The following is a 144,179-nucleotide window of genomic DNA, read 5'->3' on the forward strand; positions in this document are numbered from 1 at the left end:
TGCAAATGGCCATTTTGAAGTTTACTAATGAAGTGCTGAAATACATATTCAGCGCCTCATTAGCATGCGGGAGGCTACGGCACTTCGAAATTGATGCAGCTCGCTGCTGCGTGGCTCCTTTTCGAAAGGACCCTGCCTACTTCGAAGTGCCCTTATTCCCATGAGCAGATAGGAATAAGGGGACTTCGAAGTAGGTGGGGTCCTTTCAAAAAGGAGCTGCGCGGCGGTGAGCTGCGTCAATTTTGAAATGCCACAGCCACCCGCATGCTAATGAGGCGCTGAATATGTATTTCAGCGCTTCATTAGTAAACTTCAAAATGGCCATTTGCATATACACAGCTATATTGTGTATTCTCTCATTTATTTTGAAGTATTACTGCTAAGTATTACTGCTAATAATACTGTTAAGTATTCCCATGAGCAGATAGGAATAAGGGGACTTTGAAGTAGGCGGGGTCCTTTCAAAAAGGAGCCCCGTCGGGACGAGCCACGCAGCGGTGAGCCGTGTCAATTTCGAAGTGCCGCAGCCACCCGCATGCTAATGAGGCGCTGAATATGTATTTCAATGCTTCATTAGTAAACTTCGAAATGGCCATGCAAATGGCCATTTCGAAGTTTGGGGCAAGTGTAGACATAGCCTGTAAGGCAGAGGTGCAGGGAGGTGCTCCCAGCTGATAGTGAAGTTTCATGTGGATCATATATGTAGATGACAAATTTTTTAATACCGGTAGTTCCTAACTTTGTGGGGAAAGCTGTCCACTTAGCAGGTGGTGGCAACAAAAAAATCTCTTTAGTTATCTGTAACATGCTCATCTGCATGCTCACAGTCATACACAACTTCTGAAAGAATAGGATCAACTGTCTGTATGTAGGAAGGTGTCTCAGAAATCACGGTGGTTAGATTCGTCTTCTGGATTTTAGTCACTGAGAAGTCAGAATGCACATTCCTGGAGTTCAGCTTACACTTGGACATAATTTCTATTTATTAGTTATGGTTTGAATCACTAATTCCTTTTACTTGCCAATGATGTGTCCTCATTTATAGTCTGTGGGCAGACAAACAGCTCAGAGGCTCCACAAAAGGGATGATAGCAAAATTCTTTTTCCTTTGTGCCTTGTTCTTTGTGCCAATGCTCCCTTTTACTGGGCAAGTCAGCAGGGAAAATTCCCTGCCATTTTAAGCTCCAGGAAAGTGGTAACCATGTCCCACTTCTATAGTCTTGCTAAGTGACAATACCTTCGTTCCCAAGGCTAAGAATCACAACTACAACCTATATTTTTACCTTGCCATGCAAAGACATTGAAAGGGATTACTTTTTGGAAAACCCCTGCAGCCAATGTCGCCAATCTGTCCTTCTTCCAAGACTCAAATACTTTCTTTATATAATATTTATTTAGAGCATCTGGAACACGGAAAAAGTCATTATGTTACCAAACAAAACACATGAACTATAAAACATGGAAATGTACCTGGAGATGCAAAATCACTGATTGACCAAAAGTAAGAATCCACCACTGCAGCTGGACCTTAACTAGCAGAACTTGGTCCCTTTCTGATGCTCTACAATACATTCCAGGCTTTTGAAGCTATGTTCCTGAGCCTCTTATTCATCTCTCAGCAGGTGTGCTCTAATTGACAGCAACTGGCCACTCGCCCCTTGATGAATATAGTATTTTTATGCAAGAACCTCCTAGGAATGTTGAAAGTTAAAAATATAGCTCCCTTACAAGTTAATGGCAGGAAGGCTGGTGGACTAGCATTGCAAAAAAATCTCATCCTAAATTGCACATGCACAGTAGGGGACTGAGACTAAGAATGCTGCAGTCAACAGGAATCTTTTCCACTGACATCAAGTGGTCTTTGGAACACACTTTTAGGGTGAATTAAGTGCAGATATAGTTTCTGAAAGAGTATTTTATAGTAGATTTTAACTGTTAGATCTATGGCTTAACAACTGATATTTAATTATCCAAAACAAGGTAATTATCACTTAGGGTGCATCTACACTAGGAAGTATATTCAAAATTAGGATCGGAAGACCAAGTTCTTTCGAAAGAAGCTGTGAAGCATCTACACTGACAAGGTGCTGTTTCAAAATTAACTGCAAAAGCCCTCCCCCGGTTCTGTCGAAGTTGGGCCTTCGCTCCCGGGATGGGAAAAGCGTCCTCTTTCAAAAGACAATTTCGAAAGAGAGCAAGTGTAGATGCTCTGCAACCCACTCTTTCGAAAGATCGAGTCCTCCATGGCCGCTCACAGCTGGCAGGCGGTGGCGCCGCTCACAGCACAAGCAGAGCTCTATGGCTCCTGCGTCCAGCCAGCTTCTAGCACGCAGGCTCCCAGAAGCCCTCAGGCAGGAAGCTGAAAGCGTTCAGGAAGCACGGAGCCCACGCTGCCGCCCGCACAGCTCCCAGCCGCGACACCCCGGGGGAAGCCGCAGCACCTCCGACACCATGGCCAGCAGCCGGGACTCCCACCCACGTCGGGGTGGTCCAGGGACTGGGGAGAGTCCTCCCAGGAGGGTAGTCAGCCTTCGAAACATCAGGCCCCCTCCTGGACAGAGGCCAAGCTGCAAGACCTCCTTGCCCTGTGGGAAGATGAGGAGGTCCTGCAGCAGACGGGGGTCTGGCGCCGAAACAAGCCCACTTTCGAGCGCCTGGTCAAGGGTCTCATCGGCCAAGGTCACCCCATCTGGACCCTGGACCAGGTGAGGTCCAAGGTCAAGGAGCTCTGGCAGGTGTACTGTTGGGCTCAGGACATGACCGGGCGGTCAGGGGCAGCGCCCACCAGCTGCCCCTACTATCAAGAACTAGACCACCTCCTTGGGCCTAAGGAGTCGGGACCCCTGGCCGTGTACATCGACACCACCAACCCCCCAACCCCAACCGAGCTGGAGGAGACGGGGACTGAGGGGGAGGACAGGCCTGGACCACCGGCCACCCACAGGTGCCCCCAAAGGATGCAGGACACCAGCAATGACAAGGGCTCAAGTGAGGGGGCCCTTGTCATCGATGTCACCTCGGGCCCATCCAGCCCAGCCCTCTCCGACCATGCTGTGCCCGAGTTCCTGGAGGCACCCACAAGTATGTATCACGCAAGCTCGTGGACGTGGGGTTGGGGTCAGGGTCGGCTGCAGAGGGACCGAAGGAAACAAAGGAGAGCCAGCGCTCCCACAACCAGACTGGGAACTAGGACTGCCAGAATGGGGTGGGAGGGATTGGGGGCGGGGAGGGTTCAGGGGGTCCCTCAATGGGACTAATGGCCCATTCCCCTCCCCTTTTGTCTCCACAGCTCCAGCAGCCAGCAGCTGGACCAGCCCTGTGACAGGCCTGGGGAGCCCCACCACAGAGGACCAGGGGGAGTGGCCCAGGCCTCGGACAGGGGCAGCGCAGGGCTGTCGCCTGTCCCTCCGTTGGCACCACCAGGCCGGGGAGGAGGAGGCAGGGGACACGGCCCACACGGCCGCCCTGAGGGAGCTGACGGGCGTTGTGTGGGAGTGGCTTGCCATGGAGTGGCAGGCATGGGACCAGGTGGGGTCCAACCTGGACACCCTCGCCGAGGCTGTGGTTTGCCACCTGGACCCTGCTGCCGCTCCATCGCGGGTCACTCGTGCACCCACTATCTCCCATGCATCCCCCTCCTAGTGGTTCCCCCCTCGCCCCAATCCCCCATCCCCCTGCCCCTCCATAACATCCCCACCCCCCCGAGGAGGCCGACCTGGAGGCCCTGCTCCCTCCCCACCTCCCCCTTGCCAGACTCATCCGCCTGGCCTACAGCCTGCTGGCCAAGGCTGGCCAGGTGGTGGCCGAGCCCCCGGCACCCCCACCCCCCATGCCAAGCCTGGTGCAGGTTCAGGGACCACACCTGAGCTGTGCCCCTACATCCCTGTGCCACCGGCCCTGGCGCAGCCCCGGCAGGGCCCCCAGCCCCAGGGAGGAAGGGGCGGGCACGGGCAATAGGGCTCCCGGCCCTCAAGCCCCCTGGAGCGGTGAAGCCCCCCCACCTGGGCCCCCATCCATCTCTCTCTCTCTCTGCCTGGGGATAGGGCTGCTGGCCGTCGGCATGTGCAGGCTGAGGTCTGGGGGGTGGGCGGGGGCCAGAAAGGCTTGTCCGCAATGAGATCCTGCCCGTAATACTTCCTGCCCCATCTCTTTCAAAAGAGTGAGCTGGCATGTGTGGACGCTCTCTTTCGAAATTGTGCTAGGGGCCTTTCGAAAGAAGGGACCGAACCTTCGATCCCCGCTCATGTGTGTGGACGCTCTGTTTCGAAAGAGCACCTTTCAATGTTCTCTTTCAAAAGACGTTCTTTCGAAACAGAACTGTAGTGTAGATGCAGCCCTAATAAGTATTGTTCAAAATTTTCCTGTAGTTTCCATGTCATTAAATTAGCAAAAACTGTGATTTATATATGTCCCTTTTTCCAATTAGCATTCTAATCAGAGGCCCTGCTTTCAAATAATGTTCTGTTATCTTTGAACTCCAATTCATTTTTATTATTACAAATTCAACTCATTCCCTCTTCAGTAGGCCTTTGTCCCAATGGCTCTGTTGAGAGGTTTTGAGTGTGGTTGACAATGGATTATGGAAAACCTTAAGACAGCTATGCACTAACAGAAAATGGCAACTTCTTAATGCTTGCTCTCCTATGAATTCTAAATATGTTATACCCTTCAAATTTCATAAATGTTGAAGGGTGCCCACAGACTAACGCAAACAAAGTCTGACATTTCAATACCCTATAGAGCAGGAGACCAGCAAATCTTTGCCAGGAGGTCACTAGCAGCCCCCTCTGCCAAACTATTTTTCCTCTCTTGGCTCCCCTAACAGTGTCTGCTACCTTGTAAATGTCTCACTTGGAAGAGAGTAAACAATATTCAAGAGCCTGTGAAACTGACAAGAAGAGGTTACGGTCTTCATTTCACTTACACTTAGATTGCATTCGGCAAGCTGCCACAGAGGGAACATTCTTCCTCACAACACTGAAGGGCAGAATGCAATCAATTATTTATTTAAACACCCTCCCCCGGCCTTGACACATAGAGAAATACAAAATTTTTTTAAAACAAATCTTAAAATCTAAACTTTTATCACTATTCAATGAGCACGTGATATAAAAGAACTTCCGTGAAATCTTCACAATGTAAACAAAAAATTATCAGGCTCTTTATATTTAGTCACTTTTTTTGTCTGAGGTACTTGAGACATCTTCTTCGTTGCCTTCGGGACAAACTTTATTTCTTGCGATTGGGGTCTTTTCTGAGACTGACGTCTTACTCTGTGAGTATGTGTTTTCCGGTGTCTGAGGGTTGTCTTCTTCATCTGATGTCTGTGCCTGACACCTCTGTAGTTCTAGGTATGTAGTAAATAACTTGGCATATTCTGGATGTTTGAATGCAAAGTCCTTAAACTCATCTGAAATTAAAGGAAGTGAAAACCCTTTGCTGAGCAGCAGTTATGTAAAGTACACTGCTGCACAATAACACTACAACAAAGAAAATGAGAGTGATTGCCACACTGAACACCCTTCACTGACAACGATCAGGACAAACTGCTTTAGAGGAATGGGCAACAGACTCCAGAGTGGGCAGTTTTTGAATGATTATTTGTGGCTGTTTAATATTTAGTCTTCTCAAAATCTCCAGAACCTTAACTGTCAATTGAATGGTAACTTGAAAAGTTAATTTTACACATGTCAAAACTCTTGCAACAAGTGATGATACAGTGGAATATTTCATTACAAATAATGGTTCATAGCTGCTGTGAAGCATGGAGGTAGCTGTCAGTCTCAATGGTGGAATTTGCTTGTGTGGGAGAGCAGGCTTTTACAGCACAAATCCCAGACTTTGGAATTGCATAATACAGGGGCTTAGAATGGCTACAATTCTCATTGTTTTAAAGGGAAGTACAAAGCTCATTGGTTCAGCACAGCTTTCCCTCAGCCATAACAGAACTAGCAATGCAGGAAGAAGCAAGGGGGTGCAGATGGAAAGACAGAAAACATACAAATTGTTATGATGGAGTCAGAGGAAGAATGGCAGAAGTTAATGCAGAAACTGCTTGTGGGAATCTCTTTTAATGAGCTCATGGTGATGAAAATGGCATATAAAAACCCACAGAAATGATGGTACAAGACGTCTTAAATTTCATCTACTCAGAGGTGGGGGGCACGATTGCCAGTGTGAGGAGAAATGCTTGCCCTTGCTCTCATTCAGAGTGTAAATCTGGCAGCAAGAGGAGCAGGACTGGTGAGCAGCCTTGAGTATGTTCCGAGGGTCTCTGGCAAGCTAGCACAAGTACGTCTCCTCAAATGGAACTCAGACCCACTGCTCCAAGTGTAGACATCCCCTCAAGGAGAAAGACAGCAGCTTGGTCCCATGCTCCCCAACTACATAGTAACCCAACAGTGACAACATTTGAGTGGTCTAGTCATCTGACAGACTTTTTGCATGGAGAAAAGAGTTCTGAAGCTGTAATAATCAGAGACTGAGATCCTAGAGTAGTACTATCAAAGCTCTTTCTTAATATAAGCTTATTAGTTCTATGGAATATACTTACTATAGGTGACCTTCCCAGAATTATCTGTGTCTATTTCCTTAAAGAGTTTAGAAACATCAAGGTTGGGTACTCCAAGAGCTGACTGAAGAATACAAGCGAATTGTTCCTCTGTTATGTTGCCATCATCATCAATGTCAAAGAGCTGAAGTAGAAAGTTTACAAAACTGTAATGTAGACACCTTTTATCAGTTTGCCTATGTGGTAGCAGAGCGATATCAATTCAAATTAACCTTTGAAAGCACACAATCATGGTCTCTGCCACTCAAAATGTCTCAGCAGTTGTCACTGTGATTTGAAGTCTCAACAGCTAATTTTTATTACACATTTTAAAATAAATATTTTCTAGAGAATGAGATGGGACGTTTTTCAATGCACTGTTCCAAAGAAAGACATTGGCTGTGTCTACACTATGAGATAAATTTGAATTCATTAATACTGATTTCATAATTATGGAATTTATAAGTTTGAATTTGACCATCCTCACTTCCCAGGTGTGCCTCACAAAGCCGTCATTGCTGTCATGCGTAAATTGGCAAACATCAACTGCTGCAGTAGTGCACTGTGGGAACCTAGCTCACAGTTCCCTCATCCCCATAGCATTCTGGGTATGCTCACTGGTCTTTGACATCATCTTCCCACATCGCACTTTCCTCATTCCCCTCTCAAACCCTGAAAATATGCCGATCCCTAGAAATAATACAGGGACCCTCAAAGTTAGAAGAAAGAGGATAGGAAAGTCTCAGAAAAAAGATATTTGACTTTATTGAAACTAATACAGGGACCCTGAAAAGTGTGAAGAAAGAGAAGATAGGGAAGTTTTTCAGAGTTGCTGATGGGCAGAGTCTTTGGCTTTCCAGTGCACTATAAGACTTCTGTGCAACGACTGTGTTGTCAACAGGCCATCCACTGCTGTCCCACCTCCAACCATTACACGTGATCCCTGAAAATAATACAGGGGCCTGGACTGTGTGCTAAAGTTAGAAGAAAAAGGATAGAAAAGTGTAAGAAAGAAGGATTTTCAGTTTCCCCCCACATTACATTTATGTTGGGGAGAGTCTTTGGCTTTCTGGCGCACTATAAAGTTTCTCTGCAACAACTGTGTTCTCAACTGGCCATCCACTGAGTGTCCCACCTCCCATCCTTGCATGTGATCCCTGAAAATAATACAGGGGTCCAGATTGTATTCTAAAGTTAGAAGAAAGAGGATAGAAAAGTCAGAGAGAATTTTGGCTTTCCCCACCTATTATATTGCCAATACGGGTGTTATCAACTGTGTTCTCAACTGGCCATCCACTGAGCGTCCTAGCTCCCACCGTTGCTAAAGTAGCTGAAGTATCCTCCCCGCCTCCTGTAGCTTAGCTGCTGGGGGAGACTTCCCCCCAGTGGCAGGAAGCCACACTAGGGGCGTGGTGGAGTTCAGTGTGGGGCCAGTTGAAGAGGTCCTCCCTGAATACGTTAGCCACCAGAGGAGACCTCCCCCTGGTGGCAGCAAGCCCCAGCCTGGGCGTAGGAGGGGTTCAGTGGGTGGCCAGTTGAAGAGGTCTTCCATGACCCAGGGCAGACTTCTCCCCTGGCGGCAGCAAGGCATGCTAGGGAGGTAGTGGGGCTTCAGTGGGGGGCCAGTTGAGGTGGTCCTCTGCAAGTATCTTAGCCACTAGGGGAGACTTCTCCACAGTGGCAGCAAGCCCCCAAATACCTTAGCTGCTGGGGGAGATCTCCCCACAGCAGCACCAAAATCCCCAGTATCTTAGCCACCAGGGGAGACTTCCTCATGGTGGCAGCAAGCCCCAAATAGGTTAGCTTGCTGGGAGAGACTTCCCTACAGTAGCAGCCAAACCGCAGTATCTTTTAGCTGCTGGGGGAGACCTCCCCACGGTGGCAGCAAGCCCCGAAATAAGTTAGCCACCAGAGGAGACTTCCCCATGGCAGCAGCAAAACCTCCAGCATCTTATCTTCTAGGGGAGACTTTCCCACGGTGGCTGTAAGCCCCAAAATATCCTTCCCACTCTTGAGCTGCGTCTACACGTGCACGCTACTTCGAAGTAGCGGCACCAACTTCGAAATAGCGCCCGTTGCGTCTACACGCGTCGGGTGGTATTTCGAAGTTAACTTCGACGTTAGGCGGCGAGACGTCGAAGTCGCTAACCTCATGAGGAGATAGGAATAGCGCCCTACTTCGACGTTCAACGTCGAAGTAGGGACCGTGTAGACGATCCGCGTCCCGCAACGTCGAAATTGCTGTGTCCTCCATGGCGGCCATCAGCTGGGGGGTTGAGAGATGCTCTCTCTCCAGCCCCTGCGGGGCTCTATGGTCACCGTGGGCAGCAGCCCTTAGCCCAGGGCTTCTGGCTGCTTCTGCAGCAGCTGGGGATCCATGCTGCAGGCACAGGGTCTGCAACCAGTTGTCAGCTCTGTGGATCTTGTGTTGTTTAGTGCAACTGTGTCTGGGAGGGGCCCTTTAAGGGAGCGGCTGGCTGTTGAGTCCGCCCGTTGACCCTGTCTGCAGCTGTGCCTGGCATCCCTATTTCGATGTGTGCTACTTTGACGTGTAGACGTTCCCTCGCTGCGCCTATTTCGATGTTGGGCTGAGCAACGTCGAAGTTGAACATCGACGTTGCTGGCCCTGGAGGATGTGTAGACGTTATTCATCGAAATAGACTATTTCGATGTCGCAACATCGAAATAAGCTATTTCAACGTTGGCTGCACGTGTAGACGTAGCCTTGGAGCTCTAAACACATGAAATCTCTCACTGTGCTGCCTGGAAGCCTGGTCAGCACCGAACGGCAGACACATCCTTTTTTTGGGTTGGGGGCTACTCACTTGATGTGGCAGAGAGCAGGATAGACCCAGACTGAGTGGCGCCTGTGTGGGAGGGAAGGGGTTCACACACAAATGTAAACTGCTGAGAAGAAGTTTCTCGGAGTCTTATGCAAGCACAACCTCCAGCACAGCCTTGTTGCTATGTGGTGCAGCGGGGCAGTGGCTGGCGCCAGGCAGCACAGAAAAAAATAAGTGTAGAGACAGAACCACAAACTCCCTGCAGGGGCTATTGGTAATGGTAGATGTGCTCACAGTACAAATAGCAGAGAAAGAAACACACTTCTCAGGCTCTCATACAAATATGAGCCCACAGCCAAAGGCTTGCTGCTACTGCTTGGAAATTCACACTCTTCCTGTTACTGGAGAGCTGTGGCCACAGCAGAGGAACGAGGGGCACTGCGGGTTATGGGACATCTCTGGAGGCTAATAAATTTGATTTTAAGACATGGTGCTTCCACACTGGCCTTTAATTGAACTTCTGAATTCCAGCTTGATGCTATACCCATCAGATAACTGCGATTTTATACTCTCGAGATTAATGCACCCACAATCGAGCTAATGGTATTTACAGTAAAGACAGTCACACGATAATATCGAGCTAACTGCCTTAAATTCAAATTTATCTCATAGTATATACACAGCCATTGGGATGTTGTGGAATCTCTGTCACTGGAGATATTTAACAGCAGGTTAGAAAGACGTGTCAGGGATGGTCTAGATCAGTGTTTCTTAACCAGGGGCACGTGTGCCCTTGGGGGTACACTGAAGTCTTCTAGGGGGCACATCCAGATATTTGCCTACTTTTACAACAGGCTACCTAAAAACACTGGTAAAGTCAGTACAATCCAAAAGTTCATTCACACAATAACTTGTTTCTACTTCTCCATATGCCTTATGATGAAATGTAAGTACAATATTTCTGTTCCAATTAATTTATTTGATAATAGGATGGCAGAAAGTCAGCAATTTTTCAGTAATAGTCTTCTGTGATAGTTTTGCATACTTTTGTAACTAAGTAGTTTCTAAGTAGTTTTTAATTTTTTTAAGTTTTTATGTAATTTGGTGATATGCAAAACAAATCTGACTCCTGAAAAGGGTACAGAAATCTGGAAAGGTTGACAGGCATTTGTTTCAAGACCTCAGATTACCTTACCACCATGTTTCTCAACTGGTGGTACCCTTAGGGTACGTGAGAGAATTCTGCGGGTACTTACAGTTTTTTTTAAAAAGGGGTACTTTACTAAAAAAGCAGGTTTAGAAACTGGTGTAGATGGTGCTTGGTCCTGCTGTGAGGACTGGGAACTGGATTCAATGACCCCTCAAGATCCCTTACAGTTCTAGTGTTCTACGATTATTGATATCGAAGGATGTATGATGACCAAATGTAATTATTGGATATAAATAGGCTGTATTAGATAATATACTCAGAAACTAGCCATGAAAAATATCAGTAAATTAGTTTTTCAAAAATATGGCCCACAGTTTTTTTTACATGATAACCTATAACAAGTGTATGGGCTTGTCTACACTAGCTCCCTACTTAGGAGGGAGGATGGTAAGTAGTGTGTTGGGAGTTTAATAATGAAGCGCTACGGTTTATATGCAGCACTTCATTAAGCAAACTGCCCCCCCCAGGCAACTTCGAAGAGTTAAACTTCAAAGTGCCGGCTCGCATCTAGCCCCGGCTCATCAGCTGGTACCTCAAAGTGCCTGGGGTACTTCGAAGTCCCTTTACTCCTCAAAATTTTCAGAAGTAAAAGGGACTTCGAAGTACCCTGGGCACTTCGAAGTCCCGGCGGGTGAGCCGCAGCTAGATGCGAGCCGGCACTTTGAAGTTTAACACTTTGAAGTTGCCGCGGGGCAGCAGGGGGAATTTCCTCAATGAAGTGCTACAATAGGCACCGCAGCGCTTCATTAATAAACTCCCAACATCCTACTTACCATCCTCCCTTCGAAGAAGGGAGCTAGTGTAGACAAGCCTTATGAGTATTAAAAAAATATACCATCAGGGCTTTTGTCTTTTTCTGCAAGTTAAATGTATGACACTGACTGAAATGCCAACCATTTATGTGAGGATGAAAATCCATATTGCAATAACAGATGTGATTTGTCACCCGCTATGTAGTTCACACTATCCTCTCTAGCACAGTGGCAATGAAAATAAAAGGAACAATGGTGCCAATGTTACAAAAAGCTCACCATGGGCAAACCCTTGCAACTGAACAAAATTCATTGCAGGTGAAACCCTGTCTTATAGTAGTTAATGGAAGAAAAGTCCTTGCTCCATTTCAGAGCAGAATGAGTCTCACTGAGGATAGTAATGATGAACGTCAAATTAAATGCAACTGTTAAAATACCACTGGCAGTTACTATAATTTGGAGGCCAATCTTTTTGAAGATCCTTGGACACAAAACATCTCTGAGCAAATACAGCTATCTATTGGAGCTCTAGTTGAACAGGCTAGAATACCTACCTATACAGAGAAGCAATCACACACTAATTTCACACGCTATATAGGGAATTTGTTGTTGGTTTCACTTATGAGAATCTACTCAGTGTAATGTCTTTCATGTCTCAAGAAACTATAACTGCATCTACATAGTGTGCTGCTGCCGGCAGGGTCATGCAAGTGAGCACTCAATAATGCAAATGAGGTGCTCATTTACAAATTGTGCATCTTGTTTGCATACTCTCGTGTGATCACTGTCCTGGCAGAGGCTGCTGTCACAAAACAAGCTGTGTAGATGTGGTTCTGTCGGCAGAAATACCCTTTGTCGACAGACCATTATCCCTGAAAAAATGAGGGATAAGGGGCTGTCGACAAGGAGGGTTTTGGTCAACAGAATCCCATCTACACAGTTTGTTTTGTGGTGACAGGAGCCTCTGCTGGGACAGTAATCACACAAGAGTATGCAAATGAGGCACACAATTTGTAAATGAGCACGTCATTTGCACAGTCAAGTACCTTCATTTGCACAACCCTGCTGGCAGCAGCACACCATGTAGATGTAGCCTATATGAGGAATACATAAAAACAGAGGGAATCAAAGACCATGCTGGTAACTAATTTTTGATTTGCTAGCCTTGACCATGTGCCACTGATGATTTTTTTTTAAAAGAGCAGTTAGAACTAAACACTTGAGCCCCACACCACATTATCGTCATCTACACATCACACACTGAAGTGTGCAGTCTTTGCTGAACCATTTTTTGGAGTTATTTTTGCCAAGTTACCTATTCCTTAGTGTCTTTAGGTGGCCGTTGAAGAACTTCATGAAGCTGACAGCTACATTTTCTTGTCAATTGACTTAAGAGCATTACTCACATTTTCACGATAGACTGAATCTATCAATTTATATCTATATTATTTGCCTTCCAGGAGGCAAAATAGTAATATCTGCCCAAGTTTGTCAAATTTACAATGCTCTATTAAAGTGAAGGTACCTTAAATGCCATCTGAATAGTCTCTTCTGTATTGGCAGGGTTACAAAGAACAGACAAACCAATCACATATTCTCGGAAGTCTATAGTACCATCTCCATTCTGTAACCATAAAGACAGATGGCAAGTTAGTGTTAATAGTTTGGATCACTTCAAAGGCTCATCATATAACAAACATAATTCGGCTATGCAATCTGTACTAATGCTTAATTTATTATTTTTTATTTTTTTCTTGAAAAAAATCAGCACATTTTTACCATATAAAAATGACCAGAAGAACCATTACTACAGATGACCAATTGACTTCTGGTTGCTGTTTTAAAAGTGCGAATTCACAAAAGGATTACAAATTTTACCTGTGTAAGAAGAGAGTTTGGTTATTAGTTTTGTATCACTCCCATAGTACTTCTGGCAATAAGAAACAGAACTCAGGGATACAATACAGCATATTAGCATAGTACAGAAGTTACCAAAGATTTTTTGTGGAGCAAGTACTATGTTCACAATGCTGGTTAAAATCTCTGAGACACTTAGGCCGTGTCTACACTTAGGAAAAACTTCAAAATGGCCATGCTAATGGCCAAATCAGAGAATACTAATGAGGCGCTGAAATGAATATTCAGCACCTCATTAGCATGCTGACAGCCGTGGCACTTTGAAAGTGCTGTATTTCGCTCACGTGTGGCTCATGTATGCATGGGTCCTTTTCAAAAGGACCCTTCAAACACTGAAATCAGCTGATAGGAATAAGGGGATTCTGAAGTCTGAAGGTTCTTTCGAAAAGGTCTCCTATATAGATGAGCCGCACGCGAGTGAAACGCGGCACTTTTGTAGTGCTGTGGCCGGTGGCATGCTAATGAGGCACTGAATATTCAACACCTTATTAGTATTCTCTGATTTGGCTATTAGCATGGCCATTTCAAATTTTTTCCTAAGTGTAGACATAGCCCTAATGAGTCAAACCATGAGATACTGTGCTTTAATCACAGTGGCCTGTACTGGAACTAGGAAATCCAGACTGTATTAAGTAGAAAGATACAATACTAAATTCATTCAGACTGAAACTGCAGGAGCTTTGCTGGGATGGGTAATCAGGTCTGAGTAAGGGGAAATTGTTGACAATTTTATTAGCAATGAGAGCAAGTGGCAAATATGCACTGAAATACATTTGCACATTTAAGCAGATTGTATTTTTGCGATCATTTAAAAAGTTTTTTGGTGGACTTGGGAGATATTTTGTTTAGGGATGCAAAATCCCATTTAACTGGTTAACTGGTTAAAGGGTAGGTTTACTCAGTTAACCAATTAAATGGGGGTTTGGGGAGGAGCCTGAGGCTACTCTGGCCAGGCTGGAGAGTCCCTGCCTGCTACGCTGCTGCAGGTGGAGGGCACTATAGCACCTGCTCCCCAGTGCACCTTGGGCAGGGACTCTCCAGCCATGCAGAGCAGCCCTGGTCCCTGGTGCACCACAGATGGGAGCAACAGGCTGCTCCAGCCCCTACTGGTTAATCATTAACATCCCTAATTATGTTGTGATAAGAAACAATAACATTTGAGAGTCCGGTATAGAACAAGCATCTGAAGACACTGGTTGAGATGACTGGCGATCCATGGGCTGAAACAGTCTCTGAAACATTCATCAAAAATTTTTGCATAGCAAACACATTTGTAAAAACCTGAATTCTGTTGGTGCAGAATTCATGTATAAAAGGGGGCTACACTTCTGAACAAATGTATTCTTTCAGGAGGCAAAACAGTAATGTCACTATTCTCAAAGGTTGATCTGTATCAAACTTTTTAGCAAGAAATGAAGGAAGAATGATCTTGTGGGAAAACATACAGCTATGGTTACACTAGAGAGTTTGTCCAACAAAAGATCAATTTTGTCAACAAAACTCATGGAGTTTGCACACACAAAATGTGTTTTGTTGACAGTTTGTTGACAAAACTCAGCACTTTTGCCGGCATCAGTCTGCCTCTCAGCGATGAGGCAGAACGCTGCTGTTGACAGATTCTGTGTACAAAGAAAAGCTGTGTGGACATGCTGGGGGTGGCCTTTTCTCGACAGACAGCGCATCCAGAACAATTGGCAGCCTTGTCTGCTGTGCTTCTGGGTGCCTGTTTTGTTGAGAGTGTGGCTGTGCAGTCCAACTGCTCTGTCAGCAAAGTGGAGTGCTCTCCCAACTGGATTTTGTGTGTGGCCATACTCTGTCAACAGAAGCTTTGTTGGGAAATCTCTTTCAACAGTGACTTCTGTCGACAAAGTGCTGTAGTGTAACCATAGCCAAGAAGCAGACCAGATATCTGCCTGACTTTTTGGCTCTACTATCAACTTGTGCTGTCCTCTTGAACATAACACTCTTAGACTTTCTCTTTCCCAGTCTGAATAATGGAATACGCAGCCCAAATGGAACAATGTCAAACCGCAGTGGTAGAGTGCCTTGAGATCTGCATACTGTGGATTTCCATTATTTAAGCAGAGCTTCTGTACTCTGGGCAGTCCTGGATACAGATAGGTGGGTAAGAAAGTATTTTGCACTCTTCAACAAACAAAAATATCCACTATGTTTGGCAAAATTTAAACAATTGCTACCTACATCCAAGTTTAGTCAGCCTCTAAAGCTAACACAATACCAGTTTACAGAAACCCACCTTTTGTTTTCTGATAGGGTAAAGAAGCATTGTGGAAGCATTCTGAGTGAATGTGTAACCTACTGGCTAGATCTGTAGGTTGTCAACAAGTCCCCTTATAAAATTGTCACTGCAATGAAGTTACTAGTATTCTGTTAGACTGGAGGTAAAGTTTATTTGATATTTGTCAATTCTGTAGTCAAATTTCTTCACTTTAAACTCTGCTACTAATAGTCAGTTGATAGTTTAGTACCACTCCCACATTTGTTGTCCAATGGTTTCATATGCCAGATATTTTCGCACTATGGATCTTGTGACATCCAAAGTACTAGATCATTTTTTTATATTGTGCAGATTTGCAATCTGAATGCTAGAATTCTTAATTTCTCATCAAAGGTGCAGGAAATCTTGTGATAGCCCACCATGCTTCATGAAAATTGGAACAGAAATATAGATATGCATTACTCAGACATACTTTGGTCAAAATATCTCATGTCCAATCAATTTTAATGTTACAATTTACTGGATCTGTATATTCTACTTTGGTACATTCATTGTTCTTCTATGTAAGGTTAGAAATATGAATGTCAGTCTGTTTGTAGTTTTAAATGTGCTGATGAGAGCACTACTCCTGCCCTGAACCCTAATGACTGCATGATCAACTTTACAACAGCCTTGTTTGTCCTGTAAATCTAGAAGCTGGTTGGTGCCAGAAAGACACGAGAACATACCACCTGGTACTGAAAGCCATTTTGATCCAGTAGTAACAGAGAGTAAGCCGTGCTAGTCTATACACTATCAAAACAAAAAGCAGTCAAGTAGCACTTTAAAGACGAGCAAAATAGTTTATTAAGAAAGGTTACTCACCGTAGTAACGGTGGTTCTTCGAGATGTGTCCCCGTGGGTGCTCCACATTAGGTGTCGGGCTCGCCCGGCGCCGCAGATCGGATCTTCCAAGCAGTTTCTGCCGGACCGCGCATGCGCCGGTGCACGCCGCTCCCCCGCGCGCTCCCGGCCATGTGCGCGATCCGGTCCCCGCCAGTTCCTTGACCAACCGCCTCGGATGCTCCTGCAAAACACTAAACAGAGATCCGGAGCGGGGAGGATGGGCGGGTAGTGGAGCACCCACGGGGACACATCTCGAAGAACCACCGTTACTACGGTGAGTAACCTTTCTTTCTTCTTCGAGTGTCCCCGTGGGTGCTCCACATTAGGTGACTACCCAGCAGTAACCCAAGATAGGAGGTGGGTAATCGGATTATGTGCAGCTTGTCCCCGAGAGGACCGCTGCCAAGAGACGGGTATCCTCTTGGAATACCCTGTGAAGGGCGTAATGTTTGGCGAAGGTGTCACAGGATGACCAGGTCGCCACTCTGCAAATGTCTTTTAGCGCAACGCCCTTGAAAAAAGACTGTTGATGCTGCCACCGCCCTAGTGGAATGAGCCCTGGGCGTGGCCAGTAAAGGAGTCTTTTTGAGTTTGTAGCACATTTTTATGCAAGATACGATGTGCTTAGAGATTCTCTGCGAAGAGAGACATTCTCCTTTTGATTTGGGAGCGATAGAGACTAGGAGCCTATCCGTTCTCCGGAAGGACTTGGTCCTGTCCATATAGAAAGCTAGCGCCTGCTCACGTCCAGGAGGTGTAGGCGCACCTCTTTGTTAGAGTTATGAGGCTTTGGATAAACAAGGGTAAACAATAGGTTCGTTAGTATGAAACTCAGAAAGAAACTTTAGGAACAAAGGCTGGATGCAGCCGTATGGTTACCGCCTCCTTGGAAAAACAGCGCAGGGCGGCGTTGCCATAACTGCCTCAAGCTCGCTCACCCTGCGAGCTGACGTGATTGCGAGAAGAAAGGTCGTCTTCATCATAAGGAGGCGGAGGGAAACCGTGGCCAAAGGCTCAAACGGTGGTCCCCTTTTCGCATTAAGCACCAGGTCCGAGTTCCACAGAGGTGGAAGCGGTTTCTGAGGGGGGTATAGGCTTACCAGCCCTTTGAAGAACCTGGTAACCATGGGATGGGCGAACACCGTGTGCCCTTCCTCTTCGTGTCTGAACACCAAAATGGCGGCCAGGTGGACCTGAAACGAGGATAGCGAGAGTCCTCCTCTCTTGAGGTCCAGTAAATACTCTAATATCACAGCCATAGGCACCGAAAGGGGGCTAGCTGTTTGGTAGAACACCATGCCGTAAAGCGAGTCCATTTCTGCTTGAAGGTCTTCCTGGTGGAAGTCCTCCTGCTACTTTCTAGGACTTGCTGCACTTCCTCCGTACATGTGCTCTCTAGGGAGCTGAGCCATGGATTAACCACGTTTGTAGTCGCAGGCTTTGGGGGTGCGGATGCACTATGGACCCCTGGGCTTGCGTGAGCAGATCCCGCGCCACCGGAGGGGACCTCGGTGGCCGGTCCGACATGCGCAGGAATAGGGGGAACCATTGCTGTCGATCCCACGTTGGGACTATCGGGATCATTCAGGTTCCTTCCCTCCTGGCTTTCTGCAACACTTTGTGGATGAGCACTGTGGGAGGGAAAGCATAAAGCAGGGGACCCCTCCATGAGATCGCGAAGGTGTCCCTCAGGGACCCCCGTCCCAGTCCTGCCCTGGAGCAGAATCGTGGGCACTTCTTGTTGTGCTGAGTAGCAAACAGGGTCTATCTGGGGAAAAACCCCATGCGTGGAAAAATCGGTTGCAGCAGATCGGGACGGATCTGCCACTCGTGCGTGAGTGCGAAACGCCTGCTCAGCTGGTCTGCCTTCACATTGCGAGCGCCTGGTAAGTACGAGGCTTTCAAGGTTACATTGTTGGCGATGCAGCAGTTCCACAACCGGACTGCTTCTACACATAAGGCACGGGACCGAGCTCCTCCTTGCCGATTTATATAAAACATGGTGGAGGTATCGTCTGTACTGATCCCGACTACCTTGCCTTTCAGTTGGTCTCGAAAGTGTCTGCAGGCGTTGAACACTGCTTTGAGCTCCAGTATATTTGTGTGCAGTGACTGCTCCATAGAGGACCACAGCCCTTGCGTCACCTCTTCGCCCATGTGTGCTCCCCACCCTATGAGGGGGGCATCTGTAGTAAGAAAAACCAATACGTGTGGTTGGTGGAAGGGTACCCTTGTTAGCAGGTTCTCTGGGTTTACCCACCATTGCAGGGATTTGCGCACCTCCGTTGTGGGCGACGCCATCCTGTGAACAGTGTGTGCTGCCGGTTTGTATACGCTCGCCAGCCAATGCTGCATGCTGCGCATGTGTAACCTGGCGTTCTGTTCTACGAAACGTTGCTGCTGCCATGTGGCCCAGTGGCTGTAAGCACGTCAGAACCGGCACCATAGGGCTGAAGGTGAAGCCTTGCGCGAGGGAGCCGATGGCCCGAAAGCGAGTCTCTGGTAGATACGCCCTCGCTGTAATAGAATTTATGCGTGCCCCTACGAACTCTATGTCCTGTGTGGGGTCTGTCTTTGATTTTGTCAGATTGATAAGCAGGCCGAGCGAAGAGAACGTGCCTGCTGTGACACATATTATGCGTAGTACCTCCTCCTTTGAGGCCCCTTTGAGTAGGCAGTCATTCAGATACTGGAATATAAATACCCCCTGTCTGTGCAGGTAGGCTGACACCACTGCCAAGGTCTTGGTGAAGACTCTGGGGGCTGAGGAGAGCCCAAACGGTAGGACCTTGTAAGTCGAGGGCTGCGAACCAATCTCCATCGTCTAGTGCCGTAAGGATGGAGGCGTTTGTGATCATCCGAAAACGTTGCTTGCGCAGGTACCGGTGAGGCCTCGAAAATCTAAGATGGACCTCCCCGTGAGGAAGTACCTCGAGTAGAACGCTCTCCCTTGCAGTTGCTCCGGCACTCTTTCCACTGCCCCTACGAGCATGAGATGGTCTACCTCCTGCTTGAGCCTCGCTACATGGGAGGTCTCCTGGAGGTGGGGCCCCGGGTGGAGGTCATGGCGGTGGGAGCAACTGGGAGGGGATGGCGTACCCCGTGGCTATGATCTCCAGCACCCATGTGTCTGTGGTGATCCTTTGCCACTGGTTATAAAATGGTCGGATGATGGCCTTGAGCACTGGTTTCGTGCCCTCTGGAAGCGAGTCCATGAGGGAGGTCAACCTAATGTGGTTGTTGAAATTATGGTTCGCTAGATGCGCTGCGTAATTTGCCATTGGCAACAGTAGCGTGGAGGAGGAGTAGACCTTTCTGCCCAACAGCTCTAGCTTTTTGGCATGTTTGTTTATTCCCCCACGTTGCGACGACTCCGCCACCAAAGAATTTGGTTGTGGGTGGCTGAACAGGAACTCCATGCCCTTCGTGGGCACGAAGTATTTTTTTTTTTTTTTTCGCTCTTTTGTGGACAGGCGGAATAGTCGCAGGAGTCTGCCATATCATAGTGGCAGGCTCCAAGATTGCGTCATCAGCGGTATTGCTATTTTGGAGGAGGCCGGAGGTCTCAGATTTTTGAGGAGCTTATGGTGTTGCTCTTGCACCTTTGCTGTCTGGAAGCCTTGCGTGAAGGCCACCCTCGTAAAACAGCTCTTGGAACTGTTTGAGATCGTCCGGAGGATGGACGCCCCCCGGGGCCGTAGCTTCATCCGGGGAGGAAAGCGAGGAACCGCTGGGGTACGTCTTTCTGGACCCTTCCGGTTCCTGCTGATGATGGTACACCCTCTCACTAGAGGTGTGCGAGGAAAAATCTCGGGGTTCCATAACCAGTCCCCCCTGAGATGCTTAAGTCTCTGTCCCCGGTCACAATTGCCCTCGGGGGTACGAGATCGTTCGTAGGGATCTTTCCCTAGTAGATTGCCGATGATGTCTATGCCCTGCGTGGTAGGGGCGACCACGGCAGTATAAGCACTGGTCTTGGGAAGGTGACCTAGACCACTCCCTTGGTGCATACCCTTTGCGTCTGGGGGAGGGAGACCGTCGAGACCCTGGAGAGAGCGACTTTGCCTAATAGTCTAGCGGTTCAAATCCCAGGAAGGGTGGAGGTGGTCCCAGCCAGGGTGAGGCTGGTTGCAGAAATGGAGAAGGGGGCTCCGGGTAGGCCAAGGGGGGGGGGACCCCTGCCTTCTAGTTGGAGTCTGCAACATAGCGGAGGGCTGTGAGAAAGCAACTACACAGCCCTGTGCGGAGAGGGGCTGCAATGCCTCCTCTTGTGTGCAGTCTTCCCCCTCCCTTGAGGAGGTAACTCCGCCCCTGACATACAGGGGATCCCGGCCCCGTCCGCACTGAGCTCGGCACACTCGAAGTCGGTGCCGCATGTGCGGTGTCCTTCGGTGCCGGCAGGCTGCGTGCCTGCGCGCTCTGCACCGCCGGTTTTCCGGGGGTCGGTGGTGCCGGCGCTTGTTTAGCCGCCGCCCTGCCTGCGGTGCGGGGCGGCTGGCTGATTATCGAAGGGTGAGCCGCTTGCACGTGGCTCTCCGTGCCGCCGCCGATCAGCTGTTGCTGCGGCTGGGGGCTGCTCGCTCCTCCCGTCCCGCTCGTTGTTGCTGCCGGCAGGGATCGGGCTGGGGGGCATACAGGGCATTCCGGCGTCCGCACCGAGCTCGGCACGCTCAAGGGCGGTGCCGCACGTGCGGTGTCCTCCAGTGCCGGCAGGCTACGTGCCTGCGCGCTCTGCACCGCCGGTTCCCCAGGGGTCGGTGCCGCTGCCTGCGGTGCCGCTGGTACCAGCGCTTGTTTAGCCGCCGCCCTGCCTGCGGTGCGGGGCGGCTGGCTGATTATCGGAGGCTGAGCTGCTTCCACGTGGCTCTCCGTGCCGCCGCCGATCAGCTGTTGCTGCGGCTGGGGGCTGCTCGCTCCTCCCGTCCCGCTCGTTGTTGCTGCCGGCAGGGATCGGGCTGGGGAGCATACAGGGGATTCCGGCCCCGTCCGCACCGAGCTCGGCACGCTCGAGGGCGATGCCGCATGTGCGGTGTCCTCCGGTGCCGGCAGGCTGCGTGCCTGCGCGCTCTGCACCGCCGGTTCCCCGGGGGTCGGTGCCGCTGCCTGCGGTGCCGCCAGTACCGGCGTTTGCTTAGCCGCCGCCCTGCCTGCGGTGCGGGGCGGCTGGCTGAGTATTGGAGGCTGAGCCGCTTCCACGTGGCTCTCCGTGCCGCCGCCGATCAGCTGTTGCTGCGGCTGGGGGCTGCTTGCTCCTCCCGTCCCGCTCGCTGTTGCTGCCGGCAGGGATCGGGCTGGAGATACTTTCCTCCGTTTCTGCGCTGATGGAGTGAGGGAGGCAGCTTTCCTTTTAAGGGCCCCGGAGGGTCCCTCCTGCTGCGGCCGCTCCGGCGCTTCTGGCTGGAGGGCCTTGTCAAGAAGCAGCATTCTTTTTTTTTTTTTTTTTTTTTTTTTTAAAGCCTGAAGAGGACATTGTTGGTGAGTCTTTGTGTTTTTAAGTGGGTACTTAGCACCTTCTTTGTGCCGTTTTCCCCGTCCGATGGCCTGCCTTAGCAGGAGGGCTGATAGCCCTAGCTCCTGGCCTCCGGCGCTTGTTACTGGGACTGGCTGAGCTGTCCCTCTCCTAGCTTGTTCGTTGTTGTTTTTTTTTTTTTTTTTTTTTTTAACAAAATAACAACCGGCTAGCTTATAGTAGCCTAAGTGCCTGAAAAAACTTTAAGAAAAAAACAGATAAAGCCGTTGAATACACTACTTGGCCTTAGCCTAGTTGGATTCCGTCTGCAGCCGACGGCGGTTAAGAGGAACTGGCGGGGACCGGATCGCGCACATGGCCGGGAGCGCGCGGGGGAGCGGCGCGCACCGGCGCATGCGCGGTCCGGCAGAAACTGCTTGGAAGATCCGATCTGCGGCGCCGGGCGAGCCCGACACCTAATGTGGAGCACCCACGGGGACACTCGAAGAAGAAGGTGAGCTTTCGTGGGACAGACCCACTTCTTCAGACCATATCCAGACCAGAACAGACTCAATATTTAAGACATTTAAGACAATATTTAAGACAATATTTAAGATCTTCCCCCCCACCCCTCCACTCTCTGATTTGCTCACCTTGATTATCTTTTTCTGATTTGTCCTCCTTGCTTACTGTTTTTGGTTCTCTGTGTCTTAAATATTGAGTCTGTTCTGGTCTGGATATGGTATGAAGAAGTGGGTCTGTCCCACGGAAGCTCATCTAATAAACTATTTTGCTAGTCTTTAAAGTGCTACTTGACTGCTTTTTATTTTGATCCAGTATTCTTCCATGGGAAGGGGGTTATACAACTAAGCCTTCCCACCCTATAGGAAAATTTATTTAAGCTATGAGAAGCTATCAGTTTTTATCTTCAGCCTGCTTTGGAATCTGCTTGACACATGCTAAGAGGAAACAAAGAACTATGAAAGGATGTTGACCCAAATCAGAGCAAAAGAACAGCTCTGGTTTGAAGATTTTGCCTCACATGAGAACAGTTATGTAGGGTAAGAATCTACATGTGAGTTTTCTTAGGGGAGTTAGAACTAGCCATACATTTTCATTTCATTTTAGTAAGTTATTTTGAGCTGTCTGTTTTCAGTTATAATCATTTAAATCCTACTCTTTATACTTAATAAAACTCTTTTGTTTAGGATCAAGCCCACTGTGAAAATTATTATTTGGGGGGCGGGGAGCTCCAACATGCATATCTCCCTTTCATTGATAAAGGGGGTTTACCTGATAAGCCCTCTCTGTGCCCAAGTTTTGCACAGAGACAGATTTATTTGGGGTTTTAGTTGCTTGGGTGCTGTGTGCTCGAGCTCTGTCCTCTCAGAGCTGAAGTGGATGAATGTCTGCATTGTTCTGCCAGGGTTGGCTACCTCAACTCTGTGCCTTGGGTAGGGGAGACCAGATGATCTGGCCCAGCAGGACAGGGCGGTGGCAAGCCACCGAGAACAAGGCGGCAGGTGTCAGTAGCAAGATCAGCACACTGGAGAATCATCCCAAGGGGTCTTAATTGAATCCCAAAACCACAGGAAGTCAATATTGTCTAGCGCATTACTAACACTTTCACTGCCTGCTGGGCTCCTAGAAGACATTTAGCGATAAATTACAGCTAAATAACAGCACAGAACACTGAAAGCCAGGACTGGTGGCTGTAAATAAACTTTATGGAACCATGGGAAACTTGGCCACTCCCATGATAACTGGAGATCTGCCTAAATAAAATCATGCTGAATTACAGATGTTATTGGACTCACGAGTGTTGGATTAAATGACAAAGTAGTATGGCCAAACTACTTCCATCTAAGTGTCAAAACCAAAAGTTAAATACCATACATTAGAAGCACAGTAAACATTTTCATATCTGGCAGCCCGGGACTGAGAGGTTGCCAGATATTCAAATATTCTGGTTAATAGAGAGATATACCTAGCAATGAATAACACTTAAGAAAAACAAGATTAGATATTAAGAAACAAACAAAAATGTATGCAGGGAACTTTATTTACCAATGGTAGTAGTATTGTACACTGTAAACTTATACCGCATTTGTTGTATTTATTTGTATTCACTCTCACTATATTGTACTTACAGAAAACATAATTAAAATTTACTTATGATTAAATTGCCAGTTATTTGAGAGTTCTGAATGATAGAATGCTGGATATCAAATAGTTCATTGTATTTCCTTCCAGCATTTTGGATATGTAGGTATGACAACTGCACTTTAAGTTGATATAATGAGTTAGTATGATTAACTCCTATGATGCTGGTTACACGCCAGATGGGTTTACATTTGGTGAAAGGAGAGGTGAGAGTCACAAGAGCAGAAACTGAGCTATTTGCCTGGCTCCCAGCATGAGAACAGAGAGAAAGGAAAGGATGGGCATTGAAATAAAGATACATCTAGAGAAACACTGCCAGTAACAGGCAATGTCACTACAAATAAATTTGGACTAACAGTCTCTCTCTTTTCACAGATTGTGCGTTGCACCACAATATGCAACATTAAAATTCAGTAGCCAAAGGTATCGTGAGAAGTGATTTGTGAATGAACCAAAACCCCAAACAGCAAAGGTAAGGACTGGAGCTTTTCATGTACAGCTCCTTTTTCAATTTAGTATTTTGCTATTGTACAGTGAAATGTCCCTCATTGTTCTAACAATGGCATTTGCCAGGCTTCTTGTTATATGTCAGCAGAGTTCACCATGGCTATGAAATTGGAGTGTGCAGTGCCTGGGTCTGGAAAGTGTGACTTTGGGGAACCTGCAGTATGCTGAAAGCCTCTTGCCAAATGTTGTTAATTGGCCAACTGACATAAAAAAAGGTAGCTCATTTAAATATCTGTATGTTGTTAAACAAAATCGTAAGTTAAATATAACTTAATTTTACTGTGTTCTGATTTTAAACCATCCTTCAGCATTGTATTTCTTCACTATGGGGTACTATACATTTAAGTAGTGTCTTTGAGCCTGAGGCATGAGCTCTGTTAGTACATTTATGGTGGTCTCAATAGCAATACAGCTTGCATTTTGAGGGGAAAAAAAAAACAAACCAAAATCTCCCACTCCAATAAATGGTCACTTTAGAGCCCCAGAGGGAGAAAGAAATAACACTGACACAGAATAATCTTTTTTCCAACTAGAAAAACTCCCTCCAAGACCAAGTGGATACACAGCAGTAATGTGGGAAAAGGATGAGCTGCCCAAGGGGCCAACTTGCCCTGTGCCTATAATATATGTGATAACAGGCACAGTTTTTATGTCAATTTTAACTAAAGTTTCTAGTTGGATTTAGAAACCGTATTTCCTAGGAGAACTGTACGTGCATGTCAAAGAAAATAATCAGTCACTCATATGGCTGCAAAGGTTGGGGGAGGGGAGGGAGATTCCTGTTGGACACAGAGCTTTTACATGTCTCATTTCCTAACAAGGAACATGGTGCAGGAGGTTGTTTTTTTTAATCCTTCCCTGGCAAACTTACACCCTTAGCTGAGGTCTCACTAGCTTGACAGAAATTCTAAAGCAAACATTAATATAGCAAAATTGACAAACAAAAGTGTCCTTCTTTCCTTTTCACTCACTCTTCTATTGGGAAAACAATGGCACCTTCAAGGCTAGTAGATTGATTTGGGCATGAGCTTTTGTGGGCAATACCCTCTTCATCAGCTGCATCAGATGAAGTGGGTTTTACCCACGAAAGCTGATGTCCAAATAAATCTGTTAAAGTGACACAGGACTTCTCCTGTTTTTGCAGATACAGACTAGCATGACTATTCCTTTGAGTCTTCTCTTGGGATTACTGCCTACCAAGCCTTAATATAGATAAAAGTGCACTTCTGTGATTTATTAATTTGTGGGTGAGGGGCAGATGTTGTCAGTCTGACTATTTTCTTTCTACATATCCTGTCTTTCAGTCTGGTATCATGCACTGTAAATGATGGCTTGTTACATTACAAACAGGTGATCAGATTTCCATGACAATTTACAGACTCAATTACCAGTATTAGCAGAAAAAAGTAGAAATGGAAGCCATAATGATTTTAAAACACGTCAGTTAATAATCAAATGCAATACCCTCATTGTTTTTTTAGTTAGCTGCTGACGCATTCTTACAAGGATGTTGTGGAAAGGGCATAGGCAGCTGGATATTTGTAACTAGGGTTGACTTCTTGACTCATCTTTTCATATTCCATTCAGGTAGCACAAGCACACACAAATAATAATCAGGCCCATGTAAAATACATTTTGCTTTAAAGCAGCCAAGGGCACTCTGAGCTGCAGGCACATTCCTTTTCCAATTCTTGTTGCTTCTTGCCCTTTAAATCCACTGCAAGCATTGGTGCCCTGACATGAGTAGCACTACTACAGCTGGAGATTGTGAATCAAATTCATCCCTGAGTAAACTCCACTTTAGTAACGATAAGCCAAAGCTGAATTTGTCTGTCTGATAGGTGACTGCAGTGGCTCTTTCAGTACACAATTCTGTTTTGATACTATTCAAATTATTGCACTTTACAGCATAAATATTTATTAAAAGGTTGCAAGGAGAAAAAGAGTATGTACAGGTTGCAACTCCCTGGTTTAGCATCCTCTGGACGTCAGTGGAGGCATGTTGCTGGAGCAGGGGAGGTTAATGTCTCCTGTCCCTCACCGCCTCTGACCATGGCTCCCTGGATCTCTGGCAGCAGCTCACCACCACAAGTGAACCCCCCACAGCCCCAGCACTCTGACCCCAAAGGGCTACTAGGGGACACTGGTGCTCCATCCCTGGCCTGGGGGGGCGTGGCTGCTGGGGGAAGATGGCACTCCAGCCCCAGTCCCCCGCCAAGGCTGCCAGAGGAAACTGATGCTCTGGCCCTGGTTCCCCACATGGGGCTGACAGGAACACCACATCCAGCCAAGACTTGCTGCCCCTCTCCTTCCCTGGCTCTCTGGTACAGGAACATCTCTCGTCCTGCTGAACGAGGGATGTTGCCAGACCAGAGTGTGCCAGTTTTAGGAGGTGCAACCTCTACTAAGCCCCAGGAAACATTTCAACTGAAAACAATGAGACATCAAAAATAGGAAAGCAACGAGATTTCATTTGTCTCTCAAAAAATCCACTCATTATAATAATAATTACAACTTCAGTTTATTTTCCCCATTTCAAGTAATTCCTTATAAATCAGAAATCAATTACTAGCAGTGTTCCTGAGGCAAGCACCACTTCAGTTGCAAGAAAAATAAGCACTGATAGATAATACATCAACACCAAACTAGTCATCTAGAGTAAGCACAATCTTAAGAAAAATTCATAATTGTATTTTGTTCACCAGCCACCAGCACCCTCTAAGAGGAAAGCCTCAACATCTATTTTGTCCCATCAACATTCTCTCCTGTGTGAGTCCAAACCTAATTTTCTATTATTGTTACCCATATGCATTACGATGTGTGCACATACATACAATCTTGCAGAGTTCAACTGCTCCATTTGTTAGCTCCTCCACAGTGCAAACAACCGTAAAATGTACACAGTAGAAAAAACCATAACATTTCACTATAAACTAAGGGCTTTTTAAACATTAAAGTACCACAAGCTCTTTCATAGCAACAAAAGCTGTTTGACTTTACAAACAGTTCCTCTTGAACAATTAGCAGAATAGCTCCAGTTAATTTACACAGGCATAAACAACAGCACACAACTGATGTGTACTCCATTTCAGAGCACTCTCTTAGGAGTACATAGTCAGCTGCAGCCACTCTTGAATGTTCATGTTGATGAGGCCGTCTCCATCTTGGTCCAGGGATTTAAAGGCTCGGAACATGCCATCCAGTCGCACCATGCAGCTGATGAAGTTAGTGAAATCCATGTTCCCATTTTCATTGGAGTATCTGCGAATGATCATTTGGTAGAGCTGTTCGTGCAGTTGGAACCCTGCAGCCTTGAAAGCATCTGGCAGCTGAGCTCGCTCAACAGTTCCCGATTGGTCAGAGCTGTGTTCTTTGTACACACATTGCCATTTCTTGATGTTGCTCCACAGGTACTTAAACTCCTCAAAGCCCAGTTTGCCAGTTGTGTCACTGTCCATGACTGACACCAGGCTCCGGCACGTGTCCAGGCTGAAGCCCTCCGTCTTCAGGTCTTTATGTCGAGCAACCACCTTGTTTAGAATGTTCATCAATTCGGTTGCGCACACTTCCATGTCGTCTCCAGCCAGCTGCACAAACAGTCGGTGAAACTGACGCTCCTCCTCACTCTCACTGGCTTCCACATTCATGAAGTGGCTGTGAGGAGGTGGAGGTGGTTCTGGAATGTACTCAGCTGCTACCTCACTAACAATGTTGACGAGGCCTCCAACAAGCCCTCCAAGATTTCCCTCTCCTCGTCCACTTCCTGCTAAAAGACCCTCAAGGCCTCTCACAAGACTCCCTCCACCACTGCCCCCTCCACCGAGCAAGGACTGAACAAGGAACATGATGAATGTTTTACAGAGAACTGACCAGATGTGAGCAGAAAATCCTGCGGCCTCTGAGAGCTGTAACGGAGTCTGAGCTGCGTGTGAGCAAAACACAGATGATGCGTCTGAAATATTAGTGTTCACCAAGTCCAGACATGTCTGGTGCAGCCTTTGGTTGCCTGAGTATCATCAGCTCCCTGCTCCACGCCCTGCTTTTGACACATATTTCTCTCTCTGAAGTCTTGGGTGTTTTTATTTTACAGCTCTGATTTGTTTTATCTGATGTGAAACTATCTTAATGTAGAACTGTGGGGTTGAACACCAGGTAGATCCAAAAAGTTCAGAATGTCCTTAGTGATACTTCTTATTCCAACTGCAGTAGTTTCAGGGTGAGTAATGCAACATTACAAAACACCACAGCCAAAGTTAGACAACTTTTCACTTTACTTCCTAACACGACTGGCTCTGTTTACTGTAGTAGTAGTAGTAGGCATCCTTCGATCCTGAGGGATCATGGGTTTGCGCCCCATTTGGACTGATTCGAGCAGCGTCTTCTGTGGCTGTGCAATCCAATCCGGGATCGGAAGTCCTTTCCGCACTGTGAGCAGCAGCAGGCAGATGTCGCTCTGGTATGACGGGCACGGATCTTCCTGAGGGCTCTCCTGTCTTCTGCTTCCTTCACCAAGGTAGTTTCATACATAACAAGAGCTTCCTTCACTCCCTCTTTCCAGGCATGCCTGTCTGAGGCAAACGAATGCCAGGTGTTCACACTGATACAGAGAGCGCTGAGGTCACGCTTGCACATGTCCTTGTAGCACAATTTAGGTCGCTCTTTTGGCCTCTTTCCAGATGCCAGTTCGCCGAACAGGAGGTCCTTCGGTATTCAGCCATCCATCATGCGTGAGATATGGCCCAGCCAGCGCCTATGCCTCTGAGAAGGGTGAACATGGAGGCAGTGCCTGCCCTCTCAAGCACTGCGCTATTGGGGACCTTGTCCCGCCATGAGATACTGAGTATGCACCTAAGGCAGCGCGTGTGGAATGCGTTGAGCCGCTGCTCTTGTTTTGAGCGCAAAGTCCATGTTTCACTGGCGTACAGCAGTGTGCTCAAAACACAGGCTGTGTAGACCTGCACCTTGGTGTGTACAGTGAGCTTATTGTTAGCCTATACTCTCCTCATCAGCCTGGAGAACGTTGTGGTGGCTTTTCCAATGCGCTTGTTGATCCCGCTATCAAGTGACAAGTTGTCTGAGATTGTCGAGCCTAGGTACACAAACTCATGGACGACTTCCAGTTTGTAGTTTAGCATGTTGATAGATGGCTTGTTACCCACGTTTTGGCCCATCACCTGGGTCTTCTTTAAGCTGATTGTGAGGCCAAATTCCATACATGCATCCATAAAGCGAGTTATGAGCGACTGCAGTTCCTGCTGAGTGTGCGCAGCAATAGCTGCATCATCAGCAAAAAGGAACTCCCTTAGATGCTTCATAAGCACCCTAGTCTTCGCTTTAAGCCTCGACAGTTTGAAGAGGTTGCCGTCCATTCTCGTGCGGAGAGAGACACCCTCTGTAGCAGTTCCAAAGGCATATTTGAGCAAAACTGCAAAGAAGATGCCGAACAGTGTTGGAGCCAGCACACACCCCTGCTTCACTCCGCTGAGAATCTCAAAGGGTTTGGATGTGGATCCATCGTATGAGACGGTCCCCTTCATGCCTTCATGGAAGGCCCTAATAATGCTGAGCAGAGTTAGGGGACAGCCGATCTTACCAGAATCGCAAACAGACCTTTTCTGCTGACGAGGTCAAATGCCTTGGTCAGGCTGATGAAGGCAACATACAGAGGTTTGTTCTGCTCCCTGCACTTTTCTTGTAGTTGCCTAACAGAGAAAACCATGTCTATGGTGGACCGTTCAGCTCTGAACCCACACTGAGACTTAGGGTAGACTGTCTCCGCAAGAACATTGAGACTCTTCAGAACAACACGTGCAAATAGCTTCCCCATAGTACTGAGAAGGGAGATGCTGCAATAGTTGTTACAATCGCATTTGTCACCTTTGTTCTTGTAGACAGTAACGATGTTAGCATCCCTCATATCTTGCGGTACGCTGCCTTCTCTCCAGCATTGGCAAAGTATTCCATGCAGCTCTGAAACTAGGGTACCATTGGCGCGTTTGAGGATTTCTGAGGGAATACCGTCTTTCCCTGGGGCTTTTCCAGAAGAGAGTGCTTTTAGTGCGTCACTGAGTTCCTCCAAGGTGGGCTCAGCATCGAGTTCAGTCATGGTGGGCAGAGGCTCGATGGCATTCAGGGCTCTCTCTGTAATTACGGTCTCTCTGGCGTACAACTGTGAGTAGTGTTCCACCCAGCATTTCATCTGCTTGGTTCTGTCCTTCAAGACCTCGCCTGAGGCCGACTTAAGTGGGGCAGTCTCTCTTTGTGATGGACCGATGGCCTGCTTGATCCCATCGTACATTCCTCGCATGTTACCAGTGTCCGTGGGCTGCTGAATCTTGGAGCAGAGCTGGAGCCAGTAATCATTGGCACACCACTGAGCAACCTGCTGCACTTGACTCTGAGCAGACCAGAGTGCCTGCGGGTTCACCTCACTGGGAGAGGACCTGTATGCAGCCAGTGCCTGTCTCTTCTTCTTAATCGGAGTGTCAGCACTTCAGTATGGGCTTCAAACCAATCAGCAGACTTGACTGTCTTCTTCCCAAAGGCAGATATCACAGTACTATAGATAGTGTCCCGTAGTTGTTCCCATCTCTTGCTGATATTAGTGTCGCCCAGGCGGGGCAAGGCCTCTTCAAGTGCTTGGACAAACTCGCATACTTTTGAAGGGTCACGAGTCTTGCCAGTGTCAATGCGCAGCCTCCCTTCCTTTTTGGAGTGAAAGAATCTTCGCAGCTGGATGTGCACCTTACCACATACGAGCAAATGGTCAGTGTCACAGTCTGCGCTGTGGTTGCTACGTGTCACCCTGACATTACCTAAACGGCTGCATTTGGTGAGGATGAGGTCAAGCTGGTGCCAATGTTTCGATCTTGGGTGTCGCCACGAAACTTTGTGCTGGGGTTTGACGTTGAAGAATGTATTGGTTATGCAGAGGTCATGCTGGGAGCAGAGTTCAAGGAGGCACTGTCTGTTTTTATTCATTTTCCCTGTTCCAAACTGTCCCAGACAGGATGGCCATCTGTGGTGGTCGCTGCCAACTCTGGCACTGAAGTCGCCAAGGATGAATAGCGGCTCATGGGAAGGTACTTCACTGATGGCAATGCTAAGTTCATCATAGAACTTGTCCTTAATTTCCTGGGAAGAAGTTAAAGTAGGCGCATAGACGCTGAAGATGTTGACCATGCCCACTGGTGTTTGAAGCTGGATTTTCAGCATTCTCTCAGTTCCCACATTTGGTGGTATGACTGAGCCAACTAGGCTGTTTCTGATTGCGAAGCCAACACTGTGTTTCCTGGTCTCTTCTGGAGGCTTCCCATGCCAGAAAAAGGAAAAGTCCTTCTCCCTGAGACATCCAGAGAACGATAGCCTTGTTTCCTGGAGGGCCATGATGTCCATCTGCAGTCTTCTCAGCTTGTTGTTAATGATTGCTGTCTTCTGGGGGTTACTAATGCTCTGTAGGTCTTCTGTAAGGCCTGGAGTCATGGTCCTTACATTCCACGTGCCTAGCCTGAAGGCTGGATTATATTGTTGCTTCTTTGTTTTGCTTGGTGTAAGGTTAACAATCCACCTGTCGGTGATTCCCTACGCCCCACACACACAGTGGAGCAAGTGGACCGTGGCGAGGCAGCACCTACTTGGCTGGGGGCTGCCCAGCTTGAGGCGGGCAGTAGTTGCCCAATGAGATCCGAAGACCTCTCCCACCATCGGAAGTAACCCCTGGTGCCTCACTCTACGCCAGTCGAGTGCAGTGGCTTAATACTGGTAACTGCTGCTTTCAGTGTTGTGTCACCGCTCAGAAAAAGATGCTGGAGTGACCTCTTCAGGGCGCAAGCCTGGGCAAGTAAGTTTGAAGAACCAGCTGATGCCCAGCAGCAGGTTCCCCCTCTCCATGCCACTGATGTAATCCAAGGGAAAGGGGAAAGCCAGTAGAGCTTGGCACCAATGTCGTCGCAGGAGCTGCCAGAGTGAAAAGATATTCTTTAATTATGTCAGAGTTCAGTGCTGTACTGACAAATTAAAGTCATTTGCATGTCCAAATAGGTGCAGTGTGACCGGCAACCAGCCACACCAGAGGGTCTTTTTTTTTCTTTTTTTTGAACAATAGAGCTGGAAGAGACCTAAAAAAGCCATCGAGTCCAGCCCCCTGCTCTAAGCAGGACCAAACCCATCAGATCAGCCCAGCCTGGGCTTTGTTGAGGTGACACTTAACACCTCCAGGGATGGAGACTCTACTACTTCCCTGGGTAGACCATTCCAATGCTTCACCACCCTCCTAGTGAAAAAGTTTTTCCTAATGTTCAACGTGGACCTTCCCAACCACAACTTGAGACCATTGTTCCGTGTTCTGCCATCCATGACCACTGTGAACAGCCTCTCTCCAGCCTCTTTGCAACCTCCCTTCAGTAAGTTGAAGGCTGTTATCAAGTCCCCCCTCAGTCTTCTCTTCTGCAGACTAAACAGTCCCAATTCCCTCAACCTTTCTTCATAGGTCAAATGCTCCAGCCCACTAATTATTTTGGTCGCCCTCCGCTGGACCCTCTCCAGTGTATCCACATCCTTCCTATAACTGGGGGCTCAGAACTGGACACAGTACTCCAGATGCGGCCTCAGCAAAGCCGAATAAAGAGGAACAATCACTTCTTTGGATCTACTGGCAACACTCTTCTTGATGCAACCTAATATGCCACTAGCCTTCTTGGCTACAACAGCACACTGTTGACTCATGTCCAGCTTCTCATCCACTACAACTCCCAGGTCCTTTTCTGCAGAACTACTACGGAGCCAGTCGGACTCCAGCCTGTAGCAATGTTTGGGATTCTTCTGGACCAAGTATAGGACTCTGCACTTGTCCTTATTGAACCTCATCAGATTTCTTGCAGCCCAGTCTTCCAATTTGTCTAAGTCACTCTGGATCCTGTCCCTACCGGATCCTGTCCCTACCCTCCAGCGTATCTACCTCTCCCCTTAGCTTAGTGTCATCCGCAAACTTGCTGAGGGTGCAATCCAGCCCCTCATCCAGGTCATTGATAACTATGTTGAACAGAACAGGACCCAGAACCAAACCTTGGGGCACTCCACTAGAAACCGACCGCCATTCTGACATCAAGCTGTTGATCACTAGCCACTGGGCCCGACCTTCTAGCCAGCCTTCTATCCATCTTACCATCCATTTATCCAATCCATATTCCTTTAACTTGCTGACAAAAATACTGTGAGAGACCAAAACAAAAGCTTTGCTAAAGTCAAGATAAATCACATCCGTTGATTTTCCCCTACCCATAGAGCCAGTTATCTCATCATAGAAACTAATCAGATTGGTTGAGCATGACTTGCCCTTCATGAATCCATGCTGACTTTTCCTGATCACTTTCCCCTCCTCCAAATGCCTCAAAATGACTTCCTTGAGGAGCCCCTCCATGATTTTTCCAGGGACTGATGTAAGACTGACTGGCCTATAGTCCCCTGGATCATCCTTCTTCCTTTTTATAAAGATGGGCACTACATTTGCCTTTTTCCAACCATCCGGGATCTCTCCCGATCTCCATGACTTTTCAAAGATAACGGCCAAGGGTTTGTCAACAACATACGCCAACTCCATCAGAACCCTAGCATGAATTAGGTCCGGGCCCATGGATTTATGTACGTTTAGTTTTTTTAGATAGCTCCTAACTTGTTCTTTCCCCACCAAAGGCTGTCCACCTTCATCCCACAATGCATTACTTATTGCATTAGTCCAGGAGCTGTCCTTGTCCATGAAGACACTGGCAAAGAAAGCGTTAAGTACTTCAGCTTTCTGTACATCATCTGTCACTGGGTTACCTCCCTCATCCAGTAGGGGCCCCATGCCCTCTCTGATCACCTTCTTCTTGTTAACATGCCTGTAGAAACTTTTCTTGTTATCCTTCACATTCCTCGCGAGTCGCAATTCCAGTTGCACTTTCGCCTTCCTGATAACTGCCCTACATTCTCGAGCCATACGTTTATATCCCTCCCTAGACATCTGTCCAAGTTTCCATTTTCTGTAAGCTCCCTTTGTGTCTCTAAGTTTTCCAAGGATTTCCCCATTAAGCCAGTCTGGTCTCCTACCATATTTACTTCTCTTGCTGTGCATTGGGACAGTTTCTTTCTGCGCCTTCAATAGGGCTTCATTAAAATACTGCCAGTTTTCCTGGACTTCTTTTCCCTTCATGGTAGCATCCCAGGGGATTCTGCCCATCAGGCTCCTGAAGGAGTCAAAGTCTGCTTTTCTGAAGTCCAAGGTGTGTAATTTGCTCCTCTCTTTCCTTCCTTTGGTCAGGATCCTGAAGTCTACCATCTCATGATCACTGCTTCCCAGGTCATCCCCTACCTCTACCTTCCCTATTAGTTCTTCCCTGTTTGTAAGCAGTAGGTCAAGCCGCGCACGACCTCTGGTCGGGTCCTTCAGCACTTGTACCAAGAAGTGATCTCCAACATTCTCCAGAAATTTCCTGGACTGCTTGTGTACTGCCGTATTGGTCTCCCAGCAAATGTCAGGGTAACTGAAGTCCCCCACGATAATGAGAGCCCGTGATCCAGAAACTTCCCTCAGTTGTCCAAAAAGAGCCTCATCTACCTCATCATCCTGATTTGGCGGCCTGTAGCAGACACCAACCACCACATCTCCAGTGCTGCCTGTGCCACTAAGCTTGACCCAAAGATTCTCAACAGGCTTTTCTCCCTCTACGTACTGGAGTTCCAAGCAGTCATAGTGCTCTCTTACATACAGTTGAACCTCTCCTCCTTTTCTCCCTTGCCTGCTCTTCCTGAACAATTTATACCCTTTCATGGCAGCGCTCCAGTCATGTGAGTCATCCTACCAAGTCTCTGCTATCCCAATCAAGTCATAGTTCTTGGACTGGGCCAGGGCTTCTAATTCCTCCCGCTTGTTACACAGGCTTGTGGCATTGGTGTACAAACACCTTAGATAACCAGTCGATCTCTCCGCCCTCCCTACTTGAACCAGGGGTCCACCTTTGTTGTACATTCCTCTTCGCATTTCTTCCCGGCCTCCAAGTTCCTTTCTACCCACAGGGTTTCGGTCACCTTCCCCCAGTGAACCTAGTTTAAAGCTCTTGGCCTCCCGCTTATTGCGATGGCCACAGCCTCGTGGTCAGGATAGTGCAGTCTCATGTTTTATCTGTGGCTTCTCCCCTACAACTGAACAAGAGTCAGGTCTGATGGGGGTTTCTACGCCAGGGTCCCCTGTCCAGTCATTTTACTATCTGAGATTTTGATGGCCTTTTGCTGGTTACAAAAATGGGTGAGGCTCCCGCCAGTGATCTGCAACTCCCTGACCCATTTCCCTTCTTTCCCCAAACATCTGCAGGCAGGCAGAAGAGGGTGCAGATGAGATGCTCAAGCCAGACTGACATGAACACGAGCATTACCCTTGCTATCCGGAACCCAGAAGATTGGATTTTAAGCACAGACAATGTTATTTGGGGCAAGCAGATAGAATTCCCAATGCTCCAGGACCCTGCCTCAGGCAGCCATACTTTAAACATTATGCTGCAGGCATGGAGGGTGATATTCAAAAGACTACAGCTTGCTCCACACATGGGAAAGCTCCAGCTTGGGGAAATGAAGAGCCTTAGCCAACAGTTTCCTAGAAAGAGACACTATGATCTTTGTAGGACAGCTTGAAGTAAATATAGTCTATGGTGCTGAAACGTTCATGTATGCTTCCATGCACTTCCAACACAGTCTACATTTAAAAAAAAAAATTGGACCCTTCATTTTCTGCTGATGAATTTGTTCATATCTGGACAATCACAAAACAAGTTGTGTCAAAGCAATATTGCACAATTCCTTGACAGGGAGGTTTACTAAAAGCAGGATCAGAAAGAACATGCTGAGTTTGTGAAACTCCCAAAATAAAACATGAACAACTGATCCCTGAGTGCTTGCAGCACAGAGTGCAGAATGGCAGACTTTCAAAATACAGCATGTTTTCACAAGCGTGAACGTGTACTTGTATTACATGTTCTGGTCTCCCTCATGCATCTGGCAAAGTGGGTCTTCGCCCACAAAAGCTTATGCTCCAAAAAATATGTTAGTCTGTAAGGTGCCACAGGACTTGTTTTTGGGCTCCCTCAGTTACCTGCAGCCTTACAATCCTTTCAGTTTTTAATAGTAATGCTTGGCTGTAACAGAGCACAGAATTTCACCCACTGAGGTAAGCAAAGTTAATTGATTTGTCTAACAAACTCCAAGTTGTTGCCATCTGATGGCTGTTCAGTGGCCTATGTGAAAAAAGTGAGTCCAGTTGCTAATTCACAGATACATTCAAAGACTCATTACATCTAGCATCTTTGTAGACCAGAAAGATCTGGTGTAGAATGTGCAGGGAAGACTGAAGGAGAGGTTACTCACCCTGTGCGGTAACTGCAGTTCTTCCAGACGGCTGTCCCCGTGGGTGCTCCACCTTAGGTGTGTCAGCACTGCTGCACCCACAGGCTGAAGATTTTTGTAGCAGTGCCTCTCAGCCGGCTGCCTGCATGTGCAGAGCACAGGCTCGAGATGCCTGTGACAGCTACTGCTAATGTGTGGGCAACCTGTCACCTCTGTTCTTCTCTGATCTAGATGCCTAGGTAGAAATCCGAAACAGAGGGGAGGTGGGAAGGTGACAGAGCACCCACAGGGTAACCATCTTGAAGAACTCCAGTTACTACACAGGGAGAGTAACCTCTCCTCCTTCGAGGATCCCCATAGGTGCTCCACCTTAGGTGGCTACAGAGCAGTTCCGAAGTTCAGAGTGGGGATCTTTGTATTTTATGTGTCGGTCGATAACAGTATGGAGTGGCCGAACTTGGTTTAAGAGTCAGAGTAAGATTGTATGGCATAGTGACAAGTAAAAGTATGTGCAGAGGCCTGTATTGCCATTCTACACATGTCCTCTGCAGATATGTCCTGGAGAAAGGCAGTAGATGCGGACACTGCCTGTGTGGACTGTGCCCAAAGATTAGCAGGAGGCTGTTTATCTGTGTTAGCATAAGCAGGTCTTATGCAGCTGGAAATCCACTTAGGGAGTCTCTGTTTGGAAATGGGCATGCCACAGGACCTGTAGGCCATGGAGACAAACAGTCGAGCTGTATTAGGGAAATCTTGTGTTCTTTGCAGGTAAAAGGTCAGTGTTTGCAAAATGTCCAAGGTATGGAGGGACCTGTGCTCATCATTGGCGTGTGGTTTGGGGAAGAATACCAGGAGGCAGATTAGCTCATTACGATGGAACGAGGTGAGCACTTTCATGAGGAACTTAGAGTGTGTACGTAGTACCACTTTGCTAAAGGTTGTGTAGCGAGGCTCTGACATGAGAGTGCTGATCTCTCATACCCTGTGTGCTGATGTTATTGCCACAAGAAAAGCTACCTTCATGGAGCAGGGTGCAGGTGGCTCATGATTTGAAGGGTTTCCCCATGAGATATGAGAACTAAAGTAAGGTCCCATGCTGGTGTTGGTTCCTTAATCGAGGGAAACAGGTTTTAAAGGACCCTCAGGAATCATTTGACTGAAGCGTGAGTAAAGACTGAACAGTCTTTAATTGGAAGGTGGAATGCTGACATGGCAGTTGTGTGGACCCGGATGGTGCTTACCAGTAGGTTCATTTGTTGCAGATGAGTCAAGTAAATGAGTATTTGTGGAAACCCTGATGGCACAGGGTCACATGACTGTGATTGGCACCATGATATAAAACTCTGCCACTTCTGAGAATAAGTCTTTCTTGTTGTTGGTCTTCTGCTGTTTTCTAGGATCATGCAAACCTGTGGTGGGCATAGGAGCTCAGGCCCATCAGTCAACCAGGTACCATGTATGCAGGTGGAGATGGTTGACGGCTGGGTGGTGAATTGAGCTGTTCTGTTGATTGAAGAACATTGGAACAGGAGGGAAGCAGTGAGGATGATGCCTGGAGAGAAGCAGCAGAGCAGGGAACCAGGTTTGTCTGGGATATCTGGGAGCTAGGAAGATGACCCGAGCTCCATCCTGTCTTATCTTGCCTATTACTCTCTGAAAGAGGGGTGTCGGTGGGAATGCACACATCTAAGGTGCATTCCGTGTGACGTTGAATGCATCCCCCAGAGAGTTGTGGTCTATTGCATGTCTGGAGCAGAACAGGGGGTACAGAATGTTGGCAGCTGTGGCAAACAGGTCTATCATTGGGAAGCTCCACTTATGGAAAGCCGGTGAATGGAGGACTTATTTATTTCCCACTCATGGTCTGTTAAGAAATATGACTGAGATTGTCTGCCAGTTTGCTGTTCTTGCCCAGGATGCGAGTTGCAACAATGTGAATCTGACGGAGGATACACCTCTCCCAGAGTAGTACTGCTTCCTGGCAGAGTTGTTTTGAGTGCACCCCACTCTGTTTGTTTATATATTTCATGGCTGTCATATTTTCTGTTAGAATGCACATGGTAGTGTTGGAACTCTGGGTGGGCACTTCCATGCACATGCACCGTACTGCTATCAACTCTAGGAGACCGATGTGTTGCAGTTGCTTGTTTGGGATCCATGTACCCTGGGCTTACTTGATCTCCAAGATGAGCATCCTATCCCAAGAGGGAGGTATGCAATATGATCACGAGCATAGGAAAGGGTCTCTGGAAAGGCACTCCAAGCACATATTTTTGGGTTGTGTCCACCAAGTGAGGGAGTTCCTGATCTCGTTCAGAGGGTGTAGGTGGGACCTGAATACCACTCTGAACTATGCCTGCCTGGGTCTTATTCGTAAACATGCGTGTACCACCAATATCCCTGCTGCCAAGTGACCTATGAGGCATAGGCATTGCCTGGCAGGTACGGTCAGTGAAAGCTGCAGACCAGTGACAAGGTCTTGAATCATCTTCAGCCTGTGTGGTGGAAGAGAGGCTGTAGCAGTCTGGCAGTCTATGAGCGTCCCTATAAATTCGAGTCTTGGGGTCGCTGTAAGGGTGCACTTTTGAAGGTTTATGCACAGACCAAGGCTAGAGAAGAGTGTCCTGGTAAGTGACATTGCTTGCTCATTCTGTGCGCGGGATTGGCCCCTTATCAGGCAATTGTCTAGATAGGGAAAGGTGGTTACTCCCTCTGTTCTCAGGAATGCAGTAACGACTGCCAGCACCTTTGAAAAGACCCTCAATTCTGTACTTAGGCTGAAGGGAAGCACCCTGTAGTGGTAATGTTGATTTGCTATGGTGAATCTGAGGAAATTCCTGTGTGCTGGGTGACTGGACATATGGAAGTACGCATCTTGCAGGTAGAGAGTGGACAGCCAGTTCTGCCCTTGCAGAGCGGGGATAACAGTGGCTAGCTTTACCATCTTGAATTTTTGACAGAGAATGTGCCGGTCCAGGCACCTGAGGTCTAATAACGGTCTCCAACCCCTGAATTTTTTTCCGTGAGGAAGTACCTTGAATAGAGTCCCATTCCCCTGTTCTCAGCGGGTGCCTCTTCTAGGGCCCCCAACCAAAGTAGTAGTTGTGTCTCTTACACGAGCAGCAGCTCATGAGATGGGTTCCTGAAAAGGGACAGTGAAAGGGAATGGGGTTAGGGCTTGGAGGAAAATGTGTTGAAGATTGCCTTCTCCTAGGCTGCTTCTGGCATCGCCTATTATTGAATTGCCTGTTATTAAAGGCCAGTGCCTTGTATCTGTAGTTGGACTGTCTGTTCTGAGGGCACTTTGAGGTGGTCGAATGGAAGCCCAGAGTACACAAAGTTACCCTTGATTCTTTGATGAAGCGTAAAGTCTCATTTGTACTATCAGCAAGGAGGCGAGACATCTCAAAGGGCAGGTCTTGCACCGTGGCCTGAACCTCTTTGGGAAACCAGGACAGTTGCAGCCCAGACACTCACCTCATGACTACTGCAGAGATTAGGAACCTGGCAGCAGGATGTGCTGAGTCTAATGCTGATTGCAGGGCTGTTTTCACAATTAGACAGCATTCGCTCATGAGCATCTTGTATTGTTCTGTTTCGTTGTCAGGAATTGCATCAGAGAAGATGTAGAGATAGTCAAAAACAAAATTGGGCAATTTGAAATTGTAGGTTGGCTGAGGAGTATGCTTTCTTCCCCATTGCGTCCAGCCTCTTCCAGTCTTTGCCCCCAGGGTTGACCCTATAATTGTGTTGCTTTCCCCTCTGACTTACTGCATGCATTATCAATGAGTTGCAGTGTGGGTGAGTGAAAAGGAATTCTGCACCCGGGGATAGTGGTAGAGGGGGGCAACACAGTATTTGTGCTCTAGCCTCTTTGAGCTGGGCATAATTGAGGACGGGTATTCCAGAGTTTGGCTGGCTCTAGCAGAGCCTCATTAGTGGAGTTGCCAGTCTGTTGTGTGCAGATGTCTGGAGAATGTTTGTCAATTTGCATTTGAAGTTCCTTGATGCTGGAAGGGGTATTTTGAGTCTGTGTGTGACTCTCCTAAAAAGGTCCTGAAAGTACTTGGAATTCTCATCTGAAGTGGCAAGTTGTACCACTGAAGCAGTTGACGATGGGGACAACAGGTATGGAGAAATGGGAGAGGGTAAACGGTCCTCCCCCCCCCTTGAATGTCAGGCACATTCTTTGATCTCAGATAGCCTTAACGTGGTTGATGAATGCTTACTGCTGCGGGGTCTGCCCCTCTGCACCAGGAAAGCTTGTGGTATGGGCTGCGGCCAAGACTGTTGTCTGCATGCCCCCCCATGCGACCCAGTGGCTACGTCTACACGTGCCCCACACTTCGAAATGGCCATGCAAATGGCCATTTCGAAGTTTACTAATGAAGCGCTGAAATGCATATTCAGCGCTTCATTAGCATGCGGGCGGCAGCGGCGCTTCGAAATTGACGCGGCTTGCCGCCGCGCGTCTCGTCCAGACGGGGCTCCTTTTCGAAAGGACCCCGCCTACTTCGAAGTCCCCTTATTCCCATGTTCCTTCGAAGTAGGCGGGGTCCTTTCGAAAAGGAGCCCCGTCTGGACGAGACGCGCGGCGGCAAGCCGCGTCAATTTCGAAGCGCCGCTGCCGCCCGCATGCTAATGAAGCGCTGAATATGCATTTCAGCGTTTCATTAGTAAACTTCGAAATCGAAGTTTGGGGCACGTGTAGACACGGCCAATATGGCCAGGCTGGGTGGTAGAGGTGGGAGAGCCCAGTGGTGTTGCCAGTGTTGTGGCTGTGGCAGGTTTGGTTGCCTCCTTGCACTTACTGAGGAGGCATGTAGTCCTCTGAATCTGAGAAACTAAAAAATTAGTTGCCAGGCATCACAGTAGGAGAGCCTCAAGCTATGTAAAGAGCTCTCAGCAAAGAATGCTTGTAGTAGAGGTAATAAACAGCTCCTCCATCAAAGTGTAAGGGAGGAATGGTGGTGGTGGGGGAATCAGTAATGGAGACCCCTGCGTCAATGGTACTGAGGGGAGAGAAGCGGCAGTAGTGGCTGACAGAGCTTTGGTGCTTCTCTGGTATCAGTTTCTCAGAGCTTCACCCTGCACAGGCTTGAGAAGTGAAAGCAAATGCCAGTGTGGGCTTAGTCTGCTGAGCTGAGGCAGATGGCTTGCCAAAGAGCTCCACTACTTTAGATAACGAGGGTTTGGACCTCTCCTTCTCTTGCCTCTTAGATGAGGACAGCCGGGCTGCCCCCTTAACTGCAGGGAGTGTGGCAGCACGGTGTTTTGAGGTGGTCCCTTGCTCTTGGGAACACAGAGCCTGTCAGGGCATATGACCTCTTCCTGCCTTTGGGGGATTCCCCCCTTTTTGTCGGGCTTGCCAGTGCCAGAGGCCTGTCACTCTCAAGCTCCTGTGGGCTGCATCTGAGGGGGTAGTCCGTTTGTTCAGCAGGAGCTGAAGCCTGCTCCATTAGCCAGATGTGGAGATGCTGCTCTCTGCCTCTGTGAGATCGGTTTGAAAGGCTCCTGCAGTGAGGACAGCCTTCCATTCTGTGCTGGTGTCCCAAGCCCCAGACACAGCGAGTGTGGCTGTCTGACAGAGGGACTGTGACACCACAGACAGAGCACTGTTTAAAACCTGGGAAACTGGGCATGAGTGAGTGGCTGGCTGCGCTATAAAGTGGACCTGGCAAACGGCTGGGGCAACTGAAGACCCAGCCCTTGTCAGCAGCTCTCCTTGTTGTCAGTTTCTTTCTTAAGCTTTCAAAGTCAGTTTGATGTTTACAGAGACTGTTTAAAGACTCTTCTTCTTCTCTTCATTGTTTGAATGTTTGTTTTAAGGTCTGAGGGCGCGAGAGGCAAATGCCATCAGAGCTGGCAGTGAGAAGAGAAGAACAGAGGTGACAGGTTGCTCACCTATAAGCAGTAGTTGTCACAGCACCTCGAGCCTGTGCTCTGCATGAGCGAGCAGCTGGCTGAGGGGCACTGCTACAAAAATCTTCGGCCTGCAGGTGCAGCAGTGCTGACATACCTAAGGTGGAGTACCCATGGGGACCCTCAAAGAACTATTTATCTGTAGATAAAACAAAATGGCAGAAACGTAGCACTTTAAAGACTAACAAACCAATTTGTTCAGTGATGAGCTTCTGTGGGACAGACCCACTTCATCCGATCAATCTCATTTCCAATACAGACTGACAACTGGAAATGAGACTGATCGGATAAAGTGGGTCTGTCTCACAAAAGCTCATGACTGAATAAATCATTTTGTTAGTCTGTAAAGTGCTACATTTCTGTACAGACTAACATGGCTACCCCTCTGTTACTATTTATCTGTACATGTTGTCTTGCCCGCTCCAGTCCAGGGCTTGGAGCTCTTGTGGTGTCATCTGCATGTTGTGCTGTTGTACCACTGCTTGTGCTGTACCAGGTCTAGGACTAACCAGTGGACTTCATTGTTCCAGGACTGGAATCTTACAAGCAGCCCATTAACTTAAATTTTAACTCAATCATAGAATCACAGGGTTGGAAGAGACCTTGGGAGGTCATCAAGTCTGACTCCCTGCTCAAAAAAAAGGCAGCCACTGGTTTCCTCAAAGACTGGTTGGCAATTTACTACTTTAGGCTGCGTCTACACGTGCACGCTACTTCGAAGTAGCGGCAGTAACTTCGAAATAGCGCCCGTCACGTCTACACGTGTTGGGCGCTATTTCGAAGTTGAAATCGACGTTAGGCGGCGAGACGTCGAAGTCGCTAACCCCATGAGCGGATGGGAATAGCGCCCTACTTCGACGTTCAACATCGAAGTAGGGACGTGTAGACGATCCGCGTCCCGCAACATCGAAATAGCGGGGTCCTCCATGGCGGCCATCAGCTGGGGGGTTGAGAGATACTCTCTCTCCAGCCCTTGTGGGGCTCTGTGGTCACCGTGGGCAGCAGCCCTTAGCCCAGGGCTTCTGGCTGCTGCTGCTGCAGCTGGGGGTCCGTGCTGCATATACAGGGTCTGCAACTAGTTGTTGGCTCTGTGTATCTTGCACTGTTTAATGAAAGTGTGTCTGGGAGGGGCCCTTTAAGGGAGCGACTTGCTGTTGAGTCCGCCCCGTGACCTTGTCTGCAGCTGTGCCTGGCTCCCTTATTTCGATGTGTGCTACTTTGCCGTGTAGACGTTCCCTCGCTGTGCCTATTTTGATGTTGGGCTGAGCAACGTCGAAGTTGAACATCGACGTTGCCAGCCCTGGAGGACGTGTAGACGTTATTCATCGAAATAAGCTATTTCGAAGTTGGGTGCACGTGTAGACGTAGCCTTAGTGAGCAGGACTTATACTTACAAATATATTTAGAGAAAATGATTTGTAAGAGAATGTTACAAAGACCCCTTATTTCAGGCAGTGCCATAAACCCTTACCCTATCGAAGAGTAGGAAGAGCTCTTTGAGAACATCTGAGACAGGCAGCTTCAAGTAATCAGCAAACTCCTCAATTCCAATCCGTCCCCCTTTGGAAGCACTTGCAACAGCAGCAAACTTATCCAATTGATCTCTGATACGATCCCATTTTAGACTACAAAAATCAGAGGAAGACATAATTAACTTCTCTGTAGCAGGGCCCAAGAGAGATAGAGTTTTCATAGCAAATTAGTGATTGTACTTTCCAAAGCAGAAAACTGGCTAGACTGGAGTATGTCGTATACTAAAAAGGCAGTATTTTCAATGTGTGATTTGATACTGAAACAGCATTTAAAACCCACTTAAAAACTATTTGGTTTTACTAAAGATAAATCTGTACTTAGTTGTCTCTGCACTCACTGGGAAGAAGATCAGAGTTCATTAAAGACAACACTTCACTGTCTTAAATTTGGATTACCTGAGCCATCACTGTTTCATGTCACAGCATTAGGTTACAAATAGGAGAAGACAATTAACTCATCTCACATTCAGCTAGGAAAAGTGACAGTACCTTACCCACAACTCAGAGGAAGTTTGGTCCAATAATTTTGGTACAAAGCGACACTTGGGAGGTTCTATTTTCCGCTCTGGTCCAAATTTCCTGTGTGTGACTAGTGGGTGTCTCTGTGCCTCAGGGCCCTATCTGTGAAATGGGGCTAATAGCACTTCCCTACCTCACGGGGTGCTGTAGGGATGAATACATTGAAGATTGTGAGATGCCAAGCAGGGGATATTAACTACAACAGGCAGATTCTTACTTCCTCACATGGGCACACAGTTCAAGCCACAATTAAGCCCATGTGGGCCTTCTTCTTATTTAATTTCTACAAAGACTATATTGCCTTTCAAATCCTAAAATACATTACATAACATCAACTCATCACCAGGCAATTTGTCCTCTGCTGCAGGAGAACATTACTCAGCATTCCGTGTTCTCTGAAGTCACTGAAAAACTCTGAATAGTAAAATCTCTCTTACTTTAGCTTCTTGCTGATTTTGGTAAATTCCACCAGGCCTGCTTCCATGGGCAAGGTCAGCTGTCCTGCTGAAATCATGAGTCTGCAGTCTTCAAAAGTATGGTCTGTAACTGGCACATTCAATGCCCTGAAATATTGTAGACAGACAAACATCTTAACAAGGAGAATTTTGAATCTTACTTCCCCAGCCATCCAAATCTTCCCCTGTACTGGTCTCAAAGGTGATATGTGAACAGGCAAGATGAGAATTTACCCTTGCACCATTAATATAGTTGCTGGGTCAAATTCTGTTCACAGTTACACCAGTGTAAATCCAGAGTCATTGCATTCAAGACATTTGTTTGAGATTTACATTGCTGAAAGAGAGCAGAATTAGGCCCATTGACCATAGCAGAGAAAACAATCTGGGCACTTATGTCTTGTCATGCAAATAATCACCCCATTTTTTTAACCAATTAAATGCACTGCAGTGGAACACAGGACAATTAACTTAAGTCAGTTATAATTGGCCAATTTAGAATTGTATAGTTACAGAGGCATTTATACCTCATGCAATTCATTTAGAGATTCAAATACAAAATGTAGTACTCAGGTGAATCCTAGCTTTTCAATTACTCCCTGAAATACTTCAGATCCCCAAAACAGTTCAAAATATGGCTGAACAGGTGCCTAGTATATATATGAAGAGTTCTTGGTAAGCTTTTTTATGGATACGTACATTGCCATGGTATTACGGACTCTGTTTGCAAAAAGAGTAGGATCCTTTTTCTCTTCCTCAGTAGGAACATGAACAGGCAGAAACTGAAAAGCATAATTTGTTCAGTAAATCCGCACAGCCACTAACTTATTCCTGATAGAAAATGAGCAGGGTTTTGCATCATAAAGGGGAAAACACACCAGTCAAGCAATTAAGTAATCAGCCTCTAGAGGTCTCCATAACCTTAGAAACAGCTCAGGTTTTTAACTAACCCCAACAAAACCCCTCACAGATTATTTGTAGATTTGTTCCACTATTGCTACACATTACTTTGGACAGATCTGTTGTAAATGTTTTAATATGAAACCTGAAACGAAATGGGCAGATAGCGCAGTGGTTTAAGCACTAGCCTGCTAAAGACAGCTGTGAGCTCAATCCTTGAGGTGATCATTTGGGGAGCTAGAGCAAATAGATTTAAGGAGGGAAAAAAAAAAACTGCCAAGGATGATGAAAGGTCCTGCTGTGAGTGCAGGGGACTAAACTTTCAAGGTCCTTCCACTTCTATGAGAGAGGTGTATCTCCCTATAGTTCTTCCAAAAATTAGGAATGAGCTCTGGTATTTAGCTCTCAAGGACTGTATATACTTTTAAAACCGCCCTTAACACCTAGGTACCTAGTACTGTATTACAATTTAAATTCAGTTTGTATTAATACTAACCTATAGGAAACACACTGATGCTGCAGTTAAATTTCAAAAATTTGAGTAATGGTATTCTATAGCTTGTTTTTGGAAAAAGGCAAATTTCCAGACATTGACTAGGAGAAATAAATGATTAGAAATCCTTCCAATAGAAGAAATGATGAATGGCCTTATTTCAGGATGAAAGAGACGACATATGTTTGCCATTTTTGGAATGTGAACAAAATAAATACACAGAAAAAATAATAAGAGGCTGACTAAACTCAAATTAATCTTGCCAGGGAGGTTGAGCCAGGGCCTGGGGAAGCAGGATTTTGAGCTGCACTTAACTTGCGTTAATATGCACTCAAGTTAAGTGCAACTCGAAATTGCATATTTTGAGGGTTTACTGTATATGTATTAAACTTATTTGAAGCTGACTGTTTAAAGACTTACAACTAATTCAAGATCCAAATGCAAATTCTGGTTCTTATGGGAACAAGGTGGCCTGCAGATAACCCTGAGAAAGCTTGTGACTCCAAAACACTGAATAGGCTTATTATTAAATTGTAAGAAAGGTTATTGCATTGGAATAATTTATCAGAAAAGTAAGAAGCACTATAGATTATATTCAGCTCTCTGAATGGGTGGGGCATTACCAAAAAGTCAGGACTTTGTAATTTAGTTTACAGAATGCATTTTAAATTACGAGCACATCACCAAAAATATGCATACATCTATTACCACAGTAAAAGTCAGTCTTTATTCTGAAACGTAAGAGAAAAATGAGTGAATTTGCGTAAGAGTGAGAATAATGTTCTCTTGTTATTAAAACGGTTTATTTTTAAGGATTTCAACAACTGTAGCGTTCACATCTGTGATTCTTCACAACCTGTTGACTAGGGTTGCCGTGTGTCTTGCTTTTTGCCTGGAATGCCTGGTTGAATAAGGACAATGACAGCTCAGGTCAGCAGACTGGCCCATTAAAAGTCCGGTCTCTGGCTTAGCAGGGCTAATGCAGGCTTCCTGCTCATCACCTGCAGAGTTCTGGGAAGCAGTGACATGTTCCGCCCCTGGGTCTTACACACAGGGGCAGTCGAGGGTCTTCACATGCTGCCCCTGCCTCATGTGCCAGCTCTCCAGCTCTTAATAGATGGTAACCACAGACACTGGGAGTGCACAGAGCTGTTTGGCTATGCTTCCACCTAGGAGCCATATGGGGGATATGCTGGTGTGTCCAGGAAAGTAGTTCCTGGAGTTCGCATGCCTGAACCCCCATGCAAGCCCTCCCCCTTGATCTCCATCCCACTCTGCAAACACTTCAATTGCCCCCTGGAGCACCCTCCTGCGTCCCAAGCCCCGAGCTCCAGCTTAAAGCCCAAACTCCCAACTGGTGCCCTCCCACCCTTGTGCCCTAACCTCCTGCCTCAGCCCCGAGTCCCCTCCTGCACCCTAAACTCATTTCTGGTCCCACCCTAGCACCCACACTCTTGGCTGGAACTGTACCTCCAACCTCTCAGCCAGCCCAGTGAAAAGAAGGAAGTGCGTGAGGGTGGGGAAAGCAAGCCACAGAGTGAGCAGGGTCAGGGCAAGTTATGATAGGTTTGGTATTAGTAGAAAGTAGGCAGCCCTCAGGAGGACAATGAACATGGGCTTGGCTCATGTGAACACAGTTAACTTTCATAGAAAATTAACAGACAGTATGGAGGGATGCACAACTCCTGTTTCAATCCTTCTGATGTTTGCATTCATTACATAATTTGCCACATAATGGTGTCTGCACGTATAGGTCAGTCATCTGTAATATGTGAGATACTGTATGTTCTTATTGTGGAAACACAGCCCAATCAAATTTTCTTTTGCAGTTTGGCAAGCCATCTCTTTCATTATGCCTGTGTGCAGTACTACACTGGCTTACTGTCCGGGAGCGTCTTTTCAAGTGGTTGTAACCATCAGCCACTCACTCCTAGCTAGTGTGCTCTCAGATGAGTGGTGTACAAGTGGCCTTACCTTCTGGCATGGAAATCCCTGGGCTGATCCCTGAGGACCCCCCCACGTATATACCCTTTGCTCTGAGTCCCACACCACTCTGCCCGTTATTAAATTAACTCCTCCTCCATATTTCCTGAATGAAATAGTGGTTAACTCTGGGGCTAGCAAAGCAAAGCACCGACACCCTCTGCAGTTACAGTTGTTCACGCTGTGCATAATCCTTGACTGCAGACATGCAAAAAGGATGAAGTCAAAACACATTTGAACTATCCAAGAGCATAAACCACAGACATGGCTGATCCACATAAGCCTGCTGGTCTGTGTCACAGACCTTGGTATGAAAGAGCAAACCTACTCTTCACTGGCTGAGACCTGCAATACCTCTACCTTCTCCAAAGACCTCTACCTTCTCCAAAGGCAAGAGTGATGTTTGAGACTTTTTCCTTGTCTACACTAACCCCGGCCACTGATCTAAATCTACATGACTTCAGCTATAGTGTAACTGAAGTCTAAGTACCTACTGCGGCCTCTTGTGTGTGGTAAGGTTGGTGGAGGCTGCTCTCACACAGACACTGGCTACTTTTCTTGTCCTGGCGGAGTACCAGCATTGATGGGAGAGCACTTGGGGATTGATTTATCACATCTAAGATGACATGATAAATCAACGGCAGGTGGATCAATTGCTGCAGCATAGCGGAGACAAACCCTCATTGCATGTGACTTGCCCACACTCTTAAGATGTCTTGATTTAATTTGTCCCATCCAGCGACAGGGGCTAGCACAATTAATTTCCAGCTGATGATTAATAAGTGCTCTCATCTAGTCACGTAAAATCTTTATAAACTCACTCAAGTAATGAAAGCAACTCCCTAACATATTCTGGGCTTGCCCTTTCCCTTCTGTGCTATATACCAGGTATGCACTTTGCAGTAAGCTTGTCAATCAGATTCTCAGCGTAACTGTTTCATGTGTAACATATACAATTAATCATAAACATATTCCAATATATTCACAAAATACAGTTGGTACATTGCTGTGCATTTATATATAAAAATATATGGAAGCTCATGGTAATGTCTAATTTATTTTAATTTATTTATTAATTCAATTTTTTAATTTTTTCTGTTGGGGGGGAGATCTATATTAATGAAATACTCCGCATCTAATTCTTATAATTTTAGAATCTGAGGGGAGATTTGTTTTATTACAGGCTGACTAGCATTAAGTTTTGAGACTGTAATAGTGCTTTGAAAAAACTGAATAGAATGTTAACTATTTTCTCTCTCTACCTATCTAATAAAGACATTTAAGTCAAATGAGTTACTCCTGTGTAAAACCATAGTAGCTGAGAGAAGAATTAGGCCCACATATCTCCACACAAATACACAATGGATATACTTGCATTTTCTTTTGCATTACATAGCAATTCATGCATATTAATATCAACACCCTTCCAACAAGGAGACAACCAACCACCGAGAGACCCATCGCTGAGTCTTAAATTTTGAAAATAAATAACAGAGACGGCACTGTATTCCAACCAAATCAACACTTTTCTTCTATTTACCAGGCATAGTGCTTCCTTGTAAGTGTTGTATAGAATTTTTTGCTAAATTAATTTAGCTGTAGTAAGATAGTCCCTCACTTAGTAAGTCTTTGCTGGGAAGTGAGCGATTCATTTTTGTGCTAATCAGGATCTGAAATGTGCATTTATTATTCTCTCTCTCAACAGATACACCTCTGTAGAAGTTAATAAAAATAAGAAAATTAAGATAAAAGGTTCTGTAGACAAGGCACACTTTTGAATTCCTTAAGTGTTTAACTTTAAGCTATAGTGAACTAGTAGTGTAAGCATGTTACATGGATGGCCGGGCACTGCCATGTGATGGAAGTCAGTGTGAATGGCTCTGGGGTAGGTCTGGGGGCAGAAATGGGGAGGGCAGGGACAAGCTACTTTGTAATATAACCTGTTCAGTCTTTTCAAAACCAATGAGTCTAAATGTTGTGAGCACTGACTCTTAATAGTGATTTCACTGCAAAAACCCTTTCAAGTTGGCCATGTCTACGGATGGGCTCTCATCAAATTGAAAGACATCAACATGGGCTGCAGATTAAGAGCTGCACCCACTGTACTGCCCTGTAAAGTAAGCAAATCTACGGAGGCATGAACTGTATTTGTTTCCAAAAGACATTTGCTTCCTGTTGGATACTAATAAAAATACAGAAACAATCTGTTTTTATAAAATCCAAACTTAATAACCTTTCTCCAATCCTTACCTCAACTTCTACCTTGGTGAACAGCTGGCACAAAGTCATCAGACAAAGTTGTTTGCTGGGGAAGGCAGAAAAAATGGTAAGTTTTTTGTTTTTTTTTTAAAGTAACAATATACTTACAGCTGACTGTCTTGCAAATACCATTTGCTTACTTACTCTTTTTTTGCCCCCCAATAATATACCTATGCCTGAGCTGAACTTTCTTGAGCTGCTGTCTAAAGTTTTCTTCTTCATAGGGCTTGTTCCTGCTTCTGTTAAAGTTAAAAACATTTTAGCAGTATTTATGCTGCAGTTTCTTTGGGGAAAAGAACCTGTTACATTTTCTAATGCGATATGCATTTACACATATGTACAGATTCACTGGCTTTAAATAAAACACAAGAAAGTTCACATCTTGCTAAGCACTTTTTAAACAAGGCAGAAGATGTATTGTAAGACATGGTGAATCATGACTGTGCCTTCCTGCATGTTAGTCAACCCCAAGTTATTTGGCTCAATACAGGAGTAACTGGTCTGTGTCATGAAGAAGAGAAGAAGCCTCCGTACAGAAGAGGAGAAGCCTCATACCCCCAAGGCTGGGAAGTCTACTGCCACCCCTGCAAGAAGGAAACGTAGAGTAGTGGTGGTGGGAGACTCTCTTCTGACGGGGATGGAGACACCCATCTGTCGCCCTGACATTTCCTCTCGGGAGGTGTGCTGCCTGCCCGTGGCCCATATCCGAGACGTTATGCAGGCATTGTTGAGGATTATCTGGCCCTCTGACTACTATCCCATGCTTCTCATCCATGTGGGCACTAACGATACTGCGAGGCGTGACGCTGAGCAGGTCAAGAGTGACTTCAGGGCTCTGGGGGCATGGGTCAGGAAGTTTGGGGCGCAGGTGGTATTCTCTTCAATCCTGCCTGTCAGAGGTAGGGGCCCAGGCAGAGACAGGTGTATCCTAGAGGTGAATGCTTGGTTGCATAGATGGTGTCGCCAAGAAGGCTTTGGTTTCTTTGACCACGGGATTCTTTTCCGGAAAGGACTGCTAGGCAGAGATGGCGTTCACCTTTCGAGGAAAGGGAAGACCATATTCGGACACAGGCTGGCTAACCTAGTGAGGAGGGCTTTAAACTAGGTTCGACGGGGGCAGGGGAGCAAAGCCTGCAGGTAAGTGGAGAGCACAGACACCTGGGAGATGAACTTGAAATGGGAGGGAGTGTGGACTACACTGGGAGAGTAAAAGAAGGGCCAGGGCAAAACTGGGAGGCAAGACCAAATCAATGCCTGAGATGCCTATATACAAATGCAAGAAGTATGGGAAATAAACAAGAAGAATTGGGAGCACGAATAAATGAATACAACTATGATATCGTTGGCATCACAGAAACTTGGTGGGATAATACTTATGATTGGAATGTTGGTATTGAAGGCTACAGCCTGCTTAGGAAGGACAGACAGGGAAAGAAGGGAGGAGGTGTTGCCTTGTATATTACAAATGTACACACTTGGACAGAGGTGGAGATGGACATAGGAGATGGACAGGTTGAAAGTCTCTGGGTTAGACTCAGAGGAGTACAAAACAAGGATAAGGTCCTACTAGGAGTCTACTACAGGCCCCCTAGCCAGGTGGAAGAGGTGGATGAGGCTTTCTTTAAACAGCTAACAAAATCATCCAGGGCCCAGAATTTGGTGGTGATGGGGGACTTCAACTATCCAGGTATATGTTGGGAAACTAATACAGCAGGGACAGACTGTCCAATAAATTCTTGGATTGCATTGCAGACAACTTTTTATTCCTAAAGGTTGAAAAAGCTACCGGGGGGAAGCTGTTCTAGATTTAATTTTAACAAATAGGGAGGAAATTATTGAGAATTTGAAAGTGGAAGGTTGCTTGGGTGAAAGTGATCATGAAATCATAGAGTTCACAATTCTAAGGAAGGGTAGAAGGGAAAACAGTACAATAGAGATAATGGATTTCAGGAAGGCAGATTTTGGTAAACGCAGACAGCTGGCAGGTAAGGTCCCATGGCAAGCTAAACTGAGGGGAAAAATGGCTGAGGAGAGTTGGCAGTTTTTCAAAGGGACATTACTAAGGGCCCAAAAGCAAGCTATCCCACTGCGCAGGAAAGATAGAAAACATGGCAAAAGACTGCCTTGGCTTAACCAGGAGATCTTGCATGATCTCAAAATAAAAAAGGAATCGTATAAGAAATGGAAACTAGGACAAATTACAAAGGACGAATATAGGCAAACAACACGAGCATACAGGAGCAATATTAGAAAGGCTAAGGCACAAAATGAGCTCAAACTAGCTACAAGCATAAAGGGAAACAAGAAGGCTTTTTACAAATACATTGGCAACAAGAGGAAGACCAAGGAGAGGGTAGGGCCGTTGGTCAGCGAGGAGGGAGAAACAGTGACAGGGAATTTGGAAATGGCAGAGGTGTTTAATGATTTCTTTGTTTCGGTCTTCACTGAGAAATCTGAAGGAATGCTTGACATAGAGAATGCTAGTGAAAAAGGGGTAGGTTTAGAAGCTGAAATAAGAAAAGAACAAATTAAAATTTACTTAGAAAAATTAGATGTCTGCAAATCACCAGGGCCTGATGAAATGCATCCTAGAATCCTCAAGGAGCTGATAGAAGAGGTATCTGAGCCTTTAGCAATCGTTTCTGGAAAATCGTGGGAGATGGGAGAGATTCCAGAAGACTGGAAAAGGGCAAATATAGTACCCATTTATAAAAAGGGGAACAAGAATAACCCGGGAAACTACAGGCCAGTCAGCTTAACTTCTGTGCCAGGAAAGATAATGGAGCAGGTCATTTAAGAAATCATCTGCAAGCGTTTGGAAGGTGGTAAGGTGATAGGGAACAGCCAGCATGGTTTTGTTAAAAACAGATCGTGTCAAACCAATCTAATAGCTTTCTTTGATAGAATAACGAGCCTTGTGGATAAGGGAGAAGCGGTGTATGTGGTATACCTAGACTTCAGTAAAGCATATGACACGGTCTCACGTAATATACTTATCAATAAACTACACAAATACAACTTAGATGGGGCTACTATAAGGTGGGTGAACAACTGGCTGGATAACCGTACCCAGAGAGTAGTTATTAATGGTTTTCAATCCTGCTGGAAAAGTATAACTAGTGGGGTTCCACAGCGGTCTGTTTTAGGACTGGTTCTGTTCAATATCTTCATTAACGATTTAGATATTGACATAGAGAGTACACTTATTAAGTCTGCAGATGATACCAAGCTGGGAGGGGTTGCAACTGCTTTGGAGGATAGGGTCATAATTCAAAAGGATCTGGATAAACTGGAGAAATGGGCTGAGGTAAGCAGGATGAAGTTTAATAAGGACAAATGCAAAGTGCTCCACTTAGGAAGGAACAATCAGTGTCACACTTACAGAATGGGAAAGGACTGCCTAGGAATGAGTACAGCGGAAAGGGATCTAGGGGTTATAGTGGACCACAAGCTAAATATGAGTCAACAGTGTGATGCTTGTGCAAAAAAAGCAAACATGATTCTAGGATGCATTAACAGGTGTGTTGTGAACAAGACACAAGAAGTCATTCTCCCGCTCTACTCTGTGCTGGTTAGGCCTCAGCTGGAGTATTGTGTCCAGTTCTGGGCACCACAGTTCAGGAAGGATGTGGAGAAATTGGAGAGGGTCCAGAGGAGAGCAACGAGAATGATCAAAGGTCTAGAGAACATGACCTATGAAGAAAGGCTGAAAGAATTGGGCTTGTTTAGTTTGGAAAAGAGAAGACTGAGGGGGGACATGATAGCAGTTTTCAGGTATCTAAAAGGGTGTCATAAGGCAGAGGGAGGGAACTTGTTCTTCCTTGCCTCTGAGGATAGAACAAGAGGCAATGGACTTAAATTGCAGCAGGGGAGGTTCAGGTTGGACATTAGGAAAAAGTTCCTAACTGTCAGGGTGATCGAACACTGGAACGAATTGCCAAGGGAGGTGGTAGAATCTCCATCACTAGAGATATTTAAGAAGAGGTTAGATAGATGGCTTTCAGGGATGGTCTAGAAAGTGCTTGGTCCTGCCATGAGGGCAGGGGGCTGGACTCGATGGCCTCTCGAGGTCCCTTCCAGTCCTACTCTTCTATGAAGGAAGTCAGATTAGATGATCTCCTTAAAATCTATCACTCGACGAGAGGTGAAGCTTACTGGCTGGCAAACAGGAAATCTTGAGTTTCAACCTCAGGTCTATCTCTTACAACTTATATGAACTTAGGTAAGTAATTTCATCTCTGTGTGTTCATTCTTCCACATGAAAACTGAGCTAATATCTACTGACCTCCCACCTACAAGAAGAGGGAAGATTAGTTAAGAGTTTGTATGAATTTTGCACATTTTCACTAGCATCTAAACATTAAACAAGAAACCATCCATGCACTTTGGGTCTTGAATGCTTTAAAAGGCAGTATGAAGTTTTAACATGGGGGAAGTTGGGAAATGAGGTATGGTTAACCACTTCCACCTTTGACTGCAAAAGTGTTCTTTCTGTTAGCACTCTCATGCTGAAAGACAGATGATTTTACTTGTAACTTTGAATACAGTAAATGATGAATCCTAGAAACAACTTTATTGCATATTGGAAGAGTTTTCTGAGATACAGAAGCACTGGCGGAGTGGGAGGGCTTGCTGGTCCTTTCTTATGAATTTTAACAGCTGAGTTTATAATTAAAAAAATTAAGCACCTATCCCATAGTTAAGACACACACACATGGAGTAAGGGTTTCATTCAAGGGCTTACAGAGGTTACATCTATACTATGCAATAAATTCAAAATTTATTAATATTGATTCTGTAACTTTGGAATTCTTAAGTTCGAATCTGACCATCCTCACCTCCCAAGTGCTCCTCACAAAGTCGATTCATATACACTCAAATTGGCCAACATCAACTGTTGCAGTAGTGCATTGTGGGCAACTATCCCACAGCTCCCTCATCCCCATAGCATTGTGGGTATGCTCACTGGTCTTTGACATCATCTTCCCACATCGCACTTTCCTCATTCCCCTCCCAAACCCCGAAAATATGCCAATCCCTACAAATTATACAGGGACCCTCAAAGTTAGAAGAAAGAGGATAGGAAAGTCTCAGGAAAAAGATTTTTTGACTTTATTTAAAATAATACAGGGACCCGAAAAGAGTGAAGACAGACAAGATAGGAAAGTTTTTCAGAAAACAGAGTTGCTGATCAGCAGAGTCTTTGACTTTCCGGTACACTGTAAGGCTTCCATGCAAGAACTGTCTTGTCAACTGGCCATCCATTGCTGTCCCACCTCCAATCATTGCATGGGATCCCTGAAAATAATACAGGGGCTTTGACTGTGTTCTAAAGTTAGAAGAAAGAGGATAGAAAAGTGTAGAAAAAAAGAATTTTTGACTTTCCCTTACACTATACAGACATTGCCAACTAGGTGACAGTGAAATATCATACACTGAACTCATAACGCCAAGTGGAATCTCACATAGCTCCTCCTCCCTGTTTTTCTGAGGGGGTCAAAGCATGAAGACAGATGGCAGATACTAGCAAAAAGATTATATAACTGAAATATAAAACCAGGTGTCTGCAATGGACATCAAGCTCCAGAAAATATTTTTGGCAGAGTGTGGGGGGCGGGTGTTGTGGTCTGCGGCTGCTAAAGAAGCCCCTCAACTATCTTAGCTACTAGGGGACAATTCCCCCTGGCCCCGGCAAGCCCCAGTGGTCCCATGCTTTCAGCTTGGGAGTGTTAATTGGGGGCCAGTTGAAGTGGTCCTCCCTAAGTACCTTAGCTGCCAGAGGACATGTCCCTATGGTGGCAGCAAGCCCCCAAACATCTTAGCCATCGGGGGAGACTTCTCCCCAGTGGCAGCAAGCCCCCGAATATCTTTGAGTGTGTTTAGGGCTCCAAGGGTTGGAATATATGACATGGTGCTGCCTGGCAGCATTGTCAGCACTGAACAGCAGGGACATCCTTTTAATGGGTTGGGGGCTACCCTTGTGATTTGGCAGAGGATGGGAAAGACCCAAACTGCATGGTGCCTGTGGGAGAGGGAAGGGGTTCGCACACAAATGTAAAGTGCCGAGAAGAAGTTTCTCGGTGTGTTACACAAGCATGACCCCCACAACAGCCTTGTTCCCATGTGGCGTGGTGGGGCAGTGGCTGGTGCCAGGCAGCGCAGAAAAAAATAAGTGTAGAGACAGAACCACAAACTCCCTGCAGGGGCTATTTGTAATGGGTAGATGCACTCACTCTGCTAATAGCAAAGAAAGAAACACATTCCTCAGGCTCTCATACAAACATAAAACCACAGCCAAATTCACGATCTTCCTGTTACCCAATTAACTGGAGACCAGCAGCCAGAGTGGAGCGGTGAGGGGTATTGTGGGTCACATATGGGACACCTCTAGATGCTATTATTTTAAGATGTGGCGCTTCCACATTTGCCTTTAATCGAACTTCTGAATTCGAGCTTGACGCTATACCCATCAGGTAACTGTGATATTGTGATCTCGATATTAGTGCTCCCTAAACAGAGCTAATGGTATTTACAGTGAAGATAGTCACATGGTAATATCAAGCTAACTGCCTTAAATTCAAATTTATCTCATAGTGTAGATGCAACCAGAGTCTAAACCACCTCTTTATCTCTGCTCTCATTTCCTGCTACTCTTCCCTATTTATCCTCAGGCTTTTCCCTTCATCATCTCCTCTCAAAGGCTAGGTCTAGATTAGAGTGATTTTCTGACAAAACTTTTGTCAACAGATTGCAGCCAGACTGCAAAGCAGATTGGAAAAGCAATCTGCTCTGTTGACAGAGTTGCTGGATCGCTCACCTGCTTTCTCATCAAAATGGCCAACCTGGAAGCCCTGTCTATCGACAGAGGGCCTCCTGGAATGTCCTGACCAGCTTTTTGTGAACAGATCTCTGTCGACAGAAACATTCTCCCTCATGTGGGAAAGGCAGAATACCGCTGACAAAAGTGCTGCATTCTGTCAATTTGCTGTAGACAGAACACCTTGGGAATCTAGATGTTCCCTGGGTTCTGTTGACACAACACCAGCTTCGTCGACAAAACCCTCTAGCACTGTGGTGGCCAATATGCTAGCCACTCAACACATGTGGCAAACTAGACACTGCAGTGAGGCAAAATGCAGCTCCTTGCAGCCACACGTGGAGCGCCCTCCACCTGCTCCGCACACACGCCCCACCACTTGGTGTGACAAGTGCATGGTGGCAGCAGCTCCTCCTGTGTCTTTTGCCCTGTGCAGCTCCTGCAGCCCTGGCATGGCCCCAGTGGCTTTGGCTCTAATGGTGGCTCCAGCAGCAGTGGCTCCGGTGAGTTGCTGGCATATTCAATTAGAGCACGGGAGGGAAGGGGGTGGGTGGGCTGGGGGTGCATGTCTCTGGGGGAGGAGGATGGCATTCAGAGTGGGGAGAGAGGGTGGGGGTGCCTGGCTTTGGGGGAGAGCATTTATTTAGTAGGGGGCTGGGAGTGCCTAGCTCTGAGGGAGAGGGAGGGCATTTATTTAGAGTGCGTGTGTGTATGTGGCAAATATGGAAAGACAACAAGTACACGTGTGGCAATCTTTGAATTCCTATTGGACATCGCTACACTAATGTAGTCATAGTCAAAGTGTGCTTGAGTCCTTCAATCATGTATCCCCTGTGCTCATATCTACTCTTGCAAATCTTAAGTTCTTAGGTGACATGAAGGTTTGTGCCAGAAAGAGAAGTGAGAGCAATTAACACCATAAACAGGAGTACTTCAGCCTGGCCACAGCAGTCCCAGTCCCTGGTGTGCCACTAGCGTGGGTGCTCCAGCACAGCCAGAGGAACCTCCATCCCCTAGGTCCTCCCCAGCTATTCCCGCTCCCATTTAATCAGCTAACCAGTTAAACCTAGCATTTAAATAGGATTTTACATCCCTAGTTCTCATACTCTCTGGTTTACTAACTGGCCCCACTGGAGGATTTATTTTTTATTCTGTTATCAATCTGAAGATGCAACCTTTATAGTTTAAAACTGATGTCATATTTGAATAAGAAGTGAAGCTTTAAAAGGTTTGATCACATTTTCAGTTATGCAAGTATTAAGTCTACGTTTTTAGTTTTTCCTGTTTATACCCACTTACACCATTTCATGCTGTCCTTTTCCATTAAGATATAATATCCAATTAGTTTATCATGTTCTTTTTAAAGATCCTTCTCTGCAACACATTTTCTAAACATTTATGCACAGCTCTTTTACTTACGCTATTGTTAAATAAATTTGGGATCCAGATATGCAATTCTTGAAGATCCCATTGGCACCCATTTATTTTCTTTTAAATGTATTTGGGAAATTCTTTTCCAGCATTATCACCTCTTAGGAAACATGAAATAATTGGCATAAGAAATGTCTTGATGGTTACGGTGTAATTACAAGGGTTTAGTATAATTTATAGAAGAGATGCTCTGGAACAAAACAAAACAAAAGGAGAAAGTAAGTCAATCAGCTTATTATCTGAGGTGTTTGTACACGAATGCAAGAAGACTGGGAAACAAACAGGAGGAATTAGAGACCCTGGCACAGTCAAAGAAGTATGAGGTGATTGGAATAACAGAGACTTGGTGGGATGACTCACGTAATTGGAGAACTGTCATGGAAGGGTATAAACTGTTCAGGAATGACAGTCAAGGGAGAAAAGGAGGAGGAGTTGCGATTTATATGAGAGAGCAATATGATTGCTCAGAGCTCCAATTCATGGAGGGAGAAGAGACAGTTGAGTGTCTTTGAGTTAAGCTTAGAAGCAGAAGCAACAAAGGTGATATCGTGTTTGGTGTCTGCTGTAAGCCTCCAGATCAGGTAGGTGAGGTAGACGAGAATTTCTTCAGACAACCAAGAGAAGCTTTCAAATCACAGGTGCTGGTTCTCATGGGAGACTTTAATCACCCAGACTTTTGTTGGGAGAGCAATTCAGCAGCACACAAACAATCCAGGAAGTTTTTGGAGAATGTTGGGTATAACTTCCCAGTCCAAGAGCTGAAGGAACTGACCAGGGGCCGTGCACAGCTTGACTTGCTGCTCACATACAGAGAAGAAATAGTAGGAGAAATAGAAGTGGGTGGCAACCTGGGCTGCAGTGATCATGAGATGGTAGATTTCAGGATCCTGACAAAAGGAAGAAATGTGAGCAATAAAACACAGACCCTTGATTTCAGAAGAGCAGACTGATTCCCTGAGAGAATTGATGGGCAGGATCCGCTGGGAAGCTACTATGAAGGGGAAAGGAGTTCAGGAGAACTGGCAGCATTTTAAAGCGATTTTATGGAAGGCACAGAAACAAATGATCCTGATGCGCAATAAGAAATGCAAATACGGAAGGCAACCAGCTTGGCTTGCAAGGGAAATCCTTGGCGAGCTTAAGCGCAAAAAGGATGCATATAAGAAGTGGAAACTTGGACAGATGACTATAAATATATGGCTGGAGTATGCCGCGGTAATCAGGAAAGCAAAAGCACAACTGGAACTGCAGCTAGCAAGGAACGCGAAGGGCAATAAGAAGGGCTTCTAGAGGTATGTTAACAATAAGAGGGTTATCAGGGAGGGTGTTGAACCGTTACTGGATGAGGGAGGTAACCTGGTGGCACATGATGTGGGAAAGGCTGAAGTACTCAATGCTTTTTTGCTTCAGTCTTCCTGGACAAGGTCAGCTCCCCAATTACGGCATGAGACAATGCAGTATGGGAAGGAGGTGGGCAACCCTCAGCGGGGAAAAGAATGGGTTAAGAGCTATTTAGAAAAGTTAGACACGCACAAATCTATGGGTCTGGAATTAACGCATTCAAGGCTACTGAGAGATTTGGCAGATATCATTGCAGAGCCTTTGGCTATTATCTTTGAAAACGCATGGAGATTGGGAGAGGTCCTGGATGGCTGGAAAAAGGCAAATGTAGTGCCCATCTTTAAAAAAGTAAAGGAGGACAATCTGGGGAACTACAGACAGGTCAACCTCAGAAAAATCATGTAGGGACTCCTCAAGGAATTCTCATTTTGGAGCACTTAGAAGAGGGGAAAGTGATCAAGAGTAGTCACCATGGATTCATCAAGGGCAAGTCATTCTTGACCAATCTGATTAGCTTCTATGATGAGACTCCGTAGACATGGGGATGTCAATGGATGTGATATACTTTGATTCAGCAAAGTTTTCGATAGAGTCTCCCACAATATTCTCGTTCATAAGTTAAGGAAGTATGGATAGGATACATGGACTGTAAGATGGATAGAAACCTGGCTTGACAGATGGGCCCAAAGGGTAGTGGTCAATGGTTCTATTACTAATGGTTCAGTATCTGGTTGGCAGTCGGTTTCAAGTGGAGTGCCCCAAGGATCAGTTCTAGGGTCAGTACTGTTCAACATCTTTATTAATGACATGGATGAGGACATGGATTTCACCCTCAGCAAATTTGCAGATGACACGAAGCAAGGGGGTCAAGTAGATACCCTGGAGGGTAGGGATAGGGTCCTGAGTGACCTAGACAAATTGGAGGATTGGGCCAAAAGAAATTTGATGAGGTTCAACAAGGACAAGTGCAGAGTCCTGCACTTGGGATGGAAGAATCCCAAGCACTGTTACAGGCTGGGGACCGACTGGCTGAGTAGCAATGAAGCAGGAAAGGACCTGGAGATTACAGTGGATGAGAGGCTGGATACGAGTCAACAGTGTGGCCTTGTAGTCAAAAAGGGGTGCATTAGGAGAGGCATTTCCAGCAGATCCAGAGAAGTTATTATTCCCATCTACTTGGCTCTGGTGAGGTGTCATCTGAAGTATTTCATCCAGTTCTGGGGTCCCCAGTGTAGAAAGGGTGTGGACACATTGGAGAAGGTTCAGTGGAGGGCAACGAGCATGATTAGGGGTCTGGAGCACATGACCTTTGAGGAGAGGCTGAAAGATTTGGGTTTACTTAGTTTGCAGAAGAGAAGACTAAGAGGCGATTTGATAGCAGTCTTCAACTTCCTGAAAGGGGGCTCTAAAGAGGATGGAGAGAGACTGCTCTCAATGGTAACAGATGACAGTCCAAAAAGAAAAAAGGAACAGAAACAATAAGAATTTCACATCCCTGTCTGCTTTTCTGTAACGTGAAAAAAGCAAAAGCCAGGAGAAGACTAACCAAATCAACGTTTCACAATATCTAGGCACAGTTATTTAACTGCAACATTTTTCTCTTCTGTATCAGTTATTATTCTGGTGTTACTAGTCACCAGAAAATCCAGAACCTTACTTTTTTTTAAACCATCTGTGAGAACCATCCTGATCTATCTACAATGCCAAAGCCTGTAAGCACTCAAGCCTTAGAATATTTCTTGGACACTCTACAACCAGGGCAGAGCCTCTGCATTTATAAAGTTTAATTCTTGAATAAATGGAAAGAATTATTTGGAAATGTTACAAATGCAATTCACCTGCAATAGTGCCTGGTTTTCCTGTCCTTTTACCCTTTGAACACTGGTTTAAAACTCTTGAATGCATTGGAATTACTCTAGAGCATTGTTTCCCAAAGTGTGGTCCACAGCCCAGTACTGGTCCTTGGAAAACAAAATACTGGTCCTTAGACAATGTACAAATTATCATTATGTAATATTATTATTGTGAATAAATAATACACAGTGAAAATGTGTTCATTTTCATTCCTTTTTTAAATATATATTTATATGTACTGAAAAAAAAAAACCAGGTCCCAACTATATAAAGTTTGAGAGACCCTTCTCTAGACTGATACCAATAAAACCAAGGGTGAAATTCAGGGTGATATAACTGGAAAAGGATACATGCTTGTAAGCAGAAAAATAAAACAAGTACAAAACTTGTTGGCACAAGAACACTGCCTATCTTTTATATAGTGCTTTTTATTGCACTAGCACTGTAGTGCTTTTTATTGCAAAGCTCTTTAAAAAGGAAGTTAGCAACATTTTCTCCTTTTTATAGATGGGGAGACTGAGGCACAGAGAGATGAAGTTATTTGCCCAAGGTCACCCAGCAAACCAGCAGTGGGAGTCTTGAATCCCTGGTTAATGCTCCATCCATTAACATACTGTACACTGGACTCCGTTACATATTGTCATTACAATCCCCAAATACATTCCATTACAACAAAAAGCTAAGAAATGTATTTCTATACATTTAACAGGGCTGTTTTGCCATTACCAGTCTATTCAGTAATTGGTGAAGTTCTTGTATGTTGTTTTTAACAGGGTTAGGAGACTTACAATGAATAGCCTTGCCATGTCCATGTCACAGTATCCTTAAAAAAATGAAATATATGAAAAGTCAAACAGAGGGGAGAACAGAAGTAACAGTGGAAAAGTAAAATTACAATTGGGTGAAGAAGATGATGATTTTTACTGTCCTATAATAATGAAAAAAGGAAGTTAACGTGACTGGAATCCACAACCTTTCAAATGTTTTCACCAGCAGCTGCATTTCCACAGTATGACAAAGGAAACAGGTATGCAGCAGAAAAGTTTGCCCATGCGGTTTTGTACTGACTGATGTTTTACATCACCTAGCTTCTTATTGAACTCCCATTAAAAGCCTTCACTTGGGATTTGGTACTAGCCCCATTAAAGGTGCTATTACAAAGAGATTAATCTAGTTCAGATCTAAACTAATTATAATCCACTCCTATTCCAGGAAAAACAATTGTATGGAGTGGTTTGGTCGTTCTGCTTGAGATGGCAGCACTAACTGTGCCACACCATTCTATGGATATAAATAGTCTTGCCTATTTCCTTCTTTAAAAAGTGATGCTTTTCATTTATGCTAACCCAATATTTCCTATGGCTTCACTCCAGTGTTTTAAAATTGACCTACAAAAGGATGAAAAAAGGGGTTGGGAGTGGGGAAGGAGCTGAGGTGATCTGTGCTAGTCTGGAGTCTGAAAGAATGTATCAGTTTGTTTTAATTAAGAAGCAAGTTCTACTTGTTTTGCCATCACAGAAATGTTAGAAATGTGAAGTCCTATCTTCTCTGGTATTGCTGGAAGACAAGTGAGAAACACTGAAGTGGTTTACTCTGAGATTCTTACCTTCCTAATGGAAAGGATGTGAATGTGCAGTCTTCAACAAGCATTTCATTTGTTCCAAAATATCAGTCAGATGTTATTTTTAAACAGTTTAAGAATATCTTCTCCCACCATGCTGCTTTTACTCCTTTGGCATGTATGATCTCACCATTTACACAAGGTTCTCCAGTCACCAGAGTCTTTCAGACCAGACTGGAAGCTAAAGCCAGACAAATCCAGACTGGGCATAAGGTGTAAATATTTGACAGGGAATGAGGAGAAGGGTAATTAACCCCTGGCTCATTTTACCAAGGACTCTGGTGGATTTTTCATCACTGACATTTTTAAAATTAAGAGTGGATGTTTTTCTAAAAGATTTATTCTAGGAATTATTTTGGGGAAGTTCTATGGCCTGTGTTATGTAGGAGATCACAGTGGTCCTTTCTGGTCTTGGAATCTATGACTCTAGACAGCATCTGCAAACAAATATCAAAAACAACCTTTTGGGACTTCTATACATAGCTCAAAGAAGCTAAAAGGAGGCATAAGTCCATATTTTTTTCCTTTACCCCATCATCTGGTAGAGAATCACATTGGAGATAATCATAGCTTAGGCAATCTTTTTTTAAAACTGTTGTTACAGGTGGTTCCTACCTTTCTACCATCATGTACATACTGGGCATGACTACAGAAAAAAAAAAAAGGGTCCTGAACAGAAGCAAAATGTAGTGCAAACCCCAAGCCCCTCTCTGCAGAGCACACACACCGCATAAGGCTATCTGGACTACCTGTGTCGTAGGCTGTGTCTATGCTACAAGATAAAAATCAAATTTCAAGGAGTTAGCTCGATATTAAAATGTCACTGTCTTCAAAATTAATACTATTATCTTGATTTATTGAGATGTAATACTGATTACAAAGTATCAATATTACAGGATGGGTATAGTGTCAAATTCAAATTTAAAATCTCAAATCAAGGCTAGTGTGGAAGCACCATGTCCATAATTTGAATTGATCAGCCTCCAGAAGTGTCCCATATGTATCCCACAAAGCTATGCGGTGACCCTCCATGTATGGCCACTTTGTTGTATGCTGCTCTCTATCCAGGTGCACAAGAAGAAGGTCATAAGAAGCCCGTGAAGTTTTGACTGAATTTGAATTAGAATTAGAATTTGAATTGGAATTCAGCAGACCCCAGCCCTGCAAATATAAAGGGTGCCCATTATGAAAAAAATTCCTTTGCCCACTGCATCGCACCGCTTCGGTAGCAGTTGCATCATGAGCCATTTACTGCAATCATGAGTGCTCAGGGTAGTTATCTGCCCAGCACTTCTCAGGGTCGCAAGAGAGCCCCAGCAAGGACCTACCAGGAGATTCTGGATCTTCTTGCGATTTGGAGAGACAAATTGGTGGCGAAGAGACTTCGGGTGGCCAACAGAAATGTGGCAATCTGTTAGCAGATGTCATGTGAGATGACTGCCCGAGGTTACTCCTGGGACTCAGTGCAATGCCAGGTGTAGGTGAAAGAACTCCAGCAGTTGAGGGAAGGCTGAAGGTACAGCTGCCCACTGAAACTCCCTGCTCCGCAGCAGACATGCAGCTGAAGGAACTGGTTGGCTGGCGGAAGGCTGAAGGCACAGCTGCCCATCGCGTGCATTTTACTTACTGCAACTTAAGCCCCTCCCACCACGTAAAATCATTCATACATTGACATGGTATGATTTACTGGCATTATGTCAGATTGAATGGGCAGCATGGGCGTTATAGATCATTCATTAAGCTATTTTTTAAAGCATGACTCATTACTGCTGCCTCAGTGACTAAGCCCTGCCTATGGCCTCTGCTTCGAGTTCCAGATGGATGTGAAAGTCTGCTTCCTTGATTCACATATGTTGTGCAAAATAGCAGATATCGCAATCATAGCGTGGACATCAGTTTCAGAAAGATCCAAACATGTCAATAAACATCTGAACTCTGCTTTTAAAGGGCCAACAGCACATTCCACCACCATTCTGCTCCTGCCGAGTCTGTGATTGAAGTTTTCCTTGCTGGGGTCCAGGGCTCCTGTGTAGAGCTTCATAAGGCAAGGGAACAGAGGGTAAGCAAGTTTGCCCAATATAACAATAGGCATCTCCACGTCACCAATCGTGATTTTCTGATCTAGGAACTTTCTGTACAGTCCAGAATTTCGGAAGATGCACACATCAAAAACCCTCTGTGACCAGCCAACATTGATGTTGGTGAAGTGACCTTTGTGATCTACCAACCCCTGCAACACCAATGAGAAGCACCCCTTTCTGTTTATATACACAGAGGCCAAGTGGTCTGGAGCCATGATGGGGATGTGTGTGCCATCTATTGCCCCACCACAATTAGGAAACCCCTGAGCAGCGAAGCCATCCACTATGGCCTGTACATATTCCAGGGTCATGGTCTTCCTGAGGAGACATGACAGATTGCATGGATCACTTCCATCACCACGGACCCCACTGTAGATCTGCCCACCCGGAACAGATTTGCCATTGGCCAGTAATGGTCAGGCATTACAGCCTTCCAGAGGGCGACTGCCACTTGCTTCTGAACTGTTAAAGTCAACCTCACTCTTGTGTTGCTGCACTTCAGGGCAAGTGCCAGCACATTACGAAGTTCCATAAAAGTGGACCTGCGCATGTGAAAGTTCTGCACCCATTGCTGGACATCGCAGGACTCCAAAATAATGTGTTCACACCAGCATGTGGATCCAGGGCAGCCAGCAGCTGTAAGTTCTTGGAATGCAGTTGGAAGACTTGCTCTTTCAAACCATTGTCGACATCATCATGATACTGAACTGTCATTGAGCTTTGTAATCAAAGGAAAAATTGCATGACAGCCAGTGTGATTGCCGAACTGATGTGTGCTATGAGTTGAAGCACCTGGGGATCCATGCTTGCACTGGAATGGCACAATCTTCAGTTTGTTTTTGCATGGTTCCTGGTGCTCTGAATTCTGGGACAGTACTTGGAATTCTGGGATTCAAACATAAAACACCCACAAGCAATGGGGCTAAGGCACTATGGGATAGGTACCCACAATGCACTGCTCACACTGTCGAACTTGCATAGGGCAATGGAGATGCAGAGATGACATGGAAAAAAGGTGGGTTGAATTTCAAGAAGGTTTGTAGACATGTAATTAGAATTCAAAATATCTAGGTTTAATAACTGAATTTATTAAAAATTGAATTTATCTCATAGTATAGACATAGCCTTAGTCTAGCTCTTTGAAAAGTGAGGTTGGGTGAGGCCGGGTGGGGCCCTGCTCTCTCCTGCTTCTTTGGGCAAATTGGTCCAGCATCTCACAATGGAAGGAGAAATCATCCCATAAAGTCCAAAACCGAAATTCTCCTGTTATCCAAGGCAGTACCTACTGCTTGACTGAAGCAGAAAGGTTTTGAACTTCTAAAAAACAACTTTGCAAAACAGCACTTCTCAGCACTTTACATCTGCTGACCTCACAAGCACCTAACCAAAACCAATCAATCAATTCAGACAAACTCCTGTGAGGGAGATAAGTATCATCCCTTTTTTCCCCCATATGAAGAAAATGAAAACAAAATAATTAAGTTCCTTACTTGCTTTAAAAATATCAGTGGAAAATCTCCCTTTGAGATCAAATGAGGGGTCCAATGCCATACTGGAAGTCTGTGACAGGAGGACCATTAAGAAAACCTGAGATCTTCACATTTCTAGCAGTGAGGAGCACAGACCATTAGCTGCATTGGGGTGGGGACATCACCCAGAAACTCCCACCTCCCTCAGTACAGGGACTCAGCCGTGCGGCTGCATCTGACTCCAACTCAGTGTAAGGGTTGGCTCAGCCCAGCAGTCTCCAAGTGTGGAGGGGATCCAGGTCTGGGGCAGTTTGGGTGTGGGTGACTCAGTGGGAGATCTGGATGCACAAAGGCACACTGGCAGCCTTGGGAGGCCAGGCTAGGAAATTTTGTGGGCCCCTCTAAGCTCTTGGGCTGGTGTGTGAGGGGAATGAGTGGTTCAGTGTGGGAGAAGGCTGCCAGAAAGTGGGCTTAAGTACAGGGTCTGGGTGGCAGGCAGGCTGCAGGAATAGACTTGGAATTGGAGATCTAGGCAGGAAGGAGGGTGAATGACTAGGTTGAGAATTGGGGGTCTGGGGTGGGAAAGGAAAGGAAGTTACTTTAATTTTCAGTTAGTTGTGAGAGGTGATGAGAAAAATGTATTTCATTAAGGCTACGTCTACACGTGCAGCCAACATCGAAATAGCTTATTTCGATGTTGCGACATCGAAATAGTCTATTTCGATTAATAACGTCTACACGTCCTCCAGGGCCGGCAACGTCGATGTTCAACTTCGACGTTGCTCAGCTCAACATCGAAATAGGCGCAGCGAGGGAACGTCTACACGTCAAAGTAGCACACATCGAAATAGGGATGCCAGGCACAGCTGCAGACAGGGTCACAGGGCGGACTCAACAGCCAGCCGCTCCCTTAAAGGGCCCCTCCCAGACACAGTTGCACTAAACAACACAAGATACACAGAGCTGACAACTGGTTGCAGACCCTGTGCCTGCAGCATAGATCCCCAGCTGCCGCAGAAGCAGCCAGAAGCCCTGGGCTAAGGGCTGCTGCCCACGGTGACCATAGAGCCCCGCAGGGGATGGAGAGAGAGCATCTCTCAACCCCCCAGCTGATGGCCGCCATGGAGGACCCAGCAATTTCGACGTTGCAGGACGCGGATCGTCTACACGGTCCCTACTTCGACGTTGAACGTCGAAGGAGGGCGCTATTCCTATCTCCTCATGAGGTTAGCGACTTCGACGTCTCGCCGCCTAACGTCGAAGTTAACTTTGAAATAGCACCCGACGCGTGTAGACGCGACGGGCGCTATTTCGAAGTTGGTGCCGCTACTTCGAAGTAGCGTGCACGTGTAGACGCAGCTTAAATGTACATTTAAAACCAGGAGGATATCCTGGTTCCACTCAGGTCCACAGCAAAACTTTCACTGATTTAATAGGGCCAGGATTTTACCAAAGTCCAAACATATATCCACTGAAGTCAACAGGAAAGTTTTGGTCATGATCTAATTATACTCAGAAGACAAAAACTTCAGTCATCTTACTTCCAATCTGATGTACAACATTTAGGCTGCGTCTACACGTGCACGCTACTTCGAAGTAGCGGCAGTAACTTCGAAATAGCGCCCGTCACGTCTACACGTGTTGGGCACTATTTCGAAGTTGAAATCGACGTTAGGCGGCGAGACGTCGAAGTCGCTAACCCCATGAGCGGATGGGAATAGCGCCCTACCTCGACGTTCAACATCGAAGTAGGGACGTGTAGACGATCCGCGTCCCGCAACATCGAAATAGCGGGGTCCTCCATGGCGGCCATCAGCTGGGGGGTTGAGAGATACTCTCTCTCCAGCCCTTGCGGGGCTCTGTGGTCACCGTGGGCAGCAGCCCTTAGCCCAGGGCTTCTGGCTGCTGCTGCTGCAGCTGGGGGTCCGTGCTGCATATACAGGGTCTGCAACTAGTTGTTGGCTCTGTGTATCTTGCACTGTTTAATGAAAGTGTGTCTGGGAGGGGCCCTTTAAGGGAGCGGCTTGCTGTTGAGTCCGCCCCGTGACCCTGTCTGCAGCTGTGCCTGGCTCCCTTATTTCGATGTGTGCTACTTTGCCGTGTAGACGTTCCCTCGCTGTGCCTATTTCGATGTTGGGCTGAGCAACGTTGAAGTTGAACATCGACGTTGCCAGCCCTGGAGGACGTGTAGACGTTATTCATCGAAATAGTCTATTTCGATGTCGCAACATCGAAATAAGCTATTTCGAAGTTGGGTGCACGTGTAGACGTAGCCTTAGCTTTGTAAATATTAAAAGACTTTGCTTTTCCTTCAGTAATAACTCCTGTTGACTTACACCACTTTGCTATTGGGGCCTGGGGTGGCCACTACATTGGTAGCATTTATTTATATGGCACAATTCGGGAGTGGGGAAATAAAAGGGTGGTTTGTTTGTTTGTTTGTTTAATTAAAAGACTGATAGGACTTGAGAGACCAGAATTTTATACCCAGCTCTCCTACTCATCCCTGACGGGATCTTGGAAAAACTGTTTAAATTTCTTCATCAGTAAAATGAGGTTGACATTTACCTCACCTTCCTCACACATACGTTATGAAGGGAAATTGATTAATACATTTAAGTTTCTGGAGTATTTTGGAGAAAAGAGAAGTTACTCACCGTAGTAACGGTGGTTCTTCGAGATGTGTCCCCGTGGGTGCTCCACCATAGGTGACGGCTTGGCCGGCGCCGCAGATCGGATCTTCCAAGCAGTTTCTGCTGGACCGTGCATGCGCCGGCGCGCGCCGCTCCCTGGCGCGCTCCTGGACATGTGCGCGATCCGGTCCCCGCCAGTTCCTCGACCAACCGCCTCGGTTGCCCCTGCAAAACACTAACAGAGATCCGAAGCGGGGAGGATGGGCGGGAAGTGGAGCACCCACGGGGACACATCTCGAAGAACCACCGTTACTACGGTGAGTAACTTCTCTTTCTTCTTCGAGTGTCCCCGTGGGTGCTCCACCATAGGTGACTACCCAGCAGTAACCCAGATAGGTGGTGGGTAATCGGATTATGTGCAGCTGGTCCCCGAGAGGACCGCTGCAGAGAGACGGGTATCCTCTTGGAATACCCTGTGAAGGGCGTAATGTTTGGCGAACGTGTCGTAGGATGACCAGGTCGCCGCTCTGCAAATGTCTTTCAATGCAACGCCCTTGAAAAAGGCTGTTGATGCTGCCACCGCCCTGGTGGAATGAGCCCTGGGAGTGGCTGACAAAGGAGTCTTTCTGAGCTCGTAGCACATTTTTATGCAGGATACAATGTGCTTTGAGATTCTCTGCGATGAGAGACCTTCTCCTTTAGATTTGGGAGCGAGGGAGACCAGGAGTCTATTCGTTTTTCGGAAGGACTTGGTCCTGTCTACGTAGAAGGCTAGCGCCCTCCTCACATCCAGGAGGTGTAGGCGCGCCTCTTCGCTGGAGTTATGAGGCTTTGGATAGAACGAGGGTAGAACAATAGGTTCATTGATGTGAAACTCGGAAGAAACTTTGGGAAGAAAGGCTGGATGCAGCCGTATGGTTACCGCCTCCTTGGAAAAGACAGTGCAGGGTGGCGTTGCCATGACTGCCGCAAGCTCGCTCACCCGACGGGCTGACGTAATTGCAAGAAGAAAGGTCGTCTTTACTGTAAGGAGGCGAAGGGGAACCGTGGCCAAGGGCTCGAACGGTGGTCCCATGAGTGTGGTAAGCTCCAGGTCCAAGCTCCACGAAGGTGGAATCGGTTTCCGAGGGGGGTATAGGTTTACCAACCCTTTGAGGAACCTGGTAACCATAGGGTGGGCGAACACCGTGTGCCCTCCCTCCTCATGTCTGAACGCCGAGATGGCGGCAAGGTGGACCTTTAACGAGGATAGCGAGAGTCCTGCTCTCTTGAGGTCCAGTAAATACTCTAGAATTGTAGGTATAGGCACCGAAAGGGGGGCCAGATGCTTGGTAGAACACCAAGCCATGAAGCGAGTCCATTTTTGTTTGTAGGTTTTCCTAGTGGAAGTCCTCCTGCTACTTTCTAGGACTTGCTGTACTTCCACTGTGCATGTGCTCTCTAGGGAGCTGAGCCATGGATTAGCCACGCTTGCAGTTGCAGGCTTTGGGGGTGCGGATGCACTATGGACCCCTGGGCTTGCGTGAGCAGATCCGGCGCCACCGGAAGAGGCATCGGTGGGCGGTCCGACAGGCGCAGGAGTAGGGGGAACCATGGTTGGCGATCCCATGTTGGGACTATCAGGATCATCCGAGCCTTGTCTCTCCTGGCTTTTTGCAGAACCTTGTGGATCAGCACTGCAGGGGGAAACGCGTAAAGCAGGGGGCCTCCCCACGGGATCGCGAACGCATCCCCCAGGGACCCCCGGCCCAGCCCTGCTCTGGAGGAGAATTGTGGGCACTGTTTGTTGTGCTGAGTGGCAAACAGATCTATTTGGGGAAACCCCCATGCGTGGAAAATCAGCCGTAGTAGATCGGGACGGATCTGCCACTCGTGGGTGAGCGCAAAACGTCTGCTCAACTGGTCTGCCTTCACGTTGTGCGTTTCCGGCAAGTAGGAGGCTCTCAGGATTATATCGTGGGCGATGCACCAGTTCCATAGGCGGATTGCTTCCGCGCATAAGGTACGGGATCGAGCTCCTCCTTGCCTGTTTATGTAAAACATGGTGGAGGTATTGTCTGTACTGATCCCGACGACTTTGCCTTGTATACGGTCTCGAAAGTGTTTGCAGGCGTTGAACACTGCTCTGAGCTCTAAAACATTGATATGTAGAGACTGTTCCGTGGGTGACCACAGTCCTTGAGCCACCTCTTCGCCCATGTGCGCTTCCCACCCTATGAGGGAGGCATCCGTAGTGAGGAAAACCGATATTTGCTGCTGATGGAAGGGTACCCCTGTTAGCAAGTTCCCGGGGTTTACCCACCATTGCAGGGATTTGCGCACCCCAGGTGGGGGCGACACCACCCTGTGAACGGTGTGTACTGCCGGCTTGTATACACTTGCCAGCCAATGTTGCATGCTGCGCATGTGCAACCTGGCGTTCTGTACCACAAACGTAGCCGCTGCCATGTGGCCCACCAGCTGCAAGCACGTCAAGACCGTCACCGTAGGGCTGAAGGTGATGACCTGCACGAGGGAACTGATGGCTCGAAAGAGAGCCTCTGGTAGGTATACTCTCGCCGAGACCGAGTTTATGCGAGCCCCTATGAACTCTATGTCCTGTGAGGGGTCTATCTTTGATTTTGCCAGATTGATAACCAGGCCAAGTGAGGAGAACGTGTTTGCTGTGACGCGTATCATGCGGAGAACCTCCCTTTTCGAGGTCCCTTTGAGCAGGCAGTCGTCCAGATACGGGAAAATAAACACCCCCTGTCTGTGCAGGTAGGCTGACACCACTGCCAAGGTCTTGGTGAAGACTCTGGGGGCCGAGGAAAGGCCAAACGGTAGGACCTTGTATTGGAAGTGTTCGTTGCCCACCATGAACCGGAGAAAATGTCGGTGAGCCGGATGAATGGTTATGTGGAAGTACGCGTCTTGTAGATCGAGGGCTGCGAACCAGTCTCCATCGTCCAGTGCTGTAAGGATGGAGGCAATAGTGATCATCCGAAAACGTTGCTTGCGCAGATACCTGTTGAGGCCACGAAGGTCTAAGATGGGCCTCCAGCCTCCTGTCTTTTTCTCCGTCAGGAAATACCGAGAGTAGAACCCTTTCCCTTGCAGTTGCTCCGGCACCTTTTCCACCGCCCCTATGAACTCTAGGTGGGCCACCTCCTGCCTGAGCCTGGCTACATGGGAGGCCTCCTGGGGGTGGGGCTTGGGCGGGGGTCGCGGCGGCGGGAGCGACTGGAAGGGGATGGCGTACCCCGTGGCTATGATCTCCAGCACCCATTTGTCTGTGGTGATCCTTTGCCACTGGTCGTAGAATGGTCGGAGGCGATGGTGAAAAAGTCGTTTCAGATGATCTTGTGCAATGGTGGTGATGGCGCAGCCCTGGATTTGTATGTCAAACTTGTGGCCTTTGGCCCCGCCCCGAGGACGGACGGCCCTGTTGTGAGCGTCGCCTGGGGGTTCTGTACTGCTGGTGCTGCTGATGCCGCCCTTGCTCGTAACCCCTGTGATACTGGGGGCACTGTTGCTGGTATTGGTACCGCCTTTGCTGTGGGTAGTACCTTTTCTTTGAGTATGGAGGGGTGTAAATCCCCAGGGTCCTGAGTGTGGCTCTTGAATCTTTACTGGAATGAAGGACCGAGTCAGTTGATTCAGCAAACAGCTTCTGCAAGTCGAAGGGAAGGTCGATTATCTTCGCCTGCAGATCTCTCGGTATGCCCGAGGTCTGGAGCCAGGACTCCCGTCGCATCACCACTGCAGTTGCTGTGGAACGTGCTGCCGTGTCCGCAACGTCCAAAGCAATCTGAACTTCCATCCTCGCAGCCGCGTAGCCCTCTTGCACTATGGCCTTGAGGACCGGCTTTTTGTCCTCTGGAAGCGAGTCCATGAGGGAAGTTAATCTGGCATAGTTGTCGAAATTATGGTTCGCCAAGTGCGCTGCATAATTTGCCATTCGCAAGGTTAAAGTGGAGGAGGAGTAGACCTTTCTGCCGAACAGCTCTAGCTTCTTGGCATCTTTGTCCGTTCCCCCTGTTTTAAATTGAGATGTTTTTAATCTTTGCTGCGAGGACTCCACCACCAAGGAGTTTGGCTGGGGGTGGCTAAACAAGAACTCCATGCCCTTCGCCGGCACAAAGTATTTCTTATCCGCTCTCTTTTGGACAGGCGGAATAGTTGCCGGGGTCTGCCATATGGTAGTGGCGGACTCCAAGATCGCTTCATCAAGCGGGATTGCTACTCTGGAGGAGGCCGGGGAGCTCAAATTTTTAAGGAGCTTATGATGTTTCTCTTGCACTTGTGCTGTCTGGATGCCTTGCGTGAAAGCTACCCTCTTAAACAGCTCCTGAAACTGTTTGAGATCGTCCTTGGGATGGACGTCCCCTAAGGCCGTGGCCTCATCCGGGGAGAAAAACGAGGAACCGCTGGGGTACATTTCTTTGGACCCTTCCGGTTCTTGATGGTGATGGTGCGCCCTCTCGCTGGAGGTTTGCGAGGGAAAATCTCGTGGGTCCACGGCCAGTCCCCCCTGGGATGCTTGAGTCTCCGTCCCCGATCGCGATTGCCCTCGGGGGTACGAGGTAATATGTGGGGATCTCTCCCTGGTAGATTGCCGATGGTGTCCATGCCCCGCGTGGTAGGGACGACCGTGGCAGTATAGGCACTGTTCCTGGGAAGGTGACCTTGACCATTCCCTTTGCACGTACCCTGTGTGTCTGGGAGAGGGGGATCGTCGAGACACTGGAGAGAGCGATTTTGCATAATAGTCCAGCGATTCAAATCCCAGGAAGGGCGAGGGTGGTGCCAGCCATGGGGAGGCTGATTGCAGGAAAGGAGAAGGGGGCTCCGGGTAGGCTAGGGGGGGCCCCTGCCTTCTGGTTGGGGTCTGCAACATGAGCGGAGGGCTGTGAGAAAAGAGCTCCACAGCCCTGTCTGGAGAGGGGCTGCAGTGCCTCCTCTTGTGTGCAGCCTTCCCCCTCCCTTGAGGAGGTAACTCCGCCCCCTGATGGGCGGGGGATCCCGGCCCCGTCGGCACCGTGCTAGGCACGCTCGAGGGCGGTGCCGCACGTGCGGAGTCCTTCTGCGCCTGCAGGCTACGTGCCTGCGCGCTCTGCACCGCCGGTTCCCCGGGGGTCGGTGCCGCTGCCTGCGGTGCCGCTGGTACCGGCGCTTGTTTAGCCGCCGCCCTGCCTGCGGTGCGGGGCGGCTGGCTGATCATCGGAGGCTGAGCCGCTTCCACGTGGCTCTCCGTGCCGCCGCCGATCAGCTGTTGCTGCGGCTGGGGGCTGCTCGCTCCTCCTGTCCCGCTCACTGTTGCTGCCGGCAGGGATCGGGTTGGAGAAACTTTCCTCCGTTTTTGCGCTGATGGAGTGAGGGAGACAGCTTTCCTTCTAAGGGCCCCGGAGGGTCCCTCCTGCTGCGGCCACTCCGGCACGTCTGGCTGGAGGGCCTTGTCAAGAAGCAGCAGTTTAATTCTCATCTCCCTGTCTCTCCGTGCTCTGGTCGTTAACTTTGCACAGAAGGCGCATTTTTGTGCCACATGGGACTCCCCCAGGCACCTTATGCATAGACTGTGCCCATCGGACACTGGCATCGCCTCTCGGCAGGACTCACATTTTTTAAAGCCTGAGGAGGACATTGTTGGTGAGTCTTTGAGTTTGTTTGTGGGTACTTAGCACTTCTTTGTGCTGTTTCCCCGTCCGATGGCCTGCCTCCGCAGGAGGGCTGATGGCCCTAGCTCCCGGCCTCCGGTGCTTGTTACTGGGACTGGCTTGAGCTGTCCCTCCGTAGCTTGTTTGTTGTTTGTTTTTTTTTTTTTTTACAAAATAACAACCGGTTACTTATGGTATCCTAAAGAACTGAAAAACTTTAAAGAGAAAACAAATAAAGTCGTTGAATACGCTATGTGGCTTTAGCCTAGTCGGATTCCGTCTGCAGCCGACGGCGGTTGAGAGGAACTGGCGGGGACCGGATCGCGCACATGGCCAGGAGCGCGCCAGGGAGCGGCGCGCGCCGGCGCATGCGCGGTCCGGCAGAAACTGCTTGGAAGATCCGATCTGCGGCGCCGGCCAAGCCGTCACCTATGGTGGAGCACCCACGGGGACACTCGAAGAAGAAGTGCAAGCTATTATTCCCATGGACATGTCCGTGCCAGTAAGTTCAGCCCCACGTACCAGACAGAGGAAGTAGTTAACAGGAATTACATACATTGCATTGGCGGTTCAAAGTTGGGGGGTCCTCAAGTTTAGCAGCCACATAAATATTTCAGCACAACAGAACCAGATGTACAAAAATGGACAACTCTTAAAATTCCATGAACCCCTAATAAAAAGTGTCACTGGCCGTGTCTACACTAGCCCCAAACTTCGAAATGGCCACGCAAATGGCCATTTCGAAGTTTACTAATGAAGCACTGAAATGCATATTCAGCACTTCATTAGCATGCGGGCGGCCGCGGCGCTTTGAAATTGATGCGGCTCGCCGCCGCGCGGCTCGTCCTGACGGGGCTCCTTTTCGAAAGGACCCCGCCTACTTCGAAGTCCCCTTATTCCCATGAGCAGATCCCATGAGCATATTCAGTGCTTCATTAGTAAACTTTGAAATGGCCATTTGCGTGGCCATTTCAAAGTTTGGGGCTAGTGTAGACGTAGCCACTGAGAGGCAATGCATTATCTTTTTTTGTGGCCTTGTAGTAATTATCTCACAAAATTATTTCAAGGTTGTTTTTTTTAAATAGATCACATTTGTTTTCTCAAGTGCATGTTACTATGAAAGATACATAACTGCAAGCTGGCAAGCAACTTAACAGAAGACAGATAAAATATGATTTCTGTCTCAAAGCTAACCAAGTTGGAACAACAAAAGGAAAACAGAGTGTATTGTTTTAAATAATTTAATTACACTGAAGGCATAACGTAAGTACACTGGAGGAGAACACAAGCATTTCTTAAGCACGTATACTACAATACGGACTGCGTATTGAAAGCAATTGTACTGTTATTTTCAATTATTTACAAGACATAGAAAAAGCAAATACTAATAATACTGAAGCACAAAGCAAGACATGTCCAAAGCCCATGCTACACAGATTGCTTCAATATTTTGAAGACCGTGGTAAGATCGTTTGTATTAAGAGAACTTTCATAGAAGTATGACAAGTCAAAACAGTAAGAGTTGACATAGTTTGAGAGAAGTGCTTCCATGTTGCTTGCAGTCAATCAAAGGGAACATGTTATACATTATGGGTGCATCTACACTTGCATTCCTCTTTTGAAACAGATATGCAAATGAGGTCATTTGAAAATGCAAACGAGGTACAAATTTGCATATCCAACACCTCATTTGTGTATTCTAATTTCAAAAGAGCTTCTTTCAAAAGAAGAAAGCCAGTGTAGACGCGGCTCTTTTGAAAGTAAACGCCATCTTTGAAAGAATCCTCCTTCTCCCCATTAAAAGGGAAGAAGGATTCTTTCGAAGATGGGTTTACTTTCGAAAGAGCAGCATCTACACTCGCTTTCTTCTTTTGAAATTAGAATATGCAAATGAGATGTCAAATATGCAAATTTACACATTTGCATTTTCAATTCACCTCATTTGCATACCTCTTTCGAAAGAGGAATGCAAGTGTAGACGCACCCTATGTGAAGAGTAAATCTGTAATACTACAGTAAACAAAATATAGCAAGAGTGCTCTTAAACTGGTACTTAATTTCTTAAGCACTTTCTACTGAATTACAATGATGCACCCTCAATCTTCCAATGTGCCAAGTGTAATTTTGGCAGAGCTGTGAGTAGATGTGCAAGAATTCATCTAGACTTCATGGAAAAATCGATTCAGTCAGGTCAATCTTCCGTAGCTCAATTTTGTGCGCCTTGTAGAAATGCACAGAGTCAAACTACCTGGGGTTGTCAGTTGACCCCCTGTACTCCTCGATCTCATGAGGACGAAGGGAGGTCAATGGGAAAGTTTTTCCCATTGGCCTCACTCTGTGAAGACAGCTACTTAAGTTGATTGCAGAAAAGTCAACTCTAGCTATGCAATTGCTGTAGCTAGAATTACATATCTGCAACTGACTTACCTGCCTAGCGTAGACCAAGCCTTAGCAAACTTTCTCCTCCCACAATCCTAAGCTAGCCCTTCCAATCTTGCCACATTAACAAGGAAGAGGAAAAATGCAGTAAAGCCAACTATGCTAGTTATGCATCTCTGAGGGTTTCCCCTGTGTCAGAACAAAAGAGCAGTCATGTACCACTTTAAAGACTAACAAAATAATGTATTAGGTGATGAGCTTTCGTGGGACAGACCCACTTCTTCAGATCTGAAAAAGTGCATCTTTCCCACGAAAGCTCATCACCTAATCAGTTATTCTGTCAGTCTTTAAAATGCTACAAGACTGCTTTTTTGTTTTGATAGAACACAGACTAACATGACTCTCTCTGTCCCTGTGCCAGAGGAACTCTCAGTCACCTCTTTCAAGCAAAGCAGCTGGGGCCTCTAGGAATGCATTTAAAGTTGAAGACAATGGATTACCTAATGCCTGGGGCCTTTTAAGAATGTTTTGATTGCTAGCTTTATTTGTTGCAAAAATAATATTCCACTTACCACTCTGTTTGGATATCGAAGCAGCACTGGCTGCACGGGAACTCCTGGAATAAAGGCTCCTGGAATCACAAATCACTTTTTTAAATAAAAACATAACACGTCAGAATTTTAAATGACTACAACAAGGAAGGACTGGTGTTGGAGAACAAAGAAAACTTAAAAGAGAAATTTTCAAAAAGAAAAGTTATCTTTTAACAGTTAGTTTTTAAGACTGACCAGTCAGATACTAGATCTTTCTCTTCTACCTGGCTGAACTCCAGAACAGAATTTTAGGATAGAGAGAAGTGATTCCTTCAGATCTGTGGATTACAGTAAACCCTCCAGAAGCGCAATTTTGATTGGCACTTAACTTGCATTAATGTGAGTTATGTCTTAAATATTGAGTCTGTTCTGGTCTGGCTATGGTCTGAAGAAGTGGGTCTGTCCCACGAAAGCTCACCTAATAAACTATTTTGCTAGTCTTTAAAGTGCTACTTGACCGCTTTTTGTTTTGATAGTGTATAGACTAGCACGGCTTACTCTCTGTTAGTATTTAACGTGAGTTAAGTGAAAGTCAAAACCACCCCTGGCTCCCCCAGCTAGGAGAAACTGAACCGTAAGCAGCTATGTGCCTGCCAGCTGGGAGAAGCCAGGGGATGCTTGGCTGCCCCCACACCCCTCTTCCCTCAGCTGCCTGCTCCCCCATCCAGGGGAATTCTGGGAATCCCCCCAATTTATGCAAAATTTGATTTACGCAGAGGTTGCCCAGGATGCAATCTCCATGTAAATCGAGGGATTGCTGTATTTTACACTAATTTTCTTCTACCTGAATGAATGTCAATTGCCAAGGATATCTGCAGTGTTGTTTCAGTCATGCTAGTCCCAGGATATAAAAATGACAACACGCATGAAGCAATGAAGGATATTACCACACCTATCTTGTCTATCCAGTCATCAAGGAAATAGGACTGGCTACATGTTTACATGACCACTGAGGAGAACAACAGTCAAGATGGTCAGGTAATGCTTTTGGTCCCTGTTTAGCCAAACAGGTACCTACGGTACAATTTTGTGACTTTGGTATAAGCAGCTGCTTTTCTGACAACATGACATGGGAGCAGAAGAGAACAATTTCTCACAGACGAGTGGTCACCAAAAGGTCACTCACAATTGGTCAATCCTGAGATGTCTCCCAATGGATCATGACTGACATTTGGCAACTCCCTACCTGCCCCAACCACTCATCACCGGTCCACTTCCAGGAGTGGCCAGCGCAGCCGTGTACGTGTGCAGCAGACGATGGGTGGGTGGGTAGGAGTCTTGGCATGCTGCTCTTGCCTCCAAGCAGTGCCCCACCCCCACAACTCCCTTTGGCCAAGAACAGTGACTGCGGCCAATAAACGCAGCACCAGGAGAGATGACCAGCGCGTGAAGCCATTTTGCCCCTACAGACATCCATATCTGCTGGTCCACAGGGCTCTCCTCCCAGGAGACACTGCAGCCAAGGGAGAGGAGCATGGTGCTGGCACTCCCAGGAGCCAGCATCCCACACCCCTCTTCTACCTGTTGCTCTGAGCCTGCTTCCAGAGCCAACATCTTGCACCACTGCTCCGGGCTTCCTCTCAGAGACAGAACTTCACCACCCCACCACAACCCCGAGCCCTCTCAGAGCCAGCACCCCATTGCCCCTGCTGTATCTTGAACCCTCTCCTACATCTCAGCCCTCTGCCCCAAGTCAGAGCTACCACCCCATACCTCCTCCTGTACCTTGAACCCTCTCCTACATCTCAGTCCTCTGCCCACTCTCAAAGCCAGCACCTCATACCTCCTCCTACATTCCAGCCCTGAGCCCCCTCCCAGAGCCTGCACCGTGCCCCCTTCTGAACCATGAGCTCCAGCCCTGAGCCCAGCCCAGAGCCTGCACTTCATACCCCTCCTGAACTCCAAGCCCCAGCCCTAAGACCCCACCAGAGTCCACACCATATCTCTTCATGTACCCCCAATATGCCTCCTGAACCCCAACCCTCTGCTCTGCCAAGCAGAAGTGAGCAAGGCTGGAGAAGAGTGAGTGAGGGACTGAGGGTGAAATGGACTAAGCAGAGCATGACTTTGGGGAAGGGACAAGGTAGATCTTAGGTTGCCCTTAAATTCTGGAAATGATTTTTGGAATAAATATGTTAGTGTCCACTGTCCTAGACAGTGCCTTTACAGAACATCTGCTCTGTGCAGCAAATAATCTACTCTGCTAATCCTACCAAATAGGAAATAGATTTCATAAATCAGCTGCAGGACAAATCATTTTGCTATTTTTTAAATTAATTTGCAGAACAAACAAACAAACAAACATAAAAGCACTAATTTTCTCCAGTTAGTAGCTCAGTTTAAAATTTTACAAATTACAGGACCACCAAACTGTTACAAAACTACCAATATAAATGCAGGAAACAGTAAAATTCAGAGTTGTTGTGTATTTGTAGCACTGTAGTAGTATTTGATAGTATTTGATATCAAGTATTGGGGTCCTGCCAAAAATCATCAAACCTGTAGACTATTACCCCTTCCTACTTCTCCATGTAGGAACCAATGATACAGCTAAGAGCAACTTTGAAGAGATCACGGCAGATTACATAACTCTAGGAAGGAAGATCAAGGAATAGGGAGCACAAGTGGTGTTCTCATCTATCCTCCCTGTGGAAGGAAGGGGTCCACATAGGGATCATCGAATCACAGAGGTAAATGCGTGGTTGCATAGGTAGTGTAGCAGGGAAGAATTTGGTTTTTTGACCATGGGATTCTCTTTTGTGAACAGGGATTGCTGGCAAGAGATGGGATCCACCTAACGAAGAGAGGAAAGAACATCTTTGTGGGCAGGCTCACAAACCCAGTGAGGAGGGCTTTAAACTAGGTTCATTGGGGAAGGTGACACAAGCCCTGACGTAAGCGGGGAAGGAGGAGGGAACAATCGAGTGCATTTCCTGGGTGAAGAGGAGAAAGTGGGCCAATCAGCCCCTTCTCTAAGATGCTTGTACACTAATGCCAGAAGCCTAGGGAACAAACAGGAAGAAGTAGAGGCCCTGGCACAGTCAAAGAAGTATGAGGTGGTTGGAATAATGGAGACTTGGTGGGATGACTTGCATAACTGGAACACGGTCATGGAAGATTATAAACTGTTCAGGAAGGACAGATGGGGAAGAAAAGGAGGAGGAGTTCCGCGTTATGTGAGGGAGCAGTATGGTTGCTCAGATCTCCAGTATATGAAGGGAGAAAATCCAGCTGAGTGTCTTTCGGTTAAGCTTAGAGGCAGAAGTAAGAAAGGTGATGTTGTAGTTGGTGTCTGCTACAGAGTGCCAGATCACGGAGATGAGACAGATGAGGCTTTCTTCAGGCAGCTAAGTGGAGCTTCCAAATCACAGGCCCTGGTTCTCATGGGAGACTTTAATCATCCAGATGTTTGTTGGGAGACGAATACATCAGCACACAGACAATCCAGGAAGTTTTTGGAGAATGTTGGGGATAACTTGGTACAAGTGCTGAAGGAACTCACTGGGGGCATGCACAACTTGACCTGCTGCTCGCGAACAGGGAAGAACTAGTAGGAGAAATAGAAGTGGGCTGCAGCGACCATAAGATCGTAGATTTCAGGATCCGGACAAAAGGAAGAAGGGTGAGCAGTAACATACAGACCCTTGATTTCAAAAGAGCAGACTGACTCCCTGAGAGAACTGATGAGCAGGATTCCTTGGGAAATGAAGATAAAGGGGAAAAGAGTTCAAGTGAACTGTCAGTATTTTAAAGAAGTCTTACTGAAGGCACAGGAACAAACCATCCCCCTGCCCAGTAAGAAATGCAAACAGGGCAGGCAACCAGCTTGCCTTAACAGGGAAATCCTTAGTTAGCTTAAACTCAAAGGATGCATACAAGAAATGGAAATGTGGACAGTTGACTAAGGACCAGTATAAACATACGGCTGGAGAATGCCGGGCAGTAATCAGGAAAGCGAAAGCACAATTGGAACTGCAGCTGGCCAGCGATGTGAACAGTAACAAGAAGGGTTTCTACAGACATGTTAACAATAAATGGGTTATCAGAGAAGGTGTGGGGCCATTATTGGATGAGGGAGGTAACCTAGTGACAGATGATGTAGGAAAAGCTGAAGTACTCAATGCTTTTTTTGCCTCAGTCTTCACGGGCAAAGTCTACTCCCACACGACGGTCCTAGACAATATAGTATGGGAAGCTGGAGACCAGCCATCTGAGGGGAAGGAACAAGTTCTAAACTATACAGAAAAACCAGATGTACACAAAGCCATGTGTCTGGATTTAATGCACCCGAGGGTACTGAGGGAATTGGCAGATGTCATTGCTGAACCTTTGGCCATTTTCTTTTAAGACTCTTGGACATTGGGAGAGATCCCAGATGACGTGAAAAAAGCAAACATAGTGCCCATCTTTGAAAAAGGAAAGAAGGACAATCCAGGAAACTATAGACTGGTCAGCCTTACCTTAATCCAGGGTAAAATAATGGAGGGAATCCTCAAGGAATCCATTTTGGAGCAATGTGGAACAGGGGAGAATGATGATAAGTAGCCAACATGGATTCACCAGGGCAACTCCTGCCTGACCAATCTGATTAGGGGTAACAGGCTCTGTGGACATGGGAAAGTCAGTGGATGTGATATACCTTGACTTCAGCAAAGCTTCTGATACAGTCTCCCACAACATTTTAGTCCATAAGTTAAGGAAATATGGTTTGGATCCTTGGACTATAAGATGGATAGAAAGCTGGCTTCAAGGTCAGGCCCAACGGATGGCGGTCAGTTTCAAGCAGAGTGCAGCAAGGCTTAGTTCTGCGGCTGGTGTTGTTCAACTTCTTTATTAATGACCCGGATGAGGGACTGGATTGCACCCTCTGCAAGTTTGCGGATGACACAAAACTAGGTGGGGAGGTAGATACATAGGAGGGTCGAGAGAGAATCCAGAATGATCTGGATAAATTGGAGGACTGGGCTAAAACCAATCTTATGCGGTTCAACAAGGAGAAGTTTAGAGTCCTGCACCTGGGGCGGAAGAATCCCAAGCACTGTTATAGGCGGGGGATCGACTGACTCAGCAGCAGTATGAAGGAAAAGGAGATGGGGTTATGGTGGATGAGAGGCTAGATATGAGTAAACAGTGTGCCCTTGTAGCCAAGAAGGCTAACAGCACACGAGGGTGCATGAGGAGAATCATTTCGAGCAGATCTAGAGAAGTAGTTATTCCCCTTTATTCGGCACTGGTGAGGCCACATCTGGAATATTGTGTCCAGTTTTGGGCCCCCCCAGTATAAAAAGGATGTGGATGTGCTAGAGCTGGTTCAGTGGAGGGCAACAAAAATGATTAAGGGGCTGGAGCACAAGACCTATGAGGAGAGGCTGAGGGATTTGGACTTGCTTAGTTTACAGAAGAGAAGACTTAGGGGGTGATTTAATAGCAGCCTTCAACTTCCTGTAGGGGAGCTGTAAAGAGGAGGGTGAGAAACTGTTCTCAGTGGAGTCAGATGGCAGAACGAGTAATGGTCTGAAGTTGAAGAGGGAGAGATGTAGATTAGATATTAGGAAAAACTACGTCACCAGGAGGGTGGTGAAGCATTGGAATGTGTTTGCTAGAGAGGTGGTGGATTCTCCATACCTCAAGGTTTTTAAGTCCCAGCTTGACAATGTCCTGGCTGGGATGACTTAGTGGTGGCTGATCCTGCTTGAAGCAGGGGGCTGGACTAGATGACCTCCTGTGGTCCCTTCCAGCCCTGTGATTCTATTAACTAAATAAAAAAAACAGATGCACTTCAAATTATAGAAACATCGTCAGGTCAATCTCTCAAAAGTAGATTGTGTGAAAATGGCTTTTTACAAAACCTTAGTAAAACAGACATTTTATAAATCTTTAATTTCAGTGAACATGCTTTTATACAAAACTAACAGACAATCCTGTGAAGGATTTGCAACACAACTACTGAACCATTCCATTAAAGGACACAGTAAAATTACCTAGAAACTTTCAGAAATGAAGTGCAACTAGTCTATTATCATTCTATCAGCTGCCAGAAACCGAATAAGTACATTCACAGTAAATGGTATAAAGTAGTAAGAACGTTTAAGAACTGCTCAAATTTTAATAATCCAAGGTGTTATTACTAGCTCAGATGAAGAAAAATAGCTTTTTAGAAGTGCTCGACTTAATATGCCCACCCTTTTAGATTGTAAAGAAACAAAAGAAACACACTGGCCCAAACTAATGTTTTTACGAACTGATTGAAGTGACTTTCCAATCATGCCTGCCCATTATGTCTAACAAAATGCATGCAACACAATGTCTCTCACCTTGTTTAAAGGTGATCAGGCACGAACGATTTGTACAGGTGCCTTCTGGGAAAATCAGTACCTTGGATTTGAAAGAAAAACATATATAATTATATACAGAACACACATTATACTTTCACCTTAACAACTTATATGTGCCTGTAGGTGTTACTTCTTACTCAAAGCTCTCCGAGCGGTCGATGAGCCCTGATACTGTATCACAAGTTTATCGCTTTGTCAACAAGGAAATTAAAGCACCAGTGAAGGATGCCTGTGACTGACAATGATTTTATTCATCTGGCGTTGGAAATAAGTGCTTTCTAAGAGAAGGAGCTTGGAGAAACCCTCTGTCAAGTCTGAATTACTTCATGGGAAATATTTGTGATTTATCTATTGTTGGAATTAATGAGCACTTGTTTCTTTCTCTGCCAGGAGTTCCTTACAGATCTGTAAGCTGTATGAACATTGAGTCTGGGTTGACATCAGGTGCATAGGAAGCACTCAAGCACATGCCAACATATATGCTAGCAACATGAGCCTAGATGCCAATTGTGAGGATATGATTATGATTTCAGGGGCAGCGGCAAAACAAAGCTTGGAGGGGATGGAGAGGGGAGAGAATTTGTGATGTTGTGATGACTTCTGAAAGCATTACATACCACCAAATGGCTTAGGCATCTGGCAGCATCATAGAATCCTAGGGCTGGAAAAACAAAGAGAAGTCCTGTGGCACCTTACAGACTTACCGATTTGTTTTTTTTTTTTTGAGCGTAAGCTTTCACGGGCAAGGACCCGCTTTGTCAGATGCATGTAGTGAAGATTCCAGAGACAGCTCTTAAATATACAGGCTCATGAAAAGAGGAAGGCCAGAACTGACAAGGTCAAGTCAGTCAGGGAGGACATGGCCCTCTTCCAGCAGCTGATGCGAAGGTGTGAACACCAAGAAAAGAGAAACTACTTTTGAGGTTGGCCAGCCATTCCCAGTCTCAATTCATCCTTTGATAGTGTCAAACTTGCAAATGAATTGTAGGTCTACAGTTTCTCTGTGGAGTGTGTTTTTAAGTTTTTTGTTGCAGGGTGGCTACTTATAAATCTGCTCCTGAGCACCCATGGAGACTGAAGTGTTCTTCCACAGGCTTTTGTATGTTACTGTTCCTGACAGCTGATTTGTGTCCATTTATTCTTTTACGTAGAGACTGTCCAGTTTGGCCACTGTATATGGCAGAGAGGCATTGCTGGCACATGATGGCATATATTGTGTTAGTAGATGTGCAAGTGAATGAGCCCCTGATGGTTTGGTTGATGTGGTTAGGTCCTGTGATGGTGTCACTGAGGTAGATATGTGGGCAGAGATGGCACTGAGGTTTGTTGCAGGGATTGGTTCCTGAGATAGCGTTACAGTGGCACAGTGTATAGCTGCTGGTGAGAATTTGTTTCGGGTTGGCAGGCTGTCTGTTGGTGATACAGTACGGCACAGTGCAGCCAAGCCTTTAAGGAACATAGAACTCATCAGGAGCTTCGCCATTTTGGGGCACTCTATAAACACCTACTAGATTCTGAACTCTCTGGACAAGAACATGCGACTCCTGAACAGTGTCATTGTAATAAAAATTACAACAAGATGCTCCTACTTCACCCCCTCCTGTGCACAGGACCTGGATGGTGGAAGAGAAGGCACCGCTATGGTTCGGCAATACTCTGCACACAGGTGTGGATTAGGGAAATCTTGAGGCTGCTCTAATTTATGGCAGAGGGGCATTCTAACAAGAGAGGAAGCACAAAGGTGGAATACGTAAGTCCATTCCTGTACTAAATATAGTAAAACCAGAACAAAAATTGATACCTAAGAGCAAAACCTGAGACTTAATGGAACTGGCGCTAGTGCCCAGAGAGGAATTTTCATATTCCTATCACCAGAATCAAGTAGATGATGGCAGCCAGCCCTCCCTAGGGTGAGAGAGACACCCTTGAAGAACATATATAAGTGATAGGAGCAGCAGCAGGTGCACCTGGATAGAGCATGTCACCTACCTCAGCAGACATACTCAGAGCACGCAATCAGAGAATCATACATCTTTTTGCTGAGCCGTACAGAAGCAATATCTGGGCCCTTGTTGCTAATGGAAGCACTGTTCTGTTAATGTGCATTATTCTGAGAGAAGGGGTCCGTGGAGCACTCTGCTTTCTCCTCCACTGCATGCACATAACAGTGGCAGCTCTTGGGTCTAGATATTTTAGATTGTGTTGTGAAAAAATGTTCACAATTCCTCCAAAGCAGAGGAAAGACAACACCCAGGACAAGATATCAGAGGAGCGTGGGCTACATTTTAAGCTTGGCTGCTGACTCATTCCACAACCCCAGTTTGGTCATTTAGCTATGCCTCTGCTTCCTTCTTGGTCTACTTGGAATCCACAAGGCAACTCTAAATTATGCCACAAGCCTAAACAGCCCCCAAAACCCCTGATATTAGGATAGTGCAAAACTGTTATAAAGCCACATTTGCATCTGCTCCTCTCCTCAGCAGAACTCTGGTGCACCCTGCCTACATGCTATCTCATCACACATTTCCTGCAGGAAAGAGAAGTTACTCACCGTAGTAACGGTGGTTCTTCGAGATGTGTCCCTGTGGATGCTCCACAATAGGTGACGGGCTTACCCGGCGCCGCAGATCGGATCTTCCAAGCAGTTTCTGCCAGACCGCGCATGCGCCGGCGCGCGCCGCTCCCTTGCGCGCTCCTGGCCATGTGCGCGATCCGGTCCCCGCCAGTTCCTCGACCAACCGCCTCGGGTGCCCCTGCAAAACACTAACAGAGATCCGAAGCAGGGAGGATGGGCGTGTAGTGGAGCACCCACGGGGACACATCTCGAAGAACCACCGTTACTACGGTGAGTAACTTCTCTTTCTTCTTCGAGTGTCCCCGTGGGTGCTCCACAATAGGTGACTACCCAGCAGTAACCCAAGATAGGAGGTGGGTAATCGGATTATGTGCAGCTTGTTCCCGAGAGGACCGCTGCAGAGAGACGGGTATCCTCTTGGAATACCCTGTGAAGGGCGTAATGTTTGGCGAAGGTGTCGTAGGATGACCAGGTCGCCGCTCTGCAAATGTCTTTTAACGCAACGCCCTTGAAAAAGGCTGTTGATGCCGCCACCGCCCTGGTGGAATGAGCCCTGGGAGTGGCTGATAAAGGAGTCTTTCTGAGCTCGTAGCACATTTTTATGCAGGATACAATGTGCTTTGAGATTCCCTGCGAGGAGAGACCTTCTCCTTTCGATTTGGGAGCGAGGGAGACTAGGAGTCTATCCGTTTTCCGGAAGGACTTGGTCCTGTCTACGTAGAAGGCTAGCGCCCTCCTCACGTCCAGGAGGTGTAGGCGCGCCTCTTCATTGGAGTTATGAGGTTTTGGATAAAACGAGGGTAGAACAATAGGTTCGTTGATGTGAAACTCGGAAGAAACTTTGGGGACAAAGGCTGGATGCAGCCGTATGGTTACCGCCTCCTTGGAAAAAACAGTGCAGGGTGGCGTTGCCATGACTGCCGTGAGCTCGCTCACCCTACGAGCTGACGTAATTGCGAGAAGAAAGGTCGTCTTAATAGTAAGGAGGCGGAGGGGAACCGTGGCCAAGGGCTCGAACGGTGGTCCCATCAGTGTGGTAAGCACCAGGTCCAAGTTCCACGAAGGTGGAATCGGTTTCCGAGGGGGGTAGAGGTTTATCAACCCTTTGAGGAACCTGGTAACCATAGGGTGGGCAAACACCGTGTGCCCTTCCTCCTCATGTCTGAACGCCGAGATGGCGGCAAGGTGGACCTTTAACGAGGATAGCGAGAGTCCTCCTCTCTTGAGGTCCAGTAAATACTCTAGAATTGTAGGTATAGGCACCGAAAGGGGGGCCAACTGCTTGGTAGAACACCACGTCGTGAAGCGAGTCCATTTTTGTTTGTAGGTCTTCCTAGTGGAAGTCCGCCTGCTACTTTCTAGGACATGTTGTACTGCCACTGTGCATGTGCTCTCTAGGGAGCTGAGCCATGGATTAACCACGCTTGCAGTCGCAGGCTGTGGGGGTGCGGATGCACTATGGACCCCTGGGCTTGCGTGAGCAGATCCGGCGCCACTGGAAGAGGCATCGGTGGACGGTCCGACATGCGCAGGAGTAGGGGGAACCATTGTTGGCGATCCCACGTTGGGACTATCAGGATCATCCGGGCCCTTTCCCTCCTGGCTTTTTGCAAAACTTTGTGGATCAGCACTGTGGGAGGAAACGCATAAAGCAGGGGGCCCCCCCACGGGATCGCGAACGCGTCCCCCAGGGACCCCCATCCCAGTCCTGCCCTGGAGCAGAATCGTGGGCACTGCTTGTTGTGCTGAGTGGCAAACAGATCTATTTGGGGAAAACCCCATGCGTGGAAAATCAACCGTAGCAGATCGGGACGGATCTGCCACTCGTGTGTGAGCGCAAAACGCCTGCTCAGCTGGTCTGCCTTCACGTTGTGTGCACCCGGCAAGTATGAGGCTTTCAAGATTATATCGTGGGCGATGCACCAGTTCCATAAGCGGATTGCTTCCGCGCATAAGGCACGGGATCGAGCTCCTCCTTGCCTGTTTATATAAAACATGGTGGAGGTATTGTCTGTACTGATCCCGACGACTTTGCCTTGTATGTGGTCTCGAAAGTGTTTGCAGGCGTTGAACACTGCTCTGAGCTCCAATACGTTGATGTGTAGTGACTGTTCCGTGGGTGACCACAGTCCTTGAGTCACCTCTTCGCCCATGTGCGCTCCCCACCCTATGAGGGAGGCATCTGTAGTGAGAAAAACCGATATTTGCGGCTGGTGGAAGGGTACCCCTGTTAGCAAGTTCCTGGGGTTTACCCACCATTGCAGGGATTGGCGCACCCCCGCTGTGGGCGACACCACCCTGTGAACGGTGTGTACTGCTGGTTTGTATACACTCGCCAGCCAGTGCTGCATGCTGCGCATGTGTAACCTGGCGTTCTGCACTACAAACGTCACCGCTGCCATGTGGCCCAGCAGCTGCAGGCACGTCAAGACCGGCACCGTAGGGCTGAAGGTGATGACTTGCACGAGAGAACCGATGGCTCGAAAGCGAGCCTCTGGTAGGTATACTCTCGCTGCAACCGAGTTTATGCGAGCCCCTATGAACTCTATGTCCTGTGTGGGGTCTATTTGTGATTTTGCCAGATTGATAACCAGGCCAAGTGAGGAGAACGTGTTTGCTGTGACGCGTATCATGCGCAGAACCTCCCCTTTCGAGGCCCCTTTGAGCAGGCAGTCGTCCAGATACGGGAAAATAAATACCCTCTGTCTGTGCAGGTAGGCTGACACCACTGCCAAGGTCTTGGTGAAGACTCTGGGGGCCGAGGAGAGGCCAAACGGTAGGACCTTGTATTGGAAGTGTTCGTTGCCTACCATGAACCGGAGGAATCGCCGGTGAGCCGGATGGATGGTTATGTGGAAGTACGCGTCTTGTAAATCGAGGGCTGCGAACCAGTCTCCATCGTCCAGAGCTGTAAGAATGGAGGCGATCGTGGTCATCTGAAAACGTTGCTTGCGCAGGTACCTGTTGAGGCCGCGAAGGTCTAAGATGGGCCTCCAGCCTCCTGTCTTTTTCTCCGTGAGGAAATACCTGGAGTAGAACCCTTTCCCGTGCAGTCGCTCCGGCACTCTTTCCACCGCCCCTATGAGCATGAGATGGTCCACCTCCTGCCTGAGCCTCACTACCTGGGAGGCCTCCTGGAGGTGGGGCTTGGGTGGAGGTCGTGACGGTGGGAGCGACTGGAAGGGGATGGCGTACCCCGTGGCTATGATCTCCAGCACCCATTTGTCTGTGGTGATCCTTTGCCACTGGTCGTAGAATGGTCGGAGGCGATGGTGAAACAGCTGCTTCGGATGACCTTGTGCGATGGTAGTGATGGCGCAGCCCTGGATCTGTATGTCAAACTTGTGGCCTTTGGCCCCGCCCCGAGGACGCACGGCTCTGTTGTGAGCGTCGCCTGGGAGTTCTGTACTACTGGTGCTGTTGATGTCGCCCTTGCTCGTAACCCCTGTGATACTGGGGGCGCTGTTGCTGGTACTGGTACCGCCTTTGCTGAGGGTAGTACCTTTTCTTTGTGTATGGAGGGGTGTAAATCCCCAGGGTCCTGAGTGTGGCTCTTGAATCTTTACTGGAATGAAGGACCGAGTCAGCTGATTCAGCAAACAGCTTCTGCAAGTCGAAGGGAAGGTCAACTATCTTCGCCTGCAGATCCCTCGGTATACCCGAGGTCTGGAGCCAGGACTCCCTTCGCATCACCACTGCGGTTGCTGTGGAACGTGCTGCCATGTCCGCAACGTCCAAAGCAATCTGAACTCCCATCCTCGCAGCCGCGTAGCCTTCTTGCACTATGGCCTTGAGGACCGGCTTTTTGTCCTCTGGAAGCGAGTCCATGAGGGAAGTTAACCTGGAATAGTTGTCAAAATTATGGTTCGCTAAGTGCGCTGCGTAATTTGCCATTCGCAACGTTAAAGTGGAGGAGGAGTAGACCTTTCTGCCGAACAGCTCTAGCTTCTTGGCATCTTTGTCCATTCCCCCTGTTTTAAATTGAGATGTTTTTGATCTTTGTTGCGAGGACTCCACCACCAGGGAGTTTGGCTGTGGGTGGCTAAACAGGAACTCCATGCCCTTCGCCGGCACAAAGTATTTCTTATCCGCTCTCTTTTGGACAGGCGGAATAGTTGCAGGGGTCTGCCATATCATAGTGGCGGACTCTAAGATCGCTTCATCAAGCGGTATTGCTACTCTGGAAGAGGCCGGAGGTCTCAAATTTTTGAGGAGCTTATGGTGTTTCTCTTGCACCTCTGCTGTCTGGATGCCTTGCGTGAAGGCCACCCTCTTAAACAGCTCCTGAAACTGTTTGAGATCGTCCGTAGGATGGACGTCCCCCAGGGCCGTAGCCTCGTCTGGGGAAGAGAGTGAGGAACCGCTGGGGTACATCTCTCTGGACCCTTCCGGTTCCTGCTGGTGATGGTACACCCTCTCGCTAGAGGTTTGCGAGGGAAAATCTCGGGGTTCCATGACCAGTCCCCCTTGAGATGCTTGAGTCTCTGTCCCCGGTCGCGATTGCCCTCGGGGGTACGAGATAGGTTGTGGGGATCTTTCCCCAGTAGATTGCCCATGGTGTGTATGCCCCGCGTGGTAGGGGCGACCATGGCAGTATAGGCACTGTTCTTGGGAGGGTGACCTAGACCACTCCCTTGGTGCGTACCCTCTGCGTCTGGGGGAGGGAGATCGTCGAGACACTGGAGAGAGCGACTTCGCATAATAGTCCAGTGGTTCAAACCCCAGGAAGGGTGAAGGTGGTGCCAGCCATGGCGAGGCTGGTTGTAAAAATGGAGAAGGGGGCTCCGGGTAGGCTAGGGGGGACCCCTGCCTTCTGGTTGGAGTCTGCAACGTAAGCGGAGGGCTGTGAGAAAGCAGCTCCACAGCCCTGTCCGGAGAGGGGCTGCAATGCCTCCTCTTGTGTGCAGCCTTCCCCCTCCCTGGAGGAGGTGACTCCGCCCCCTGATGCGCGGGGGATCCCAGCCCCGTCGGCACCGTGCTACGCACGCTCGAAGGCGGTGCCGCACGTGCGGTGTCCTTCTGCGCCTGCAGGCTACGTGCCTGCGCACTCTGCACCGCCGGTTCCGTCGGGGTCGGTGCCACTGCCTGCGGTGCCGCCGGTACCGGCGCTTGTTTAGCCGCCGCCCTGCCTGCGGTGCGGGGCGGCTGGCTGATCATCGGAGGCTGAGCTGTTTGCACGTGGCTCTCCGTGCCGCCGCCGATCAGCTGTTGCTGCGGCTGGGGGCTGCGTGCTCCTCCCGTCCCGCTCACTGTTGCTGCCGGCAGGGATCGGGCCGGAGAGACTTTCCTCCGTTTCTGCGCTGATGGAGTGAGGGAGGCAGCTTTCCTTTTAAGGGCCCCGGAGGGTCCCTCCTGCTGCGGCCGCTCCGGCACGTCTGGCTGGAGGGCCTTATCAAGAAGCAGCATTTTAATGCGCATCTCCCTGTCTCTCCGTGCTCTGGTTGTTAATTTAGCACAGAAGGCGCATTTCTGTGCCACATGGGACTCCCCCAGGCACCTTATGCATAGACTGTGCCCATCGGACACTGGCATCGCCTCTCGGCAGGACTCACATTTTTTAAAGCCTGAAGAGGACATTGTTGGTGAGTCTTTGAGTTTTTTTAAGTGGGTACTTAGCACCTTCTTTGTGCTGTTTTCCCCGTCCGATGGCCTGCCTCAGCAGGAGGGCTGATGGTCGTAGCTCCTGGCCTCCGGCGCTTGTTACTGGGACTGGCTGAGGCTGTCCCGTTCGTAGTTTGTTGTTGTTTATTCCCTTTTTTTTTTTTTTTTTTTTTTTTTTTGCAAAATAACAACCGGCTAACTCGTAGTAGCCTAAGTATCTGAAAAACTTTGAATGAAAAACAGATAAAGTCGTTGAATACGCTATTTGGCCTTAGCCTAGTCGGATTCTGTCTGCAGCCGACGGCGGTTAAGAGGAACTGGCGGGGACCGGATCGCGCACATGGCCAGCAGCGTGCAAGGGAGCGGCGCGCGCCGGCAGAAACTGCTTGGAAGATCCGATCTGCGGCGCCGGGCAAGCCCGTCACCTATTGTGGAGCACCCACGGGGACACTCGAAGAAGAAAATGAAGTTGCTCAATCACACCTCCATTTCTAAGCACAGTGTTACTCAAAAGCTTTGCTAGATGTGATCTGTGGGTTTGATTAAAATGCTTGCCTAGCAGAGTTCCATAGCTGTAACAAATGGAAAAACAACAAAGATGACTGTAAGAATGCAGAAGGCAAAGTTGAACATCCAACTGCGAGTCAAATAAAAGAACCCATAATTCTAACTAAAGAACCTAGAGCGAAGCTGCTGGTGAAATGAAAATGATGCATGCTACATTTAAGTAATCCCACCTCAAAGAGAAAATGACATGCGTTTTGTTTTCTTTTCCAAGAAATGGGGACCTATTGCTCCTGTCTGTCCTAGTAGCTCCCTTATAATCAGGATTGTGCATTCAGGTTCAATAGGAACACACATATCTTGTTATTGGAGCCTCTGATTTGTTGCAGGTGTTTTATTTTTACTTCAGGAAGCCATTAATGAAACAAAATATGAAAGACCATTTCCTCCTGGTGTTTCAATCATCCAGGAAGGGACCTGCTCTGAGAGAACAGTTCTCAAAAAATTCAGCCACTGAACTGGTTCTCTGAGTCATGGAAAATAAAAACAAGTATCACAGTCACAAGCATGACAGACCTTGTGCAGATTTCTATTTTGGATGCTCTGTTGCCTTCAAAAGCTGCATACATACTAGAAAAGGTGCAATTCCAATGTATAGGCCAGGACAGATGTAAGATTTGGTCCAAGTCTAGAAGAGCATGGTGTTCCCTGGACGTTGTCAGTTAGTAGGTTTATGATGGAGCAGCAGTGGGCTTAGGTCAGAGCTATGGGGATCCTTTAGGCTTTGCTCGTCCAAGAAGAATGGGGTGTGCTTATGCACCAGGGCCAATCCCAACCCTTGGCCTGGCACAGTAACTATGGAGCTGCCTTGTTTTTCCATTTGTCACAGGTATAGAACTCGCCCTAGTGGTCCCCTGCATACAGCTATTCAGGGGACCACCAGTGCTATCCTCAAAGCAGAGAACCAGCGTGGTGCTGAAAAGTTACCCAGTGCCAGTACACGTGCAGAGTTGATAGCCATTGCTCGCATTATGAACTTGAACACAGACAAATGATAATGATCAGCTTTAAATTAGCTTGACCACTCAAGGAAGAGTCTTGGAGTCACTGTGGATCGTTCTCTGAAAACATCCACTCAGGCCATGTCTATACTAGCCCCAAACTTCGAAATGGCCATTTCGAAGTTTACTAATGAAGCGCTGAAATGCATATTCAGCGCTTCATTAGCATGTGGGTGGCCGCGGCACTTCAAAATTGACACGCCTCGCTGCCGCGCGGCTCGTCCCAATGGGGCTCCTTCTCGAAAGGACCCCGCCTACTTCAAAATCCCCTTATTCCCATCAGCTCCTAGGAATAAGGGGACTTCGAAATAGGCGGGGTCCTTTCGAAAAGGAGCCCCGCCGGGACGAGTCACGTCAATTTCGAAGTGCCGCGGCTGCCCGCATTTGCATGGCCATTTCGAAGTTTGGGGCTAGTGTAGACGTAGCCTCAAAGTGCAGTGGTAATCAAAAAAGCAAATGAAATGCTGGGATCATTAAAAAAGGGATAAATAATGATACAGACAATATCCTTTTGCTGCTACATACATACATACTAGGCCCTCATCTTGAATACTGTGTGCAGATGTGGTTACCATATCTCAGGAAAAACATATTGAACTGGAAAAGGTTCAGAAAAGGGCAACAAAAACTATTATGAGTATGGAAGGGCTTCCACATGACAAGATTAATAAGACTAGAACTTTTCAGCTTGGAAAAGAGATGATTAAGAGTGGTGTGGAGAAAGTAAAAACAAAAGTGTTATTTACTCCCTCTCATAACACTAGAACTAGGGTTTACCAAATGAAATTAATAGGCAGTAGGTTTAAAACAAACAAATGGAAGTAGTTTTTCACGCAATTCACAACATGTGGGATTTCTCCCCAGATGTTGTGAAGGCCAAGACTATAGCAGAGTTCACAAAAGATCTAGGTAACTTCATGGAGGACAGATCCATCAACGGCTATTACCCAAGATGGGGACGGATGGTGCCCCTAGCACTTGCTTGTCAGGGTTGGGAATGGATCACTTGATGATTACCTGCTCTGTTCATTCCTTCTGAAGCACCTGGCATTGGCCATTGTCAGAAGACAGGATACTGGGCTAGATGGACCTTTGGTATAACACAGTACAGCTGTTCCTATGTTCTTGCAGATGGTAAAATGGCTTCTAAATACAAGTAAAGCCAAATGTCTATTAAGTTTTAAATGAGGTCAACAGATTCAAGGCCCCAAACCTGGGGTGGGTAGAGGGAAAAAAAAGATCCATGTAGTGTCCTGGGGGTGGAGTGTGCGTGTGTGTACACAAGTTGTTGTTTGGATTCTTAACTGAGTCCTCAATCACTCAAGAGTAATTATACTGGAACTCCCTTTGCTTTTTAAAAAGCCTTCTATAAATGCAAAAGTATTGTCTCCTTTGTTTTCAGCATCACTGCTACACACCAGTGCCCAAGTGACTGGGATTTTCAAACCTGAAGCATCACAATTTAAAAGGAAAGCCGATCATTTACAGCCTATTTTACCTGTGGCCACTGGCCGCCAGATGTTGCACGTTTAGTTATCTCATTGATTGTATTCCTTCGAGAATCTGGGTCTAGACGTGATACCAGTACAGGCTGTAGGCATCTGAGAATTGCTGTGAAAGAAAGATTCCAGTTATCATTATTTATTCATAGCAGACTAGTACCCCAGAAAATCCAACTGAGATCAAGTGTCACTGTCCCAGGCACTGAATACAGTAAACTCTTGTTTAACTGCTATTTGATTAACCAGCACACTCGACTAACCAGCATAACATACATCTGAGCAGCTCTGGTCCAGCAGACACTAGGCAGCAAGAGCACAGAGAGCGCAGAGGAGCCTGCAGGTTGCACTCAGATGCAGCATGGAGGGACACAGGGCTAACATTCTAACGACACTGCCCATTAAGAGACAATTAATGCCAATTACAATGTAACAGCAATGAAGGGTCCTGTGGCACCTTACAGACTAACAGAAAAGTTTTGAGCATGAGCTTTCGTGAGCACAGACTACAGGACCTAACCAGATCAGCCACACCATCGTGGGTTCATTCAGCTGCACATCTACCAATATAATTTATGCCATCATGTGCCAGCAATGCCCCTCTCCTATATACATCGGACAAACTGGACAGTCTCTACGGAAAAGAATAAACGCACACAAATCAGATATCAGAAATGGCAATATACAAAAACCCGTAGGAGAGCACTTCAATCTCCAAGGCCACACAGTAGCAGACTTAAAAGTAGCTATCCTACAGCAAAGAAATTTCAGGACCAGACTCCAAAGAGAAATTTCTGAGCTACAATTCATCTGCAAATTCGATGCCCTCAGCTCTGGCTTAAAAGACTGCGAATGGCTGGCTAAATACAGAAGCAGCTTCCCCTCCCTTGGTGTTCACACCTCCAGATCAGCTGCTGGTAGTAAGCCTCACCCTTGCTGACTGAGCTAACCTTGTTATCCCCACCCTTGCTCTGGCTTATTTATACCTGGCCCTGCAGATTTCCAAGACCAGCATCTGATTAAGTGAGTTTGTGCTCACGAAAGCTCATGCTCAAAACTTTTCTGTTAGTCTATAAGGTGCCACAGGACCCTTTGTTGCTGTTACAGATCCAGACTAACATGGCTACCCCTCCGATAATTACAATGTAGATATTTCTTCAAAAAGATCTAGACAGAGGATCTGCCAAGTAGCCACCAGTCAGTCACTTTTAACAACCGCCATTAACACTCTTCTAAACTATTCAATCCCCCCCTTTGGGACACAGATATTGTGAGTGCTGCTGGAAGGCTTCTCTGCTCTCCCACCTTGTGTGAGCTACTCAGGCTGCCCAGAGTTACTCACCTGAGGTTGTGTCCTGCTGGCAGGGAGTAACAGTCTTCTAATGTCAAAATTTCGTGGGACAGACCCACCTCTTCAGACCATAGCCATACCAGAACAGACTCAATATTTAAGGCATAGAGAACCAAAAACAGCAATCAAAGTTGACAAATCAGAAAAAAATGATCAAGGTGCGCAAATCAGAGAGCGTGCATGAGTGCGTGCGTGCGTGTCAGGAATCAGATTAAGCCAAGTATGCCAAACAGCCCCTATAAAGTCCCAGAAAATTTGCATCCCGGTTCAAACCAGGTGTTAATGTGTCGAATTTGAATATGAAAGAGAGTTCAGCAGCCTCTCTTTCCAAAGCAGACTGAAAATAAGTCATTAACTCTTAAGAGTTTGCACCTTACTGAAGAAGAATTTTCAGCCTGCTTTGGAAAGAGAGGCTGCTGAACTCTTTCATATTCAAATTCGACACATTAACACGTGGTTTGAACCGGGATGCAAATTTTCTGGGACATTATAGGGGCTCTCTGGCATACGTGGCTTAATCTAATTCTTGACTCCCCCACCCCCCCACTCTCTGATTTGCTCACCTTGATAATTTTTTTCTAATTTGTCAACTTTGATTACAGTTTTTGGTTTTCTATGCCTTAAATATTGAGTCTGTTCTGGTATGGCTATGGTCTGAAGAAGTGGGTCTGTCCCACGAAAGCTCATCACCTAATAAATTATTTTATTAGCCTTTAAAGTGCTACTTAACTGCTTTTTTGTTTGATAGTATATAGACTAGCACGGCTCCCTCTCTGTTACCAGTCTTCTAATGTATGTGAATGCTTGTGGAAAAAGACTGGGAACAATATTCTGCATACATTTTTGTTTGTTTCTTAATATCTAAGCTTGTTTTTCTTTAGTGTTATGCATTGCTAGGTATGCCTTTCTATTATGCAGAATATCTGATTATCCAGTAACCTCCCAGTCCTGTGGATGCTGGATATCAAAGAGTTTACTGTAGTAAGAAACTGATTCTGCCTTGGTAAGCTTCCAGTCTAAATAAAAAATACTGGGCATCTATGGGAAAAACAAGATATTACTGCCCCTAATAGAGAGGGATTATGTGATTTGCATCTAAATTCATGCAATCTGTGGCAGAGTCAGGAACTGAATGCACATCTCCCAAGTCCTAGTCCTGCTTTGACCACAAGACCATCTTTCCTGCTCTGTGTTCACAAAACCACATAGCAAATATCAGTAAATCTTTCATACTAGACTCATGATTTTAGGTTGCTTTTCCTAGTTGACTTCTGGGAGTTCAGCTCTGAGATGTACTGTGATTGAGAAATGCTGAAAACTTCAGGCTGGTCACCATAAACAGTAAAGAATGTGAGATTAGTAGAAGTGCTACAGCAGATCTATATGGCCCCAAGAAGTCTTCCTGAAGACACAGGAACAAACCATCCCACTGCATAGAAAGAAATGCAAATATGGTAGGCAACCAGCGTGACTTAACAGGGAAATCCTTAGTCAGATTAAACTCAAAAAGGATGCATACAAGAAATGGAAATATGGACAGTTGACTGAGGAGGAGTATAAACATATGGCTGGAGAATGCTGGCCAGTAATCAGGAAAGTGAAAGCACAATTGGAAGTGCAGCTGGCAAGGGATGGGAAGGGTAACAGATGGGTTTCTACAGGCATGTTAACAATAAGCGGGTTATCAGAGAAGGTGTGGGGCTGTTACTGGATGAAAGAGGTAACCTAGTGACAGATGATGTAAGAAAACCTGAAGTACTTAATGCTTTTTTTGCCCCAGTCTTCATGGACAAAGTCAACTCCTACACAACGGTGCTAGACAATGAAGTATGGGAAGGTGGAGGGCAGCCATCTGTGGGGAAGGAACAAGTTCTGAGCTATCTAGAAGAACTAGAGGTACAAAATCCATGGGTCTGGATTTAATGCACCCAAGGATACTGGGGGAATTGACAGACATCACTGCCGAGCCATTGGCCATTATCTTTGAAGACTCTTGGAGATTGGGAGAGATCCCGGATGACTGAAAAAAGGCAACATAGTGCCCATCTTTAAAAAAGAAAAGAAGAACAATCCAGGGAACCATAGATCAGTCAAGCCTAACCTCAGTCCCTGGGAAAATAATGGAGGGGATCCTGAAGGAATCCATTCTGGAGCACTTAGAAGAGGGGAAAGTGATCAAGAGTAACGAAAATGGATTCACCAAGGGCAAGTCCTGCCTGACCAATCTGATTAGCTTCTATGATGAGGTAACAGACTCTGTGGACATGGGGAAGTCAGCGGATGTGATCACAGAACACTAGGACTGGAAGGGACCTTGAGAGGCCATCGAGTCCAGCCCCCTGCCCCAATGGCAGGACCAAGTACTGTCTAAACCATCCCTGACAGACATCTATCTAACCTGTTCTTAAATATCTCCAGCGATGGAAATTCCACAGCTCCCTTGGCAATTTATTCCACTGTTTGACCACCCTGACAGTTAGGAACTTCTTCCTAACGTCCAACTTAAACCTCCCTTGCTGCAGTTTAGGTCCATTGCCTCTTGTTCTATATACAGGGCCAAAAAAAACAAGTTTTCTCCCTCCTCCTTATGACACCCTTTTAGATACCTGAAAACTACTATCATGTCACCCCTCAATCTTCTCTTTTCCAAACTAAACAAACACAATTCTTTCAGCCTTTCTTCATAGGTCACATTCTCTAGACCTTTAATCGTTCTTGTTGCTCTTTTCTGGACCCTCTCTAATTTCTCCACATCATTCTAGAACTGCGGTGCCCAGAACTGGACACAATACTCCAGCTAAGGCCTAACCAATGCAGAGTAGAGCAGAAGAATGACTTCTTGTGTCTTGTTCACAACACACATGTTAATGCATCCCAGACTCACGTTTGCTTTTTTTGCACAAGCATCACACTGTTGACTCATATTTAGCTTGTGGTCCACTATAACCCCTAGATCCATAATTTAGTCATTCCTAGACAGTCTCCCCATTCTGTATGTGTGAAACTGATTGTTCCTTCCCAAGTGGAGCACTTGGCATTTGTCCTTATTAAACTTCATCCTGTTTACCTCAGATCATTTCTCCACTTTATCCAGATCATTTTGAATTATGACCCTCTCCTCCAAAGCAGTTTCAACCCCTTCCAGCTTAGTATCATCTGTAACATAATAAGTGTACTTTCTATGCAGGTCCTAAAACAGACCACTGTGGAACCCCATTTGTTATACTTTTCCAGCACGATTGAGAACCATTAAGAACTACTCTCTGGGTACGGTTATCCACCCAGTTATACACCCACCTTATAGTAGCCTCATCTAAATTGTATCTGCCTAGTTTTTGATAAGAATATCATGTGAGACCGTATCAAATGCTTTACTAAAGTCTACGTATACCACATCTACCACTTCTCCCCTATCCACAAGGCTCGTTATCCTATCAAAGAAAGCTATTAGATTGGTTTGATGTGATTTGTTGTTTACAAATCCATGCTGGCGGTTCCCTATCACCTTACCACCTTCCAAGTGCTTGCAGATGATTTCTTCAAGTACTTGCTCCATTATTTTTCCTGGCACAGAAGTTTAGCTGACTGGCCTGTGGCTTCCTGGGTTATTCTTATTCCCCTTTTTATAGATGGGCACTATATTTGCCCTTTTCTGGTTTTCTGGAATCTCTCTTGTCTCCCATGATTTTCCAAAGATGATAAAGGCTCAGATACCTCCTCTATCAGCTCCTTGAGAATTCTAGGATGCATTTCATCAGGCCCTGGTGACTGGCAGACATATAATTTTTCTAAGTGATTTTTAACTTGATCTTTTCTTCTTTCAACTTCTAACCCTACCCCTTTCCCACTAGCATTATGTTAGGCATTCCTTCTTCAGACTTCTCAGTGAAGACCGAAACAAAGAAGTCATTAAGCATCTCTGCCATTTCCAAGTTCCCTGCTACTGTTTCTCCCTTCTCACTAAGCAATGGCCCTACCCTGTCCCTGGTCTTCCTTTTATTTCTACTATATTTACGAAAAGCCTTTTTGTTTCCCTTTATGCCTGTAGCCAGTTTGAGTTCATTTTGTGCCTTAGCCTTTCTAATCTTGCTCCTGCATTCGTGTGTTGTTTGCCTATACTCACCCTTTGTAATTTGTCCTTGTTTCCATTTGATATATTGTTCCTTTTTTATTTTGAGATCATTCAAGATCTCCTGGTTAGGCCAAGACAGTCTTTTGCCATATTTTCTATCTTTTCTATGCAGTGGCACAGCTTGCTTTTGGGCCCTTAATAATGTCTCTTGGAAAAACTGCCGACTCTCCTCAGCTGTTTTCCCCCTCAGTTTTGCTTCCGATGGGAGCTTACATACCAGCTCTCTGAGTTTACCAAAATCTGCCTTCCTGAAATCCATTATCTCTATTTTGCTGTTTTCCCTTCTTCCCTTCCTTAGAATTGTGAACTCTATGATTTCATGATCACTTTCACCCAAGCTGCCTTCCACTTTCAAGTTCTCTACCAATTCCTCCCTATTTATTAAAATCAAATCTAGAACAGCTTTCCCCCAGTAGCTTTTTCAACCTTTTGGAATAAAAAATTGTCTCCAATACAGTCCAAGAACTTAATGGATAGTCTGTGCCCTGCTGTATTAGTTTCCCAACATATATCTGCATAGTTGAAGTCCCCTATCACCACCAAATCCCGGGCTCTGCATGACTTTGTTAGTTGTTTAAAAAAAGCCTCATCCACCTCTTCCACCTGGGTAGGTGGCCTGTAGTAGACTCCTAGCAGGACATCACCCTTGTTTTTTACCCCTCCTTGTCTAAGCCAGAAACTCTCAACATCTCCATCTCCACCTCAGTCCAAGTGTGTACATTTTTAATATATAAGGCAACACCTCCCTCCTTTTTTCCCTGCCTATCCTTCCGAAGCAGGCTGTACCCTTCAATACCAACATTCCAATCATGTGTAGTATCCCACCAAGTTTCTGTGATGCCAATGATGTCAGAGCTGTATTTATTTATTAGCACTTCCAGTTCTTCCTGCTTATTACCCATACTTCTTGCATTTGTACGTAGGCATCTAAGATATTGATTTGATCTTGCCTCCCTGTTTTGCCCTGATCCTCTTTTTACTCTGACGTTGTTGCCCATGCTGCCTTCCATTTCTGACCCATCTCCCAGATTTCCATGTTCTTCACTTATCTGTGGGCTTTGCTCCCCTCCCCTGTTGAACCTAGTTTAAAGCCCTCCTCACTAGGTTAGCCAGCCTGTGTCCAAATATGGTCTTTCCACTCCTCGAAAGATGAACGCCATCTCTGCCTAGCAGTCCTTCCTGGAATAGCACCCTGTGGTCGTGGAAGCCAAAGCCTTCCTGGCGACACCATCTTCAAAGCCAGGCATTCACCTCTAGGTTGCACCTGTCTCTGTCTGGGCCCCTACCACTGACAGGTAGGCTTGAGGAGAATACCACCTGCGCCCCAAACTCCCTCACCCATGCCCTCAGAACCCTGAAGTCACTCTTGAGCTGCTCAGCATCACACCTCGCAGTATCATTAGCGCCCACATGGATGAGAAGTATGGGATAGTTGTCAGAGGGCTGGATAATCCTCGACAACGCCTCGACAATACCTTGACTTCAGCAAAGCTTTTGATACAGTCTCCCACAACATTCTTGCCCATAAGTTAAAGAAATATGGATTGGATCCTTGGACTATAAGATGGATAGAAAGCTGGCTTGACAGTTGGGCCCAACAGGTAATGGTCAATGGCTCAATATCTGGATGGCGGTCGGTTTCAAGCAGCGTGCAGCAAGGCTCAGTTCTGGGGCCGGTGTTATTCAACATCTTTATTAATGACCTGGATGAGGGACTGGATTGCACCCTCTGCAAGTTTGCAGATGACACAAAGCTAAGGGGAGAGGTAGATACATTGGAGGGTAGAGATAAAATCCAGAGTGACCTGGATAAATTGGAGGATTGGGCCAAAAGAAATCTGATGCAGTTCAAGAAGGAGAAGTGTAGAGTCCTGCACCTGGGGCGGAAGAATCCCAAGCACTCTTATTGGCTAGGGACCAACTGGCTAAGCAGCAGTACAGCTGAAAGGGACCTAGAGATGATTAAAAATGAACTCTCAGAACTAGGGGTTATGGTGGATGAAAGGCTGGATATGAGTAAACAGTGTGCCCTTGTAGTCAAGAAGGCAAACGTCATATTAGAGTGCATTCGGAGGAGCATTTCGAGCAAATCTAGAGAAGTGGTTGCTCCCCGTACTTGGCACTGGTGAGGCCACATCTGGAATAATGTGTCCAGTTTTGGACCCCTCAGTATAAAAAGGATGTGGATGTGCGGGAGCAGGTTCAGTGGAGGGCAACAAAAATGATTAAAGGGCTAGAGCACAAGACCGATGAGGAGAGGCTGAGGGATTTTGGTTTGTTTAATTTATAGAAGAGAAGACTGAGGGGTGATTTAATAGCAGCCTTCAACTTCCTGAAGGGGAGCTGTAAAGAGGAGGGTGAGAAACTGTTCTCAGTGGAGTCAGATGGCAGAACAAGGAGTAATGGTCTGAAGTTGAAGAGGGAGAGGTGTAGGTTAGATATTAGGAAAAACTACTTCTTCAGGAGGGTGGTGAAACAATGGAATGCGTTGCCTAGAGAGGTGGTGGATTCTCCATCCCTTGAGGTTTTTAAGTCCTGGCTTGACAATGTCCTGGCTGGGATGACTTAGTGGTGGTTGATCCTGCTCGAAGCAGGGGACTGGACCAGATGACCTCCTGCGGTCCCTTCTATCCCCATGATTCTCCAATTCTATGTTAAGTCGTAATAAAAGTGTGGGCCTTCTTTTTTCTTGGGTTGATGGGAGGAGGAGGATCAGACAAAGAGAAAATCAAGTATATATGCCATTCTAATCTATAGAATTTTTTCCCCACAACTGCTTCACATACAGAAAAAGGAAAAAAGCTCAGGGAGTTCAAACACAGAAAGCAGTAGCAAGAATATGCCATTTTCCGCATTTCCTTAGCAAGGGTCTGTACTGTATTTTTTTAATACAACTCTCCACCTCCAAGATACTGAGTGTTGTGTATGCTCATTTGCAAATGAAACACTTTGAGGACATGACAAGTCCATTCCATCCATCCATGTCAAGTTATAAATTTAGCATAGCAAGTGGGCAGCTTAGCTATCAGTTATGCAGAACATAAGGTTACATTTAAACAAAAAAATTAAGTTTCTAGACTTCGTGGTTGTGAAGGAGACTCTTTGCACATGAAACAGATTAAAGTGATGCACCCTCCTCTTTATGAATCTGTGTGGAACCTGAATGTAGGCCACAAACCTGGCTCCTAGCCACAATCTGAGCAGATCAGCTTTGGGATAGAGAAAGAAAATCTATATCCTCCAAACTACCTTTCAGTATGCCCCCTTCTCTAACTTCACAGTTACAGAAGTCTTTGCACAACTTTCCTATTTCTAGAAGTGACTGGCAGAACTGCACAGGGATTATGAATTCTGCTGCTTCCTTCATGCCTCCTCTGTGTAGTGATATGGAGAAACACTGTCATAAGAGGAGTACCTAAGCCTTCAGCATAGGCTCAATGAATCCAGTTTTGCAGGAAGGTCTCTCCATGGCAGAAGTTAACCCAAAGACACATAAACTGTGTTCTTTTGGTCTGTCTGTATTACTCCTAATGCCCTTTTATCTTCTTGTCTCCTCCCTCAAGAGTCTGGAATTTTGGGGAAACTTCCAACTATTCTCCATTCTATTCAGGGTGTCCAAAGCCAAACACCATCAACAAGGAGACTCTTTGTACTAATGATTAATGGGATGACTGTGAGAGGTCTCGAATCATGTACACACAGAAGACAACGGAGCTAGAAAGTACTTCAGGATAGCATTAGGGAGGGCAAGACTCTGGAAATATAGTTGGGCTTTTCAAAGGTATTTAAGACACCTAAAGATGCAGATAGATGCATGGTGCTATTTTTAAAAGTGCCTCAGGAAGTTAAGAGCCTATCTCCCACTGAGGTCTGAAAATTCCACTTTACAACAAATACAATTTTTAAGTGCCGAAATCTCTGAAAACCTATCCCTTAGTCAATTTTTAAAATAGGACTTTGGCTCCCAAATCAATATGATGCATTACAAAATTTTACCCCTCATCTGTAACTTCATAAATACTTACTGCCAAATATTGGGGCTGACAAGTTCTCTAACCTGGATACAATCGACGGTAATCCAGCTAGGACACAAGCAATTCCATCAAAGAAGCTCGAGTGAGGAGCTACAACAAAGATTGGGGCTTCCAGTGGACACGCTACTTCCCCCTTCACTTTAACTTGGAAGCCCATACAGAAGAACATAACGCGACCAAAGTACTGGAAGGCACACTGGGTCATTTTCCTTTAAAAAAATATAAAACAAATACCATATGTAAGCCAATAAATTTCATTAGTTGCCCAGGCCACCATTTTTTTCCCACTTTGGATTAAAGTGCATGCAAGTACGGTTCCCCTTTCATGCATTGAGACTACTGGATTTATGCACCACCAATGCTGGAAATCAGATCCTACTGCCCCCTTTATATTTTAAACACCATGGGGATTCCACTTTGAATCAAACCTAGCTAAATAACAACAATCCTATTTTTAAATGATCAGTTTTAATAAAGAAACGCTGATTAATACAGAAAGTGATCATGTTCCTTTAAAGGGAATTTTAACACTCAGTTACTGCCCAGTTTGCTGTAACCCACTTCCTGTTGCTATTTATACCTAGTATCATATGGCTGCAGTGAGGGAAGAATCTGGAATGCACCCACAATACAGCGACGTACACAAAACCAAGAATCCCTACCTATGATAAATACACCTGTGAATCAGCCCTTTGATAACCTCATAGTTAGGAGAGCAGACTTGTGAGCTTCCACAGGGTTTTGTTGTCATCCACAAAACTATTGAGCAGTCTGGGCAGAAAGGTGGCCAAGTACAAACTTGGTCTATAATGAAACATCAGCAATACACAGGTGTATTTTCTTATGCTCACCATCCTTTAGTAAAATTCTTTTACTTCCTTTGTTAATGAGTACCCCACTCAATGGTCCAAATATTCCCTTCCAGTACTATCTGTAAGGAAAGTCCTGGGCTGCAAAGTGCCTGTCTTTAACAACTAAACTATCTTACAAGTTCTCTGCTGCAAGGAGCTGAGCAGACTACACACCTCACCACACAGAAGATTATCTGATATTTGCAAGAGGTTGCAGAAACCTTATCTGTTTTACAATCCCGCAGAGCAAATGCACAAACATATGGTGAATCTAACCATATGAGGTAGACACAGCCTCCACAGCATGTATTTGCAATATATCTTTGATCTGTAAATAACCAAAGATATATATTTTTAAAGGGAACAAAGTTAAAGTTTGGATCCTTAAAAATACATCACTTAAAGTTACCCAAAGTTTAACAATTGCCTTTTACCTCTTCCATCCCACAAGTGGCACAGATCCTCTCTCAGCGTGGCAGAAAGTTGCAATTGCTGCAAATAGCCATGCTAACAGCAAAATCAATGCAATGCAGATGGCACGAAGTGGAAGGAGGATAATTCCAAACAGGACAGTCTGGGGGTAGGAAAAAGGGAAGAAAATGCTTCAACAGAGATCACTTTAGCAATTGATTTAGTCTGGTTACATAACGTGGATTTTGAAGTACTTATGCCATTCGTACCACACATGATTAAATATGAAAAGTATTGTGTGATTCTAAGTATAGATGCACTCTTTTACATAAAAGGAGAGGGGAATTTATTTTTCTTGAGTGTTCTTCCACAACTGGTGCTTAGGTAAATGCTCTAGTTGGAATTTCTGAATCTTTAAGTAAAGGCTCATAAGAATGACAAGAACAGGGGACTGGAATTGGTAACAGTCGTCAGGTGATAGGTTCCCATACTTGTAGAAAGAGTTAGTAATCAAACATCATTACCAGCCTATATCTGCTTGCTGTTTTCTGACTCCTGGCCCTAGGGAACATACTCAAAAACTCTGCTGTAGCTAGTACTGAATTTGGTATAGTCTCACTAGAAAAAACAGGATGGAGATACCCTCAGTCCCTCTTGCAACAGTAGCTTGAACTTCCACGCACCTACACACTCAGACATCTGGACTAGCTAGATAACTTGAACCTGAAGCCTAAGTTACCTGGAGCTAGACAATTATGGGTGTGGCTGTGTTAGGCGTAGCACTCAGGTTGTACCTTGACCTATAAATGTAGGGAAGACGTACTTAAATTACTTGTTCACCCTTAAAGGGAATCTCCCCTACCTGATTTCATACACGTGATGATTGTGTTTTCATTATAATGACATGACAATCAATATTCTACTTCCTGTTCAGACAGGCTGAAACTGAAATGCACTCTGAAATAAAGTAGAAGAGCTGCTGAAAGGAAAAGGACACAGCTTTCTCATTCATGAGTCACTGATAAAGACAGATGCAATGTTTACATATCATATAATGTGCACAAAGAAGTCTTGCCACAATTGAACTATTCCTCTTGGATTTGTTTCATAAAACTCTCTCAAACATGCTTGGAAAGTCCACCATAGATAGATGTTTCAAGAAAATGCAATGTCTAACCTACCCATTCAATAAGGTTTGTAAAACCATAAACCATGATAATCTGGAATGCAAACATTTGACAGAGCACTACATTTTATTATGATGTAATCATATCCTGCTTTGATCTACAATAACACTACTGCATATAACAGTGTACATGCATAATCGTCACAAGGCATGACTGAGTGGCACGAGGCCTTTCAACATGAGTAATCAAATAAAAGAGTGTTTAATCTGAAATCCTGAAATATTTCTACAATGTTTCTCCATCAGGTCAAAAACAAAATTAAATATAAACAGAAGAATTAATGTTGGAAAACTCCCATTTTGAAAGTTATATCTCAATCACCACAGTCATATCCATTTAATGACAAACTTTCAAAATCTGATGGGTACGTTCCAGCAAGAAGTGTATCATGCAAAAAAAAAAAAAAAAGAAACAAGTTGCATTAAATATTGTAGTGCCAGATCATATAAGAGATTATAATTAGCAAACATCAAGCTAATTATGTTTTTAAACCCTGTAACTAAGCAGCAGCGTTTCTCCCTCAAAGGCAGCACTTCTAATCTGATTTTTACAAATGACTACTTCCTGTTCAGAAAAAAAGAGAAGCCAAACATTTGCCCCAATCAGGGAGTAACTTCTGGAAACCTTAATGTAGCTGAATGATCGCTACAAATTAAATTAACTGTTTTGATTTTTAACTCATATTGCAAATTAAAAGAATTTCAAAGTATTATTCATCCTATTCATACTATACTCCTTTGGTTCCAATGTTCCTTTTGTCTGTCGCTCATTTGCTTCAGCATTCCTTCAATCTTGTCATGACATCCTGTCATTCCAAAGATAACTGGGTCATCTCCATTCAAAAGTAAATTTGTCCTTATTTATTTTCCAAGTACTAGTATTGGTATTGCTCAGCTCAGAAACCCCAAACAGAGACTGAGACCTCGTGCTATTCAAAAAGTCAGTTCCTGACTCAAAAATGATGGGTAATAACAGAAGCAGCAGGAGAAGCACAGTAGCTGTGTCTACACTTGCATTCCTCTGTCAAAAGAAGTATGCAAATGAAGGAAATCAAACATGCAAATGAGGTGCTGATTTAGATATTTGGTGCCTCATTTGCATATTCTCCTTTCGAAAGAGCTTCTCACTGTGAGCTGGGTAATGGAGATCCAGGCTGCAACACACTATCATGGGCTCAGGTGGAGCATTCCCCGGACCACTTCCTAGTTCCACCTCCACTGATGTTTTGTCCCCCTTGGAGTGCTCAGCAAGCTCTGGAAGGCAGGTCTCCTCCAGGTAGGTAGAAGCTGGCAGGTCTGTCCATTCAGGTATTTCCACGTTGTTTGGGTAGTATACCAGGGGCAGGACCATGGACTCTGGCAGGCCTGAGCCCTTGGCATTTCAGGGGGCAGGCAGGACTCCAGGCCTGTGCCCATCTGGGCCACCAGGGTAGCTAGCCATGGGCAGGCTCTCTGGCTCCGACAGGGCCTCAGGGCATGGAGTTCACCGCAAGCCCAAGCGCCCCGGCAGATCAGGAAGTCTAGGTACCTGGCTAATGGCAGGGTTAGCTGCAGCCTTCTGGGTTGGTCAGGGCAGCTGGCTGGTGGCTTTCGCCAGCCTGGTGGTCTGGCCCGGATCCCCCGGCTCTGGCTCCCAGGAGCTAAGTCAGAGGCCTCTGTTCTGCTCAGAGGCCAGCCTTTTAATGAGCCTTGAGCCCTGCCCCTGGTACTTCTGGCTCCAGGTGCTGCTCTCCGGGGTGGGGCGGGCACAGGTGTTCTGGACCCGCCCACCAAGATCTTGGAGGAGCCTCCTCAGCCTCTGAGTCAGGGGAAGTCCACTGCACTTCACTACAGGGAATGAGGACATCCTGCTCCTTATGGAGGAGCAGAAGCAGAAAGCAGCTTTTGCCCGGCTGTATGACAACCTGGCCAATAGGACCCCCAGCCCCTGCCCAGGTGAGCGACAAAGTGAAGGAGCTACGCCAGGGCTACGCATGGGCCAAAGACTCGGCCAGGCAGTCGGGGGCAGCACCTGCTGCCTTCTCCTACTTCACCGAGCTGGACCAGCTCCTTGGCCCAAGGGAGGCAGGACCTCCAGAGCAGGTCCTGGACTCTGCTGAGCTGGAGGGGGAGGGCGAGGAGCCACAGCTGGAGACCTCCACATCACCCCCAATCCCACACCTGGAGCCCCAGCAATGGAGAGCGCAGCAGTGAAGGCATGCTCTACATCGTCATGCCCTTGGAGGATACGAGCTGGGACACCTCCGCCTGGGCCTCCCCTGAACCTCCCAGGGCACCCTCAGGTAGGAACAGGTGCGTCAGGCACCCTGGGCCTGGCAGGTTAGGTGGAAGGGGCGGCTGCTGCCAGTGCAGGGCTGGGCACACGGTCGGGGCCCCGGCCTGGGGGACAGCCGTGACCGCCGTCAGGAAGAGGCCCTTGCGTGGGGGATCCCCACAGGGGGCCATGGACAGCCATGCAGCGCATGTGACATGGGGGGTGGGGGCTGACTGAGCCCCACACAAAACCAACCCATGGATGGACCCTGTCACAGCCAAGACACCCACCCATGGCCAGCTGGAAATGTGGCCACCAGCCCACAGTACCTGGTCGCATGAGTGACAGGGTGCCACCCTCTCCCTTTATGTCTTCACAGCCTCAACAATGGCAAGCCACCCCAGTCCCCTCGAAGTCCCGGGGAGCCCTGAGGGGCAGCAGCTGGAGGGGGGGAAGGTGTGATGCCTCTAAGGACTGAGCACCATGCCAGGTGGGCCCGCCACCACAGCCAGACAGATGACCCCGTGGTGGTCCACAGCTGTGTGGTGGCAGCAAAACCACCTCCTGTGGGACTGGCTGTCAATGGAGCAGTTGGCCTGGAACTGGGTGGCCAGGTATCTGGAAACCCTCACCCAGGCCATCACCACCTGCCTGGCCCAGACACCAGCTCCACTAAGTAATCCATCCCTCATTGTCCAGCTCAAGCTTCTGGTAGTTGGGAGTTTCAGGAACATCCAGAGCATGGGGTTGCATCCCGGACCATCTTGGCTACAGCCTTTGGGTTTACAGAAGAACACAGCTATTCAGACAAATCATGAGAATGTTAATTTTTTTATACTAAATTTTGTTAAAGGGTCATAAAACACAAATAGCCAGAAAGCCCCCTCAGATTTGGAAATTAAACTATTTGATACAGTTTTTAATGGGGAGGAGGAGATACCACATCTGACTAAAGACTAGAAAAGAACTAGAGAAATGAATTTGGTTTTATGCAGAATTTCTAACATGATCTAGCAAAATGTGACTGAAAAGTAGGATCTGCAGTTCCCATCTTACCCCTCCCATTTCTCTGTCAGGCCTTGATCTTCAAGGTGCAGCACAGGAAGAGCCCTGCACTCATGAAGAAATCCAGTGGTATCGATGGGGCTGCGACTGGCTGCTAGGCTCACTACACAGTGAACCTTGCAGCACTACGACCCGAAACTGTACCATTGTGAAATCTCCCTCTCCTCCAACCTATGAGCTTCACAGTAACATACTTCAGCTGCTGAACAAAGTGGAGATTATCACAGAAAACACATTTTTGCTAGCATGGAAAGCCATACCTTTGGAGAAACCACACTAAAGTTAATGGATAGTAACAGAGTGTAAGCCATGCTAGTCTATACACTATCAAAACAAAAAGCAGTCAAGTAGCACTTTAAAGACTAGCAAAATAGTTTATTAGGTGAGCTTTCGTGGGACAGACCCACTTCTTCAGACCATATCTCTGCAGAAGTGGGTCTCTCCCACGAAAGCTCACCTAATAAACTATTTTGCTAGTTTTTAAAGTGCTACTTGACTGCTTTTTGTTTTGATAAAGTTAATGGAGGTGTGGGATATACTGTGACCCATGGGTCTTGCCGTTCTTCCACTCATCTATCTTCTGTGTGAGTTATTTAAAATGTAACAAAATATGACATCAAACTATTTAGAATTCCATTTGTAAGGAACGTGCCAACTGTAGCTCAGTACTGCTGAAGTATTTGGGGAATGTGTCCTTTAGATATCATTTGCATGAAAATGCAACGGTGTGTATATGTAATGCCTTGTAAACAAAGCCTGATGAGTAGCAGGTGAAGCAAAGACTTCTATTCTAAACAACATGTTGTAAAGTCACAATGTATGCTATCAACTGGAGTTAAGAATTGTGGAGTTTCACCAATGCTTGAAGTTTTTGTGGGGGTTCAGGGCAGTCATCATGACTGTGTAAGATATGAATTGCACAGGGCTCTCTCCATCTGAGCATGGGAGGGGAAGGGGGGAGAGAAAGAAATGGCTGAGTCAACTGGCTGGGAGCTTTTTTGGCTATACAGCTGTGAGACTGGTTTGACTAATTCTCCCCTGCCCCACCCCCTCGCCACTGTTCAAAAATAGATCTAAAGCTAGCGTCTATGGTTAGTTTGTGAAAATTCACCTTACTGGATGCTGAGATGCTGTGGCTAGGCCCAGAGCTGAACCCACTATTAGATGAAATCACTGGCAGCTGAAGCCACAGAGAGTTGGAATCATACGGTTTTGTATTGTGGGTTTTGCTGTAGACAACAGACAAGTGGCCGGTGGAGCACCGCAGACAGGTGGCTGGCAGGAGAGGGTGGCAGGTCGCCAGCAGAATGGCTAGCAGGAGCAAGCAGGAGACTGGACCAGCACAAAGGTGGCATTGCCTTAGGGTGATGTGTCAGGGCCTGCATGGACTGGACAGAGTTGAAAGTGGAGCACTTGAAGGGGGTACAGAGAAAGTTTGGGTGTGTGACCGGGACCCTTACAGTACTGGACTGGTGAGCCTGAGAGGCAAAGGACACTGCTCAATCCATTTGAGCTGGGACAGTTACCTGAGGGTTGGTTATGAACTTTGGGTGTGGTATTTTCCCAAGCTAATGCCATGTGCCTTCTCTGCCTCTTTCATTAAACGTTTTTCTCTGCACTCAGACTCTACTTGTGAGTGGGGAACAAATGCCTCTCTGAGGTGCCCAGGGGTTGTGAATTTCCCAGGGTACTGGGTGGGGGCTTGAGCTGGTTCTATGTCAGATGAATGAAAAGGAACCCCTATATATTGAACCTGGCGCTGGTTGCTGCCAACCACTTCTGGCAGAAGGGCTACACATTACACACTCATATTTTACCCTTTTACATTTCCTCTAAACTTTGGTAATATAAACAGCATACACATTTTCACTTCGACTGCTAATGAATTTCATTTTCAAGATGACACAAAGCAGAGCAATTAGACCATGATTAGGAAGGAAATGTTTCCACTACATTTGTTTATCCTAGAAAAATTTCTATTATACAATGCTTCCCCCCCTCCACCTCCGCACTCAATCCCATCAGACTCTAAATTCCCTGGCTCCAGTGGATCTAATAGCAATATTAGAAACAAATCTTGGGCCAGTTTTACATGAAGGTGCCAGAATGCCAACATCAGAAGAAGAAGTCAGAAGCTCTACTCCTAACCTTGCACTGTTGCACCAAACAGCCACTGTAAATTGAGGGGTTAACTCTTCTTAATGGAACATCTCCCAGGCCTATGGGGGCTTTTTTTTTAAGAGAAAAAAATTGCCATTCACCAAGACACAATATTTGTGACACCCCTTCTGTTTAAAAGGGGGACGGCTGTACAGGCACTGAGGAGCTGGGGGTTTGTTTGTACACCGGCTCCGACGCCAGTCACACAGCTGGAGCATTCTGTACTCTCAGGTGCTACAACTGGCAAAGACCTTGCAACAGCCGCACCGGCTGAGGGAGGGGAATGACCACAGGACTGTTTGACTAGTGCGTACCCCGCCCTGAGCAGTCCCGCCGCGGCCCCGAGGAACGCCAAGGAAGGTTGCTGGAGGGAGACTGACCACTGCTGGCTCCCACACGCCTGCGGCAGGCTCCATGCCCCCCGAGCCAGACTGAAGGACTGTGCTGGTAACCAGCGTCGCATGGAGCTCAACAGCCTCGTTCTCTTCACTCTGAATTCCCCGCAAAGCACGCGGCCAGCCCCTTCCCCACTCCCGGGCGCGCTCGACCCCACGCGCCCCGCTTGCGCTGGCGCGGGGCAGGCGGCACCGCCGCACGGCACCCTGGCTAGCCGCTAATTCCGCCCCGCGCCCGCCTTACCCGGGCTTTGTCCGTGGCGCGCAGACGCCCCTCGTGCACGAAGGGGTTGCGGACGCTGGGCGGGTAGAAGGACTGCTGCCTGGGCAGGGGGAAGAGCCGCTGCGCCATGGCCGCTTCTTCGCCCGCCGAGGCACTCGGTATCACGGAACTGGCGCCGAGCTGCTCCACCTCCTGCGCTGCAGCCACGTGCGCATGAGCTGGCCAGGCAGCGGGAAGCTGTCCCGAGAGGTCGCGGCTGATACCGGCCCCTCCCTTCCCGCCTGTGCTTGCTGCCCTGCGCAGGCAGGCAGAGTGCGCGGCTCTATCCCGGCCTTGGGGGCTGTGGGCACGTACCCGGTGGGGTCCTGCTGGGCAGACCTTGCCTGGCTCCAGAGGTGGTGGGAAGGGGAGGTGTCTGGGATGGCGCTGCCTTGTCCCTGGCCACAGTGGTCCCAGCTCTGGTGACTAAAAGGAACCATCACAGGAGCAGAGCCCCGACCTTCTTATAGGGGCTGAGACCAAAGCCAGAGGTTGAGCTCCCACGCTTCCCACCTCATTGGACTCAGACCCTTGCAGCCTCTCACAGGTAGCACACCAAACCTTCCCAGTCTTACCTCTCGGTGTGTGGTACCTAGCTGCCCGCCAAGTCTAGCATATGCCTCACCGTCTACTAATTCTCCCCTCACAACAATCCATTTGCCTGCATTTCAGAAAAGGGGAACTGAAGCACAGAGAAACTAAATCATTTGCTCAGGGCCTCTGCCTGGAGTTTGCATTTCTTGTTAAAATGATTTCCTGCTGGGAGCCTCAGGCGTGGCCTAAGATACCACCATGCTGGGTGTGGGCACTCTACAAACCTAGACCAAAAAGACAGTTCCTGCTCCAAGGAGCTTTCCTTCTCTTTCCACTGATACAAAAAAAAACAATGTCTAAATGCGAAGCCCAATCTACATACATGTTTTAGAGTCTGCATGTGAGTGCTACATTTGTCCAAGAACCACTCTTAAGCTGAAGGGCTATGACCACAAAATTTGGTGTGCAGCTTCCTCTTACCCTAACTTAAACCAATGTCAGGGTTTGGTTGTGGCTGGAAAATGGGAAATGCCTGAAACCACAGGATTTCCCAGAATGTGGAAAGGGAGGAGGTAGAAGGAGAAGGGAGGTGAAAGTGAGGGGCATAGGCAGGAGGTATGGGATACTGAGTGAAAAGTGTGAGCAGCTGCAGCATCAAATAGGACTGGGGCTCTGCCATTTTGCCTGCCACAAAAATGAGTAAGTAGCTCCCCTGCCCCAAACCTAGAGCCTCCCCTTCCCTGTTGAGAGCCTACGGGCTGCAGAGGAGGCTCTTGGAGGGGGGAACATTCAGAGAAGGGCAGCCCCTAGAGTTTTGCCCCTCCAAACAGCCTACAGACTGTGGGGAGCAACTGGAAGGGGGCATCCCTCTGAAGATTGTCCCCCAACAGTCTGCAAACTATGGGGGACAGCTGGGGGGAGCCCCCACCAAAAGCCTGGCTCCCCTTCAGACAGGCTGCACACTGTCAGAAGCATCTGGAGGGGTGCAGCCCCACACAGTTGGGTTCCCCCCACAGACAGCTCACAGGCTGGGTTGGGGGAGGCTGGAGGGGGCTCACCACAGAGCCTGATCCACCACAAACAGCCTCTAGGCTGCAGAGCACACTGGAAGAGGGGAGTAGCCCACAGAGCCTGGCCAGCCTCTGGAGTGCCCCACTAATCCTACAGCAGCTTGGAGAGGGCTGCTGGAGGCTGAGGGTAGCCCCCAAAGTGCCTCACACCTAGACTAGTGGAGGGCAGGGGGGCAACAGGAGGTTGGGCTCAGCCCGCAGAGCACTGTCGCATCTCCAGCAGGCTGCACGATGGATCATCCACTACCCCAAGCAAAGACCCCCTGAACCAGCTGCAGGTCTGGGGGTTGCCCGCAGATGCTGCGTTCCCACAGGCTGCAGGTTGGGGGTGCAGCTAGATGCCAGGGCCAGCATGCGGAGCCCTAGCTCCCCCTGACAGCACACAACATCAGATCTCTCCATCCCAGGAGGAGCCATTGGCCAGAGATCACTTTCCTGGTACCCTGGGAGAAGCTGCCACCGTAGTAGTATCACACTCACCACCATGGGTGGCCTGGTAACTCTCCCCACTCCCCAGCTCCCTGTCTTGAGACCCTGGCTCTAACTTCCACACCTCCCATCTGCCTTGACTTTTGCACCCCCACCCCCTGTCTTGACCCCCCCACCTCGAGCCTCCACCAACCCTCTGCCCTAAACCGCTCACCCCAACCCTCCACATCTCTAAACCCTTGCTCCAGCCTTCATTTTTCTTCATTTCTGAAAAATACTATCATTGCAAAAAACACGTACATTTTTCATTCGTTTCCAGAAAATTATTTCAGTTAAAGAGCTGAGCAACACCAGGTACATCTGGTAGTAAATCATCAAGTAGTCAGCCAGGACTGGGTCAGTTAGTCTTTCTTTTTAATAAAGTTATTCTTCAGTAGCTTCAATTTCATCCTTTGGTATCATGTTATCACCTTTTCATATTCAACAGGGATCAACAATGAGACAGCTCAGGTTTTTATGTAGCAATGGAAATAAATGTGAACCTAAAATAGAGATCCTCATCCTAATGCTCAGAAACCCTTTTGCTGCAATGTTGTACCATTAGGCTAAGACAAGGGCTACTTATTGCCAGAAAGATACAGTTAAGGGGTCATGTGGCATAATTAGTGAAGAGGAGATAATTTTGACTAGGGAGCGCTATTCCTTTCAGAATTGAGGGCTGCTGGACATTCTTCTGTCTATGTGAATGAAGCTGCCTGCAACCCTTTTAGAAGCTAAGCGAAGTTTTAGGCTGACTTTATTTGTGGTACTTTATTCTAGTTCCTCATGCTACACTCTTAACTGATCTGAGTTCATTATCTGTATTATTAGAACAAAATTATTTCATTCCCTCCATTGAAAGCAGGAGGGTCAGGCTAGTTTTGGTTCTCAAATGACTCATCTGCTGTGTGATCTAGGCTTCTCTCTGACAATGTTTCTCACACTGTCGGTCTTATGTCTAACTAAGCATTCATGTAGTGGCTAGCATCCTACCTCTGTAAGTGCTACCATCATACACTAGTAAATAACAATAAATAAGTCACAACCTTTCTAATCCAGTTCCTCTCTTTGCGGAGAACAGTAGTTACCCCCTTCACAGTAATGTCATGAGGATTAATGCGTTAACACCTGTCAAATTATTTTTAATAGTATTTGTTCTTTGAAAATGTAGATCACATGTAAAAGCAAATTAATAATACAAGGATTCTTCCAAATTCTGGCCTGTGGTATGCACCACTGCTGGGGTTTCTCACTGTCATATTTAGGGATGATCTAAGTGGGGCTTTGTCCTGTTGTGAGTTCAGGGGACTGTACTTGATGTCCTCGTGAGGTCCCTTCCAGTTCTAGTGTTCTATCACACCCTCTTCACAGAAATTGCTACAGGACAACCATACAAGTTGTTAACATGGGATGTTGGGGCCGGGGCTGGTGCTGGGGGAAGACTTGTGACTGCTGTACTGGAATTGTCTAGAGAAACCCCATTACAGCTGGAGCGATAGAGGGAAGAGAGGAGAGTCTAGGCTAGGGGTCTGCAGCCTGCAGCTCCAGAGCCACATGAGGCTCTTTAAGGACTTCTTTCTGACTCTGAATGGTGAAACTGCAAAGTAAAAAACAAAACAAACAAACAAAAAAACCCACTTTCATTATTTTCGATGAATGGTGAACTTCTAAAAGCCCAACAATGAACAACTCCTCTCTAACTAGCAAATGAAAGACAATCTGAAAACATTGGATAACTCCCCCTTTAATATGTGCCATACATTGTGGGGTATATGTATTTGCTGTTCTTAAAAAAAGGGTTACAAAAAGTCTGGGTTGACATTACTTATTTAGGACTGTCTCGTATTCACATGCATTGTGGCTCTTGAAGTATTGAGTTTTTTACAGAATTTGAAAAAAAATGACTCATTGCTCTTTTGGCTGCTACTCCCGGGTCTAAGTACTTTGTAAAGGACTCGCTAAAAATTCGAAGGGCTCTCTGAGTGGCAAGAGTATTGCAAAGAATGAATTGCAGTTTTTGTTTTTGTATGGTTTTGTAACTTCTTGTTGTTTTACTATGAATAACATCGTGTTCAAAAACCAGACTACTTGACTAGGTAGCGGGCCATTCCCCTCTCATTGGCAGCCAGTGTTCCATAGAAAATACAAACACAACAGTGCTTAAGAGGGCTTTGTGTATAGAGATTAAGTCTTTGCCTAATTCTCTTTCTGTGACCACTTACAATGAGGGTCCCTCAGGTACTAAATTCCTCCCACTTGGGATGACACTAAGAAGCAATAGTAACAGAGAGGTATACATGTTAGAACTAAGAATCAAGTTCCTAGGCCTAGAGCCATGATGTCATGAATGTGACCAGTGATCAGTGACCTCTGTCAATCTTTGATCTCCTTCTAAGCCCTGACTCCGTGGACCATGGCGAAAACTAGCTGGAAACTGGAACTTCCTGTAGCATTGAAAAGTTTTGTTTCAATAATGGGCAAAAAGACCAGAGTAAATTCACCCTGGCTGTGCCATTTTATAATTAAATAAACTGAGATAAGAAGAAATCTGGGGTGATGATGGGTTTGCAGAACAGCTAACATAAATTAGGCACTCCCAGCTTAATTCAAGAGACACAAAGACAGAATTACCACAGAGTTGAAGGTTAGACCTTGCTTCATACGACTAAGTATCCTGAGTCTCAACTTCTCTACCTTGTACAGTGTGATTGTCAGGCAGGAAATAGCAAAGTGGAAGCTGAGTAACCATAATTGTTCTTGCTGGCAGCAACCCACTCTGAACTTCCACCTCTTGAGCACAGTCAGGTCTTTTATGTAGTGCTTTGTGACATGGACATTTTAAAGCAGAGACGGGCAAGATCCAGCCCTGAGGCCAGATATGGCCTGCCAAGCCTTTCAGTCTGGCCCGTGTCTCACCTCTGCAGCATGGAGCAGTGACACTCAAAGTGGCTCTTTGCTTTGCGGCAGGGGAGCACTTTGCAGGCTGCCCCTGCTCCCAGCAAAATCTCTGTGATCCCATGGGCTGCTTTCCAGACAATGGCCGTGTCTACACTAGCCCCAAACTTCGAAATGGCCATGCAAATGGCCATTTCAAAGTTTACTAATGAAGCGCTGAAATGCATATTCAGCGCTTCATTAGCATGCGGGCGGCCGCAGCGCTTCGAAATTGACGTGCCTTGCCACCGTGCAGCTTGTCCCGACGGGGCTCCTTTTCGAAAGGACGCCACCTACTTCGAAGTCCCCTTATTCCCATGAGCTGATGGGAATAAGGGGTCTTCGAAGTAGGCGGCGTCCTTTCGAAAAGGAGCCCCGTCAGGATGAGACACGCGGCGGCGAGGTGCGTCAATTTCAAAGTGCCAGGGCCGCCCGCATGCTAATGAAGCGCTGAATATGCATTTCAGCGCTTCATTAGTAAACTTCGAAATGGCCATTTGCATGGCCATTTCGAAGTTTGGGGCACGTGTAGACGTAGCCATCGGGAATAAGGGGACTTCGAAGTAGGCGGGGTGCTTTCGAAAAGGAGCCCCGTCAGGACGAGCCACACGGTGGCAAGGCGCGTCAATTTTGAAGCGCCGCGGTCACCCGCATGCCAATGAAGCGCTTAATATGCATTTCAGCGCTTCATTAGTAAACTTCGAAATGGCCATTTGCGTGGCCATTTCGAAGTTTGGGGCTAGTGTAGACGTAGCCAATAGGAGCAGAGAGATTTTTCTGAGGGGCAGGGGCAGTGCAGCACAATTTCTCAGCTCCCACTGGCTGGTTTCAAAGCCTTCTCCCTCCCCCACACATTGCAGAGAGCCACATGGAACAGACACTTTGAGGGAACCGGGGATTCTGGAAGGCAAGGAGGTCGGCCTGAGAGTGCTGCTGGATGGGAGCTACTTAGGTAAGCACCTCCCAGCCACAGCCTGCCTCTGACACTGCACTCAACTCTCTCCCAGACTCTGGAACCCCTCCAAAACCATCCCCCGGGTCAGAATTCTGTCCTGCACACAAATCTCCTCCCTGACCCTCCACCACAATCCCCTGCCCCAGGTCACCACCCAAACACTCTGCACCCTCCTACACCCTGCCCCCAGGCCACAACTCCATCTCAGACTCTGCACCTACTCTTCCATTCCTCCCCCATACCAGCATCCTCTCTTGCACACCATTCACCTATCCAGAGCTCCTATCTGCACCCAACCCTCATCCCAGGCCCCCACCCCTCCATAGACAAATATGACCCCTGACCACTTACCAAAATCTTGGAGTGACTTCTCATCAAAAACTATTGCCCGCTCCTGTTTCAAACCATTGGGAGTTGCAAATCCTCAGCCTCTCCAGATATCAGGCCCTAGTTTTCTATATAAAATTCACATCCACTTACTATTTCTTATCAAAAAGCTAGGCAAATACAATTTAGATGAGGCTACTATAAGGTGGGTGCATAACTGGCTGGATAACCGTACCCAGAGAGTAGTTCTTAATGGTTCTCAATCCTGCTGGAAAAGTAGAAAAAGTGGGGTTCTGCAGGGGTCTGTGTTAGGACCAGTTCTATTCAATGTCTTCATCAATGATTTAGATATTGGCATAGAAAGTATGCTTATTAAGTTTGCAGATGATACCAAGTTGGGAGGGGTTGTGACTACTTTGGAGGATAGGGTCATAATTCAAAATGATTTGGGTAAACTGGAGAAATGATCTGAGGTAAACAGGATGAAGTTTAATAAGGACAAATGCAAAGTGCTCCACTTAGGAAGGAAAAATTAGTTTCACACATACAGAATGGGGAGAGACTGTCTAGGAATGACAACAGCAAAAAAGGATCTAGGGATTATAGTGGACCACAAGCTAAATATGAGTCAACAGTGTGATGCTTGTGCAAAAAAAGCAAACATGATTCTAGGATGCAGTAACAGGTGTGTTGTGAACAAGACACGAGAAGTCATTCTTCCGCTCTGCTCTGCGCTGGTTAGGCCTCAGCTGGAATATTGTGTCCAGTTCTGGGCACCGCACTTCAAAAAAGATGTGGAGAAACTAGAGAGGGTCCAGAAAAGAGCAACAAGAATGATTAAAGGTCTAGAGAATGTGACCTATGAAAAAAGATTGAAAGAATTGGGCTTGTTTAGTTTGGAAAAGAAAAGATTGAGGGGAGACATGATAGCGGTTTTCAGGTATCTAAAAAGGAGTCATAAGGAGGAAGGAGAAAACTTGTTCTTCTTGGCCTCTGAGGATAGAACAAGAGGCAATGGGCTTAAACTGCAGCAAGGGAGGTTTAGGTTGGCCATTAGGAAAAGTTCCTAACTGTCAGGGTGGTCAAACAGTGGAATAAATTGCCAAGGGAGGTTGTGGAATCTCCATCGCTGGAGATATTTAAGAACAGGTTAGATAGACGTCTGTCAGGGATGGTTTAGATAGTACTTGGTCCTGCCATTGGGGCAGGGGGCTGGACTCAATGGCCTCTCTAGGTCCCTTCCAGTCCCAGTGTTCTATGATTCTATGATTTGAATTCACATTAAGATATATATAAAGCATGTGGTAGTGGTACTCTTGTGATAAATGACACTTGTCAGGCATCTTTGAATACCTCACCTTAACTTTACCCACTAATCCTCACCCACTAGGGATATTTCTAATTCCAGGGAGCTTTGGTTTATACCAGCTGAAGATCTCATGGACATGGTGTTCTTATATATATATGGAAAATCTATTTTAGGCTATTTCACACAATTTAAAAATATTGCTAATAATTTTCTCCCTTGTGCAGTATGATACAGATCTTTAGCTTTGCAGTGAGAGAGAAGCACATCACAAATAAAATATTATAACATTCAAAAATAGTCTTTCTGTACATTAAAAATAGCGTACTGGAATACATAATGAGGTGGTGGGGTAAAAAAGTTTTATTGGCATTCATTTGTAATCCAGCCCTTGTTCCTGAATTTGTGTCAGTGAGTTAGATTGTAACCACTTTGAGTCATGGACTATCTGTTCTGTGTTTGCACAGCTCCCATCCAGCCTAATGAGGTCCTGGTTCATGAATGGAGCTCCTATGTGCTGCCAGAATATCAGTGATTACTACTGACCCTAATATCGCCAAAAGGAATTTTATGTTAGTTTGGGGTTTTTTATTGTGCATCATCAAAATCCACAGATAAACATACAGAATTATACATGTATAATTTAAGGGTAGTTTTTTTCCTAGTATAAAGTATTTATCTACCTCAAAAGAGTATTTTAAGCACTTTGCATGGCTATAGAAAGATAGATTATTGCCCTGAAGAATTTACAATGTAAGATCCTGATCTTGCAGTTAAATCTGCAGATGTTGAACCCTTTTGTCCAATATAGCTGTAGTGTATACACATAACCTCTGTTAAACATGTCAGCAGGTTATGGGCACCTAATATTGCCTCTTTGGCAGAATATATGCTGTAGAGAACAGATATTCCTTTGGTATATGTTGTCTTAACATTGATGTCAGTAGAGCTATGACAATTTTAGCATCTTTGCATCAGCACTCATTTTGGGAGGAACTAACTCTCCTTTTGTTTGTATTAGCTATAATTTCTTCTTATACAGCTTCATATTGGATTGATGGGAAATAAATAATGTTCATTTCTAAATAGGTATGGAACAGAAGAAAATACTATATTCCAAAGTGTGAGATTAAATACATGCCCTCACATTTTTGAAATCTGCTGTCAGTCATTTTCTCCTCAGTGCCATAAACTCACGTTACTCCTCAGATCTTTTTGATGATTAATTATCCCGATTAGCCCCTGTACCTTATATATGTAGAACACTCACAAAGGCATTTTTGATGTGTAAATTGAAATCCTACTTAATGTTTGAAGCAGATTCACACTTGCTTTTGAAAAATGAGCCCCATCTGGTGGTCTCAATAGTCTACTACCACAAAACTCAGCTCTTCATTCAGCAACTGATCCTCACAGCCCTTTCTCAAGACAGACTACAATAACTTTGCATAAATAGTACCATAAATGATTACTAAAGTTCATGGGCCTTGACGTTCCTTCTGTTTACACTGGTGTAAATTACAAGTAGTTCAGTTGAAACCAATTTCCTTCTATTGGTGTATAACTGGTGTGAGAAAAGAATCAGACTGTAGAAATTACTACTTGTGAGGTGGCCAAAATATAGACTGATAAAGGAAAATCAATAACATGAGCTATGGTTCATGGTTTTAAATGGCAGATGTAGAAGCAGAAAGGAATCACAGATAAAACATACTAGTAGTGATCTGTTTTTGGAAGTTATATCTAATTAATTATGAAACAAACAAAAACAGATTTTATATGTACTGCTCAAAGGGCTAGATACTCAAATGGTGTAACTCAGTGGTTGACTTTAATAGATGGAAGATCTGACTTCCATCTCCTTAGTCTGGTACCCTCAGGAACTGACTGGTGCCAAACCAGAGAATTTACTGAATCATGGGAGGTCAATATTGTCTAGCGGCATTATCAACACTTCCACTGCTTCCTGTGTTCTGAGAAAACATGTATGGGTAAATTAAAGCAAAATGACATCACAGAACACAGACTGCTGGCTGGAAACAAACTGCATGGGACTACAGGAAGCTTGGCCACGCTCATGATAAGTAGACTTACGGCTAACTAAAATCATGCTGGACCACAGATATTTTGTAAACCAGAGAGTGTTAGACTAGAGAGATTCAATCCATATTATATTATAGCACAATCCCCTGCCCATCTCAGGAAGTAGCCAAGTCTGCAAAATTTTAGCCCCAGCACTGAAAGGTTCAGAAAGTTATATGGTTTACAACATAGTTAAAAGCAACTGTTAGTCCTGCCCAGTGCTTTTCTTGTGCTGGTACTGAATAACAGCACCTTGGCAGCCCCAGCCATGGAATCCCTGCGTGGCAGGCATGGGGACCCCCAGCAGCCCTACAGCAGGGAGTAGGCTGGGGCATGAAGCCCTGCCAGCAGGCCCAGCTGAGGACTCAGCTGAATACTGTCTCCTCTTTTTTTTTTTTTATTTTTAAAACCAAGAAAGCACTGGTCTGCCCTTACTCCTGAAGAAACACACACAGATGGCTGTGATCCAAACTTACTAATGCCTGTAGGTTTCTCTTCTTGTTAAACAACAGTGCAACAGCTCTAAATCTAAGCTTTTTAAAGAGTTTGGCTATTTTCAGACATATTTCCACTTTTGTTTCTGTCCCTTGTTCTCTCTGCTTTACAGAGATGTTCAAAACTCTTACATCCTGGATGGAAGTGTAACCCTTCTGTTAACGCCAGATGCCTGCCAGAAGGGCCGGGTTCAACTCTTGTGGGGTTTTCCTATCAAGGATACAACCAACCGGCTCGAGCCCCCACCCAGTGGCCTGGGACAATTTCAGCCCCGTGCTGGGTGCCTGTAAGGCGGTTCTCGCCCCCCCTCACAAGCACAGAGTTTGAGATAGAAATGGCTTGTTTAATGACCGTAACCTACCCCAAGGTTACAGCGACAGATGCAGTATACCTCAGCACAGAAGAGACAAAACCCCTTTTACCCAGATACCATCCCCATATGCAGTAGAACCCAGTCTTTTGCTGGGGCTCTTGGCCCTTTTCCACACACAGTTACAGGGTGTACCCTCTGCGGTGCAGTCCCAAACTTAAAGCCCACAGATACATCACCAGGGCAATACTAGCTGTTCACTTGTCTGTAGCCTCCCCTTGCTGTCACCAGCCATCTGCCAGTCGCCGTCGTCCACCATCGCTCCTACCAGCCAGCCTCCGTTGTCTACCACCACCGCCCCTCCTACCAGCCACCCACCATCGTCATCCGCCACCCCTTCTACCAGCCACCCAGCAGTCACCACCGCTCCTACCAGCCACCCGCTGGTCCTGCTGTTGTCCACCCGTCCTAACCCCACTGCTTGGGACTGCCCTAAGGCAGAACCCAGTGATTTCAGCTCTGTGTGGCCTCAGCTGCCACTCTGTGATTTCAGCTCTTGGTATCTCTAGTGTGGGGTTTCACAAACACCCTAATATCCAGCTCTATCTTTCAATAGGTGGGGAGGATTAGTCAAGCCAGAGCTTATAGCTATATGACCAAGGCATAGACAGGACCAAGGCACTCAGCAAGCTGACTCAACCAGTACCCCTCCTCTTCTCTCTCACAATGCTTTAAACCAGGGAGCCCTGTGTAATCAATGTCTTACACAGCTAAGGCGACTACCCTGTCCCCCACAACAACCCAGAGCATTGGTGAGATTTCACAACTCCCGCATTAAGTGTCAGCTTAAATTGTGATTTTACAGCTACATGTTTACAATAGACCAAATCTCATGGCTTACTTGCTACCCATTAGGCTTTGCCTGAAAAGGTATCACACATGCACACCTTTTGCATTCTCATGCAGATGACCTCTGGGAGACTCATTCCTCCCAGCCTTCAGCAGCACTGCATTCCTTCTGCCACATTCCCTACAGAAGCAAGTAGACATCACATTTACTGGCTGCCAAGGTAAGTTAGCAGAAAAACTTGGAATCTGTGAATAGAGCTCTTGCCGTTGATACTAGGGGGTAAATTAATTATACACCGCCTCCTGTATTTCAGAGTTAGCAGGATCTAGTCCAGTCCATAGCATAAGCTAGAACAACCTTACAGTTGGAGTGTCCATTCCTCACTCAGTGTAATGAATCATTCAGGCATCCAGAAATAGTTGGAGTATAATGACAGCAAAGCAATGCCCAGACCCCATCACCATGCAACAGGGAGGAGACTCCCCCTATGCTCATAGCTATTTAATTTAATTTCCCCAGTTCTTTGCACCACTTCAGTAGAATGAAGCAGGGAAAAACAAGTAACTAGAATCAGTCCCCTTATGTTTACAAGTCAGGTATCAAAAGTGCAGCATAGGGTCACCACAAAGCACTTAACATGGGCTTAGTGTGCATGTGATTAGTCCCATGAAAGTCAATTGGATTTAAAGAGAAGCATTTGCTTAAATCAATTGTTGGATCAATACCTATCTGGCTAGCTAGATACACTGAACAGTTAAGTGAAATATGATTGATTAGATGTGGCCTGCTGATTCTAAATAAAAGGAAAAGTTAGTATTAACTAAGGGCCTGATTTAGCAAGTGCTGCCCATGTCACTCTCATTTACATCTAAGGTGACCTTGTGCAAGGCAGTTCAGAACGGGGCACTTCAACAGGAATCTTTATATGTGGACCTTTCCTGGGGTCAGAGGGACTCCAAGCTGGTTATGGGGGATTACATATCCAACTTCCAAAATGCTCGGAGTGTTGTCTTCCACGAGCACTGAGTTCACATTAGAACAAAAGAAAAAAGTAGATTTACAAGAAAAGAGAGACTCAGTTCATTGCATATATATGAAATATAAAATCTCACTGTTTTTTTTCTCTTTGAATTAACCCCAGATGGAGCAGTAAAGTTTACCCTATTTCAAACATTAATCAGGTAGCTGAGAGTACATAGAGATAAAAAAGAAGTCTTATAGAAGTCTCCAGGGACTCAAAAAACCCAGTTTGTCTACACAAAGTTAAATAATTTTAATTAGAAGCAACTGAATTGAAGTGATATGAGCAACAAAAAGAGAATTTATCCCACAATGTATTCATGGAGCATAATTGAATATTCATTAACTAAGAGTTCTTTGCTGACTTTTAATGAGCAGCAGTGAATATGTATTATTTCTTATTAAGCCAGAAATGTATGGAACTAATTGTATTTAAATATAGTAGCTGTAAAATTGTGTTTATTAAATGTCACAACTAAGCACACTAAAGGCACATAGGTGAACTTGTATGTTTTACTGTAATACATTTTAAAATATTTATTAAGCTAAACGGTAATAATACACTGCTTGTAGTAATACGTGGGTATCATATTATGCTATCAGGACTTAGAAAAGCCTTCATTTGGATATGATTTATGCTTTATTCTATATCAGGAGATGCAACATAATCCCATGTAGCACTGTAGAAGTGACAGGATTGCTGCAGGAGAGTGTTGTATATTTTGTTCCTCATGATATAAGCCCATTTAGTTATTATCAGGTAATATTTAGGGCTAAATTGCTACCATGAGTTGGTGGAAATCTCAAAAAGAAGTGCTTAGGTGTGATTTAATTATAAAAAACTGTAGAAACATTATGACAGTCCTGCTTATTGTTATTACTGTTAGAAGTAATTGTACTGATTTGCATTGACATTGGCCTGGCTCTTTAAAGATATCTAGATATTGCTCTGCTCGGAACTGCAAGATTGAAGGTCTTGTCTACACATCTCCAAAAAGATGGGCTCTGTAGGAACTGATCTCATGGGAATTGATTTAGTGGGGCTGGTAAAGATGCACTAATTCGACTGCTGATCACATACTCATCAACTCTGGTACTCCACTGGAACAGAAAGTGTAAGGGGAGTTGACAGGAGAGTTTCTCCATTTGATGCCTCACAAGGGAGATGCAGTGGTAACTCAGTGTAAGGCACCTTGACCCCATCTATACTATTCACATAACTAGAGTTCTATAACATAGTTCAGCATTGCCCCTTGTGTGGAATTTATGCTCCTAAGTGCAAAAGAGTCTAATTCCTAAGTCACTTAGGCCTGAGCAGATCAGTGCCTAAATAGTTTTAACAGTCTGGGCCATCATGCGTAAAAGCCCTCAATTGTCATCAGCAACTTTTGGCAGGCAATCCCTATACTCAATTTAAAAGAACAAAAAAAGGAGTAAAGTAGCACTTTAAAGACTAACAAAATAACTTATTAGGTGAGCTTTCACGGGACAGACCCACTTCTTCAGACCATAGCCATTCCAGAACTGACTCAATATTTAAGGCAGAGAGAACCAAAAATAGCAATCAAGGTTGACAAATCAGAAAAATATTAACAAGGTGAGCAAATCAGAGAGTAGAGGGGACGGGGTGGGGGAAAGTCAAGAATTAGATTAAGCCAAGTTTGCAAAAGAGCTCCTATAGGCTGCATCTACACATGCACGCTACATCGAAATAGCTTATTTCGATGTAGCGACATCGAAATAGTCTATTTCAATGAATAACGTCTACACGTCCTCCAGGGCTGGCAACGTCGACGTTCAACTTCGACGTTGGGCAGCACCACATCGAAATAGGCGCTGCGAGGGAACGTCTACATGCCAAGGTAGCACACATTCAAATAAGGGTGCCAGGAACAGCTGCAGACAGGGTCACAGGGCAGACTCAACAGCAAGCCGCTCCCTTAAAGGGCCCCTCCCAGACACAGTTGCACTAAACAACACAAGATCCACAGAGCCGACAACTGGTTGCAGACCCTGTGCATGCAGCATGGATCCCCAGCTGCGGCAGCAGCAGCCAGAAGCCCTGGGCTAAGGGCTGCTGCACACGATGACCATAGAGCCCCGCAGGGGCTGGAGAGAGAGCATCTCTCAACCCCTCAGCTGATGGCCGCCATGGTGGACCCCACTATTTTGATGGTGCGGGACGCAGATCGTCTACACGTGCCCTACTTCGACGTTCAACTTCGAAGTAGGGCGCTATTCCCATCCCCTCATGGGGTTAGCGACTTCGACATCTCGCCACCTAACGTCGATTTCAACTTCGAAATAGCGCCCAACACATGTAGCCGTGACGGGCGCTATTTCGAAGTTGGCGCCGCTACTTCGAAGTAGCGTGCACATGTAGACATGGCCATAATGACCCAGAAAATTTGCATCCTGGTTCAAACCACATGTTAATGTGTCAAATTTTAATATAAAAGAGAATTCAGCAGCCTCTCTTTCCAAAGTAGTGTGAAAATTCCTCTTCAGTAACACGCAGACTCTTAAGTCATTAACAGAATGGCCCACTCCATTAAAATGTCAGCTGACCGGTTTGTGGATCAGGAGTGTTTTTATATCTGTTTTGTGCCCATTAACTCTTTGTCTAAGAGAGTTTGAAGTCTGTCCAATTGGATTATATCCAATTGGGCTTATATCATGAGGAACACAATATATAACACTCTCCTGCAGTAATCCTGTCACTTCTACTACAGTGCTACATGGGATTATGTTGCATCTCCTGATTCAGAATAAAGCATAAATCCATAAGTTACTGACAGCTGACAGGGCTGGCTCCACCTTGCCATATAGACAGCCCTGCACTGGAGTGGTTCACTGAGGAAGCAGTAAAGCCATAAGGAATCTAACCCTTTGCTGGCTTGTGCTTGTGAAGAACACAGAATTGAATCTGCTGCTGTCTACTGATCTTGGCTGAATTGGTGTAACCAATATCAGAATCTGCCCCATCCTTTTCATAATCGTTGGATGGAAGGTTCAGCCATTTAGCTTTGCTGGGTCTTTTAGGGCAAATGCCAAGAAAAGTTTAATGTCTGTTTCTTCAAGTTAAATCGTCAGTGACCCTTTCGTGCCATAGCCTATGATTTCTGGAACAGGAGTTCAGGTCTTAGCAACAGATGCTCCCCAGTTATTTCTTCCAGGAGGTTCAGGCATTATGGTTGTTTTTGTTAAGTTCAAAAGAGTATCACAAAAATGTGTGGCATCACTTATGCGGGCTAAAGATCAGCTTCACTCCAGCCAACCACAGAATTTTATGTGTTTCATTAACTTCTCATACCCTCCTTCGCACAACTAGCCACAGTTTCATTATACACCCAAGAGTATGTAACACTAATTTGGGTAAAGTCAACTGTAAATGGAACATATCTCACTTTAATACATAACTCATGAGTATTCAGTTAAGGATAACACACCCTTCTTACCACAACTATGTACCCTTCAAAACTCCATTCAAAACTCCATCTACATGTCAAACAATCCTTAAAAGTCACATTTTGTTTTATTACTTAAAATTGCATACACACTGGAATATCAGTGGAGCTTCTATGTAGAAAATTATCCAGCTTGTTGCTGGGTTTTTTTTTTTAAATAATGGCTCAGGCCATATATTAAAAGCCAAGAGAAAATGGTGGTTTATGAAAAGAAAAACAGCACTGCATTTCTTGTGCCCTCAGAACTCTCAATTTACATGTTTGAAATTTTTCAATCAACATTATTTTTTGACAGAAGGTAAGGCTTTTGACAAACCAACGTTTGTCTTAAAGAATTTGATTTCTATGCAAAAAATAGATTTTATTTAAAAAACCCAAACACCTGAAAGCCCAAAATATCTCAATTTGGATGGGTTGCCATAGTGTCTCCTGGAAGTTGTAGTTCAGCTGCCTCATATCCCCACCATCCTGTGTCCTTTAGGTTTCCTGGCTGGACTACATTCCCAAGATGCACCATGAGCAGGAACTCCCATTAAAACAAAAGGCAGTCAAGTAGCACTTTAAAGACTAGCAAAATAGTTTATTAGGTGAGCTTTCGTGGGACAGACCCACTTCTTCAGACCATATCCAGACCAGAACAGACTCAATATTTAAGACACAGAGAACCAAAAACAGTAAGCAAGGAGGACAAATCAGAAATAGATAATCAAGGTGAGCAAATCAGAGAGTGGAGGGGTGGGGGGGAAGATCAAGAATTAGATTGAGTCAAGTATGCAGACGAGCCCCTACAGTGACTCAGAAAGTTCCCATCACAATTTAAACCATGTGTTAATGTTCCGAATTTGAATATAAATGTCAGTTCGTCCACTTCTCTTTCTAAAAAGGAGCGATAATTTCTCTTCATTAACACATACCTTGAGGTCATTGACAGAATGCCCCATTCCATTAAAATGTTGACTAACTGGTTTGTGGATCCTGGAGTGTTTTGATGTCTGTTTTGTGCCCGTTGACCCTTTGTCTAAGGGAGTTAGAAGTCTGTCCAATATACAAAGCATCTGGGCATTGTTGGCACATGATGGCATATATGATGTTAGTAGAGGAGCATGAGAAAGTGCCCGTGATTCTGTGAGTAACCTGGTTAGGTCCAGTGATGGTATTTCCAGAGAAGATGTGTGGACAAAGCTGGCAGCGGGCTTTGTTGCAGGGAAAGGTTCCAGGACTGGTGTTCCTGGGGTATAGACTGTGGCTGTTAGTAAGGATCCTCATGAGGTTTGGAGGTTGTCTGTAGGAGAGAATAGGCATGTCACCCAGGGCCTTCTGGAGTGTAGCATCCTGATTAAGAATAGGTTGTAGGTCTTTAATAATTCGTTGCAGTGGTCTGAGTTGGGGGCTATAAGTGATGACCAGTGGTGTTCTGTTCTTGGCTTTTTTGGGCTGATCTTGGAGTAGCTGGTTTCTGGCCCTGTCGATTTGTTTTTTTACTTCTCCTGGTGGGTAATTCAGGTTTATGAATATTTGGTAAAGTTCTTGTAGTTTTTGGTCTCTGTCAGTTGGTTCAGAGCAAATGCGATTATACCTAAGAGCTTGACTGTAAACAATGGATCTAGTCACGTGTGCAGGATGGAAACTAGAAGGGTGTAGATAAGTATAGCGATCAGTAGGTTTTCGGTACAGTGTGGTACTGATCAGGCCATCCTTGGTTAGTACTGTAGTGTCCAGGAAATGTATCTCTTGCATGTTGTAATCGAGGCATAAGTTGATGGTGGGGTGTAGATTGTAGATACATTTCCTGGACACTACAGTACTAATCAAGGATGGCCTGATCAGTACCACACTGTAGCGAAAACCTACTGATCGCTATACTTATCTACACCCTTGTAGTTTCCATCCTGCACATGTGACTAGATCCATTGTTTACAGTCAAGCTCTTAGGTATAATCGCATTTGCTCTGATCCAACTGACAGAGACCAAAAACTACAAGAACTTTACCAAATATTCATAAACCTGAATTACCCACCAGGAGAAGTAAAAAAACAAATCGACAGGGCCAGACGCATACCCAGAGACCAGCTGCTCCAAGATCGGCCCAAAAAAGCCAAGAACAGAACACCACTTTTCATCACCTACAGCCGCCGACTCAGACCACTGCAACAAATTATTAAAGACCTACAACCTATTCTTAATCAGGATGCTACACTCCAGAAGGCCCTGGGTGACATGCCTATTCTCTCCTACAGACAACCTCCCAACCTCATGAGGATCCTCACTAACAGCCACAGCCTATACCCCAGGAACACCAGTCCTGGAACCTTTCCCTGCAACTAAGCTCGCTGCCAGCTTTGTCCACATATATTCTCTGGAAATACCATCACTGGACCTAACCATGTTACTCACAGAATCACGGGCACTTTCTCATGCTCCTCTACTAACATCATACATGCCATCATGTGCCAACAATGCCCAGATGCTTTGTATATTGGACAGACTTCTAACTCCCTTAGACAAAGGGTCAACAGGCACAAAACAGACATCAAAACACTCCAGGATCCACAAACCAGTTAGTCAACATTTTAATGGAACGGGGCATTCTGTCAATGACCTCAAGGTATGTGTGTTAATGAAGAGAAATTATCGCTCCTTTTTAGAAAGAGAAGTGGACGAACTGACATTTATATTCAAATTTGGAACATTAACACATGGTTTAAATTGTGATGGGAACTTTCTGAGTCACTGTAGGGGCTCGTCTGCATACTTGACTCAATCTAATTCTTGATCTTCCCCCCCACCCCTCCACTCTCTGATTTGCTCACCTTGATTATCTATTTCTGATTTGTCCTCCTTGCTTACTGTTTTTGGTTCTCTGTGTCTTAAATATTGAGTCTGTTCTGGTCTGGATATAGTCTGAAGAAGTGGGTCTGTCCCACAAAAGCTCACCTAATAAACTATTTTGCTAGTCTTTAAAGTGCTACTTGACTGCTTTTTGTTTTGATAGTGTACAGACTAGCACAGCTTACTCTCTGTTACTAGGAACTCCTATTATGTACTTCCTCTGTTCTCTAAAGAAAGGATACTGCAATGGATGATAGAAAACACAGGTCAAACAAGGGACCCAGCCACTAGAGGAGAATGGGAGCATGAGACAGAAGAACATAAAAATGGCCATACTGGGTCAGACCAATGGTCCATCTAGCCCAGGATCCTGTCTTCTGATAGTGGCCAATAACAGATGCCCTACAGAGAATGAACAGAACAGAATATCATCAAGTTGTCCTTTTCCAGCTTCTGACAGAGTAGAAGAGTAGGGACCATCCCTGCCCATCTTCATTAACAGCCTTTGATGGAGCTGACCTCCAGCAATTTATCCGGCTTTTTTTTTTTAACCCTACTATAGTTTTGGCCTTCACAACATTGTATGTCAAGGAGTTCCAAGGACTGGCTGTACACTGTCCAAAGAGGTATTTCCTTTTGTTTGGTTTTGACCCGCTATCTATAAATTTCATTTTGTGACCTTTAGTTCTTGTGGTATGGGAAGGAATAAATACTTCATTCACTGTCTCCACTCCAGTCATAATTTTGTAGACCTCTTTCATATCTCCACTTAGTCATCTCTTTTCCAAGCCCAAAGGTCACAGACTTGGTAGTCCTCACATGTCAGCCATTCCATACCCCTAATAATTTTGTCCAATGCCAGTATATTTTTGAGATGTGGCAACCACATCTGCACACACTCTTCAATATGGGAGCATATCATGGATTTATGTAAAAACAATGAGGTATTTTCTATCTTATTCTCTATCCTTTCTTAATAATCCCCAAAATTTTGTTTGCTTTTTTGACTACCCCTTCACATTGTGTGCATGTTTTCAGAGAACAATCTGCAATGACTCCAAGATCTATCTCTCTTGAGTGGTAGCTGCTAATTTAGTTCTTATCATTTTATACATATGGTGGGGGTTATGTTTTCCAATACACATTACTTTGTGTACCAACATCAAATTTCATTTGTCATGTTGTTGCCCAGTCACTCAGTTTGTGAGATCCTGTTGAAGCTCTTCACAGTCTGCTTTGGACTTAACTGTTTTGAGCAGTTTTGTTTCATCTGAAAATTTCATCATCACCCAAACTTCAACTCCCATCAGACACCACAGATATATTTCTGAATTAAAATATTCCTGGTTTTGGTTAAAAGTTTTCAATGTTTGAATTTTCACTGAGAACATGGAAAATGTAAATGAATATTGATTTCCCTGCCACATGGAAAATCAAAACAGAAACTTTTTGGATGAGCTCTTCCTTGAGTTTATGAGTTGACTGAGTTTGGAGTGCATAAAGAAAACAGGATCATTATCTTCAGATATCATATCTTTACATAGAAAAACATGAAGGAGGAAGTACAATAAAACACTTATCTCCTATGACCCCAGACCTGCAGCTGTGTGAAGGACTCCTCCATCCACGTGGACTTCACTGGGGGCTCTGCACAGTTTATAAGATTTGAAAATAGAAAAAGATCTGTCGTTGGGACAAAGAGCTAGTGATTTCCCATAGATCCAAAGAAGAGGTCAGGCTGATGACAATGTGATTTCTGCATCAAATCATGAACTCCAGTTTGTACAGTGCATTGAACGTGAGCCTGACATGGCCAAAGTCAATCTATTGTATTACATTACTCGTAGTTTCCCTCCCCAGAAAAAGTGAGTTGACATCTCGGTGAAGGGCAAAGAGTCCTCAAAACCTAGATCTGGAGACATTGACTTTGAATTACTGTGAGCTAATGGCTTGCCCCCCCACTAGGTTTTCTACAAGGGGAGAGACAAGTGGATTGGGTGAGTGGGTTGGAGTTTCCCAGTGGAGTACATGACAGAGAGATGGCGACCTACTTATGACAGGGTGCTGCTCTGTGCAGGGGGACCAACTGTCACAACACTTCAGAAGGGCTTGCAGGAGAAAGGGAACAAGAGAGACTCAAGCAAGCTTGAAACACTTTCAAACTTGAGACTGATGAGGAGAATTGAGCTTATACTCAGGAAGGACATCTCTCTGGATTTTATTTTCAAAGTCCTGTAGCTCTCAGTTGCTCTTAGATTAAAGCATCCGCGGCTAAGAAATTCCTTTGCTAGGCCCATGTTCTCTTTTACACTAGAAGCCAGGAGTGTCCACAGCTTATAGGGAACTCTGAGAGTGCGGAGGGGGAGCTCAGGAGGTCTCAGACATTGATTTCATAGTGTAGGATGATTGCGTGGAAGTACTCCCATCTCAAAGAAGGGTGTCAGACACAAGAGCTGAACCTGGGAGTGTGCCTATAGTCCCAGAACTGAAAACAGTGGCTAGAATCTATGTAGACCCAGTTTGTTTGGAAGGATGTAGGAGACAGCGGTTGGGTCTCTTCTCAACAGACTGACAACTGTCCATTGGGGTGCTGGGTCAGGCTGTGACAAGGCCTTATAAAACATGTTAATTGATTTGGTCAAATCTCAGATCACAAACATTGTGATGAATATGTAAATAGTATGTTGCACTTCAGTTGCCAAAAAGAAAACTCTACATCCATGAAGGTATTACTTAAGCTTCAGACAAAATGTGGACAAGTAGCAAAAACAGGGAATGAAGGCTGAAGTTTTCCACCAGTGATTCACTATACAACCTGGAGAAATTCATGTACCTGTCCTCTGCCTTTTTCACATCTGTAATGCAATATGTGGTGGTAATTTTACTGGGGTTTGGAAAATTATTAATATGTTGTTTGTAAACAGACCCACCTACAGGCTACTGTGGCAGAAGCAGCAGCCAGAGCCCCAGGCCCCTTTGAATTGCTGCTGGAGCGCTGGAACATGGCTCTGTGGAGCTCTGAGGGCTGGAAGTAAGGGTGCGTGCTGTGGTCTGGACAGCAATAAGGGCTGACTGCCCTGTGCCCTGTTGCTTCTGCCCAACGATCCAGAACCAGCCTTCCCCCAAAATTGCCCTAGGGTCCGTGGTGGCTGTTAGCCCTGCTGTTTGTAAAATGGATTGACAAAGAAGGTGCAAACTGCAAAAATCTTTTTATCTGTCATTACAAGCCCAAAATGTAATTTGGAGACCAATTCCTTAATACCAGCTGGAAATTTGCTGGAAAATTATCAGAAATCACAAAGTTCCATGTTACTGAGGTGGGAATACTGCTCCTAAGTCAGTAGCAAATCTTTCAATGACAACAGGACCGTGCCCTTAATCTGGCAAGAAGTTGTGCCAGTTATCCACAAAGATGATTAAGGAAAGAAAGGAGCTTCAGAAACCAGACTTCTTATGCTGATGGACGGGACCAATTACTCTCAGCCTTTGCTACTTAATGGGCCGGGGCAAAAAAAGAGTAGGTGAAATATTGGTCTATATGTCAATTAGCAATTAACATTAATTTCTGATTTTATGGAAACTGCTAAAACTAAGGAGGTAAGGATGAAAAGCACTTGAATAGCCTGAGGATCTGGGCAGAAAAAAAAGAAGCTAAAGTATGTTAATAGACTGCAAGAGTATAATTAGAAAGTGTTTGTCCTATTAAAAGACAGGCATTGTGTGATTACCGACACATGAGCATGTCACATTTCCTTTAAAAAAGGAAAGAAGGACAATCCAGGGAACTATAGATCAGTCAGCCTAACCACAGTCCCCAGAAAAATCATGGAGGGGATCCTCAAGGAATCCATTTTGGAGAACCTGATAGAATGGAAAGTGATCAAGTGTAATCAACAAGGATTCACCAAGGCAAGTCATGCCTAACCAATCTGATTAGCTTCTGTGATGAGGTAACTGGCGCTGTGGACATGAGCAAGTCAATGGATATGATATACCTTGACTTCAGCAAAGCCTTTGATACAGTCTCCCACAACATTCTTGCCCATAACGTAAGGAAGTATGGATCGGATACATGGACTGTAAGATGGATAGAAAGATGGCTTGACAGATGGGCCCAATGGGAACTGGTCAATGGCTCAATATCTGGTTGGTGGTCAGTTTCAGATGGAGTGCCCCAAGGATCAGTTCTAGGGTCAGTACTGTTCAACATCTTTATTAATGACCTAGATGAGGGGATGCATTGCACCCTCAGTAAATTTGCAGATGACACTGAGCTGGGGGGTCAGGTAGATATATTGGAGGGTAGGGAGAGGGTCCAGAGTGACCTAGACAAATTGGAGCATTGGGCCAAAAGAAATCTGATGAGGCTCAACAAGGAGAAATGCAGAGTCCTGCACTTAGGATGGAAGAATCCCAAGCACTTTTACAGGCTGGGGACCAACTGGCTAAGTAGCAGTGCAGCAGAAAAGGACCTGGGGATTATAGTGGATAAGAGGCTGGATATGAGTCAACAATGTGCACTTGTAGCAAAAAGGCTAATGGTATATTGGGGTGCATTAGGAGAAGCATTTCTAGCAAATCCAGAGAAGTTATTATTCCCCTCTACTCAGCACTGGTGAGGCCACTTCTGGAGTATTGCATCCATTTCTGGGACCCCTGGTATAGAAAGGATGTGGACACACTGGAGCAGAGGCGGGAGGGAGAGGTGTAGGTTGGTTATTAGGAAGAACTATTTCACCAGGAGGGTGGTGAAGCACTGGAATGCATTACCTAGAGAGGTGGTAGAATCGCTATCCCTTGAGGCTTTTAAGTCCCATGGTGACATAGTCCTGGTTGGGGTGACTTAGTTGGGATTGATCCTGCTTTAGTCAGGGAGCTGGACTAGATGACCTCCTGAGGTACCTTGCAGCCCTATGATTCTATGACACAAGTAATTAGTTCCTTAATTGCTTTATTACTGGGCACTTATTAAAAGACAGGGGAGGTTCGAGAGTAGCTGAATATTTACCACCTTGTAGTCTGTGATGTTTAGTGAATGTCTGACTAAACTAAATCATTTGAGAAGTGTAATTGCTATTCAGAATTTCAGCCTATGTAGATGTGCTAGCGATTTGTAAATAAGAGCAATGACCAAAGCAGTCCAAGTAAAGAACCACAAAACACTTTTGTAGTCATCACTAACCATCCAGAGTCTTCTTAAGAGTAACTAGGGACGGGACTAAATTCAGTGGATCACTATAAGAGAGAACATGGATCTAGCTTAAAATTCTAAATGCTGATTTTTATTTGTATCTTTTGGCTGCTTCTGCATCTTTTACAGGGGAATGAAAGTTGGATTAGATTTTCTGACTCCCTAGAATAGTGCTTGGAGTGCTGGGCTTTCCAGTCTTTCATCTGAAGCCCATAGAATGCTAGGCATATACCACTTAAATAAAAATCTGGAGAATTGTTTCTTCCCATGTCTCCCATGGCTTTCATTACTTGTATTGATGAAGCATTACATCAGAACCACAGAAGACCTGTATAAATGTAAATGCTTGTGTGCACCAACCTGCCCCAAAGATTTTCTTCCTATTATTAATAATTAGATCACATCTCTCCTTGAGGCTTTGTAAGTCCACTTTGCAAGTGCACATAAGGCACTTTGCCTTTCCTCTTTCATATGAGAAAGGAGCATCTTTTAATAACACTTAGCATGAGGAAAAACCCAGCAATTTGTGGTTCTCTGGGGAAAAAAAAAGCATTCCTCTGAGAAAACTCATAACATGCCGTTTGAAATGTCAAGAACAATAAGACAAAACAAAGAACCTTTTGAAGAAAAAAATGCTATAATAAATATTGGAAACCTATTGAACTCTATCTTATTATACTTACATTTCAGTAAACACTTCCTCAAGACCATGTATTTTGCCTGAGAGGGAATGTGTTTTCTTTGTAAATTCCAGTGTTTTGGGGGTTTTTTCCCTAAAAAAATTGTTGCCACTGTGGTAAACCTTGCAAACTCATCAATACATAGCTGAGGCCATAGGATACAAAGAAAATGCTACCAAACTTCTCTAAGCACCTGATGGCATATATGGTGTTAGTAGAGGAGCATGAGATAGTGACCGTGATTCTGTGAGTAACCTGGTTAGGTCCAGTGATGGTATTAAAGACCTACAACCTATCCTTAATCAGGATGCCACACTCCAGAAGGCCCTGGGTGACATGCCTGTTCTCTCCTACAGACAACCTCCCAAACTCATGAGGATCCTCACTAACAGCCACAGTCTATACCCCAGGAATACCAGTCCTGGAACCTTTCCCTGCAACAAAGCCCGCTGCCAGCTTTGTCCACATATCTTCTCTGGAAATACCATCACTGGACCTAACCAGGTTACTCACAGAATCATGGGCACTTTCTCATGCTCCTCTACTAGCATCATATATGCCATCATGTGCTTAGAGAAGTTTGGTAGCATTTTCTTGCCAGGGGCTGCGGGTCGGGTCTCTGCAGGTGCCGAGTGCTCTCCTTCGTCTGAGAGGGGGGTACTCAGTCACCTTTTTGCAGGAGACCCACACTATCCCAGCCGCCGAAACCAAGTGGCAGCTGGAGGGGGGAGATGGGGTCTATTTTAGCCATCTCTCGGCCCGCTGGCCCGGGGTAGCAACCCTGTTCTCCCCAGACCTGCAGCCTGAGGTGCTGGGGAGCGTCGAGGTCTTGCTGGGCCGCCTGCTGTATCTCCAGGTGCGGGTGGAGAGGCTGCCCCTTCACCTTCTCAATGTCTATGCCCTGATACTCCTCCTGGAGAGAACACACTTCTTCCGATAGGCAGGGGCCTTCCTCAACACTATTGATCCTCATGAGTGCCTGGTCCTCGGTGGGGATTTCAACTGCACCCTCAAGGAATGGGACCGCATGGGGACTGAGCAGTGCCAGGCCACTGCGGACGTCCTCAGGGAGCTCATCAACCATCACTCCCTGGTGGACGTCTGGTGCAGCCACCACCCGGACGAGGACACCATCTTCACCTACGTCCGGGTGGTGGGCCATAAATCTGTACGCTCCCGGTTGGACCACATTTACATCTCTCAGCACCATCTCTCTTGGGCCCACTCCTCCAGTGTGGGGCTGGCCCCCTTCTCAGACCACCATCTGGTGGTCGTGAAGGCTTCCCTTTCACTGGGAAGTCAGCCTATTGGCATTTCAACAACAGCCTGATGGAGGATGTGGGCTTCGTGGTGTCCTTCCGGGAGTTCTGGCTGGCCTGGCGTGGGCAACGGCTCTCCTTTCCCTCGACATAGCGGTGGTGGGGTCTGGGAAAGGTGTGCGTGTGGATCTTTTGCTGCAACTATACCAGGGGGCCAGCCGGCAGCGGTGTGCATTGATAGGGCAGCTGGAGCGGGAGGTTCTTGAGCTGGAGAGGTGCCTAGCCACCAGCCCTGTAGATCCATCCCTCCACGGCACATACCGGGAGAAGAGGGACGAGCTCAGGGCCCTCGACCGCCTTCGGGCACAGGGGGCCTTGGTGAGGTCGCGAATCCAACTCCTTCGGGAGATGGACCGCGGCTCCCACTTCTTCTATGCCCTGGAGAAAAAGAGGGGTGCCAAGAAACATATCCTCTGCCTTCTTGCAGAGGATGGTGCCCCTCTTACGGATCCGGTGGAGATGCGCGAGAGGGCCTGCACCTTCTACGCCACCCTTTTCTCCCCGGATCCAACCGATGCTGGCGCCTGCAGGGTGCTTTGGGACCAACTCCCCTCGGTCAGCGCAGGTGACTGGGACCAGCTGGAGCTTCCTCTCACTCTAGCTGAGCTCTTGGAAGCCCTCCATCTCATGCCCACCAATAAATGCCCGGGCATGGATGGGCTGACCGTGGAGTTTTACCACGTGTTTTGGGACGTCCTCGGCCCAGACCTGCTCAGTGTCTGGGCCGAGTCCTTGCAAAGTGGGGTCCTCCCGCTATCGTGCAGGCGAGCTGTCCTCACCTTGCTGCTCAAGAAGGGGACCCCCGCGACCTCAGGAATTGGCATCCCATCTCGCTCCTCAGCATGGTTGGGGTCCGTGCTGCAGGACGTGGTCCACCCTGACCAGACCTACACCATCCCGGGCTGTATCATCCTCCATAATCTGTAGTTGGTCTGGGATCTCCTAGAGCTTGGGGGTAGGGATGGCCTGTCGTTCGCCCTCCTGTCCTTAGACCAGGAGAAGGCGTTAGACAGGGTGGACCACAGGTATCTCCTGGGCACCCTGCACGCCTTCGGCTTTGGGCCCCGCTTCATCAGGTTTCTCCGGATGCTGTACGCTGCCTCGGAGTGCATGGTCAAGCTCAACTGGACCCTGACCACCCCGGTCAGCTTCGGACAGGGAGTACGACAAGGCTGCCCGCTCTCAGGACAGCTCTGTGCCCTGGCCATCGAGCCCTTCCTGTGTCTCCTTTGCCGAAGGTTGATGGGGATGGTGCTTTAGGAGCCGAGGCTGCGGCTGGTCCTGTCAGCGTATGCCAATGATGTGCTCCTCGTGGTTCAGGACTCAGGAGACCTGGCGTGGCTGGAGGCCTGCCAAGCTGTTTACTTGGCAACCTCCTCCACCCAGCTCAACTGGGTCAAGAGCTCTGGCCTGGTGGTCGGGACTGGATGGCAGGCGGGCTGCCTCCCACCCGCGCTTGAGGCCATCCGGTGGAGCGCGGGTCCGCTGCTCTATCTCGGCGTTTTTCTATCCGCCACGCATCCCTCTCCTCCTGAAACCTGGCAAGGTTTAAGGAGCAGGGTGGTTGAGCTAATGCAGAGGTGGACAGGACTGCTCCAGTGTCTCTCCCTGCGCAGGAGGGCACTGGTGCTTAACCAGCTGATCCTGTCCATGCTCTGGCACCGTCTCAACACCCTGGTCCCACCCCCAGAGTACCTGGCCCAGCTCCAGAAGTTAGTTCTGGAGTTCTTCTGGCCAGGACTGCACTGGGTGTCTGCAGGGGTTCTCCATCTTCCCCCAGAGAAGGGAGGGCAGGGCCTGACTTGCTTGCGCACTCAGGTCCATGTCTTCCACCTCTGGGCCCTGCAGGGACTTCTCAACATCAACAGTGCAGGTAGTCCGGCATGGAGCACACTGGTGCACATTTTCCTCTGCTGTTACCAAGGGCTCCAATACGACCGGCAGCTCCTTTACTTGTCCTTGAGAGACCACCCGCGAGGTCTCTTGGAGCTGCTTGCCTTCTACCAGGACCTCCTCCGCACCTGGCGGCTGCTTGCAGCCTCCAGGTCCTTAGGGTCCACCGTGGGGGAAGACTTCCTCATGGAGCCCCTGCTACACAATCCCTACCTTCATGTGCAGGCGGCGGAGTCTCCCACGGTGTTCTGGAGGTTGGTCCTAGGTGGAATTACCAGGGTTGGAGTCCTCCTGGACTACGACCGGGGGGACTGGATGGGAGCCCCGGTGCTCGCCCGGCTCATGGGGCTCTCCACCCTACAGTCCCCCTGGTGCGTACTCGAGGAGGTGAAAGCCACCCTGCCGCCCACTGCTCATATCTACCTTGGCCGGGTCCTGCAAGAGGGTGCACCCCACCCCCCTCTGACTCCCATCCTGAAGTTCTGGAGCCACATGTAGTCATCCCACTCTCCAATGAGTAGGTGATCCTACCACTCAGTGCAGGTGGGGTGGCTCCAGAGCCAACGGAGGACCAGGCGTGGGGACCGGGGGGGCAGGAGGGCCTGAAGGTCTGGGGGCATCCCCTTCTGCCCCTGGGGATCTCCTTCCAGGAGCTGCTGGGCAGCCACCTATATGGTGCTTAGCAGAGCGCCTGCTCCTTGGGTGGCAGCCTGCAGGATGTCAAGCTGCTGCTGCTGCTGCTTTGAGTCCCTGGTTGCGGGTGTTCTGCGTGTGGGGCTTGGAGCAGCTCCACAGGCCTCGCATTGTGGAGGCTGAGTGTGTTTGGGACGGTCCCTTGAAAGGAGCGACTTGCTGTTGCACCAGAAGTGCTTCTCTACCCTGTGACCCCATCTACGAGTTTTCATGGCCCCTTATTTCAAATGGGGCCACTTGTATGTGTGGATGCTCCCATTTGCTGTCCTTTCGATGCATCAAAGTAGCATATTTCAATGTCACTAATTTGGAATACACTACTTTGAAGTAGCGCTCTAGGGTAAACATAGCCTATGGGTTTAGTAGGGAATTCTTCCTTGCACCTCCCCTTTGAAGTTGCTCAGCCCACTATAAATCCATCACATATAGCTATTGCAATCTGATGAAATCTTCTTCTTTGTTCAATCAGTCTTCTTCTTTGTTTTCCCTTTAGTGAGATTTCTCCCAACTAATACCTTTCAGTCTGGGATCTCAAATTGTTATGAGCCCAAACTTCAAATAAATTTTGCACAAAAAGATGGGATATAAAATATTTTGCATGCACAATATTTTCAGAAACAATGGTAATAGTTTAATTCTGATTTAATGTGAGTACGAGTGAATATAACTTCAACTATACTATTATATCTGTGTAGTATAATATACAAGTGTGTGTATAAATACAGTAAGTATAAAGCACCCCATATCTCTAAGGGCCCCAAAGTCCTTTGCAGGTTATATCTGGACAGCATCACTGAAAATCAGAGCCACTTCCAATGGTGAAGAGCACAAATGAACTAGTGAACAGCACACTGCGGAACAACCCTACGTTAGAGAGAACATTTTAACATTTGAGGATAGTAGGCAAGCTGCTGTTCTTATGAAGACTGGGCTCATGTTCTTATGAAGGATGAAGATGTGGTAAGATCTCAACTGAAGTCAACCACACAATAATCTGTCTGGAGATTGTTCATTTTTCTTGCAATGATGAGGGTCTACTCTGATGAGTTCAAGGGTTCCAGGTAAACTAAGTTAAGGCTAACTTATGCTTACTTCAGTGGTTCCCCACCTTTTTGCTAGTGTGGTTCCCCAATAACCCCCCCACCCATTTGTAGACCCCCATCAAAGCCAATTCTGTCCACTATGTACACTTCACTAAATGAAAAAGGAAACCGCAGCATAGATTTTCAGACAGCAATTAAGAATGTTATTGGAAGATATTTAATTTAAAAATTTATTATTATTAGTATTATTATCATCATTATTATTATTATTAATAACAACAACAACAATAA

The 144,179-nt window shown here is 46.5% G+C and overlaps 2 protein-coding genes across 2 annotated transcripts; both read right to left on the reverse strand.

Annotated features, from left to right (window-relative positions):
• Window positions 1–3,790: 3,790 nt before the first annotated feature.
• LPCAT2 (lysophosphatidylcholine acyltransferase 2) lies at window positions 3,791–114,536 on the reverse strand. Its single transcript, XM_075008329.1, has 14 exons — window positions 114,404–114,536; window positions 107,123–107,262; window positions 105,829–106,046; window positions 96,320–96,432; window positions 85,060–85,120; window positions 78,725–78,783; window positions 63,122–63,156; window positions 50,882–50,936; window positions 45,955–46,037; window positions 45,238–45,363; window positions 44,221–44,374; window positions 12,821–12,919; window positions 6,554–6,695; window positions 3,791–5,410 (listed from the first exon to the last, which is right to left on the reverse strand). Exons 1-14 carry the CDS (start codon window positions 114,509–114,511, stop codon window positions 5,169–5,171), a joined length of 1,635 nt encoding a protein of 544 aa, XP_074864430.1. The 5' UTR covers window positions 114,512–114,536; the 3' UTR covers window positions 3,791–5,168.
• On the reverse strand, window positions 26,991–28,830 carry CAPNS2 (calpain small subunit 2). The gene has a single exon (XM_075008330.1). The coding sequence runs from the start codon at window positions 28,298–28,300 to the stop codon at window positions 27,557–27,559; it is 744 nt and encodes a 247-aa protein (XP_074864431.1). The 5' UTR covers window positions 28,301–28,830; the 3' UTR covers window positions 26,991–27,556.
• Window positions 114,537–144,179: the final 29,643 nt, after the last annotated feature.

The sequence above is a fragment of the Carettochelys insculpta genome, chromosome 14 (assembly GCF_033958435.1).
Source record: "Carettochelys insculpta isolate YL-2023 chromosome 14, ASM3395843v1, whole genome shotgun sequence".
In the NCBI taxonomy this organism is placed as follows: domain Eukaryota; kingdom Metazoa; phylum Chordata; order Testudines; family Carettochelyidae; genus Carettochelys; species Carettochelys insculpta.

Excerpts from the sequence above, each read along its gene's own strand:
- CAPNS2 (XM_075008330.1), bottom strand. The coding sequence starts at position 28,300 with ATGTTCCTTGTTCAGTCCTTGCTCGGTGGAGGGGGCAGTGGTGGAGGG.
- LPCAT2 (XM_075008329.1), bottom strand. The coding sequence starts at position 114,511 with ATGGCGCAGCGGCTCTTCCCCCTGCCCAGGCAGCAGTCCTTCTACCCG. Across the intron at positions 45,364-45,954 it reads GTCCGTAATACCATGGCAAT|GGCATTGAATGTGCCAGTTA; the intron begins GTACGTATCCAT and ends ACAATATTTCAG. Across the intron at positions 44,375-45,237 it reads AAAATCAGCAAGAAGCTAAA|TCTAAAATGGGATCGTATCA; the intron begins GTAAGAGAGATT and ends TGATTTTTGTAG.